We start from the raw sequence: 143,935 nt of genomic DNA on the forward strand, positions 1-143,935 counted from the left end.
CCAAACCTATTAATAGTTTAATTTTTTTAAAATTAGAAAACCATATAAGTTAAAATATATTTTAAATACAAAAACCTTAAACAATGAATCATTTATTTATTTTTTTTTCAAAATTTAAATATCCGAACACGGCCCAAAATATCCGAACCCGAACATAAAATACCTGAATCCGACTCGAAGTGTAGAAATATCCGAACGGATTTTATACCTTTATACTGAAATACCCGATACGAATGAACGCCCACCCCTGCGATATATGATCATCATTTGTATCTTGCTTGAACAAAAAAAAGTAAAACCATTGATCACAAAATTTTCAATGTGGGACTTTTACCATTTTTAATAATTTATAGTCGTTTTTAAAAGTTCAAAATATAACATATAAGAAAAATCTAATTTTTTTATTATATGCTTAATGTGATTATTTAATTTCTTTAATAGTATAAAATTAAACAAAAAAGAGAGAGGTTAGAAAAATTGTTATCAAATATGTATTATTCATAATCATTAATTGTCATATATATATATTAACCATATTAGGTAATTCCGTAGCTTTTATTTAAAGAAAAAAAATATTTTTTTGTACACTACTAATTAATTTAATAGATAGTTTAATAAAAAGCATAGTATATGTTTATATGGACCAACTTATTTTTCTAACAATTCTAAGAAGCATTCTCGTGATGACACATGGCTACGAAAATATGTTGTAATGTCCCAAAATTAATATATAGGGCATTGTTAATGTTAAACTCGTAGAGGATATAACTGAGATACAAAGATGCATAAAACAGAGAGGTAAATGTAGATGAATTGCTATAATAATGTTTAGCAAGAAGAAAGAAAAGAAAAAAAATTTGTTTGCCAAAGAAACACTCTAGAGAATAGAGATCCAAAAGGAAAAGAAAAGGTCTACACTCTAAAAAAAGAAAGAGAATCCACAGAAGAAAATAAAAGCTGGAACAGTACAATCTAGGACTGTCGCTCTTCGCATGACCTAGCGAGGAAAGATAATTAAAGGATTCATGAGTTCCCAAAAAACTCTTCTGACCAGGAAGATGAACCCCTCCGATGATCGTTAGAGACTAAGTGTAAGAAAAAGAAACTAGAGCTAGACAGAAAATAATTTTAAAAAGGATCTTTAGAGTGTAAATTAGTGTTGAAAGGAAAGTAGCTATGATCTCTTGAAAGAAGTAGAAGTGTGGTTTGAATCTCTTTGCTTGTTACACAGGCAGAGTTAGGAAGTAACTTTGAGGAAGTGTAGAATTAGAAGAAGCTACTCTTTTTATGCATCAATTGTTCATATCTCCATTGATTTTACAACATGTTGCATTTCATTATATATTTGAGAGTAACCACCTTAAACTCATTCAATCTCTTTGAAACACTAATTTTCAAGTCTTTTCCTTCCTAGCCAAATAGTTTGTGATATGCTTGTCCATTTGCGATAATGCACGTTGATCTTACTAAATGTTAAATGACTAGTGGAAATGATTGTATATGGAAGTTAAGGCATGGACTAAATAGCAAAGTATTTGACTTGTGATGAGTATGTTGAAGTACGAAAGATAAGATTTGGAGATTGCTTTGAAATGCCTGTTGGGTGTAACTTTGTATGCTTCCTTTGGCTATGAATTATCACTTTCAGACCTCTTTTTCAAGCTTATATTTGATTGTTTACTTGTCGACAAGTAAAGTGTAAGTTTAAGGGAGTTAATATCTCTTGATGAGGAGACATCACTACAAATCGACCATAGCGACCTCCATTACTGGCTATGCGACACCGCTAGGAACACAGTGGATCTGGCAGCGGCCAGGCAAGATCGCTATGGAAAAGACTAAACGTAGACGCCAACCACATATTAGAGCAGATCACTAGTCCAATTGTGGATGCAAACACATGTTTTGAGTGATCGCGGCATTTTAAAATCAGATTTGACCTGGTTTAATCAAAGTTAACCCGTGTTTGACGAGTTGAGTGTTTGAACTTAAGCCTACTATATTGGTCTTATTTGCGAACTACCCATATTTTGTATATAAATTAGGTTAATGTCATTGATTTTGACATAATGTAATTTCTAACGTTTATGCCACAAAATATTCGGTTTTATCCTCTTTCTTTACATGTAGCATGTGAAAGAGAATAACGTAGCCAATAGAATATAAGGTCAAAAGCACCTGAAAATTGTTTGAAAAAAAGAAGGAAGAGTCATCCACCTATACCTTTATTGACCATATACATAGGTTCCGAGTGTTCTATTTCATATCACCAAAGTAGTATAGAATTGTAATCTCACCTACAACTCTTAAATTCTAAACATATCCCAAACTCAATCCCTAGACACTAAACCTTATCTCAATCCCATCCATTTAAACCCTAAACTCGAATCAGTAAACCCTAAACCCAAATATAAACTATAAACCCAAATGGAATAGAACAAAGTAAATAACATAATACATATTGGTGAAATTATGAAATGTGTATGATTGCATAGAAGAAGTTAATGTTGACCCCTACCATACCCCCTCACCTTCTAAATACTAAACCATAAACTTTAATCATTAAACACTTATCCAAATATAAACTTTAAACCCGAATATAAACCCTAAACCCAAATAGAATGGAACAAAATGAATAACATAATACATATTTGTGAAATTATGAAATGTCTGTGATTGTATGGAAAAAGTTGACGATGACCCAAACCGTACCCCTTCACCTTCTAAATACTAAACCTTAAAATTTAATCACTAAACTTTAATCCAAATATAAACTCTAAACCCAAATATCAAAATCTAAAAAGTACATAATATTATGTAATATTAAATTATATCATGTAATATTAAACTACACAATAAACCCTAAACCTAAATTTGTGTTGTGTTTATTTAACAAAAACAATCACTTGTGTTAGTGTTGTTAACGTATAAATCAGTGTTGTTAACGTATAAATCAATATTTTATATCAATGATACAACTTCAAAACATAATACATGCTTATTCACTGTAAAATCAAATTTTTATTCTATATTCGTCAAATAAAATAGAACAAAACAATATTACATTGCAACATTTAAACAAGAATATGACATCTACTTTGATACAAAAACAAATAATAAAACATATTTATTTACAGTAAAAATACATTTCTAATGTATGTGCGCTAAATAGAATAGAACAAAATAAATACTACATTGCAAATTGAATGACCGGAGGTGGAGCCGATGAAGGAGTGACGGAAGAAAATAAAACGACGAAGGTGAGGAGCCATGACAGTCATGGGGAGAAAATTGTGGCAGCAATAACATAACTGGTGGTTGTCCCGAAGATGTCAATGGGAGAAGAATAATCACAAACATAATACATATAACATTTCATTTCTATTCTATGTGTATAATGTAGAAGGTAACAAAAAAAAGATCATCTTTCCCGATCAAATTTTAGTAAGTAAGTAGTAACTGATGGTGATGGAGAATAAATGAATATGGCGGCAACATAGAAGAAGATGTATCTTATGGTGGAAGACGAATAAAATTTGTTGTTGGCATGTTAGTGGAAGAGAGAATACACAGTGTTGAGAGGTGATAATTAAGAAAATGGTGGAGATGATGACGAAGCTAATACGGTGGCGGCGATGAAACAAATGATTATGATGGTTGTGCTGGTTGTACATATAGAGGTGATTGAAGCTATGTGACGGAGATTTATTTGTTCGCCGTATAAAAAAAAACCAGAAATTTGAGAGAGGGAGAGAGAAGAAGGAAAAAAATTTATTACGTGTGGATGTGTGACTTTCTAGTGGACACAAATTATTTTTAAAATATAATGATTATTAATTTCCTTTTTTGCAGGTTTTACCGGTTACAATAGAGGATAATATGGCTATATTACATAAAATACACATGATACAATGAAGGGGTTTTAGCTATAGATTGAATTATAATTTTTTTTGTGGTCATACAGCCCAATTTCCATGCTATATATATGTATATGCTTTAAGGCAAAAACCTAAATTTAACTTTTTCTCTAAAGAACATGTATAAACTCATTAAGGTTTGGATATGGATTTAATGAGAATTGAGTGTTCCACACATAATTATGCATTAATCACAAGTCCATACAACCACCAAATCACATTAAGCATTAATTCTCAATGGCCTAACATGATAAAGAGGAACATGAAGAAACAGAGAAGACGAAAAAAAATTGTTATGTGTGGATGTGTGACTTTCCAGTGGACACATATTGTTTTTAAAATATAATGATTATTAAATTTTTCTTTGCAGGTTTTACTGGTTACAATAGAAGATAATATGGCTATATTACATAAAAGACACATGATACCATGAATGGTTTTTAGCTATAGATTGAATTATAATTTTTTTGTGGTCATGCAGCCCAATTTCTATACTATATATATGTATATGCTTTAAGGCAAAAACCTAAATTTAACTTTTTCTCTAAAGAACATGTATAAACTCATTAAGTTTTGGATATGGATTTAATGAGACTTGAGTGTTTATCATGTTAGGCCATTGAGAATTAATGCTTAATGTGATTTGGTGGTTGTACGGACTCGTGATTAATGCATAATTTGTTTTTTGACGGCAAACTCCATGATTTTATTAAGATGAATCAAACAAGTTAGTTTTGGGAGCTAACCATACTGGAATCAGAGAGTCTACATGGAAAAATTTCGAATTCTGAGCTCGAGCACCTTTGGCAAGGAGGTCGGCCCTTACATTTGAGTTACGAGAAATATAAGAAAGTGAAAAAACCAATAAAAGAGGAGCGTAAATGAACGAATTCATTCCATTTCGAGACCAGAGATGACCATTCTTCTTCATCATTGATCAAATTTACCATATGTAGGCAATCCGATTCAAAATTCATTGACATGATTCCCAGTTGCAGAGAGTACTCCATTGCCCATAAGAGGGATGAGAACTCCGCATGCAGGGGGAGAGGACCTGATCCTTCCCGACTGAGCCGTACAGGTGTTTCTGAGGCTCTATATCCATGACAAAACCACCTCTAAAGACAACTGAGTTTACCATCCAGGATGCGTCCACTTGGCATCTTGGCAAGCATGGCTCTCTCCAAACGTCTTCGCGACATCCAAGTGTCTCGATCGTCGACACTGAATGTTGAATCACTTGTGCCACTCTCCATTCTTCCGCTTCTTGTGTTGAGCGATTCACCGCATATGGTGGTAGGATGTCTTTTCCATTGAAAACTTTGTCGTTTCTTGCTTTCCATATAAACCAGAGGATCCATGGGAAGCAAGCAAGCACTGTTCTGGTCACTCCATCCTTTTTCGACCGTAAAAGGAGGTAGTCAAAGTTCTCATACAGAGAATTACTCGGGAAGATCCCTGGAACTGATGGAATATCCGATAGAGCCCACGTTTGGAGAGCAGGAGGGCAGGTGAACAGGAGATGATTTACTGTTTCATCGTCACTGCCACATCTCAGGCATGATCGCTCCTGGGCACAATGTCGGTCGACGAGACGGCTAGATGTTGCGATGCTGTCCGAAAGAGCTTGCCACAGAAATTTTTTAATCTTTCTAGGTGCTTTTAGTAGCCAAATTATCTCCTTCAACCCATTCAGGCTAGGTTCTTTGCCTTGTGCCTCCTCCTTCTCTTCTTTTAGTTGTGTTGCAATTTTGTACCCTGATTTAACTGTATAGGCTCCTGATTTCGTAAGAGTCCATAAAAATCCATCATCGCTGAAATTATGGCTGAGGCGCAGACTCCGTATCAACGGGATATCTGAAAGGCCCCGACCCGGTTTTCCTTACCGCCAGTACGATCCCAGTTCGCTTCCCTCGACCAAACATGATCGATACCCAATTTTTCTCTAATTTAGGATTTTATCCCAGTTTTCCTCTATAAGGTTCAGTTCAATACACAGGGTTCGCTAAGTCTAATCCAGCAAGTTAGCAGTCTACTAATTTTTGCAGCATGATAAACATGTACCTTAATGCCTCGGTGCTTCGTTGTCTGGCAATCCATCCATACGCTCCTTCCTTGATGTCTACATGCTTTCCCGTCCTTCCCTATCTAACCAGTAGCTTGATCAGACACTTAACCGAATCCCTTTGTTTCTTAGTCACTCAGCCAACCATCCCCACGTGACCCAAGTAAACAAAGAAAGATGGCTTGGTCTCCAACCATCCATCCAGAACAGACATTACGCTAGCCATGCTAGCGTTTCATAACCAGTCGATGCTCATGTCTTGATCAGACATTACATACTCGGCTCTACAGCCCCACAACCAGTCAGTAACACCACGCCTCCATCCAGTACAAGTCTCGGTCCAGTCAACACCGATCCATCAAGACTCGGCTCTATACCATAGCCGGTACAGACGCTGAGACTCGATCCTGATTCCAGTTGATCTTCTTCAGTACGTCACCAGTACTGATCGCCTCCCACCATTCGGTCAATCGGATCTCTTCAGTATCGGATCACTCCTAGGCTCGGATCTCCCAAATCCGTACTCAGTATCCGATCGGGATTGATCCGATCGGGATTGATCCGATCAGAACATTGAACCCAACAGATACGCTGTCTCCAAGCCCGCGACCACTGCATCTCGATCTTAACCACCGCAGGCTCTAGTATGCGTCGCGATTCATCAGTACACAGCAATGTCTGTACAGATTAAGTCGGCGGTCCATTTTCCGCGGCTTGCACACCGTCCCATGGACTGTAACCACCGTATACCGCAGTAAGTACATCGCGAACCATCGTTCCATCATTCCATCTTCAGTCCTTATGACACGACTCAGACCACACCGAACACACCATCGCTCGGCTCTAGGACAGTCGGATCAGAATCCGAACGATCCTTTCCGGCGATCTCCGTCTCTCTCCATCAGTTTTCTTATCTCTCTCTCTCTCTGTTCTGTTCTGTATCAGAACCGTGTCCCCCTTTTCTCAGTCCGCGAAGTTCAGAATAAAAGGAAGCTCTGGACGATTTCTCCTCTTCCCAACCGTCCCTAACTGCTCCCGCGCTCAGTAGCCGTCCTGGCAGTTTTTCTTTTCTTCCCAACAGACAAATAACTGTTCCGTACAGTTATCTACTTAACTCCCGAAAGTTCCTTAACCGTCCCGTGTCAGTTAAGATAATCCAGAACCGTACTTAAACTGTTCCCAACTGCTATGCTAACCACTCTAGCAACTGTTCTGGAACTGCTTAGTAACCGTCTCAGATAACCACCCTATAACCGCCAGATAAATGTTCCCGCTATCAACTTGGCCTTTTAGTACGCACTTAGCTCAGTATCCATTCCCATCAGAACGTACATCAGTCCGTCCATACAAGGACTAACTGATATCGGCTGACAAGTCCAGCTGCCTTGTCTGAATCCGTCCAGCTTAGTCCGACAAGCTCAACTACTATGTTCGAACAGACAATATCGTCTTAACCTGACCAGTACTATCCAGATGACATGTCCAACATGTCTGTCCCGTCTGATCAGTCCGACCTTGGACTGATCCAGTTCAGACTGCGGAATGGGGATGCCACAAGTCTCCCCCACTTGAAATGAATTTGTCCTCGAATTCAGCAGTGAATAGAACTTTGTTCTATCCAATCAGAACAGTCTCCCCCACTTGGAATGAATCCCACACACGGCACTCATCCTTAACTCAATTCTCAGACTTTCGGTCACTCGACCATTACTGTGTTCCAGATTTCCTGATCACAACCACACTTGGATATGATCTCAGATTTTAATTATTGATCCGGTCTCTTTACCAATTTTGTTTTTAACAGACTCAGTTCAGTGCACCAACTCACTAAGCATAGTAGTTCTTACTTCCGAGCTATCTCTTGGTGTTTGGATACACACTTTGGTGAGAACGCTAGACTCCCAATAGTGCTGACCAGTTTATCTCAATTCTCGAAGTGTTAACTCACTATCTTAGTTAAGTTTTTCCAGCTTAAACCTTAACCGATCACAGTCACTTATTGACTCAGTTTTAGTCCTTCTGGAACTCAGTTCCAACCAGTCTTAGTCCAATCCTGACTTGACTGTTTGATTCTCGCACTCCAGTGTTCCGTAGCATGGCTTAACTCCGAGTACTAGGAACTTAATCTTTTCAGAACGCATGGATCTCATCTTGATCCTTACAGTTGTTTTCCTCGGATCACTCCCTGATCCTAACCAGTCCCCGACAACTTATGATCAACATCAGCTTTTCTCAGATCTTTACTGATCTTTATTGACACCTCCGGATCATTCTTGATCGTTACAGACATTTCTTACCGGATCCTACACTTGATCCCTTGCACAGTTTTCCTTTCGGACTCCTAGTCCTTCCCGGTTCACAATCCCATAATGCGAAACCCATCTTGTTCCCATTGACTCAGTCACAGTTATGTCTTGGAAAACTCAACAGTTCCCAAAGACATCAGTACATACAGGACATACCAAAGAGACAGACGTCCTACAGACATGTGATGGTAAAATCTCACTATTTCCCATCCATGCTTTCATCGCGATCGGAAACCCACAGCAGGGAACTCCTTGAGTTCCAGTGACAGTACAGTTATGCCTTGGAAGGTACATCTCCCACAGACATCAGATTGGGTTTCCGCAGCCAACAGTACAGACACGCGATGGCGAACTAATCTAGTTCCCACCGACGAGATAACAGTTACGTCTTGGCCAACTATCCGGTTCCCACAGACGTCAAGACAGAACGCGCGATGACAGACAGTCACATCTTGGAAACTCTCGGTTTCCATAGATGTTGGATCAGACAGACGTCAGTACAATTATGTCTTGGCAAACCCATTCGGTTCCCAAGAACATATCGCCAACACTTTCGTTAACGCTTCAGTAACACCACTTGCGTATTTATCAAACACCCGGTCTTGTCAAGCATAACCATTCCAAGTCATCGAGCAATCGTCTTACAATCAAGCTAAATCTTAATGAGAATCTCATCCATAAGCACCTAGACTGATTTAGACTCTCGCATGAAAGTAATCAATAATCTAAACTCAAATGATCGTCCCAAATCACCGAACCGTCATCCAAAATCCAGCAAGCCTTAACAAGCATCACAGCCCTTCAGTACATTGTGTAATCTAGACGCTCATGGTAGCAACCGATCATTACCACTTTTGAAACTCCGACCACAACTCATCATCTATAGCATCTTATACCTCCGAGTAGTTTCTTGCTCACCTAACAAGTCTTTGGCAAGTACACCTGACTCCCAATCTCTTGTTCCGATAATCTCAACTCTCGGACCGCACAAACCTACTAAGACAATCGAGCTTAGTCATACTTGACAATCATCTTGTCCAGTTCTTTATATCCAGACTTGCTTACACTTGCCACTTGCTATGTGTAAGTCTTACGCAGATTTTTCCGAATCCTTCCATGGAACTTGCAGTTTCAATTTCCCGAACCAGCTTGTCCATCATTTAAAAAAAAATCTTAGAATCCGTCTAAGCATCCTCAGCAGAACGTTCCACTCGAATGTAAGTCTCTCAACTTCACATTCCAGCATCAGTAGTGTCTTAATCAAAAACCCTTAGACTGTTACATGAACGACCTGTCCATTTCAGTTTTCAGATCTCCTGATTCGGTCAGATTATCTCTCGGCATTCCATCCATTGCCTTAGCCAGTTCATTGAGATTTTATCTCAATTCCTCAGACCTTCTATCCAACTCTGTTTCCGTTTACAACATTCAGCTCATCCACTCGGCTATCCTGCCTTGAACCTTTCTGCTGAAGTATTCCTTCCAAATTCAGTTATGAACGTCTTGTCCATACATAGTTAAACTCGTCAGCTCCTTGGCTCCATATCCGACATCATTGTCCTTGACATTTCTTTGTCTTACTTAGACTTTTCCGAAGCATCCTTGGCTTTCTCGAGCCACTTGATTCAATCCTATCTCCAGCCGGCTTACCTTCCTTCAGCTTCAGTAAACTCTTAGTCAATCCTCCCCGTTTCTTCACTTCAGAATCCGGATCCATTGACTTCAGTAAACCTCTTTGTTGTTTCCAACACTTTGAATAATTTCTTGGATAACTCTCTTGAGCAATCCAAAACACCTTAAGCAATCCGATCATTCTCCAAGTTAACTTAACTCAGACTTCATTCCAGCAATCCGTTCACACTTCTAACTTACATTTGCCCATACAATGTGTAAGTCCAACTTGATCGCTCCCAAGATCAAGTCTCTCGTCAGTCCTCTAATGCTCGACCTTAGCATTTTCCGTGTCCGTTCGGTCCAAACAAATCTTGAATAATCCTTCAAACTCTGTCCTAGAACCGTAATCGCTCTGATACCACTTGAAAGGCCCCGACCCGGTTTTTCTTACCACCAGTACGACCCCAGTTCGCTTCCCTCGACCAAACATGATCGATACCCAATTTTTCTCTAATTTAGGATTTTATCCCTGTTTTCCTCTATGAAGTTCAGTTCAGTACACAGGGTTCGCTAAGTCTAATCCAACAACTTAGGAGTCTACTAATTTTCGCAGCATGATAAACATGTACCTTAATTCCTCAGTGCTTCGTTGTCTGACAATCCATCCATACGCTCTTCCTTGCTGTCTACATGCTTTCCCGTCCTTCCTTATCTAATCAGTAGCTTGATCAGACACTTAACCGAATCCCCTTGTTTCTTAGTCACTCAGCCAACCATCCCCACGTGACCCAAGTAAACAAATAGAGACGGCTTGATCTCCAACCAGCCATCCAAAACAGACAGTACGCTAGCCATGCTGGCGTTCCATAACCAGTCGAGGCTCATGTCTTGATCAGACAGTACATACTCGGCTCTACAGCCCCACAACTAGTCAGTAACACCAGGCCTCCATCCAGTACAAGTCTCGGTCCAGTCAACACCGATCCATCTAGACTCGGCTCTATACCATAGCCGGTACAGACGCTGAGACTCGATCCTGATTCCAGTTGATCTTCTTCAGTACGTCACCAGTACTGATCGCCTCCCACCATTCGGTCAATCGGATCTCTTCAGTATCGGATCATTCATAGGCTCGGATCTCCCAAATCCGTACTCAGTATCCGATCGGGATTGATCCGATCAGAACATCGAACCCAACAGATACATTGTCTCCAGGCCCGCGACCACTGCATCTCGATCTTAACCACCGCAGGCTCTAGTATGCGTCGCGATTCATCGGTACACATCAATGTCTGTACAGATTAAGCCGGCGGTCCCTTTTCCGCGGCTTGCGCACCGTCCCATGGACTGTAACCACTGTATACCGCAGTAAGTACATCGCGAACCATCGTTCCATCGTTCCATCTTCAGTCCTTCTGACACGACTCAGACCACACCGAACACACCATCGCTCGGCTCTAGGACAGTCGGATCAGAATCCGAACGATCCTTTCTGGCGATCTCTGTCTCTCTCCATCAGTTTTCTTATCTCTCTCTCTCTCTGTTCTGTTCTGTATCTGAACCGTGTCCCCCTTTTCTCAGTCCGCGAAGTTCAGAATAAAAGGAAGTTTTGGACGGTTTCTCCTCTTCCCAACCGTCCCTAACTGCTCCCGCGCTCAGTAACCGTCCTGGCAGTTTTTCTTTACTTCCCAACAGACCAATAACTGTTCCGTACAATTATCTACTTAACTCCCGACAGTTCCTTAAACGTCCCGTGTCAGTTAAGATAATCCAGAACCATACTTAAACTGTTCCCAACTGCTATGCTAACCGCTCTAGCAACTGTTCCGGAACTGCTTAGTAACCGCCTCAGATAACCACCCTATAACCGCCAGATAACTGTTCCCGCCATCAACTTGGTCTTTCAGTACGCACTTAGCTCAGTATCCATTCCCATCAGAACATACATCAGTCCGTCCATACAAGGACTAACTGATATTGGCTGACAAGTCCAGCTGTCTTGTCTGAATCCGTCCAGCTTAGTCCGACAAGCTCAACTACTATGTTCAAACAGACAATATCGTCTTAACCTGACCAGTACTATCCAGATGAAATGTCTAACATGTCTGTCCCGTCTGATCAGTCCGACCTTGGACTGATCTAGTTCAGACTGCGAAATGGGGATGCTACAATATCCCCTGGATCAAACAATGACTGGAGCACCTCCACCTTTTAGGTCTTCGATGATTGATCAATCAGCTGATTGACAAACATGTCATGATCTCTATGGCTGCCGTTATCCTTAGGAGGCCACGGTGGTGTTACATGAATCCACGAGTCTGACCATACTCGAGTATTATATCCTGATCCAATCCTTCTTCGTAGACCTGCGCGAAGGAGGTCTTGAGCTGCCATGATACTTTTCCACCCAAAAGATGGGGAGTTTGAGGTTTTCACCTCCATAGGATTAGTATGGCGATAATATCTACCATTTAATACCTGAGAGAGTAGAGATGTGGGGTGTTGTAGCAGTCCATAATGGCTTTGCGAATACAACAAGATTGAAATCATTCAGGTCCCGGAAGCCCAAGCCTCCTTTATCATAAGGTTTACAGATTTTTTTCCCAGGCAATCCAGTGTAAACCTCGATTATTTGCTTTTGTACTCCACCAGAATTTTGCAATTGCTTCTTGTAGCTTTTTAATGATATCTTTGGGTAAGAGAAAGCATGACATCACATATGTAGGCAGCGCTTGTGCTACAGATTTTAGAAGGACTTCTTTACCTCCTTTAGAAAGGAATTTTGCTGACCAAGAATTTATACGTGCGTTTAACCGATCTCGTACAAAAGCAAATACTCGGCGTTTGGAGCCACATATCTTCTCTGGGAGTCCAAGATACATGCCCATACCACCTTCTTTGTGTATACCAAGTATTTTTGTCAGGGATCCTTTCATCTCCTGTGGGACTTTGCTTCCAAACGATATAGAAGATTTGCCTAGATTCAGCTGTTGGCCCGAAGCTTTGCCGTATATATCAATAATTTTCATCAACTCAGCACACTGCAGAAGAAGATACTGTCATCTGCAAATAGGAGATGTGAGATGGAAGGGCATGCCCTAGCTATCTTCAAACCTGATATCCGCCCTTCTTCTACTTCTGCTCCTCTAAGCTGCAAGATTAGTGCTTATGTGAGGATAATGAAAAGGAATGGAGATAGAGTGTCGTCTTGTCTAAGGCCACAAGATGGTGTGATATTTCCTTTCGGTTCACCATTCAATAGTATCTGATAAGAGACCGAGGAAATACAGATTCGTATCCAAGCAACCCATTTTTCTGCAAATCCCATTTTGATCATCAAAGCTTCTATGAAGTTCCATTCCACTATATCATAAGCTTTGCTCATGTCTGTTTTAATTGCCACGAATTTCGCTTTGCAGATTGAATTCGTGCGTAAAGCATGAAAGGCTTCTTGGGCTAAGAACATGTTATCAGTGATAAGACGTTTCGCCACAAAGGCGGATTGGGTCTCCGATATTACTTTCGGGAGGAGTTTCTTCAGTCTTTGGCAGAAGATCTTTGAGATAATTTTGTAGCTCACATTACAAAGGCTGATGGGTTGGAACTCAGCCATCTCCCTCCGACGTTCGGTCTTTGGAATCAAATATATATTTGTTTGATTCAGTCGTGGGTCAAGGGCATCAGAGGCAAACAACATCTTTAACCATTTCTATAATGTCCTTCGCTGTGGTCTCCCAGAAGCTCTGATAAAAAAAACTGGTCATACCATCAGGTCCTGGAGCTTTCTCCGGATTTATATCTCTGACCGCTTATTTGATTTCTTGGTCTGATGGTGGACATGTGAGTGATACATTCATAGTTGGGGTAATTTTCTTGGTAACATACTGGAGTGCTTCATCAAAGTCTCCTGGTTGTGACGAAGTGAGCAGGCATTGAAAGTATTCAGATGCTAAATGTTCTATTCTTGATTCACTCTCTGCCCAACCACCTTGCGGCTTTTTGTGTCTGGTGATACGATTCCGAGCTCGTCTCTGCTTCGTCAAAGCGTGGAAGAACTTTGTATTTCTTTCTCCATCCTTTAGCCCGACAACTCGGCTCTTTTGTTTCCAATACAATTCCACTTCCCGGAAGGCTGTACTTTAAGTTCAGAATGTCCGTAATTGGTATGTTCGGGTCCTCTTGGGCTCTCTCAAGTTTATCCTTTATCATCTCGATCTTTTTTCTCTGTATTGGATGGATTTGCTCGCTTCCATTGGGATATAGATCGCCTAACGTCACTGATCTTTAGGTGTAGCGGTCGTTTGGAGTCCGGGTTAGCGACGCCCCATCCTGCTTCAATGGCTTCCTTGAGCCCAACTTTGAGTAGCCAGCGTCTATCGAACTTAAAACTTCTTTGCAGTCTTACTGATCTAGACTGGATACGAGTCAAGATGGGGTGATGATCAGAGCCCCACATCTTTAGATACTCCACATTGGTGTCGGAGAAGAACTGATGCCAATCTTCATTACCTACAGCTCTATCGAGTCTTCATTGAACCTTCCCGGAGCTCCTATACCCTATCCATGACATCGAATTCCCTTTGTATGGGAACTCTATCATACCACAGTTGTTTAGCATCAGTTTAAACGGTAGGAAGGACGTCTCTGGTCGTTTCTGTCCTCCTCGCTTCTCATGATTGGTTACTATCTCATTGAAGTCTCCACACATGAGCCAAGCCCCAGTCGTAGTTGTGCTCATGCGAGTAAGACGTTCCCATACATATTCACGGCATTCAGTGACCGGATCTCCATATACAAAAGTCATAAACATTTTGTGTCCCTCTATCATAGCTGAGATATCTATCATACGCTTATCAAAATATATATACGCTTATCAAAATAGAGAATCGACACATCATATGCATCCATATAAAACAAAGCTAAACCACCACTTCTGCCTTCCGGCTCCACGGTAAACAATTTATTATAACCAAAAGAAACTTGAAAGTCTTGCAAAAAAAGAACGAGTGTTTTTTGTTTCAGATAAAAAATGAAAAAAGGCGCGAAAAAGCGATGCAACTCCCGCAGGTGCTGCTTAGTCAAGTAGGATCCCGCCCCTTGACAGTTCCACGAGATGGTGTTCATATATTCTTACTGGGTGGTTTCTGGGACACCACCAAACCTGAAACAGCACACGAGTTCTTACTTTTAGCAGAAGGAAACACCTCAATGCGAGGGACCTTTTGTTTAGAAACATTTTTCACTTTACCCGAGCTCTTTTGCTTCTTTGGCGATTGTCTTCCTCTTGTCAGGTTCAATTTCTTTGATGCATACGCTCCTTTCAAGCTCGGGCTCCTTGGTGCGATCCTTCTTCCAGCTTGTCATGTGGATTTATTCTTGTTTTCCTCAGATGGTGCACCTAACTTAACCAAAGGGGCCTTCGATGGTATGACATGAGAGCTTTTTTTGTCCATTAGAAATCAGTCTCTCCTGTTGGTGTGTAGAGTCGCTCTCTCTGTGGCCATACATAGAAGTTTCTGGAGACAATTGAGAGATTGCATCTATCTTCTCTGCATCCATTCCTGGCTCATCTCTCATCAGATCATCATCGTCTCATCCATGACAACGTAATTAAATTCATTAACCATTCTGTCCACTTCTTCTTCATCTTCCTTGGTCATCACCATGTCATCTAGGTTCTCCAATTCCATCACCTTTTCAATCTCTAGCTCGTCATCCCCACCAGTATTAGTAGTGTTCGTTGGCAAGAGAGGATACCTCATTGGCTGAGGAGCTTGTTGAGACGAGTCTCGTATGATGTTGGGGTCAAAAATGGTTATTTCAAAATCAACGGCTATGATTATTTCTTATTCACGGATTTCTCTCAAAATATTCAATGAAAGAAAGATCGGAAGTGAACGAACGAGCGAATCCCGCACAAAAGCCACTCGCCGGAGAGCTGAACCGTCACGCGGGTCAGCTCGCCGGCGAGCTCAACCATCACGCCGGTCAGCTCGCCAAAGAGCTGAACCGCCGTGTGGTTGCACTCGCCCGGCGACCTCAGCCATCGTGCCAGTCAGTTCACCGGCGAGCTGAACCGTCGCGTGGTTGTGTTCGCCGGCGAGTTCGGCCGTCACGCGAGTCGTCTCGCCCAGCGAGCTCGACCTGATCCCGGCCTGTCCGACTTACTTCGACTCCCGTATCTTCCGTATAGCTGTGATATCCGACCTTCAGGACCATATACTTCTCGTTTCGTTTTGATTAAAGTTATTCTCGAAGTTTTATGACCAAAACCGAGAAATCGTATAAACGCCAAAAGGCCTAAGAACGGTCCGCAAGGATCCAGACTGGTCTAGAGGCCCATCTACGCTCTCAGCAGGGATTCGAGCCCATAAAAGCTATGACGGTTTGTCCTAACTCGTAGAAATACGATAAATGTAAAGATTCGAGGATAACTATCAAGATCGACGAAAAATGGAATATGCCCGAAAGAGATAGACTTGGGCCCGAAGGCGAAGGATGGGCCACCAACCTAGAGCGACTATATAAGGAGAGCAAGAGCAGAAGAAAAAGGATCCGAGAATTTAGACTTAGAGAACTCCTGCTAGCTTAGAGAACTTAAGGCTTAGGTGGTTAGACTAGCACGGCAAGGCTTAGGACGTCTTGACCGCCTCTTGTCTTGTTGTTCCGATAGTTAGCATATCTCTACTCCTCTCGGAGAAAATCTTGTATTCATACTATTCAATAAAATGCCTCTGAGCAATTATCTATCTTTTTATCGTTCTAAAGTGATTACGCAGAGAATTCAGACCTTCAAGGAAAAACGGGTTCACTCGGTTTTCCTCCATTATTATTTATTATAATCGACGGTGTGAATTTCGGTTCCCACAGTTTGGCGCTAGAAGGAGGGGGGGGGGGTTTGACAAATTCTCTAACTCAAAAATCACTAAACGATAAAAGACACAGGATGTCCGCTCCAGCAGCTAACGATGTCGTTTCTTTCAAGGACCGGGCAACGGCCGATCAGGCCAAACCCCACAACGATCTCCTTGTCATCGAGCTGACGATCCAGGACATCGACGTAGCGAGAGTGTTGGTCGACACCGGATGCTCGGCCAATATTATCTACAAAAGCACCCTCGAAAGAATGGAGATCGATTTGTGCGCCGTTACGGAAAGACCCAGCCCGATATTCGGACTCTCGGGAAATGCTACTATGACTCTCGGCTAGATCGACCTTGTTGTTAAAGCCGAGAGCGTCACCAAAGTCACGAAATTCTTAGTCATCAACCGCCCAACATCGTACAACGCGATCGTCGGTACTCCATGGCTGAATTCCATGCGAGCGATCCCTTCAACATTCCATCTATGCCTTAAGTTTCCAACCCCTCGTGGAGTCAAAACTATACAAGGAGACCGCATGATGTCGCAAGTATGTTTTGCCGCCGAGTTAAAAAGAAAGAACTTGGCGATCGAAACTTCGCATAAAAAGAAAAGAAAGCTGACTATCGATGAGAACGCCCCGGAACGAGACTCGGAAGTCTTCTGGCAATCTCAAAGGGCCAAAGCCCTAGAAGGGAAGCGCGAACTGACTTGCGAACCGGTAATTTCGATCAGCCTCGACGAATCCTCTCCGGAACGATGCATCGAGATTGGAGCCAACCTCCGCGAGCCACTAAAGACAGAGCTCATCGCCTGTCTCAAAAAGAACCTCAATGCGTTCGCTTGGGCTGCGGAAGACATGCCAGGGATCGATATCGGCATAATGTGTCATGAGCTTAACATCGATCCGACTTACAGACCTGTCAAACAAAAAAGACGGAAGCTACGACCAGAGCGTGCCACCGCGGTAAATGAGGAAGTCGAAAGACTCCTGAAGGTCGGATCAATAACAGAAGTTAGGTATCCAGACTGGCTCGCTAACCCGGTCATGGTCAAAAAGAAATACGGCAAATGGCGAGTATGCGTCGATTTCACCGATCTCAACAAGGCCTGTCCAAAGGATTGCTTCCCACTCCCACATATCGACCGACTGGTCAAAGCAACAGCAGGGAACAAACTCTTATCATTTATGGATGCCTTCTCCGGGTACAATCAGATCATGATGAATCCCGACGATCGTGAGAAAACTGCGTTCATCACCGATTGGGGAACATATTGCTACAAAGTAATGCCTTTCGGTCTCAAGAATGTAGGCGCCACTTACCAGCGACTTGTCAATCAAATTTTCTCCGAACAGCTCGGCAAGACTATGGAGGTATATATCGACGACATGCTCGTAAAGTCTCTTGACGAGCACGACCACCTCTCCCATTTGGAGGAGTGCTTTGCAAAACTTAACGCCCACAACATGAAACTGAACCCTGCAAAGTGTAGATTCGCGGTGGCATCAGGAGAATTTCTCGGGTACCTAGTCACATGTCGTGGGATCGAAGCCAATCCTAAGCAGATAAACGCGTTAATAGAGATGGTCTTGCCAAGGACGAAACGGGAAGTCCAAAGGCAAACCGGAAGAGTCGCGGCCTTGAACCGTTTCATCTCGCGCTCGACAGATAAGTGTCTTCCTTTCTACGACACGCTGAAAGGGAATAAGAAGTTCGAATGGTCGGAGGAAGGTGAGAAAGCTTTCCAACAGCTAAAATGTTACCTAGCCACTCCTCCCGTCCTCGCAAAACCAGTGGAGGGAGAACCCTTCTTCCTGTACATCGCAGTCTCCACAACAGCGGTAAGCGGCATTTTGATTAGAGAGGAACGCGTTGAGACCATCTCCAATCTTCTACATAAGCAAAACGTTACTGGACGCTGAGACCCGGTATCCCCTGATGGAGAAACTAGCATTAGCAGTTGTGACATCGGCAAGGAAACTTCGGCCGTACTTTCAGTCGAATACCATAATAATCCTCACCACCCTCCCCCTGCGAACGATCTTGCACAGTCCGAGTCAGTCAGGACGACTCGCAAAATGGGCAATCGAACTAAGCGAGTATGACGTGGAGTACCGCCCAAGAACCTGCGCAAAATCTCAAGTACTAGCAGATTTCTTGGTAGAATTTCCCACGGGGGATATGACAAACATGGAACCAGACTCAACCTGGATCCTTCACGTCGACGGATCATCGTCCAAACAAGGATCCGGGATCGGAATCCAGCTCACGTCTCCGACCGGCGAAGTCTTGGAACAATCGTTCCGATCGGAATTCCATGTGTCGAACAACGAGGCAGAATATGAAGCACTCGTCATAGGATTACGATTAGCCCATGGGCTTAAGATCTGCAACATTCACGCTTACTGTGACTCTCAGTTAGTCGCAAATCAGTACAGCGGAGAATACGAAGCGAGGGACAAAAGAATGGATGCATATCTAAAACTCATCCAAGACCTCTCCCGAGACTTCAACCACTTCGCCCTCACTAGGATTCCTCGCTCGGAAAACACTCAGGCGGATGCCTTGGCCGCACTCGCATCAAGTTCGGATTCTGGACTAAAACGAGTAATCCCCGTCGAGTTCATCGAACACCCAAGCATCGGACCACCAGTGGTCGCCAATCTGATTCGAGCACAAATTGAAAATGCAGAGGAAATCGAAGACCCACCAGAAGAAAACGTGGATCAGTCGGAATACGGCTGCGACAGCCCATGGCTAGAGCCAATTCGAGCATACATAATCAACGGAAAGCTTCCCACTGAGAAATGGGCGGCCCGCAAAATCAAGACCCACGCCGCGCGATATGTAACGGTTGAAGGAGAAATCTACAAATGGAGATTCTCCGGCCCACTCATGACCTGCGCCGAAGGCAAAAAAGCAAGAAGAGTAATGGAGGAGGTTCATTCCGAATCATGTGGGAACCACTCCGGCGGAAGATCTCTCGCCGTAAAAATAAAACGCCATGGTTATTACTGGCCAACTATGATCAAAGACTGCGAGAAATTCGCACGGAAGTGCGAAAAATACCAAAGGCACGTGCCGACGATCCATCAACCCGCAGAAGTCCTCTCGTCCATCTCGTCTCCGTATCCCTTCATGCGATGGTCCATGGATATCGTCGGGCCATTACACAACTCAAAGCAGAAACGCTTCCTCCTGGTCCTCACGGATTTCTTCTCAAAGTGGGTAGAGGCAGATTCCTACGCAAGTATCAAAGACGTACAAGTCGAGAACTTCGTATGGAAGAACATAATCACCAGACACGGGGTCCCTTACGAAATCGTGATAGACAACGGATCTCAGTTCATCTCTACCTGATTTGAAACATTCTGCGAGAAGTGGAAGATACGACTGACCAAGTCGACTCCCAGATATCCGCAGTGCAATGGCCAGGCAGAGACCATCAACAAAACCGTCCTCGACGGGTTAAAAAAGCGCTTAGAAGCCAAAAAGGGGCGATGGGCAGAAGAGCTCGAAGGAGTTCTTTGGTCGCATCGTACGACCCCGAGACGGGCTACGGGTGAAATCCCATTCGCCCTCGTTTATGGAATGGAATGTATGATCCCCGCGGAAGTAGAATTTCCCGGAGTACGGAGAAGATTCCTCCCCGAACGAGAAGATCTTAACAGCGCAATGCTGCTAGACGAACTCGATCTTATTAACGAGCGGCGAGATCAAGCTCTCATACGGATACAAAATTACCAGCACACCGCCGCAAAATACTACAACTCAAACGTTCGCCATCACAGGTTCAAAGAAGGCGACCTGGTCCTTCGCAAAGTCTTCCAAAACACTGCCGAACGTAACGCAGGAAAATTGGGAGCAAACTGGGAAGGCCCATACAAGGTCATAAAGGTAGTCCGACGAGGATCATACCAAATCGCAAACTTGCATGACGTCAAGATCCAAAGAACCTGAAACGCGATGAATCTTAAGAAATACTACCACTAATCATAAAGTGGATCCAAAGAACTACGAGATGGCTTGATCCCCGAAAAAAGGGTACGTATGCAGCTCGCCCAGCGAGTTCAGCTATCCCCCATCTTAAAAAAGGGGGGGGGGGGGGAATGGGTATGTATACTCGTATACTCCCACAACTTTCAAAAAATTCGATCTTTTCGAAACTTTTTAAAAAAAAAAAAAAAAACGCGACGCTACAATCGCTAAGCCCACTACCCGACAAACGGCCAGAACGGCGGTCCAGAACTCGTCCAGAACGCCTAAATCAGCTATCACGCTAAAACCAACAAACCCATGAATGCTCATAAAAAAGCATTCTTGGTAAAAAGCCCGCAAGAAAAATGCGGCTAAAAAAAAAAGATTAACTTCTGGCACTGTGAGACGTCGCAACACGCTTGAAGTTACGGTCTTTCCAACACTTATGGAAACAACACTCTTGTTTCCAAAATCAACATACCTCTAACGGTGAAATGCCTTTAAAATGGCATTGCTTCTTTGTTGCTGATCACAACAAACGAACCCTAACGTCCTAAACAGACACTAGCCGCCCTCGAAAGGATAGGCTCTCTTACATCCGACAAGGATACCATAGCACGATACACAAGAAAATCCAAAATTTTGGCCAGCACCTCCAAACGGCCTTTGGAAGTAGCTCGATTCATGCCAAGAAAAGTCATATAAGCCGATAACACTTCGCGGACTTTATATCGGTATGAATCAGGTAGAAATCGCAAACAGGCAAAACAAAAGCCGACTTGTAATCGCATTGCCTTAGTCCGAAAGTAAACCTAGGACTTGCCCTTAACCCAGTCTTGCTGGATCCTGACATCTCAAAGGCATAATATCGACATCCCGATATGAGATCCCAAAACTTGTCTCTTCACTTAAGTCTATACGTTTTCACGAGTCCTCGCACAAAGCAAAAGCTGCGCGCTCAACAGACTATGGATACGGTGATCGTCCGGGGGCAAGGAACGAGACGACAACTCACTCCTTCGCCCTCTAACTTCGAAAAACCCGGAGTTCTCTCGATTTATAATAAGCCGAAAAAATTTTATAGATTGAGCCAAGCATTATACAAAAAGCCCAAACAAGGGCATGGATTCAAAACCACCAACGGCCAGTCCCGAAACATGCAAACTGTGGCCTCACAAACAGGCCGAAACAGAAAATAAAAAAAGTCTCTGAAAGGATCATTACCATAAGCACTCCTCGGAGCACTAACTTCATCATCAACCTCACAGCCATTGCCTCCCTCGGCCGCTTCTTCGTTTCCTCTCCTGCTCGCAACATCTCCACCTTCTTCAGCCACGGGGCCATGCCCCTCGGTCTCTCCCGAACATGGCGTGAGGGTGCACTCGAACTGCATCTGAGAGAGGATCGAGTCGAAGTCCCCATCAGAAGCCTTCAATTCCTCCTTGCGAGACAACAGCCTGGTTTCTTCGGAGTCCAGAGTCGGAACCATGTCGCCTTTAAGCAGGTGGATCTCGTTCAGGCTTCCTTCGACGCTCGCCAGAGCCAGGTCCTTCTCATGGACCGCCATGAGGGAATCGAATAGAACGGCCATCCTCGTCAGGCGAGCGTGAAAATCATCCCTCGAAACAACAGTCTTCGACTCTTCTCGGTTCTGAATTTCACGCTGGAGATGATGGACTTCGGAAGCTTTGCTCTTCTTCTCTTTTTTCGGCTTGAACAATGCACTCGCCGACTTTCTGAGGTCCCGCTCGAGATCGCTGACCCGAACCTCCAGCTGAGAGAGCTCAGCAGCACGAGCGGCTTCAGTAGATTTCAACGCGGCCTCGGCTTGTTTCAACGCCTCTCGCGATTCAGCCAGGCCCCTTGTCAAACGCTCTATCTCTGATCCGCAGTCGCTGAGCATCCCGTCAATCAGGGATACAAACTATACATGAAATAAGGGTCTGGATAATCGTAGAACAAGGTGGCTCATGCTGAAAATAGTCAAAACAAACCTTGGCACGATGTTGCGACAAAGGTCCCGAGGGCTCCCCTTCCGCGCCAGCGGTACATCTCCTCTTCTTGACGGTCTCGGTCGCAGCGCCAGTCCTCTTGCGGATTTTGGTCAAAGGAGCAGCACTGGACGTGGGAAGCCCTAGGACGATCTCCTTCCTATCCAAAGGTGGAGGCATCAACTCCGTCGCCTTCTCCTCCTTAGGAGCTGGGACTGATGTGGTCGAAGAGCCCAAGGGTTGAGCCGAGACCTCCTGAACTTGAACAGGAAACATGGCCGATTCTGCGAGGGGCGTGGCATCACCAAGGGACTTGTTTCCTCCAGGCGAGGTCAACATCGCAGGCGAAGAAAGGATAGCTGGCACCTCAGGCTGAATCCGACCCCCTTCCTTCTCGGCGCTGCGTCTGGACAGTCTCTCTTTGAAAGAAAGAAACCCGGCGATGAAGGTTGGAGTAGCTTCGTGCATGGCTGGAGTCGGAAGTGCCGAGTTGGCCTCACCCATCTCGACGTCGGAGCTTTTCTTTTCACTTGGGGAGGAAGACATTCTTGATAGGTAGTTTGAAGAAAAGAGAGTGTGAGAGAAAGAGATGTGTGAAGAATGAGGAGTGGTGAGTTGCTACTTATAAGGATATGAGGGTGACGTGGATTTCCGAAATAAATATTCTTAGCCAAAGATTTTGATTTCTAATTCATATCACTCGCCCGCAAAATCGTCTCCGAGTCTTACGGGCTGGGGGGCTAACTATTGGGGTCAAAAGCGGTTATTTCGAAATCAACGGCTATGATTATTTCTTATTCATGGATTTCTCTCAAAACATTCATTGAAAGAAAGATCGGAAGTGAAGGAACGAGCGAATCCCGCACAAAAGCCACTCGCCAGAGAGCTGAACCGTCACGCGGGTCAGCTCGCCGGCGAGCTCAACCATCACGCCGGTCAGCTCGCCGGCGAGCTGAACCGCCGTGTGGTTGCACTCGCCCGGCGAGCTCAGCCATCGCGCCGGTCAGCTCGCCGGCGAGCTGAACCGTCGCGTGGTTGTGTTCGCCGGCGAGTTCGGCCGTCACGCGAGTCGGCTCGCCCGGCGAGCTCGACCTGATCCCGGCCTGTCCGACTTACTTCGACTCCCGTATCTTCCGTATAGCTGTGATATCCGACCTTCGGGACCATATACTTCTCGTTTCGTTTTGATTAAAGTTATTCTCGAAGTTTTATGACCAAAACCGAGAAATCGTATAAACACCAAAAGGCCTAAGAACGGTCCGCAAGGATCCAGACTGGTCTAGAGGCCCATCTACGCTCTCAGAAGGGATTCGAGCCCATAAAAGTTATGATGGTTTGTCCTAACTCGCAGAAATACGATAAATGTAAAGATTCGAGGATAACTATCAAGATCTACGAAAAATGGAATATGCCCGAAAGAGATAGACTTGGGCCCGAAAGCGAAGGATGGGCCACCGACCTAGAGCGACTATATAAGGAGAGCAGGAGCAGAAGAAAAAGGATCCGAGAATTTAGACTTAGAGAACTCCTGCTAGCTTAGAGAACTTAGGGCTTAGGTGGTTAGACTAGCACGGCAAGGCTTAGGACGTCTTGACCTCCTCTTGTCATGTTGTTCCGATAGTTAGCATATCTCTACTCCTCTCGAAGAAAATCTTGTATTCATACTATTCAATAAAACGCCTCTCAGCGATTATCTATCTTTTTATTGTTCTAAAGTGATTACGCAGAGAATTCGGACCTTCAAGGAAAAACGGGTTCACTCGGTTTTCCTCCATTATTATTTATTATAATCGACGGTGTGAATTTCGGTTCTCACATATGACCAGGGTACCTCCTCTACCTTGTTACCCAGGGATAGTGTGGCCCTTTGCTAACGAGGTTGGTGTGTTTGCTTGGTTGTCTTGTCATAATGGCCTTTCCTTTGAGTCGACGTAGGTGCTCCTCTGAAGACTCGTTCTGATGCACAATTAGAACTCCATTTATGGGCTCATTTTCGTGGCCGGTGGGATGGTTTCTCATCGTTGGCAGCTCTGATACAATTAGTTGCGAGTCCGCTTTTCTCCGGGGGGAGTCCCTCTGCACATCTTTATCAGTCATACCAAGATGTTCTTTAGAGATTTCCTTTGAAGGGCTACGGGGTCTCCAGACCTGCTTGGAATGAACATATGTTCGGTTATAGCTCCTAGTATTTCCTCTGTCTTCTCTGTAATTTCCAGCTCTGTTATTTTTAGGTCCTCTATGGTTTCCTAATTGTCTCTGGCATGGACCGGCTCTGCTGCTCTCTCTCTCTCCTAGGTGCTTCATTGTAATACCTATCTTCCAAGCGGTTCCAGATGCTTGTACTTGTGTTGTCCCTGTGAAGAGACCTTTCCGCCAGAGCCTTTTGCTCCCTTCGCATCAGACCTTTTTCTTAGGGAGAGCACTCTTCGTGTCTCCTTGCAGTCCAGTAGTTCTCGGACTCTTTACTGCGTTTGTCACCTCTGGAATATCCAGGATATTGGTAGCGGGGAGACGTCCTCTTTTGAGCCTCACCCGATGGGGATCTAGGTCTTTCGTTGTTCTGGAAGTTGGAAGGTAGCGCAAGTTGCGACATAAGGTTCTGGGAAGCCACATCATTCTGCTCCCTTAGTTACTTAACCAAACACTCCCTTTCTTCCTCGGAGATCTCCGAGCATGAGTACACATCATGTGAGATTCTGTTACAAGCAAAACAGTATCGGTTCAGACCTTCATATTCAAGAAACCTTTCCAATGTCACCGTTTGGGAAGCCAATTCTTCTGTTGAATTGGAGTGGCTTGTCAGCATCAACAGAGACTTGGAGATGAGCGTTCTTTGCGTCTAGAGCCATTATCCTCCCCAGGGCTTTGGAGATTTCTTTGAAAGTCTTGTCATTCCAAAAATGTACAGGAACTCCTGTCACCTTAATCCAAAAGGGAATTGTGTTTGGGAAGTTTTCACTAGTGAAAGGCTCCGACCTCTCCAAAGCGAAAATCCATTGATTTATATGGCACATGTGTTTATTGAGTACCATATTGAGATCCTCCTCCTTATCGAAATCGAACTGGAACCTCCCATTGCCCAGGTTCGTGCCTTGCGCCCGTCCCTCTACATTCCAGATCCTTGCTCGAGGGAGCAAGGAGATCATAGCTTCAATGCTTCTTCCTCCTTTGTGTAGGAATCGGCCAATGAAGGCTCTCTAAAAATGTTCAGAGGCTGCAGTGAGATCGCATTCTGGGATGCGGATGATTTCTTCTTCCAGATCCAACTCCAGGCGACGTTTTGTCGCTGATGAAGGTTCCTCCAAGGCGTACCAGATTGGATTGCGGACTCATTCTCGTGAAAGAAGTGTTAACGCGGTCGAGATTCAAGGTGAAACTATGCCGAGCCTTAGCAGACAGCTAGATAAAGATCTTACTTGGGGAGCACGTGTACGAGAGTACAATGCGAACTATGGTCTGGAATGTATCTCAGATGAAACGAAAACCGTAGCAAAAGCTAGAAAGAAACTCTAGTAATCCAACTGAAGGGACCGTTGACAAGAAGTGTTTGTAGTCTTCCTTGCACGGGAGAGAGGGTTGCTAAGATCTCCAAAATATTAGGCTCCGTCAGAATTGTCAGATCTGAAAATCGTCTTTTTCGTCGCTCAAAACCCTAGGAGGCGCAGCCATCAATTAATGCATAATTAAATGTCATAAGTAAATATAAATTAATGTTAATTTCATAATCAGTATATGGATTAAGATCATGGAGGTGAGTTAATCTAATTTGTGTTCTTAGACCTAATAGCATTTGAATTTTTTATTAACATCCTAGATTAGCATTAGATCATCTGATCAATTGCCATACCCATAAGTCTATGATTTAAACCTTGATTAAATTTTATATGTGTTTTCTTATTATAAACTTTTTAAAAGTTTCAGACTTTTGATCCATCACTCATGTATGAAACAGAACGTAATGGTAAGAGTGTTTTCTTGTAATAGACACTGAATGAGTTGTGCTTTTCAGAAAAGAATTGTAACCGGAAATCCAAACTTATTCTCAAACTTGTATAGTTCTGGGCAAAATGATTTTGATTCGACTCTAATTTAAAGGCTTATATCATTCTAACCCTATTTCATTTTTCTTTTTACTCTGAATAAATTTTTTTTCCAGTCCAAGTTCCTTGTTTTGCTTTGAAAAAAAAAATGAATAGTATTGTTTCAAATTTGAATAAATATTATATACATCTTTATTTTTGAAGATAAATGTTTTAATTATAAATAAGTCCTTAATTTTTACTTGTTCTTTTCTTTCGCCAAATAAATTTGATATATACCAATATCATCCTATTACATTCAAATTCAATAATCATTTTCATCTAATTAGATTTTATATTTAATAACATAAAAATATTTTTTTCTAGAACTTTTAACTTGATTTAAAAAAATAAAAGATAAATAACTCATTTTTACTATTTTTGTTAATCACATATAAAATAAATATATATGGTGTTTCCTTATGAATAAAGTATTCTTTATTTTTCTATTTATGTTATGAAATAATTATGTTAGATAATAATGTTTAATTTATATTAAATAGTAATTGTGTTAAATCCTTAAAAAAACAAAATAGTTGAGTCACGTTAGTAAATATGAAAAAGTAGAAGGTGTTAGCTAATAATTAACGATAAATTGGAGACAAAATATATTTAGAATATTCTTTTTACAAAGAGAAAATAAAACAAACTATTGGAGTAAATGTTGCTTCAATTTATCTTCAAAAATTCATTTTCTTCAAAATGAAAACAAAAATGCAAGAACATTCACTCCAATGGTGTTCTTCATTTTTTTCTTTGTAAAATAAATAGTCTAAATAGATTATATCTTTAATTTATAATTAACTATCAATAACACTATTCATTTTCCATATTTATTAATTTTACTCAATTATTTTGTTTTTACAATTATACAACACAATCCCTATTTAATATAAATTAAATATTATCATCTAATAAAATTACTACATTGCATAAATAAACAAAAAAACATCATATTTTATAAAGAAACACCATATATATATATATATATATATATATATATATATGAGAAATTTTCATGTTTACCACTTTCTTGGTACTATTATTCATGTTTATCACTTTTTGAAAGAAACATTTTCAAAAATGTCTTCTTCATTAAGTGGCAAAAGACTTGTATACCCTTGTTCTATATATATATAATAAATAATTATTTAAATAAATTAAAATAATAATAATAATAATTTTTTTATATTTTCGAATTATACTTTTTCAAATTCAAACTTTTTATAAATTGTTTTTTGAATTTTGTTTTTCAAAATTTCCTTTTGAAAATCAAAAATTATTTTTGAAACTATTTTTTAAAATATTTTATATTTTGAAGTATTTATTTATATATTTATTAGAATACTAAATTTCACATTCCAAAAACCTTATCCCACCCCTCAACTCGAAACTCTAAATCTATATTAGTTAACCCAAGAGTTATAAATGTCTTTTATCTTTCAATAAAAATAAGGGTAGAAGTGGTTAGTGTAAACATGAAAAGTGATAATATAAATGTGGTATTTTTGGCAATTTCTCTATATATATATATATCTTCTATAATTGGTTAAAAAAGTGTTTTGAAGTAAAAATGGGAGTATTTATCTTTGATTCTTCTTAATCAAGCTAAATGGGAGTATTTATCTTTTGAGAGTCTAGTAACGTATCCTTGTTACAGATTATTTGGTAAGTTTGATTCTCTGTTATTTGAGATGGTGGTGGAGACCTTGAGCCTTGAGCTCTTCGAGATTAAGTGTGCGGATGATGCTCCTCTCTTGATAGTTCTGGAGGTGACATAGCTCTACAGTCTCTCTGAGATGGGGTATGGGTTCCAAGATTGGGAGGAGTGATCCCGTGGTGTCCTGAATGTCCAGAAGTTTGTGATAGTCCGGACCAGTTTCAGTTACAGGATATTTAGAGTTGTTTTTCTGTAGCTATGCTCAATTCTGTCATGCGGCTGACATGCATTTCTGTTTAGGGAGCTTCTTCTCGACTGTCTGGATCTAAAACTTTGAGATTGATAGTCTCTTAAAGGGGAATGTTCTCCTTTCTGACCCTTCAGTGGTTGATCTTCTAATATTATGTCTTCTACTGTGTTCTTCTAGTCTTCTCAAAGTATTAGCTTGACTGATTTAAGAGGGCATGAACTAGTCTTTGGTTTACAAATGAACCAGTCTTTGGTTTAAGAGGGCATGAACTATCCTCATGAGAAAGGAATTTAGAGGTGAAACAATGTTTTTCCAACGTTTTGTATTCAAGGTCAATTGAGATGATTTCACATGAAGGCAGTTGGATAGAAAGTTGCATTTCGGGCGGCCTTAGTCCGTTGATGTGGATGCAAACTCTTCCTTGTGTTATATCTTCATCTAGTACATGTCCAAGCTCCTTCTCAATCTTCTTAATGGTTTTCTCTGGTCCAAAAGTGAAGAAGATCTCATAGATTTTATTTAAAAGGATATGATACAAGGAAAGGAGTTAGAGATTATTGATTCTGATAGGCCATGGATTTTACCTATTTGTAACTATGACTTATAAGTGTTTTAATAACTAATTATTATGTTTTAGAGTCTATTTAGTATATTTATAGCATCATGAGTGATTTGGAAGAAAGTGATAATTTTGGAACATTTTGAAGATAATTGGAGAAAGTATCCGAGCTGACCATCGAGCAAGACCAATGATCGACATTCAGAGACAATAATCGATCGATGCACACCCTGTGACATTGATCGACAGCGAAGCACGCAGAAGCCCGTTTGGTTCCAGCCGACTTAGAGCCCAAGACTTCACCAATTTACAAGACTACCCCTGACGAGTTTTAACCTAATATTTATAGTTTGCCAACATGTTAGAGGCAAAGTGTGCTTTCTTGTTTTCTTATTTTCACAGAAAAAGTTTTCTAGGATTTTAGTAGAGTTGGAGAGAAGATCCAAAGAGATTTGTGATTGAAACTCCATTAATATCTATCTATTTATCTATGCAGTTTTTATACATAATTGATGTTATGAATTTCTTAGTCATGTCTGAATAGTTCAATTGTTAGGTTTAGGGTTTAAATAGGCTATGAGAGATTATCCTCAACTATAGATTGCTAAGTTGTGATATTCATCATTAGGATTGTCATTAATGTTTGTTTCTAGTTTAGCTAGCTAGAACCTTGATCTAGGAGTTGTATGTACAAGTTATCACTTGAATCTCACCCTGAATTCGTCATAATTGAGCTAGGATTGTTAGAGTAAGGTGAAAGCTGATCTATGAAGCCTAGTGAGCATAATTCAACCCGCGCGTAAAGCTTGGATAAGAACGCGTCGATCGATTATTCTATAGGAATATCGATCGACGGTACAACAAGTATATCGATCGACGGTACAACAAGTGTATCGATCGATATTCCTCTAGAATCATCGATCGACACTTATATCTGGTCAATAGACAAACTTAGAAAGCGAACGCCGATCGGTTTGTTCATAAGTGTTTTAGCTCTATAATATCATGCATACAACTTGTTAGGCGTCTGTAGGATTATAATCATGATTACCTGAATAGAAACCCTAAGTCTAGCTATTCCATCTAAGTACCAAAAACCTAAATCAAACCAATCGAGCAACTGCCTTGCTCACAAACCTGCTATTTACATTTAATCATAAATCAACCTAGCTTAATCACTATGATTAGATTTATTAGGTTCCCTAGCTCTCCGTGAATTCGATCCATAAGTACTACAACTAAACCTCTTATTTGGGAGAGTAATTCACTCATTAGGGTAATTTGAGTGAGATCAATTCCCATCTCTCTAACAATAGCATTCTGTTTGTAGTGGAAGGGTGTTTTATGGAGGACTGATTGGAGAGCTTTCTTTGATTCAAACTTTAATTGGAAGAGCTCTAGTCCAAGGTACGTATGACTCTTGACTCTAAATTCCAGTACTGAAGCAGCCAATCCACCACTCATTGAGATTTTTAGGTTGAGGGGTTTGTACCGGCCAAGTAGAGTAAATCTGTTTTATATATTTAAATTATCATTAGGAAATATCTGAATGAGGGTCCGATAGTTGGGTTTGTTTGGACCCGACACTCATTTTTCATTTTCCTCATGTGAGTATCAATGAGACATATTCTATTGGTGTCTAGGCTCAATAGAAGCGCTTGTCTTACTTTGTAGACTTGTCATGATACTATCGAATGACAATGTAACGCCGACCGCCATAGTTAATGGGCCTCCCATTTCTGCTCGTTCGGCCATGGGCTCCATTTCGTGCATCGGACGGTGCGTTAATTGTTTAGAGGCTCGAAATTCTTGTTTAATGTCTTTGCAATTACCACATGACATTTTCTCGTGCTTTGGCCTTACTCGCACAATATCGTGAATTACTTCCCGATAGGTCACCCACCATTATACTATTCCAGGTAAAACACGCTTAACCCTTGAGTTCTAAACGGATGTGTGACCAATAAGGTAAGTGCATTTTGGTGACATAGGTAACTGAATCAATTCTTTTAAGATTTTCCATATGCCACAAACTGAGATGTTACAATTCACCTCCTCTCAAAAAACGCAATGTCTTCGTTGCACCCCAAGATCGTTACTCATGTTAGTGTGAGCCCACAAATGACTCCACACTCGTCTAGGTTCGGCTCTGATACCACTTGTAACGCCCCGGCCGCCTATAGCTAATGGGCCTCCCATGCCTGCTCCCCCATAGGCCTCATTCCTTGTACGGACGGTGCGTTGATTTTTCGGAGGCTCGAAAACCTTTTTACTGTTTGTGCAATCACTACATGACATATCTCCGTACTTTGGCCTCACTCGCACCATACCGCGAATATCTTCCCGGTAGATCACATATCTTTTCACTACTCCAAATAAAGCACGCTTAACCCTGGAATTTTAAACGAATGGGTGACCAAAAAAATAAATACATTTTGGTTATATATATAAGAAAATCAATTTTTAAAGCATTTTCATATACCACAAACCGGAATGTTACCGACAGTTTCAAATCCAAAAAAATAAAACCAAATGAAAGTACGTTTTAAATCTAAGGAAATTAGGGAAATTGTTTTTTTAGAGGAAAAAAATGATAACTATGTCCTTTTAGACTAATATCTATTTTATGTCATTTTTGTCTATAACACCTTTTAATATTTTTGAAAATAAATTTAATAAATTGTTTTACAAACAAAAAAAATTGGAAAATAGTAACTATTGATAAAATACATATATGAACTTAGTGGTATTTTTTCAGTTCTAAAAATGTTTAAATCATAATTTTCAGATTATGTTCTAAATAAAGTAGAAATGACATTCTATGAAATAGAAAACGAAATCCACTTTTTCATTGAATCTATAATGTTTAGAATACATGATCTACGTAAATAAGAGTATTCTAAAAATATTTAGAATACACATTCCGCGCTTAACCTACTAATCTAAAATCTTTAGAAATAAAAATTTACACATTAATATAAATCTAAAATACGTAGAAACCTACTTCTACAAATTTACTGTAAATCTAAAACATGGAGAAATCAAAATCTACACATTACTATAATTCTAAAAACTTGTAGAAACCAATTTCTACATATTTGTTGTATTCTACATAAAGTATATGAGATTAATATAAAAGGATATAGTTATCATTTTTTTCTCTAAAAAAACAATTTTCCCAAGAAATTAAGACAAGATTATTCGATGTATTTGATTTGGTGTCTTCTGATCCTACAATAGCCATTTGTGGGGTAAAAACTCTATTAGCACGTATGCTTGGGCAGAAGAGAAGAATAATGAAAATGGTCAAAAAGATAACAACTTTAGAATCATGCGTTGGTTAGTTGATTATATATTATCATTGCCCAATAGTCCAATACTAAAAGGGGTTCTTATAGTATTTACACCCATTAACTATAAGGTAAACGAAAAGCATCAATTTTGGATTCCCAAGCATTTAAAAGTGAAAAGTGCCCTTTCTGAATTCTGATTAAACTGTCGTTCATCATCTTTCTCTAATCAATAACGATAATTTCTTGCATTAGTAAAACTCTCGGTTATGGCACGGAATTAATATGAAATTTTGTGGTAATTTTGAAAAAGCTATAAAAAACCACGAAACAGTTACAAAATGAAAAATATAGCTATTCGTATCCCGAGTTATAACAAAATTTACCATTAAACCTAAATGTGGCCATAAATAGTCATGATAGTGTAACGAATATTTTATGACGAAAGTACCATTAAATAAAACATGGCTACAATCGTAGCTGTTCAACAAAAATATTTTTTTTGCTCGATTTTGCCACAAAATGTTTTGAGGCTATTTTGCCAAGAATATTTACAAATTAAACGAAATTAAATGTAACTAAAATCATGCATAATCCACTAATTTACCACAATTTATTAAAAAACATTTTGTGGATATTTTTGCCACATATTTTTTATGATTATTTTAATCCATAAATCCTAAAACAAAATTAATACCCTATACTTTTAATCTATATATATATAAAGTAGATTTTTCTCTTTTCTTATGACACGTGGAAAGAGGGTTTATTGACATGTGTCCTCATATTTTTTCTTTGTATTTTAGATCATTTTTCTTTTAGATTATTGCAATTTGATTCATCAATTTTTAATTATGCAATATCTAACCCTTCTCACACTTATTGGTCACTTCAAAAAATAAATAAAATAATATATTTTAAATATTTAATTTATTCACAACTAAAAATAGTATAAACATTCGCCATTTTATTATTTTTACTATTTTTTATTATTTCATTTACAAATTATATCTTTATTTTACTATTAAAATCACTAGATAATCAAATTAAGAATAAGAAACTAGAACACCAACGGAGAGAACCAAAAAAGCAGGCCAGAGAGAGAATAATAATCAAAAGGCCAAAGCCACCAAGAAGCAGGAAGATATATCCCTAAAGCGTCGGAAGCACAACCACTAACTAAAAGATAAGAAACACCTCACAAACGAAATAAGAACATACAAGACGTCCATGCAAGTGAAAACCCGCGAATTTCTGGATATAAGGTACCAAAACTCCAAGAAACTAACTCCGCCCACCTATACCAAGGGAAACATGGGAAGAAGAGAAACAACTTGTGGGAAGGAGAATGAAAGACAACCACCGAGAAATCAGAGACTAAACTTGAGACCAGAAACAACCTTCTAACCCCACATAGTATACACGAACGAAAACATTATCCAAACCTCGAATGACAAACATGGTGAAAGGGAGAACTACCAGAGATGCGATGATGTAACGAGATGAGAGAATAAAGAGGGAAAGAGAGACAAAACGAAATCAACAAACTTTGGAGCCGTCCTCGAGCTATGAAATATAGCATATACACCAAAAACTAGATCTTGAAAACCAAGACGAACATTGACTATTGATGGTAAGTTAACAACGAGGAAGACAACATCAAAGACAACTAAACTCTGACCCAACCAAGGAGATGCAGTTCCTAACATCAGCCAAAATCTAAAGAAGAAGAGGAGCAGCCAATATTGTTTGGAACACCCTACAATACTTTGAGAATCAACCGCACAACTGAAAACTCATAAACCCGATCTACAACAAATACCATATAATCTCACAGGTGAAGAAGGCAAGTAAGAACAAGAGAAGGAGGTGAGTCTTTTTCCGGTGATAGTGAGAAGCACCGCACACAAGAAAGATAAATGAAGTACATAGATGGTTACGGTTCAAGGTCAAAATATGGAGAGAGGGCAAAAAACATCTTAAAGTTATAATTTTCAAAAATACGAAAAAAATAAAAATATAATTTTGGCGCTGAAACCGTTAATCTTAGAATCAACAAATGTGTAAATGCAAAGTTATTGAAATTCAATATGCTTTTAAGTTATAGGCTCACTTCACTACTAACAAGTACTATACACACACAACAACACATTATTCAAAAAAAAAAACACAAAATATATTAACATATCACCTACTATACAATAACGCATTAAAAGCACCAAAAAATGTTTTTAACAAATAAAAACGATAACATAATTACATTATCCAAAAAATTATACTCTTAACAATAATAAAACAATATTTTGCGCGAAGCGCGGACAAGACCTCTAGTTTTAAATAAAAACGAGATATTATAGTATAATAAAACCAAAAAAACTATTATTACTATACACACATATTTAAAACCATTTACAACCATAAACCTTCACTTTCAAACATAAACTATAAATCTATATCTCAAATACTATACTCCAAACCATAAACTCGAAAGCTAAACCGTAAACCATAAATCAAAAATCTTGACACCAAATTTATTATTATCAAATTTAAACATCATTTATAAAACATAAACGACAAATTTAATCTGTTAATAAATTTAATCGCAAATCCTATAATAAATCTTAAATTTCATACTCCAAAATAACCTTATATCAAACACTTAAAATTTAAATTTTGTAAGCAAGATTATTTATACCTCTGATTACATAATGTTTCAGATTTGTGTTGATTTTTTTATTGAAACTATAATCTGTTAAATGATCAATGATTGGAATTATGAATATTTAATGAAGTCTTAATTTTCAATATGCAAAGGTGAAAATGCCTACTTGAACTAAAGTCTCCCAAGAAAAAAAGATGATGATATAGGAAAAATAAATCTTTTTTTAGCAGAGTCTTAGCACGAAGTGCTCGTAGTCAACCGTCATATTTGTACACATGGATACAAAATCTCCTTTTTGGTTAGCAAAATCTTTGTAGATTCTTTTTATGTTGACAAAAAAGAAATTCAATAAGCGAGCATTTTTGAGTCAAGTGAGAAATTTCTTAAGAATAAATAATTTCATTTTCTTCTCTCTCATTTTTATACAATCAATACAATAACATATATATATATATATATATAACACTTGTAATCTTTTTATATAAGTTTATATTATAGGTTTTTAAAAAAAAATTCTAAACTGTTCTAGATATATAATATTGTTGATAAAATATGATATATAATGTTTTGATTAATACAAATATTTTTTAATCTTAATTAACCGAACCAAACCACTTATATGTATTGGAATATATACAACTTGATTTATTTATTTTAACTTGATTTTTTAGCTTGAATTGTAGAAAGAAGAGGCATGATATAACAAATACTATAGTTATTAAGCTAATGACATGAAATACTATATAGGAGGAACATGCCGCCCAATACTTGAATCTTTTTGAAACTTGAAGTTTCTTTGTGCGCTAAGTCATGATTAGTAATAGCTGCATTATTGGTGTTGTTCGTATGATTATTGATTTCTTATCACGGGCTTATAATGGCCATTGGATCTGACACCACTTCGCAATACCTTTCTTGTTTTTTATTTTGCCATCTGGCAATACCTTTCTTGTTAAATATAGCACGATGTCAAAATAAAATAAAATAACTATATAAAATAAAAATATGAATAAATGGATGAATCTTCCTTCAAAGCGCTATTTTCCAATCCTTTTGATTTTCCCTCCACAATGAAAAAGAAACAATTTTAAATACAGGAGAAACACATGTGAGCTTCTCCGTTTCTTCTTCTTTATTTTTACTAGAGCTTTTTTCCGGGCTACGCCCGGGTTTTTGCCTATGATAGTGTTCCATGGATGTTCTAGGTAAACAATTATTTTTCCTCTGTCTTGAGATCATGCAAAAGTTATAACATCCAAGGCTATGTTCACATGTCTGGGTTCTTTGTTAGGAACCATTTGAGAGATTCGCTAAGTATTTTGTTTCGCCTCCAATTTCGTTTTGTAAAAGTGAATAGTTTTATCTAATTTGCTTTAGTTATTTGTATTCGAGTGAGAGTAGAGAAGAGGAAAAAGACTTTTAAGGTTGTGTTTGTGATAAATGTTTGAGAAATATAAAAATTTAGCAGAATATTCATGATTTTGTTATTGATCAAGGCTCATTTTTGTCCATGATGCAATATTTGCTCATAATATTATAGGTTTGATTACATTAAAATATTTCAGTGTTATTTACTAAATCTAATAGGTTTTAAAAAATTAAAATTTTGTAAACAAAAACTATTAGTATATAAGCCAACATTAACTCTTACTAAAAACTCATAGAAATTTTTTTATAAAGTTAACCAACTTAAGTGTATATATAATTAAGGGAAATTGGGTTTAATAACACCAAAAAAAAATATAATTCACTATCTAACTAAAATCCTACCATCTCTCCTCCATTCTCTTCCTATCTCTCTCTTCGCTCTCTAAAAATCTAATTTTTTCTTTTTTTTGGTTATTTCACAAATAAGTCCTATAATTAAATTTCTTGCAGACTCAGACCTAAAAAAAAAACTGTCCCGCTTAACATAGGTTTATAAGTCAGAAATTGTTGTTAAACTTTAAAATTTGTAAATTTATATATTCACCTAAGATTACAGCATTTAAATTTTAAGGAAACTTTTGGAAACTTAGATTTTAATTTTTGTTTTACTCTTCTTTCTATGAGTAAAGTGGGTGTTTAATTTCAGTTTTATATTGTTTGTTATCTTTACATCATTAAGTATATTGTAAGATTATATTTAGGAATATGACTTGGGCCAGCACTACATATCTCTCGAGCTTCTCTTCTGCTTGTCTCTGACTCTTATTGTAGAAACACATAATATTAGTCTCGAGATAAATAAACCTTCTGATCAAGCAAAACCATGTCTACAGCATAAAGTCTCCCCATTTCTTCATGTTGCCTAATTGGATGGGGAAATATAGCTGACAATGGTTACACATCATCGTTGAGAAAAGTCGGGAACAACGGGACATCATCTTTGTGAAAAGTCGGCAACAACGGGACTGTATGTAATGTTATAAAAATGTCTAGATAATATCATACTATCGTTGAGAGTTATTGCAATAGATTATTCAAATATGAGTAATAGATTAGATATCAAAAGATAAAAACGGTTTAGTAGATTAGATTTTTGGTGGCAAAAAGAAAATGTTAAGTATAACAAATAAAATCATTGTTTACAATTTTTAAAAATCAAAATTGTAAATCCAAACACAATGACAAAATCAGAGCACAAACAAAATTTTATGCCTGAAGTTTTTAGTACGTGTAAGTAAAGATAGACAACAATGTCATGGGAGAGACCAAGGTAAGAAGCAATATCAAAACTTCATACATATACTAAAAAGAGCCTTCTCTAGAAGATCTTATAGTTTGGCCTTAATCTTTCCCTTGCCGGGAAACTTCCTTTTGAGCATCTACAACTTCTCTGTAGAAGAAAGAAAAGACAGTATCTTGAAAAACGATAGGAAAAAAAAACAAAACATAATGAGGGTTTCAAACAAACCTGAACTCATCACTGATCTCTTTGCTTTACTCCTTCGTAAAAAGGCATTGGCTGCCTCAACAAATATCTGTAGAATCATTGATAACTCAGTGAATTATAATGTTTCAGCGTTCAAAGTCAACTGCTTTTTGTAACAGAAGTGAGATGATTTTTACCTGTAGGAAACAAAGAGCAACACCTTCACAGAAACAACATCTTTTAGACCAATCAGGTTTTAGTTCTCTGCAGACGTTAGCATCATATAAGGCATGTTCAGCTTGCCCTAACCGCAACCAGCAGAGGCTTCCGTTTCAGAAGAAGGTATGATCTGTGGGGTCAAATCCATAAAACATTTTTTTCTTGAAAACAAAAGCCACTGACCTAAAAAAACACTCACTTCATTCTTCTTGACTGTATCCCCTCTCTCTTCCAGGAGCCTAGTTGAACATCATCACATGTTCCTTTCCTCCTCGCAAGAGCTGTGCTGCTCCAATTTCTCCACCAGCTGAGATACGGAAACAACATGGATCAGAGAACTGAAACGCTAATTTAAAACCCTAAAACGTGCGTGCAAAGCTATTACTTTTTCCGGTGGGAAAAGTGACTTTGGACTATAATTCGAGATCCCACCAAGACCCGAGCAGCCGTCATTTCCTCCAATCCTCTGTCTCTCTCGATGTTGACTCTAAGTTGTCACCAGGAATAAATGTTCTAGTGACATCTCATGTCAGAGAGAGTAAAGACACGGGTGTGTTATACGTTTTCCTACGCCTCTTTTTCTTATTTTTCCGACACACCTAAGGGTCCTGCATGATGAGGCAGAGCTTCGTGTCCGTGAGAGGTATTGGGGCCTCGTACTGGTTCCACTGCTTTGGTTGGCTCAGACTTTAGTGTGGGAAGTAGCCATGACATGAAAATCCTTTGTGCCTGGAGGAACTATCTCCTCCTAACCTCTTTCATCGGATCATGAATGTGATGAGATTTTCCTCGTGTTGCCGACACGAATCCAATAAACCGTAAATACCAAAACATAACTGGTAGAGAAAGTAAAGTAAGGTAAGGAATGGACATACCTGGTGCACCACCGTGGACTTGTTGGCCAATTTGGTCTACGTTGTAATCTTCAGCATCCGGGGATGAAAAAAATAGTTTAGATCCCAATATGTGTAATCTTTAGTATTTTCAGTGCGTGTCCAGTTGATAAGGAGCAATTTATTACACCTCTTCTTTTTATGAGATAACCCAGAGAGTATGTCTTTAGACAGACAAAAAACAACACTCTAGCAAAAAAAAAAAACTAAAAAAGACAAAGACACTAAGAAGAATGAATCAAATACATACAAATATCAGAAGTTTCCTAGTAAAAAAAGAAACTAAAAAAGACAAAGACACTAAGAACCATGGACGCATGAGCTTTTATATATATAATCTTGTCTCTTGTTGCAAACATCAAAAAGAATAGCCGGTGAGGTTTGTGGTGGTTCAGTCATATTTGAGCTGCTAAACTGAGCCAAGAGATAGCTTCTAGATACAATCATACAATGCAATTTAAATATATAGAAAATACTCAAATAATTTATGCCATTAGCACTGCAATATATAAAACATAAGACATAACAGAGTTCAGAGCTCTTCTAGCATGCCTAAAGGGATTTGCTAACTAAACAGAATCATAATTTTCATCCAGGATGAAAAGAAAGGAATTATAAATCCAGCATCATACCTGTGACCACCACACATGCAATCTAATTATATGCCAGACTGAATTCTCAATCCAGCGTCGAAGCATAGGGAAAATGAACATGATAGCCGTCAGCACATTTGGGAGCAAGCAAAGAGCGACAGCCAAGATATGGAGCGGGGGAACCCCTTTAACGTCTCGTGGAAGGAATGATATCCATTGCTTCAGCATCCCAGGAGCAGAAGAATTGGACTGGGCATCGCAAAGCGGTAAGACTACACACCAAGCGAGACTTAGAGCGATCTTGAGAATATTTCTCAAAATTTCAGTAAATTTCCATCTGTGGAAACCCGGGAAGTTTAAGATAATATCCAAGATACCTAGAATATAAGGAAGAAACAATGTAATCGTTATTTCCTAGATAAGTAACAAAATGATGAAACAGAGGAACTCCAAACAGGGAAAGTTTTGTTGCAACATTGAGGGTGACGTACTCTGGAGGAAGCGTAGAAAAGCTGATGTAATAAAGATAATGGAGAGAGATCTCCATCATCACGCATTGGCCAGCTGAGATAGAAGCAATCTGGAGACCTATATAACAGTGATGTGCATATGTCACAAAAAAAAAATTAAGATTTCCCAACCAAGTAAATATTCAATTTACAGACTTTGATTTTTAACGTACCAAAAATATTCATACAGATCATCATAGTTGGACCAATCTGAGTGAGCGGCCTTGCCAGTGGCATTCTTACTTGCTTCCCATTTCATGGAAAAGAGAACTATGGAGTATAGAAGGTCAAGATTATTAAGATGTCATAAACCTATCATTTAAACCTCATCATCTCCACCGTAAGAAGGCTTGATATTTTTTCCAGTAACGATGCTGACATTTCCAGCCAGGAGACCATGGAGTTCATAAGCCATCTGAGAATAAAAAGCAGGTAAATATTGATGAATTCTTGTGTTTGACTAATCATATCAGCTAAAAAGGATTTAAAAACCCATATACAATATCTTCTGCTGTTGTATATCTTCAGCACCTTGAGAAAGCCTTCGCATAAATTAAATGAGTGAATTTTTATTAAGAGTATAAACATCATTCAAAAAGTGTCTCATTCAAGCCATTTGTGAAAATAAAATGTTGCCTGGTACCTTAAACTATGTTTACGTCCTAAAAATTTGCACCAGTTCTTGTAGTTCTTAAAGAACTTTGTCTTGACGGCATCAACGGCTCTATCGTCGAGCTGCATCGATACATTAATTAACACAAAACTCCATTGCTTAAAAGTGTTAACAGATAAATATGTATCTTTTTATTGATGGAATATTGAGATAATGCTGTGGTGTTTTACTCATCAGTAGTGTCAGTGGGTCTAGGTGAGTGGAGGGAAGTATCGAAGGTACCTTATTCAGAAACTCTGGCCTGGGAGTCAACCTTATATGATTATCAGCAAGTAAACAAACCAGATGCTCCCATTGGTTCCTGACATTGTCTCTCTGTTAAAATCAGAGAAATAATAAGTAGGAAATATAGTTCACAGGTTCAACATAAATTCATTAGGTCGTCTTGCGTTGCCAAGGTAACTGAAATTATTACAGGTGAAGGAGCAAAAAAGACTAAAGAATACACAATCCTACCCTAGCATCAGCGTTGCCAAGGTATCTGAAATTATTACATGTGCAAAGGAGCAAGATTACCTTTTCGTTTTTAGCAGGAGCTTTTGAAGATTTGCCATATACATTTTTTTTTCTTGAAGAAAGCTAAGTCTTTTAGTTTCATCTTTCAATGACTGTAGAATAGGAAGAAAAATATTCAACTTATACGCTTCCTAGCAAAAAGCTACATTCATTAAGATGTTGTGTATATACCTCTTAATTATTTCCTTGTCTGGTAAGATATTTCTTTTATTCAGTCTCAAACTCAAAATCGATCTCTTGCATACAAATATAAAGAACAGTTCTCAGTTTTTCTGAAACCCACAAACCAATATAGTGTTTTGAGATTCTAAACTAACAAAGGTACTACGTGCTGATTAGGCTGGTACCCTACGCAGCGACCTCCAGCTTGATCCTAGCAGCTCTAAGCCAATAAAGGTCCCACCTTTCGCAATGTTTTTGGCCTCCCAGAAATGGATTTTGGTCCGAGCGAAACTTCGGAGGCAGGAGACTTACCGGTGGATTTTGTGGTCGTAATTGTAGCTTCGTTAGTGATAGTTTTCGATTTGGGCTTGATCCAGGGTTTAGATGAAGCGGCTTATATCGTAGGAGAATCTACGGGAGATGGAACAAAACCGTGAAGAAGAGATTAAATAGCAACTTTGATTGATGAGGAGGGTTTCACAGTAACGGTGATTGCTAGAGAACGGAGATGGTAAAGAAGAATGAAGAGTCAGATGGACACAGCTGCGTGACATGTCAAAATATAACCTTTTGATTGGATGAATTTTTAATCCTACGTGACACATCTTAGAAGCCTTCATATATCCCTTTTAATATAGGTTAGATTTTTTCGACTGAAAGTTATATAGTCAAATTACCATTTATGCTAAAAGATAGTATCCTGAAGTGTTATTAATGATAACTTGATAAGAGTTGCGTTACTAGAATAATACAATAGGAATTCAGGTATATAGCGGATTAATTATTATCTCTAAATATCACTGGAAATTACATAAGTCTAAGGCTACAAAAAAAGTGCATAACATTTTCCCATTTAATCAACCCGATAAAAGAGGATTCTGAAACAATTTACAGATTCTAGTTAATTAGAGAAATGATAGCACTAAGCAGCGCGGCTCAAGGGGAAGGGCGAACAGTGCGCTGGCACGGAGCACACCCTAAAATCAAATAAATTTAATGACAAAAGAAGCCTCAATTTTTATTTTATTTTTCTAGGCAGAGGCCCCATAATTTTTTTTAATTATGCAGAGTTCATCACTGAACATGTGTTCTTTGATTATATCTGAGTAATCCACTAGTTAGATATAAGAATTTCAAAAGATTGATTAATTTCTAGAATGAATTGTTAGGGTTTATCTTTTAATCTTCATCTTGATTGTTCTTATTTTTAATGCTAGATTTGGATTAGCAACTCCGATAATCTAGATCATATTATAATTGGTAGATGCTACTGTGTTATTAATTGTCTGATACAATCTTGATGAGTTAAATCCTTAACTGAAAAGAAATTTGGTTTAAGGATTTAGTGAACATATCAAACCTAATCTTAGTGTTTTTCTTAATAATTTAACTTTTCAAAGAAATTTGGGATACTAAGGATCTAGATAGTTTCTGCAGCGAAAGCTGATAATTTGATTATTGTGATTTGTGTTCTTGAACAGTTATTCATTAACCCTGATAATTTTTTTTTACTGCAATTCTGATTTCTTTATTGATTTTGCTAGATCTAACGCTTTCTTCCATCGTTTACAACAGTTTTAATTTATGTATTAGAACTATTCTGATGATAACCCAATTTTATTGAGTGATTCATGTCCCATTAGATTCGATCACTAAGTATTACAACTAACGCTATGAAATTGAAGAGTTGCTCACACGGTAAATTTGAGCATATGCCGACACAGGAAATCCTCCACTCAAGCTAAAATCCAAATTTTTTATTCTCCCTGGAAGATAGGATTTTTGACATCTCCGCTGCGTAAGCCTTCTCCTCCTGTCACCAGATCTTCACATCTCTTTGCCTCTGTTGTGTCTCCGCTTGTTTTACAATCTAAACATCCTCTCCGCTGAAAAGCCTCCTCTCTGCCGCGTTGTAACGTCACTTCAATTCACCGAATAAGAATCTTGAACCGATGCATCTGCTCTCTACGCTGCATCCCTCTCTACCGACCACCGTAGACCTTCCACCGTCGCTCCAATGCATCTTCTGTTTACCTTCGTCAATACATGCAGTTATGAGATGTCATCAATCAATGCTGGATTTGGAAGTGTTATTCCTTTGTTGGGCATGGCCCATTATTGGGTGTTAAGGGCAATCAACAAAGCTTGTTCAAACACTATGGCCCAATAGAAACTTTGTTATTGTGCTAGTGGATTTAAACCGGTTTCAATGAGCCTCCACCGGCCGATCCCCTTCATTTTCATCTCCAAACCCTATATATCCACCGTCTCTTCCGCAAATATCCTGGTCATCTTCACCAAACATGTCTTCTCTCCAGCCACATATCAAGTCTAACGAGTCTAGAACTGTCACGATGAGTCTACTTGCTGTCCCGGAAATGAAATCTTTTATATTTCTCTACGAGTAATCTAGAACCAGAGCTCATGGCTCTTTCATTAGATCCACCAGCCTGCCCTATGCACCTTCGTACCGACCCTTGCAAATCCACCATCTCCTCCGCAGCTGCACATCTAGTCCTTTGAGTCTATAATTATCACGATGAGGCTCCTTATTGTCCCGAAAATGACACCCCCTGTCTTTTCCAATGATTTCTCTGGAACCAGATGAGTTCATGACTCTTCTATTAGTATTTTTATCAACTAATAGTGATTATTTTAAATTGCAAAAAATTTGTTGCATTGATTATATTTTTATTGGTTTAACTTTGGAAAAATAGATGATCACATAAAATTATGTATTTAATACTAAAATTTAATATATATTTTATTAGTTTGTAAAAAATCTAAAACATGCATTATTTTGAAACAAAAAAAATATATTTAATTTAATATTAGTTTTGATTTAATCACTCAGAAATAAATATTGGACATTTCATACTCTCTAAACTGTATCAGTGAAATGTCTAAATCAAACATTTATATATATTTCTTCCTACGACAGTAAAAGTTGATGGTAAGATAAATATGGAACTTAATAGACTTGATTATTAATATTTATTGTTTTTAGTGAAAAAATTTATTAACTAATAAAGTGATTAATTCCTTAGTGTAATAAATTTATTAACTAATTTTGATATTGTGCTCTATGTTTGTTTTCTTTTGATATATACCGTGGTCTCTATGTCTTAAGATAGTGTTCATTCATTTTTGAAATATATATAGTCAAATTTCAGTATTGTTATCTTAATTTTACTATTAGCATCTATTATGTATTTTTAAACTTTACAAATCCAAAAATATATTCACCTGACCTGACTAGTCTATATTCCCATTTTAGTGTAACAATCTCTTTTTTTTTTATTTAAACAGTGTAAAAATCTTTAATCCTTGTCAAATCAAATTTAACATACAACAATAGTATAACTGTGCACCCAAAGTCACATAAAGCTTTATTAACTGTAAAGCTTTTTTCATTGGCAAACGATTTATTAATTGTAAGCTTTTATTCATAGAGAAAATTACGAGGACAAATATTATCTCCAATGAATTATGGAATAAGCTTATTTATGGAATAAGCTTATTTTTGTTCTATTATAGAATGAAAAGTAAAATAAAATTATTTTTTCTTACTCTAAACTCTTTTTTAAGGGTAAATAGAATGAGTTTAGAAATGCTCTAAAGATGGCTACACAAAAAATGACAGTGATAGTTATTTGTTTTAAAATTTTCTTTTAAAATTAAAGTTTGTGTTGTGCAGCGATGGATTTAATGAAAAATAGTTTAATGATAGTCAGGTAATGATGTAGTCTTTTTTTTCTTCGTGGGTAAATAAATAATGTTGACAACAAAGTCAGAACAATTATGGTTCTGTAAACTACCACTAAACGATCAAACTATTTCAAACTTCTGAAAAAAAAATCAGCTAAGCTTTGATGCTTTCAGTGATATATATGCCGGTTTATATGAATGGGTCATTTGACTTGAGCAAATATAAATGCAATAATTCCCAATGCTTTTCGTACACTAATCTGATCAAGATCCTCTATGTTGGGAATTATTAGATAAAAATATAATTTCATGATATAAAGAGCATAACAAAATCAATGTCTCAGTCGGTGGGGTCAGTCCACTAATCAAAATTCTTATAAAATTGACACTTTATTAAAGAATGGAATCTTCGACCTGGGTCAAGGGTTTAATTCGTGCATACGTTGAATTTACATTACTAAACTTCAACATTCACAGAAAGGATCATTTCAATATATAAGAAGGTCAAATAACAAAAAGAAAACATACAAAGTAACTTTAAAAGATCTACGTTTTCTAAAAATTATTGGACGACCTTGGTCTTATTAAGAGTCTTTCACCAAAAAGAAGAAAAATCTGTGTATTGCAAATGAGTCTGTTGCACCACAAAGCTGCTCCCAAAAGCTTCATCTACCTCATGCAGCCCATCCAATTTCTGCACATCGTTTTTTAACAAACTGAGATAAATTTTTATTAATTACACACATTTAGCAATTACAATATAATATGTTTTCGTTATATCATATCTACCTACGATATCTATATAGTATTTTTACTGTATTCAAATTTATTTATGTTCTTAAGGATATTTATATATATATATATATATATATGCAAAAACCGTTAAAAATATATGAAATAACTATTTTATCTCTACAATTTTACAATTTTACAATGTTTATAAGATATACTAGATTTGGACCCGCACAACCGTGCGGGTATTAATTTTCATGTTTATATATATTTTATATAATTAGAATATATTTTTAAAGTTACTTATATATTTAAATATTTATATATAATTATTTTAAATATAACAATTTGATAGTTTTCATGCTGTAAGTTAATTGATTATTTCAAATCATCACATATGTTTGGTATTTTTAATATATATATTTTAAAATTATTTTTTATTCAATTATTATGATCCTGAACCATAATTCAAAGCGCTATATTTCTTTTATCAATATTTTTTTATGTTTATTCATTTAATATAATAACTATATATATAAAAAAAAGTTTAAGATAAGTTTATTTTATACATGAATTATCTAATTTACTAATGTTAACCCGTTCTACCAACATAATATATTTCTAGTATAAATTTTTAATGGTTGTAAAAATAATATTAATTTATCAGTTTAAAATAATTTTACCATATTTAGTTAAATACAATGTTTTATTTTAAAATGATAGATATAACTATAAAATAGTAAAATTTGATATAATTTTTTTTCATTTTATAAAAGATAACTGAGTATATATATATTAATGTATAATAACATTAATTTCATTACTAATTACAAAATTAGTGAAAATATTTATATACAATTTTTGATAATTAAGATATTGTTATAATGTTTTTCAACACATTTGTTAAAAAAATTAAATATATATATTTATATTTTAAATTAAAAGATATCAAATTATATTATGATTTAAGTAGTTAAAAGATTATATATTAGCATTCAGGAAATACATTTAATAAAAAATTTAAATAATGATCCAAATAAAAATATCACACATGAATCAAGTTGAGTTTGTTAACCAATCCGAGTTTTTAGGAGTCGATGTTATATTAGAAATGATATATTATTAATTCATATTATTAGTAATAAATGAATGATAACTGATTTCTAGTAATAGTCCATTTAAAAAAAAAACACACATGAATCAAGGTTGTGACTTCTGTTTTAATATATAAGATGAAGCAAAACCGAAGCGTAGGTAACTTATTTTCATATAAAAAAAATTGGATACTAAATTATAAATTCACAATTTTATACATTCTTTCATATGGTTTTAGCTTTGTAGAACCAGTTTGAATTTATTTCTGTTTTAGTCATCGACACCTGCACGTATTATTGAGTTAAAACCTGAGCTATCAGTTACGGATTACGGTACGTGCATTATATGTAGTACAATCATTTTTCCAAAAAAACTTGGTATGTTAACTAAAAATATTCAAGTAAAAGAAAATTAGTTTTAGAATATGAATTTTACCCAAAGCATCGGTGTCGTCGTCTTCAATGTTGGGAATCTCTACAACTTCGTCGTTGCGTGCGAATCTGCCACGTATTCGAGGTCTACTGTCCGCTAGCGTTTTCCTGCATGCATACTATTTTGTTGTTTCCATCCCAAAAAAAAAAGTTACTACTAAAAATAAAGTATTAAAAAACCTTTCAGAATTTAGGAAATGTAATACTAAAGTTGTTACCTTAATAGTTTTGGTAAAGTTTCTATGGTTTCGTTTAGCTCTATACTTTGAGATCTTCTCTTTACGTTCTTCTGCACTGTATCGTCCCACCTTAATGTTCTGCTCGTCTTGAAACGGCTCCGATGATCTCTGCTCTGCAACATTCTTTCTTGGGTTCTGTAAAAAAGGACAAAATCGATGGAAAAAAAGAAGAAAAAAGAGAATCAAAACTTTTAGTAAAATTATAAAAAGAAACAAAAGAGCAAGAAAAACAGAGACCTGCAAATCTCCTGTGCTATAGACTCGTCGCATCACCTGACCAGAAAAGAAGTCATTTTCTGGCGATTTCAAGCCATTGAAATGGAGATTTAAAGAATCCATTATCGGAACGTTGTTGAACGGAATCTGATTTGGTTTTCCGTCTACGGAATTGGTGCTAAAGCTTCTCTGCATGTATCTCCCCGCATTCTCCACTGCACTGTAGCTTCTCGCCATTGACGCAACCGTTTCCGTCTGATTATGATCGGAGCCGCCGTAAAACTGCTCTGTTTTGACGCCGTCGGAGAAGTCAGGATATAATCCGGTGGGAATTTGAGGAGAGAGAGTTAGGGTTCCAAGAAGGCCGCTTGGAAGAGATGGAGAGAGGATGTGAGGGGTAAAATGGTCAAACATGTTGAGAGATTCATCAACAGAGTAAAGTTCATTGTTGCAGAACAAGTCCGTAGTTGTTGTGCCTGAAGAGAACATATCTGAAGATGAAAAAGAACCATCAAAGATGTAAAGATCTGAAGAAGCCATTTTGAAACTGATGAAGTGAAGTGAAACTCTGTTTATGTTCTGTCTTCTCTTTTTTCTTGTGTTTTGCTTTACCAAAAATGGCAAAAAGAAATGTCCTTTCGTTTTGAAAATTCGAAAAATTGCCCTTTTTGTTTCCTTTGTTTTCTAGGTTTCTCTGTTTCAGAACAAAGACATGACAGGTCAAGTTTCTTTTGTCCGGTGAATATAACAATGTATTTATAACGGCGAAAAAACAACAACAACTGATTTCACTAAATGTCCTTATGTTTATGTACACTATGGATTGTTTCCGACAGTTTTGTATTCTTACGCTTCCAAACCTAAATGTAGGCAAATGCTCCATGCTTCTGTAAGTTACACATTCTAGATTTTTCACACGTTTTAATAAAACACATTAAATTTACAAATATTTTTGTGTTTATTTTTTTTTCTATAATTTTAAGCCAATAAAAATTCAATTAGTGCAATCAAGTTTTTTGAAATTTGCAATTTGTTAATAAAACATACATTGAAAATGTAAAAAATAGATCTTTTTGAAACAAAAATTTTCTCTAGAATATGTAACTTTAAGGAACGGAGGGAGTATAATATTGGTAAAATTTAATTAATTTATTATTCGTTTAGATTCAATTAAATAAAATCTGAATATCAGTAATTTTACATATCATATCAATGAGATACTATTGTTTTACAATTTTTTTAGATTATTTAGTATTTTTGAATATTTTCACATTTGACCAAAAAAAAAAAAAAAGAATATTTTCACTTATATGCAACTGAGTTGATATTCAGTTAAAATAAAATTTTGTTGGATATCCAAACACGAATTAGCTAAACAAATAGTATGAATCATAAATACTAAACGAATAATAAATTAATTAAATTTTACCAGTGGACAAAACGAAATTATCATAAATACTTTTAAATTCAAGATATCCATTTGGTGCCTACCTCTACCCAAATGCTTACGTTCAAATAGTTTAATTTAAACCCACTTGGTGGTTGATCAAAAAAAAAAAAAAACCCACTCGGTGGTTGTTCAAAAAAGAAACCCACTTGGTATTTCTATCTTTTTGATTGTACAATGTGAGTGTTGGGATTTATTCGCCAACTCTATATTGTTTGATTAGTATGATATTGTCCACTTTGGATTTTAGGCAAATCCGTATAAATTTATTTTTGATTTTCTTCCCAAAAATTTTCGTACTAATTAGACTTGGACATCTCTTTATATATTAGACATTCTTTGTCTAATTCTCCAATGTGAGACTTAGTTTGCTATTTCACATTCTCTCCTTCAAACTAAAGATCACATTCATATTGTGTTTCACAACTGATTTCCAGGATCTTCTGACCTGATCTCTGCAACACACACACACCTCCCATTCATCACTCGAAAGATCCCAATCATCACTCGAAGGGTCCCATTCATATTTCGAAAGGTATTTCGGTTTTCTTGCAGATTTCTCGTCAACCTGGCTCTGATACCAATGTTTAGATTTTTCAATTCATGTCCAACTCTATATTGTTTGATTAGTACGATATTGTTCACTTTGGGCTTTAGACAAGCTCACATGAATTTACTTTTGATTTTCTTCTCGAAAGGACTCGTACTAATTAGAGTTGAACATCTCTTTATATATTAGATACTCTTTGTCTAATTCTCTAACGTGAGACTTAGTTTTATATTTCGAAGTGAGTTGCTATATACATATTTTTGAACTGTCCTTTTGTTGCTATATTACTATTCAAATCTCACGTTTCTAGAATCTAATTCCGTCATTGGCATAGCTGTTGAAAATGCATTTTTTTTTATTATATAGTTATTTTCGAGGTGTAGTTGAGAATATTCGCGTACTACCAACATTATGCTTATTTGCAGTTAATATTTTCTAAAAACAAAACCTTTTTTTTAATCAGTATACAGAAAATTATCAGATGATCTATGTTTCCCAATCCCAATGAAAAATGAAAGTTAGTAGGACGAAAAATAAGATTTCGAATCTATTGTAGTATAAGAGTGTTTATAACTTCATTGCATACTTTTTAGTGGTCAAAAGGTCGATTTTTTTACAATACTAAACTAAAGAAAATAACTTTCCCGATTCGAAAAACCAAACCGGAAATGAGGAATCGACATAAAACATAGCTGAAAAAGATTTTTTCGTAGCTCGTGCAAGCTAATATGTTATGTGCTCTTGAGATATGCCGGAACTTGAGATAGGAAATAAAGTTTTAATGTGTCTAAATTCTTCTATGTGTAGAGAAACCTGGTTATTTTTCAAGTGTCGACACCATCTTTATCAGTTGAGAACAGTCTGTTGCAAAAACTACATCTGAAAACTGAAAGGTCTTCGTATATTCCATAACCAAAATCAGAATTTCATATTTAGCACGTAAAGGTGATAGACTTTGACGGACATTCATCATCCCCATCATCGTGTCATCAAATCCTATGGTCGAATTAAAATGCAAATTTAATGCAGGTGAGCTAATGTTTTCTTTTTGGTAAAAACCGAGCTGAGCTAATGTTGCTCGAGATAATAAGTGAACGTGTAGTACTATACTATTAATATATAAGAAAACTATAGTTTTTAAATATAAAACGTCATCTTTAATATTTTCCCTTTACAATATTTTAATTTTTTTAATACTGCATTTAATAACAAACAAATTCTTTAATAAAATCGTCTTAGCTCAGCGGTAAAGCCCGTGACTTTTAATCCCGTGGCTGTGGGTTTAATATCCACAGACGGCGAGCTTAGCATTCATTTGCGGTTTATATTTAAATCACTCTTTGTATTTAACTGGAAATCTTGGTATCAAAATATTTGAGTTTACAAAAAAAAAATGATGCTTGTTAATAGTGTGCACAGATCGTATAATTTTTAAGAATCTTAATATTAATAATATGTTTTGAGTCACACGGATTTCTAACTCTTACAAAAAATGATGTATGTTTTTTTTAAGACAATATGATGTATGTTGTTAACAAGAAAATAATGTGTTTAGTATTATTATGTCATATGTTGTTTTTTAAATAATTTTGTTTAATTCGTAAAAAAACCTCATAAAATTTCGTCTTTGGTCATTTGTTTTACCAGTAGAAAGTCCGGTTTAAGTCTATACCCATGCACATTTTTTTGACAGCATACGTACCCATGCACATGTAGAAAACGGTGTCATATGAATGTTTGCCATTCTAAAAGTTCGGCCTTTCCAATGGGTCAAAGAGTTTTAATTCAGCCAATAAAATCTCAAGCGGAGCGAAATTTAAGTTTAAACAATTAGTTTTAATAACTGTCGTCTTCAAAATTTCAAAAAATGAAAAAAAAAAGAGGAGAGAAAAACTTTGTAATTTTTCTACGTTTGTTTCCAAATGAAAAAAATAATGAATGTGTAGCGCGTGAAACACTAACTTGATTTTGTAACTATTTTCTAATTTGCATTTTCTGGAGTAAATTCATATTTTGTTTCGTGGGTAATCTTGAATTCGAGTGTCCATAAAACAGACAGGTTTTCTATTGAAGATATTTGTGTTTTTGGTTCGTGGTTATTTTAAAAATCATGGGAAGGTCTCAAGAGAAGCTTGGTTACTATGTGGAGACTTTAACGAGATACTAAAACCAGAAGAAAAGTTGGGAGGTCCAATTAGAGAACCGTGGAGCTTGGTCGATTTTAATCAGATGGTAAATATTTGTCGTCTTAAGGATCTACCGTATAGTGGAAACAATATGACTTGGTAAGGCAAACGCAAAACTCATTCGGTCCAGAGTTGGTTAGATCGAGGATTTGGTAATGATGAATTTCGAGCTGTGTATCCAGCATCACGTATCACTTACTTGGAGATGATAGAATCTGATCATCGTCCTGCAATAATACAGATTAGGAAAACTACCGAGTTTGGAAAGAAGTCTTTTTGCTTTGATCATAGATTGACAGAGCGTGAGGGTTTCAAAGAGGTAGTTATGGATGGGTGGAACTCCCATCCACAAGGACGGTTTGTTTCAGTTTCACAACGTATACGTCATTGTCGTCATGCTATCTCTCAATGGAAGAAATCAAATAATACTAACTCTGCAAAACGTATCAAGGCTTTGACTGCACTAATTGATGAGGCTCATTCTGATCCTCTGGTTTCTCTCACAGAAATAAATCAACTAAGGAAGGATTTGATCCAAGCTTATAGAGATGAGGAGACTTTCTGGCGCAATAAAAGTAGAGTCCAGTGGCTAAATTTTGGAGATCGAAACACTCGTTTCTTTCATGCTTCAACTAAGAATAGACGTACAAGAAACAAGATCGTTAGTATTCAAAATCATAATGGTCAAGAAGTTTTTGGTAACAAGGATGTTGCGACAGAAGTGTTACGTTATTACTCTGAAATTTTTACGTCCACACAGCCTGATCATATCTATGAGAGTTTAAGGAATCTCCCACATGTCGTTTCTGAGGAGTGCAATGCTTATCTTACTCGCGAGGTTACAGCTGCAGAAGTACGTGCAAGTGTTTTCTCAATAGGACCATCTAGGGCTCCAGGTCTTGATGGCTCAACGGCTAGTTTTTACCAAACATATTGGGATATAGTTGGTCCTGCAGTTACAGAGGAAGTCCAACATTTTTTCACCACAGGAGAGTTTTCTACTGATTTGAATCACACAAACCTTGTCCTAATTCCGAAGATTACCAACCCAATCACAATGAAGGATTTGAGGCCTATCGCTTTGTGTAACGTAATGTATAAAATTATATCTAAGATTTTATCATTACGCTTGAAGACAGTTCTAAATGATGTAATTTCTGAGCATCAGTCTGGCTTTATTCCAGGGCGCCATATTACAGATAACGTCTTCTTGGCTAATGAGGTTTTCCATTCTTTGAAGACACGTAAACGAGTATCTGAAGATTATATGGCAGTTAAGACAGATGTTAGTAAAGCTTACGACCGCATCGAATGGAAATTCCTAGAAGAAGTTTTGAGGAAGAAAGGATTCTGTGAACATTGGATCATGTTAATAATGAAATGTGTGACATCTACATCTTATTCAGTTATGATTAATGGGAGCCCTTACGGATACATCAAAGGCACACGTGGAATACGTCAAGGCGATCCCCTGTCCCCAACCTTATTTATCATTTGTGCAGATGTTCTAAGCTCAATGATGCATCATGCAGAACAAGATCATGAAATTCAACCATTACGTCTCAGTGTAGGAGGTCCTTCTCTTTCCCATCTACTCTTTGCCGATGACTCTCTTTTCTTCATCAAAGCTGATAACCTGAATAGTCGGCGACTACTGAAAGTCTTTAAAGATTATGAACAAGTTTCTGGGCAGATGATTAACCTTGATAACTCGTCAATCACATTTGGCTCAAAGGTATACCACCAAACACGAGTCCTGATCCAACAAACCCTCGCCATTCCAAATATTGGTGGTGGAGGTAAATACTTGGGTCTACCAGAGCAGTTTGGTCGGAAAAAAAACAGAGATGTTTAAATATGTCAAGGATAGTGTACTTGGGAACATAAATGGTTGGAAAACTCGATTTCTGAATATGGCAGGCAAGGAGATCCTGATCAAATCTGTAGCTCTAGCGATGCCTGTGTTTTCTATGAACTGTTTCAAGTTGCCTGTGGAAATTGACAGTATCTTATCTCGCTTCTGGTGGGGATCGTCTCCTGAGAATAAAAAGATGTCTTGGCTGTCTTGGAAACGTTTGTCTATGTCGAAGTAGACTGGAGGACTAGGCTTTCGTAACCTACAAAGTTTTAATCAAGCACTACTTGCAAATCAGTTTTGGAAAATCTCTCTCCGACCAACAAGTCTAGTCTATAGAGTTTTAGAACACCGTTACTTTCGTCGTACACCAATATCGAAAGCACCACGTGGATCACAAAGTTCTTATGGTTGGCAATCTTTGCTACATGGTCGAGAGCTTCTGGTAGAAGGAATGCAAATTAGTATTGGGAATGGTGAGACAACAGTTTTAACTGATAAATGGTTACCAACAACTCCATCTCGAGCCCCTCGGTTACTACCTTATACAAACCCTACCCTGCCGGTTAAGACTTTTATTGATCCTACTTCACATCAGTGGGATATCGAGCTGCTCCAAGATATGGTCGACCAATCAGATATTCATCCGATTCGTAAGTTATTTATACCTCCCTTTCCAGTACAAGATGGAGTTTTTTGGCCTTATACTAGAGATGGGAATTACACTGTAAAGTCAGGGTATCATTTTATTACTACGAATAATCAACCAACAGTCACTCCTCCACCTCTAGCTTCTCACCCTGAGTTATCAAAGAAAATTTGGTCCTCACCAATCCCGCCAAAGTTAAAACATTTTTTCTGGCGGATTGGCTCACGCATTCTGGCGATTAAAGAGAATCTTAGACATCGCCATATACTGGTAGATCCTTTCTGTGTAAGATGTTGCGATGTTGAAGAGACAAGCATCCATACTTTCTTTACATGCCCTTTTTCACAACAAGTATGGCATCTATCAGGTGTTTCCAGTACATTACTGAATAGTACTGATTCCTTGGAGACCAAGTTAACAGCCATTTTTTATTATGCCTCCAACAATAATCTACCAAACTAGCTTTTGACCTGCGCATCCGCGCGGGTGTTTGTTCTTCATAATTATATGTTTTCACTTTTAAATGATTTTAAAAATATAATTGTTTATATTCTTGTTATAGATTCATATGTTACTGAGTTTTGACATATTTGTGTTTTGTTCAATGTGTTAGGGTTCATTTATAAATTATGAAATTGTGTTTTCTTTTATTGTGCTTTTTTCATTTTACTTGGTAAAATAAATATTAAAGTGTAAAATATTAGAGTCTTAAGTATATTGTGAGTTTTACATTGATATTTTTTTACATTGATATTTTTCTTAAACAAATACATTATTTAAATAGAAACATAAAAAAATAGTGAAAGCATGTTACGAAAAAAATATATTCAAAAATAAGTACAAATTTTTGCAAATTTTATTTAGCAAGTCTAATTTTTTATACTTATGTATATTTGAGTTATATAATATAACAACTAAACGTATTATTTACAACTTGCAGTTTTAAATTGGTAACTAATTTTAATATTTAAATTTTATTTAATATTCCCTTTGTTTCAATTTAAATGTCATTGTAGAATAAAATTTTTGTTTCAAAATAAGTGTCATTTTATAATTTAAATGCAAAATTTATTGATTTTATATTCCAATCTACTTTTTTATTAGTTAAATGTGGTTAGGTGTATTGGTAATAATGTTTTTATCTAGTAAATATATAAAATTAAATGTTTTCTTAATTTGTGTGTATAAGTCTAAAACGACAATTAAAATGAAATGAGAGAGTAGTATTTTTGTTAGTTATTATTTAATATATTACTGATAAAAAATAAAATTTATAAAAAGTTATATATCAAAATTGGTTACCATTTAAGACCGGTACATCAAAGTAAACCAAACTAAAAGATTTTTTAAGAAAAAAATAAAAATTAAACATAAAACTAAAACCTAGTCTACGCCGTCTTTGTCTTCTCTCCTTCTCCGCCTCTCTTCTTCTTATTCGGCTTCACCAGCGTCGGTGAAGAGAAGACAGGCTCTGTCGCAAGACTTTGTTAACTTCCTTTCTTTACAGAAGAATCAAAACACAAAAACAATTAGAAAATAAAGTTCTCCACCTAAATTATAAAGTCGCTAAAGATCGTATGTGTATGCGAAACAGAGTATAAAACAGTTCCTTCGTTTTATTTCTTATTCTTAACTTGTGAGATCAACTTACATTATAGATCTCTTTATATATAGGAGCTCTTAGCTTGTCCTATTACAATTGAGATTAGGAAACTTAACTTTATCCTAATCTATAAGTTATTCTACTTTCCTTAATGAATAACTTGTATCCTAAGCTATCTTTATTGAAGCTTATCCACAACAATCTCCCTTCTAAGCTTCAAACCATCTTTGCTTAGATCTTGAACTTGAATCATATCTCTCATCTCTTTGAACTTGATTCTTGCTAAAGCTTTGGTTAGGATGTCTGCTTTCTGTTCTGTTCCCGGTACATGCTCCACATCAATTACGTTTTGTTCCACTTTCTCTCGAATGAAATGAAAACGCTTGGCAATGTGTTTGCTTCTTCGATGAAACACATGGTTCTTGGCTAATGCGATGGCTGATTTATTGTCAACACGAATCAGTGTTTTCTCTATCTTCTTTCCTGTAATCTCGCTCACTAAATCTTGGAGCCAGATAGCTTGCTTCGCAGCTTCAGTCGCGGCCATGAATTCTGCTTCACAGGAGGACAATGCAACTGTGTCTTGCTTCTGTGAACACCAGGTTACTGGCGTTTCTCCAAGGCAGAACAAGTGTCCCGTCGTGCTTCTTCCATCGTCCGGGTCTGTGTTGTGACTGCTGTCACTGAAGCCCACAAGTCTCTTAGTTTCTCCTTTCTTGTATGACAAACCATATCCGGCAGTACCTCTCAGATATCTTAACACACGCTTTAGTGTATTGCCGTGAGAAGTCCTCGGTGAGTGCATATACCTACTCAAGATTCCAACAAAAAACGCCATGTCTGGCCTTGTGTGCATAAGATACCTCAGACATCCAATTCTTCTTCGATATAGTGTAGAGTCTATCTCCGGTTCTTCTTGTCCTTTAGAGAGTTGAATACCAAACTCCATTGGTATACAGGTTGGATTGCAGTCATCCATTGCAGCTTCTTTTAAGATCCTTTGTGCATACGCCTCTTGAGTGATTGTAATGCAGTCTGGACTCTGTTTTACTTCAAGTCCAAGGTAATAAGTTAACAACCCTAAGTCTGACATTTCAAATTTCTTCGACATGTTTTTCTTGAAGTCTGCGATCTCTCTATCTGAATTGCCGGTGATGAACAGGTCGTCTACATAGATGGCTACGATCAGTAACTTGCCAGCGCCTTCTTTTCTGTACACAGAACTTTCCTTTGAGCATTTCTTGAAGCTTAACTGTTTGAGGATTTGGTCGAGCTTTGTGTTCCAAGCCTGTGGAGCTTGTCTTAACCCATATAGAGCCTTAGAGAGTTTGAAAACCTTATGTTCTTCTCCCTTCTTTTCAAACCCTTCAGGCTGCGAGACATAAACTTCTACGTTTAGTTCTCCGTGTAGAAAGGCTGTTTTGACGTCTAGATGATGAATCTCCCATTTATTTGCTGCAGCTAGACCGATTAGTAACCTTATGGTTTCTAGTCGCGCCACTGGAGCAAAAACTTCGTCAAAATCAATTCCATGTTCTTGTACATATCCTTTTGCTACAAGGCGAGCTTTAAATTTGTTTATTGATCCGTCTGCGTTTCTTTTTACCTTGAAGACCCACTTAAGACCGATGATCTTGACTCCTGGAGGCATATCTACTAGCTCCCAAGTGTTGTTTTTGTTGATGGAGTCTATCTCATCTTCACATGCATTAGTCCATCGCTTGTTTCCCTTTGCTTCTTGGAAATTTCTAGGTTCATCGTTGATCGAGAGAAGTAGCAACTCGCATTCTACTTCAGCAAGTAAAATATAATCATCGAGGTAGCTAGGTTTGCTTCTCTGACGGTTTGAGTGTCTTGTTTCTTGAGTTGTTGCTTCTTCATCAGCATCTTCAATATGTGTTGTCTCGGGTTCCTCAGCTTGATGTTCTGTTTCAGCGGCAATGTTTTCTTCCTGACGCTGTCCAGACACAAACGGTCCAGATCCTTCGTCAAGAGTCGTTCCCCAAGTCATGCTGAACATTCCAGAGTTTGTGTTAGCTTCTTTATCGCCTCCCTTCCAATTCCAACAGGTTCTTTCATCAAAAATAACATCTCGACTAACCACAATCCCTTTTGTAGTAGGATTATAGAGTCGATATGCTTTTGAGCCGGGCTCGACTCCGAGATGAACAAGAGCCTGCGATCGATCATCTAGTTTCTTTAGACGATGAGAGTCAATCTTTGCGTGCGCAACACACCCAAAAACCCTGATATGCGCGATACTAGGCTTTCTTCTCTTCAAGCTTTCGTATGGCGTGTTGTTCTTAAGTGCTCTTGTGGGAACTCGGTTTATAACATAAGTGGCATGACGAACCGCTTCTCCCCACATATAGTTTGGTACGTTGGTTGCCTTCAACATACTCCGAGTCATCTCCATGAGAGTACGGTTTCTTCTCTCTACTACGCCATTCTGTTGCGGAGTATACGGCGCCGTTAGATGACGCTTGATCCCACTCTTGTTACAAAAATCATGAAACTCTCTTGATGTAAACTCACCACCTCTGTCTGTACGAAGTGTACCTATTTTGTTGTTTACTTCCTTCTCGACGAGGCTTTTGAATCCTTTAAACTTCTCGAAAGCTTCGCTCTTTTCTTTCAACAGAATAGTCCACATATATCTCGTACAATCATCGATGATGAAAAATATATAGCGGTTGTGTGCTGGTGTGGTAGGTGAGATTGGACCGCAGAGATCTGCGTGTAGGAGTTCTAGGGCTTTAGCTGACCTATAGGGAGTTGCAATAGGAAAGCTATGCCTAGTTTATTTTCCAACTAAACACGAGTCACACAACTGATTCTCTTCTTTGATTTCTGGTAGACCATGAACCATCTTCTGTGCTGCCATGGTTTGTATTGTTTTGAAGCTGATATGACCAAGGCGTGCATGCCATCTCCACGGCTCTTCTTTTAACTTCGTGAGAAGGCAGCTAGGTTGTCCTATCTTAAGTGGAACTTTATAAAGTCTATTGGGAGTCCTTAGAACCTTAGTAAGAAGTCTTCCTTTTGAATCTCTCAAAGTTAGGTAGTCATCTTTCATCCTAACATCGCAGCCTTGCTCTGTTGCCTGTCCCAAACTAAGAATGTTACTTCTCAAATCAGGGATGTAGTAAATATCAGTAAGGAGCCTTTGTTCCCCTGTTTTAGCTTCAAACAATATCGATCCTTTACCATCAATGTCCACACATGAGCCGTCTCCAAACTTCACTCTTCCTTTGATATTTTGATTTAGCTCAGAGAAGTATCCCCTCTCACCCGTCATATGGTTACTTGCGCCATTATCCAAGTACCATACTCCTTCTTCTTTCTTGCTTATATCGAGTGTTTTAGGTATAACTTTCTCTTCATTCAGAAACACGACCTCATGCATGTAGAGCACAACATCTGCTACTTCCGTCTCAGTTTTGTTGAGCTCTTGATTTTCTTCTTTCTTCTCAGGGCAAACAGACTTGAAGTGACCCTTTTTCTTGCAGTTGAAGCAAGTAATTTGTGAGTAGTCTCTTTTCTCTTTGTTCCACTCTCCGGTGTTGCCTCTACCACGTCCTCTTCCTCTGTTTCCTCTACCACGTCCTCGATAGTTACCTCTTCCTCGTCCTTTTGAATTCTGATCATTCGATCCTTCTGAGCTCGAGAACAGCAGATTGTTTTGTTGATCGTTTGTTGTATCTTCTTTGATACGTTCTTCATATGCTTTAATTCTCCCAACAACATCTTCATACTTAATTGTATTTAAGTCTAGCATCTGCTCCAGAGAGGCCACCAACATGATATACTTTGCTCTAGGAAGACTATTTAAGAACTTCTTTACAAGTTTAGATTCTTCAATACTATGTCCTAATGAGGCCGATTTTGATGCAAGCTCAGATAACTTGCCTGAGAAGGTATCAATTGATTCCGCATCAGACATCTTTAGACGCTCGAAATCGTTCATCAACGTCTGCAGTCGAGCTTCTCTTACACGATCTGCGCCAAGGTTTATTGTTTTCAAAGCTTCCCACATATCTTTAGGTGAGCTCTGATCTCCTACTTGCAATATCAAACTCTCTGGTATGGATTGAAAAAGAAGCACCATAGCATAATCATTCTTCTCTTCTTTATCTGTCCCTGGTTCGATCGCTTCCCATACCTTATGGACGCGTAGAAGAACTTTCATTCTCATTGCCCAAACCGTATAATTGGTTGAGGTTAGCATTGGACAGACAACAGTCCCGGGAATACCATCTCTTCATCCCAGCGTCTTCGTGTCTATCAATGCTTTATCATCAGCCATTGTTTCTTTGAATCGCAATCACACAAACAAACCTTAAGCTCTGATACCAAATAAAGTCGCTAAGGATCGTATGTGTATGCGAAACAGAGTATAAAACAGTTCCTTCGTTTTATTTCTTATTCTTAACTTGTGAGATCAACTTACATTATAGATCTCTTTATATATAGGAGCTCTTAGCTTGTCCTATTACAATTGAGATTAGGAAACTTAACTTTATCCTAATCTATAAGTTATTCTACTTTCCTTAATGAATAACTTGTATCCTAAGCTATCTTTATTGAAGCTTATCCACAACAAATTAATAAGTGAAGCATGAGATTCAAAAGCTTTAGGAGTCATAAGCATGGAACCATTCACAATAGTTATAATCTCGTTAGGTTTGTAACTCACCTAGACACAAAAAGAAGAAATCAATCACATAATGAATCAATCCTTCATTAATGAAATTAAGTTATACTGTGAGAACTTCATCTTTTTTGGAAGAGATTACTTAAATCGCTCACATCGTTCCATCTTCGATTTGGCAATGGCATGTGATGTAGCTCTTCTTCTTCTTCATTTTCTGAGTGTTAATTCAATGTTAACCCAAAGCCAAGTATGTACACCGTGAAGTTAGATGCACAACGGATCCGGAGTAGATGAATATATAGTACCTGCCATAAACGATTCCTGAATTAAGGTAAGGATTTATGATCTCGCTAACTAATGAGGGTTCAGTGGCATAAAATTGTAATTATTGAGGAAAATTCAGGGTTTAGTACAAAATGTAATTTAGTTTTAATAGTTTAGATTAGTCTAAATGTAGTTACCTTATTTTGAGGAATCTTTAATAACTGATTTTTTATCTTACAATTTAAATATAGTAAAAAAAATCAAACGTGTCATAAATTTTAATACTAACTATACAAAAATTGCAGTAAACATTTTTGTTTGTATAAGAGTGTGTAACACTATACAACATTTCACAGATGGTTCGTTTTTGTTGTATTTTATTGTCAAAACATGCTACTAACTTATAAGTTATATATTTATTATGACCAAACAAAGGTTTTGATGTTATTGTTTGTATAAGTTTGTTATATACTGTCGGTCTCAAAGCACATGTTTCCTTCGATCATGAAATAAATGTTAGATATAGCCATATAGGTATAAACCAACCAATCCTGAAGGATTATATAATTTTAGATACATCTCTATAAACCAATTGGTTTATTATTATTGTTAAGGATTGTGTATATGTACACGTGAAGTTTTTTTGGTAAGTGAATAATCCAATTATTTTGTTATAAATGTATTAATTGATTTATAGTTAATTAATATTTATTATTTCAGTGGCATGAGATTGTAATTCTTTAGGAAAATTCAGGGATATTTCCTATTTGTACTTCAATTTTAATAGATTAGATGATCAAAGACTGTTACCTTTTTGGGTGGTTTGGCGACTATGGAAATGTCGCAATGAACTACTCTTTAATAAGGTAAATTATACTTTTGAGGAAGTTATTTCGAAAGCAAAGACGGATGCAAAGAAGTGGTTGGATGCTGTAACTTCCTCACCACTATCAAGAACTACAGCGGATAATGCATCAAGATCTTTGAATCAACGCTCCCAATGGAAGCCTCCTCCGCGAGGATGGATCAAATGTAACTATGATGTTTCCCATCGCATTGGTTCCGAAGACTCAGGTATGGGCTAGTTAATACGAAACCATCAAGGAAACTTACTAGAAGCTGGGATGAGAAAATTTGAGGGACGACCAACGGTGATGAAATCCGAACTATCGGCACTGATCTGGTCAATGCTGGCATGCTCCTCACTTGGATATCGGAGTGTTATATTTGAAGGCGATAATATATTAATCCATAGGTTTCTTACTCAAGAAGTTTCTATCCCTCGGTTACAACTTTTAGTATCAACCGTAGCTGCTTGGAAGACAAACTTTGATTACGTAGATTTTCATCATGTTAAAGGTCATAATAATAGATGTGCAGATCTATTAGCTAAGAAAGCTACTGTTTATGAGACAGATTGGAGTTTGTTCCATTCATGTCCCCCTTTCTTGTACAACAATGTTTGCTTGGATAGTAATCAATAAATCTTTTGGTCGGAAAAAAAAAAAGAAGCTTAAAAAGATGCAGCTCCGGCAGAGTTACCGGAACGTATGGCAGTCCGATCTCATGAGCACCGTCACGGCCGATACTCCCTGTGATTATCTCATATATGTATAGATATATTATTGTTTCCCCAAACGTTTAGGTTTTGATCGAATTTTCGTTTTCTTTCCTCGATTTGGTTTCTGCAGATTGTTGCTTCTCGTGTTTCTGGTAAGTGGTTATTGTTTCTTCTCTTGTTGAACTCTTAGTTTGATATATTTGTCAGCTTCTTGTTGTCATTCAGACGCTGAACCAAATGACATGAACTGTTTTTTTTTGTTTTGTTATTAAACGATACAGTTTGCTAGATTCGGGTTTAATTATGGGCTTCCAACTTAAAACCAATTGGTGATTAGTGGATTGGTCTTAACCCTTTATATATTACTTAATGTCCTTTATAATTCCCGATGTGGGATATATATCCCTAATACCCCTTCTCGAGATGATGGCTCTTATCGGCCATAAATCTCGGAACTTTAGGACATTTATACTCGGCCGAGCGAGTTTAACACAACCTTTATACCCGGTTGGAAAAATTAATCACGACCTTTATACCCGATCGAAAGGATTAATTTTAATTTTAGTTAGGAGTTTAGGGTATTTAGGATATGGGCTCTGATACCATGTTAGATTCGGGTTTATTATGAGCTTCCAACTTAAAACCAATTGGTGATTAGTGGATTGGTCATCACCCTTTATATATTACTTAATTAATGTCCCTTATAATTACCGATGTGAGATATATATCCCTAATACAGTTGTTACTCCTTGTAGTAGGTGAATATACAAGTGTATTCGCCATTGAATGATTGTATGTTTTTGGTTCACACCTAAATCTGTCGTTTATTCTGATTGTAGTGGACCATGTGTTTCATACTTACTTCGAAAGAGAGCACTTTACAATGACATGTCAAGGTATTGAATTCTAATTTATGTAGAAATGATTTGTTTTCTCTTAAATTATACTCTCTTGTTCTCTTCTGTGAAGGTACACTTGCTGTGGTGGGTACATGCCTTGTAGTGGTAGGTGTGGAGAAAGCAAATGCCCTCAACTTTGTCTTGCCACTGAGGTTAGTCTTAATGCTATTTTGAATTTCATGTTGGTGAAATATGACTTGAGGAATTGGCAATCAGAATTTGCAATCAGCATACGTATGATAACACAAATGATTTACTATCCCATATTGTGGAATTGGTAAAAATAAACATGTTGCAGCATTTTGGTTTGATTTTTGATCTTCTATAGTTTTGTTGCTTGTTGTTCTAAATTATGTGACAGCATATTTCTTTGAAATCTCAAACTGAGTTGTTAACAGTTAACTGTTTATGAGAACTTTGACACTGAGCTTGTTTTATGTAATTTCCACTGAAAATTTATTCGATACAATACAGAAAAAACTCTGATGATATTGACCTTTTGGAGGAATGTTTTCAGGTTTTCTTATGTTTTGGAAACTCTGTAGCATCTACTCGCTTTATGCTGCAAGATGAATTCAACATCCACACAACACAATGCGACAATTGCATCATTGTACTCATCATCTTTCTCTCTTCGTCTTTACTTCCATGAATACTGTTGGATTTCCCTCCTTAAGCCCAAAACTAATCAAATCATAATCAAGCCTTAGTCCAAGAAGAAGAAACATCTAGAGAAAAGTGGAGAAGTATAGAAGAAGAATTGTGTAGAAGAAGAGAGAAAGTTATGGAGTTAGATATTTTAAAATAAATAATAATTTAGAGAAATCTAGAACTTGTTGGAGTGTGCTCCTTCACTTGTATAAATAGGGGTGCTTAGCACCATTTGTAATCATCCAAGAATCAAGAAAAACAAAGAGAGAAAATATTTGTAAGAGAGAGTTTCCAAAAACAAAATCTTTGTAGTAAACCCTTTCCTAAATATTAAGAGTCTTCTTCTTAAATTTTCTAGTTGTCTAATACCATCTTCATCTCATCGATATTGGATAATTTTCCCAACAGCTGGTATCAGAGCAAGGTTACCGTTATCTTTGAAGAAGTGAAGATGGAGGCCACCGTTACCTTTGAAGGTGACATGTTCAAGCTCACGACGGACAACTTCTCTTATTGGAAACCGATGATGGAAGATCACCTTTATTGTAAGGATTTGCATGAGCCCATCATCATGAAGGATAAGCCGGAAGGAAAGGATGATAAAGCATGGGAGATTCTTAATAGAAAGGCGGTTGCCGTAATCCGTAAGTATGTCGACCGATCTCTTTTTGAACATGTCTCTACCTACACAAATGCTTTTGAATTATGGACAAAACTTGAATCCATGATTCAAAAGAAAACACCTCGAAACAAAGCTCTTCTTGTTCGACGGTTGGTAAAGTTGGAGTACAAGGATGGCCAGAGCATGATGGAGCACTTGAACAATTTCAAGGGGATTGTAAATCAGCTTAACAAAGTTGATATGAAGGTTGAAGACGAAATGCAAGCCCTTTTACTCCTCAGTTCACTGCCGGAGAGTTGGGACACACTAGTTGTCACTCTAAGCAATTCAGCACCGGAGGGAAAGCTTACCATGGACACCGTCACTGATAGCCTTCTAAACGAAGAAGTTCGCAGGAAGGAACGAGGTTCGAGTTCATATTCAGAAGCTAACATTGTTGATAGACGAGGTAGAGAAGAGACTCGTGGTCAAAACCGAAGCAGAGGACGAGACCAATCTCGAGGAAGATCCAAGTCACGTCCGAGAGTTACTTGCTATTACTGTGGCAAACAGGGTCACATGAAGTCGGAATGTCGGTTTTTCAAGAAAGACAAACAAGCCGGTAATATCAAACCAGACCGGTTCAATCCTACAAAGAAGCATGAAGAAAAGACTACCACCATTGTGGAAGACCAGAGCGAAGAATTATATCTCGTTGGAGAATGTAATCTTAGCTCTGATGATAGCTCATGGATCGTTGATTCTGGTGCTTCTTTTCACGTCACCCCTCATGGAAGCTTCTTCACAACCTATCAAAGTGGTGACTTTGGTAATGTTCAAATGGGAAATCAAGGAAGAAGCAAGATCATTGGAAAGGGGGATGTTATTCTTACATCAAACACTGGATGTAAGATAGTTCTCAAGGATGTGAGACATGTTCCCGACATGCGACTCAATCTCATATCAACCGGAAAGCTCGATGATGTCGGCTTGGACAGTCATTTTGGTGGTGGCAAATGGAAGTTAACCAAAGGAAGTTTGATCATGGCTCGAGGAAGAAAAGAAGGCTCATTATACGTGACTCAAGCCAAGCTTTGCAAGGAAGAAGTAAACGTTGCAAGTGATGACATCGATATATGGCACCGAAGACTCGGGCATATGAGTGAGAAAGGTTTAAGTATACTTTCTAGCAAGAAACTTCTTCCTGATATGAAAGGTATTTCTCTCTCACCATGTCATGATTGCTTAGCCGGAAAACAACATAGGGTCGCTTTCCGAAGATCATCTACGCCTATGAGAAGAAAGCATATTCTTGATCTTGTGCATACTGACGTATGCTCCATGTCCGAGAAATCCAATGGAGGGGCATCATATTTCGTCACCTTTATTGATGACCATTCAAGGAAGGTATGGGTATACCTTTTGAAGTCAAAAGATCAAGTTCTTGATGCTTTCAAGGAGTTTGTAGCCCAAGCAGAGCGAAGTACGGGTCAAAAACTCAAGTGTGTTCGATCTGACAATGGTGGAGAGTACCGAGGTCCCTTTGAAGCGTTTTGCAAAGCTCATGGAATCAGGATGGAGAAGACACCACCAAAGACGCCACAACTGAACGGGCTAGCTGAAAGAATGAATCGAACGATCACAGAAAGAGTTCGGTGCATGCTCTCTCACGCTAAACTACCCAAACCATTTTGGGGAGAAGCCATAAAGACTGCAGTGGACGTCATAAATCTTACACCATCAGTTCCTTTGGAAGGTGATGTCCCGGAGGAAGTTTGGTCGGGTAAGAAGGTCTCTTACAACCATTTGAAGGTGTTCGGTTGCAGAACGTTTGTCCATATACCTAAGGATGAACGAGCCAAGCTAGACTCTAAGACTAAAGAGTGCATTTATCTTGGATCACCAAAAGACGAATTCGGCTATCGGCTTTGGGATCCGGTTAACAGAAAATTTATCCGGAGCAGAGATGTTGTTTTCTTCGAAGATCAAACAATCGAAGACATCAACAAATCAAAGAAACCAAAGCTAAGGGTTGTAAGGAATGAAGATTCTCATAAGCCTCAAGATCATGAACAAGTGATTGGAGATGATGGCGAAGGGGATCCAATCATGGATCCGACTGGTGATGAAGGTGAAGAAGAAGTTCAAGTGGAGCCAGAGGAAGAACATGAGCCAAGAAGGTCTGGAAGAGAGACAAGACCATCTGTAAGATATTATCGAGATGAGTACGTTAATCTTACAGATGAGGGGGAGCCTCAAAGCTATGAGGAGGCCATAGGAGACACCCATAAAGATAAGTGGGTTGAAGCTATGCAAGATGAAATGCAATCCTTGCATGATAATCACACTTATGAGCTGATGAAGCTACCAAAAGGAAAGAGAGCCTTGAAGAACAAGTGGGTGTATAGGTTGAAGTATGAAGATAGAAGCTCAAATCCAAGATACAAAGCTCGATTGGTTGTGAAAGGATTCAACCAAAAGAAAGGCATAGATTTTGAAGAAATATTCTCTCCAGTGGTGAAGATGTCCTCTATCCGAGTGGTTCTTGGTCTAGCAGCAGTTCTAGACTTGGAGATTGAACAACTCGATGTCAAGACGGCCTTTCTACATGGTGAACTCGAGGAGGAGATCTATATGGAGCAACCTGAAGGATTCAAGGTTCCAGGAAAAGAAGACTTGGTGTGCCGATTAAAGAAGAGTCTTTACGGTCTCAAGCAAGCCCCAAGACAATGGTATAAGAAGTTTGACTCCTTCATGGTGGATCACAACTTCAAGAAAACCAAGAACGATCATTGCGTTTTTATAAAGAGGTACGAAAGCGGCGACTTTCTCATATTATTACTCTATGTTGACGATATGTTGATTGTGGGCCAAGATCGCAACAAAATAGCCGCATTGAAGAATGACCTAGGAGAGTCCTTTGCAATGAAAGATTTGGGGCAAGCGAGACAGATTCTTGGAATGAAAATCACTCGGGATAGACCAAAGAAGCTTTTGTGGTTATCCCAAGAACGATATGTTGAAAGGGTGTTGGAGAGATTCAACATGAATAAGGCAAAGCCAGTGAACACTCCACTTGGTGGACATTTCAAGTTATGTTCGGAGCAAAGTCCAACAAGTGAGAAAGAGAAAGAAGAAATGAAGACTACCCCATATGCATCAGCAGTAGGCAGTCTCATGTATGCTATGGTGTGCACCAGACCGGACATTGCCTATGCAGTAGGAGTTGTGAGTCGCTTTCTAGCGAATCCAGGAAAGGAGCATTGGAAAGCAGTTAAGTGGATCCTACGCTATCTACGAGGCACAACGAAGAAGTGTCTATGTTTTGGCAATGGAAAATTGGAGCTGAACGGTTACACCGATGCAGATTGGGCTGGTGATAAAGATTCAAGGAAATCAACATCAGGATTTGTGACTACCTTTGCAGGGGGAGCTGTTTCCTGGCAATCGAAATTACAAAAGTGTGTTGCCTTATCCACAACGGAAGCGGAGTACATCGCAGCAACGGAAGCATGCAAGGAGATGCTATGGATGAAGAACTTCTTGCTTGAGTTGAGAGTAAAGCAAGACAAGTACAACATGCTATGTGACAACCAAAGTGCTATTCACTTAGCAAAGAATCCAACGTTTCACTCTCGCTCAAAGCACATTGATATCCGACATCACTGGATCCGAGAAGTTCTGGAAGAGAAGCTCATACATCTCACAAAGGTACACACCGACGAAAATTGGTCAGACTTTATGACCAAAGTATTACCGATCAAGAAGTTTGAAGATTGCTGCAAAGGCACAGGCATGGCGACTGTTTCGGGCTAAATCGGGAAGGGGGAGATTTGTTGGATTTCCCTCCTTAAGCCCAAAACTAATCAAATCATAATCAAGCCTTAGTCCAAGAAGAAGAAACATCTAGAGAAAAGTGGAGAAGTATAGAAGAAGAATTGTGTAGAAGAAGAGAGAAAGTTATGGAGTTAGATATTTTGAAATAAATAATAATTTAGAGAAATCTAGAACTTGTTGGAGTGTGCTCCTTCACTTGTATAAATAGGGGTGCTTAGCACCATTTGTAATCATCCAAGAATCAAGAAAAACAAAGAGAGAAAATATTTGTAAGAGAGAGTTTCCAAAAACAAAATCTTTGTAGTAAACCCTTTCCTAAATATTAAGAGTCTTCTTCTTAAATTTTCTAGTTGTCTAATACCATCTTCATCTCATCGATATTGGATAATTTTCCCAACAAATACACACAAGATTGTGTATACTACCGTTCTCACATCTTCTTTGCGGCGTCGCAAGGATTTATGTTCTGCCTCAACCAAATACCTTGCATTTTCTCTCTTGTCGCTTGCATTGTTGGAAGTGATGAACTCTCAGAAGCTTCTCAACTTCTTTCTTGCTTGGCTGATATGGTCTATTGCACGTATGTATAATCTCCATAATCTTCAATCTTTTTAGCTCGCTTTTGCACTTCAAATTTAGCCAAGAGACTCAATGTTAATGTTCTCAATTGTATATTTACTTAAGATATACTTATCCTTGCTGTATCTGTACTCTGCTCTTGGTTATCGCAGGGTCTGCGCGTGTATGCAGGTATACAAATCAATTTATTTCTCATATTATTACAGTTTATATGACCAAAAACGCAAAATCAATCTCTTCTGTTTTCTTGCAGACATAACACAAGATCGAGATAGACAAAAGAGATGGGGTCCTTGGTTCTCAACCAATGTTAGTGCCACCAGCTCAGCAAATGTCTCGCATTGATCAACCGACCTATCCTTATGCCGGTTACCCTCCAGCCACTGGCTACCCCCAGCCTTACTATCCACAGCCTAGCCATGGTTACCCTCCTACACTAGGATATCCACCTCCCGGTCATGGTTGCCCTCCTGCACAAGGATATCCACCTCCTGGTCTTGGTTACCCTTCTGCACAAGGATGTCCACCTCCTGGTCATGGTTATCCTCCTGCACCGGAATATCCCTCAAAGTGAGAACTTTAACCGGAATTGAAATCTAAATATTCAAGAGTGGTGTAATATTATCTGGAACCGGTCTGCAGAACTTTTATATTGTTGAGCTTTTGTCCCTTTGTATGTTGTGATTACTTTGCAAGTACTTTTGCGGCAAGCTTATGTATACCGTCGGTTTGCTGTCTCATAGGTTTTTGGTTTTTCGTCTTAGCTAATGAACCATTATTATCTCTTGAAAACCAAATACAGGGCGCTGTTAGTTTCTCCATCTGTCATCTCCATTCAGTTGTTCCATCTATGTGATCCATCTAGATGATCTATCTAGATTTTAAGGGACTGTTCGTTTTTCCATCCAAATGAGCCATCTAGATGAGTCATCTGTATAAATTTATGTTTATTTTTTTATTTCTATTTCCATCCAGAGTTTAATAAACAAATTATAAAAATAGCCCTATTTTGACTATACTAATTTTTATTGTTTAGTCTAAAATATTTTTATACAAAATTAGCATTTTGACATTTTTACGTTTTCGGTTTTGGCGGCAAAATGCATTTTTGCGGTTTTGGCGAAAGCGTGTTTGACGGAAAAACATATTTTTGCAGTTTTGGGAGGAAAATGTGTTTTTGCGTTTTTGACGGGAAAACACGTTTTTCGGTTTTGGATTAGCTAATGGACTTGGTTTTGGGCTTAGAGACTAATGGCTAAGGCCAATAACTTACAACGCGTTTTACGGTTTTGGCGAGAAAATACGTTTTGACGGGAAAACAAGTTTGTGTGGTTTTGGCGGGAAAACACGTTTTTACGAATCTGGCGAGAAAACACGTTTTGGCGGGAAACAAGTTTTTGCGGTTTTGGCTCTCGCGTTTTTACGGTTTTGACGGGAAAATGCGTTGTGCGATTCTGGCGGGAAAGTGCGTTTTGGCGGTCTTGACGGGAAAATGTGTTTTGATGTGAAAGTGCATTTTTTTGTGGTTTTGACGAAAAATGTTTTTTGGCGGGAAGTTGAGTTTTTGACCAAAAATGTGATTTGGCGTAAAACTGCGTTTTGTGGTTTTGACGGAAAAATGTGTTTTATAGTTTTGGTGGGAAAATGCTTTTTTGTGGTTTTGTTATTTTTCGTGAGTGACAAAATAATATTAGGTTTAAGTTTGTAATTTGTGAATTATATAGTTTTGAGAGAATCATCTCCATCCAGATGGTCCAATTTGAATCAGCTAGCTGATTTTCAAAATTAAGTCTAAATTTTTAAACTCCGCAACTTAAAATATTTTCAATAACAGTGGATTTTAGTGTACTCTACGAAATATTAAGTTCAATAATAGTGAATTTTAAATGAGTTTTTAAAAGTCATGTTTGAATAACAGTGGATTTGTCATTTTAATACAAATCACCTAAAACTCTCAGTTGAATACACCCCCTTTACATGAGCCATCCAGATGACTTGTACTTTTAATGTCTAAACGAACAAAACTTTCATCTCTATCCAGATGAGTCATCTGGATGGAGAAACGAACATGCCCTACATAGTTTTTGACTTCGTTCACTTTTGGTGTATATGTTTATGTTTAAATTTACACATCCAATAATGGTTCTCTGTTTAAAAAAAATTGTTGGTTTTCAGCTTTCTTGATTTTTCTGATGAATTTTATATTTTCTACTCTCATGAATTTTATATTTTTTAAATAAAATTTCAAATTTATTCATTAAAATGAATGGTTGATATATCATGAATTTACCGGTTTTTAACCATGATATAAGTTTGAATTCACTTTTTTTTTGTGGGTAGCATCCCTTTTTGGGTGAGTAGTACAACTTTTTTGTGGGAGTTCCATGAGCCCTCAAACAGATCGGGGTCGTGAGACGTCTTGATGTTTTAATGATAGGTATTTTTCTTTTGGGTAGGGCATGTGATAGGTTTTGAAACAGTTTTTGAACTTTGAACATTCATCGAGCTCGATTATGTGGCAGATTTTAAAGCGTCGTGCGGCTGTCGTTTTGTCAACATGAGAGGGTGAACCGAACCCTGGCTCATTTTCTTGGCCTGGTTTCTCGGGATGTCGAGGACTGTTACAATTCTATCGATTTTAGCAGTGATACCGTTAGATTTTTGGCTTCGAGGTTGAGCACACCGGCATCCCCGGGTTTTGTTGGGTGTTGACATACGCCCCTAGAGTATCATGTCCACTTATCTTTTTGGGGGCTGGCGGAGGCAAGCTCGGTGACTCCTCTTCGTTTTTGATATTAAGAGTTTTCAAGGTTCCTAAGGCAAATGTTGTAGTATAGTGTTTGTCGAACCAGTTCTGAGGGATATCAAAGCACTGAGAATGCAAGTACTCACTTAATCTAAGTGCAACCAATGATTTAAAAGGTTTCTAAACTAATGATTAATGATAAATGAAATGACTTTCTTTACTAAGGGAAAAGAGAACTCATGGGCATAGGGATTAGACCTTGGGTGATCAAGTATCGAACTAAGGATGGCAAATGATCAATCAAACTATCAACCTTAAGCCTAGACACAATTCTAAGCAAGCTCTATGTCTAGATGAATGCTCATTTGCTAACATATCTCAAACATCAAATGTCTTTGGTTGAATAATATGAAAGCATTCATTACTAACAAGTCTATTAGCTATCTTAGCACCTTTAACAACAAATGTCTTTGGCAAAGTATACTAAAAGCCTAGGAGAGTTGTCTCAGGCATTTCATCAAACACCTTTTGGGTGGGAAATGTCTATTGATCAACTTTTGAGTGGCCAACTCAGAAGATGCATTATGAATACTCTACTAGCAAGGAACAAGAATGATTTACACTAAAACATCCTAGAACTAACCTAATCACCCTTAATCTCCCTAACCCATGAATTCAAAAAGTGATTACTCACTAATCTCCATGATTCCTCTTAAATCCATATTGGATTTCAGATTAATCATGTAGAGAAAAATATAAGAAATCAACAATAACACAAGAACATAACAATCGAAATCCAAGAGATGAACTTCTCAAGAGAGTTTTTGTGTATTTCTCAATAGATCCAAGATAATCAGCCTCTGGTGGCTACCAAAGATGTTTAAAACATAGGTTTTAGAAATGTAAAACGTGCATAATGAAATGACCAAAAGGCCCTTGAGAAATCATAAGTTCAAGCAGAAATAAGCCGCGCAGCGACCTCTGCTCGTCGCTCCGACAAGTCGCTCCATGCTTCGGGAGCGACCTCGCTGTGTCGCTGCGAGAGGTCGCTCCGGACTCGTTCTCGTGTCTCCGAGTGATGAAAACGCGAGCGACTCCTCCCTGTCGCTCCGTGAAGTCGCTCCATGCTTCGGGAGCGACCTCGCTGTGTCGCTGCGAGAGGTCGCTCCGGACTCGTTCTCTCGTCTCCGGGTGACCAAAACGCGAGCGACTCTTTCCTGTCGCTCTGGTAAGGTCGCTCTGATAGGGAGATCAGAGCGACTTGATGGTGTCGCTCCGGACTGGTCGCTCCGGTAAGGTGCTCGCCCAATGATCACTTTAAACACTTCTTTTGAACTCCAATTGCACCCAAATGTCTCCAAGAACTCCATATGGTACTCCAATGCCTGATAAGGACTCATGTATGCAAAATGCAACCTAAACATGGCTAAATCCTAATCTATATGATCAAAATGCACATGAGTGAATGGATAAAACAATAGAAATATGCAAGATATCAACTCCCCCAAACTTGTTCTTTTACTTGTCCACAAGTGAACTTTCTAGAACTCATAGGGAGAGAAGTTTGAAGGTGGGAGCTCATAGCCAAAAGAAACACAACTAGCACTCAATTCAACATCTAATCCAACATGAGCACACTCTCTTATCACACTCTAGCTTCTCTAGGCCTATCTCAACTCCTTTTGCCCTTAAACTCATCATCAAGCATCCACACATTCAAATCAACCAACTCTCACATTCATTAAGCATAAAACATCAAGTGAATTCTTGCAAATGGTCAATTGGTCCAAATCATTTAGGTAAGGGGAGGCTTTTTAATCAAGTGAGTCAAGGGGTTCAAGATATATGATATTTAAGGTGGTATACTCTCAAGACAAGTAGCCTTGACATTACACATAATATATCTAAGAAAGGGATCAACTTTTGCATACAATGCTCAATCTCCATTGTTCTACCCTTTTCCCAAACATATATGATACACATTCATTTTCCCATTCCAAAACCCAACTCACATCTCTCACCCAAGGACTTCAAAAGCATTTCCCAACATAAAACTCTTTTTTTTTTTTTTTTTACAAGTGACTTCTTACACTTTTTGAACACCTCTTAGCTCATACTAATTTTGCTAGCCCCCTTTCTTTATTCTTCCTTTTTTTTTTGTTTGGGGGCCAAGACTTTTCACAAATTGAGCTAGAAGTTTCTCTACTTATCACATAAAGACTAGTCAATTGAGCGCAAGAGTTCACTCTTTTCGTTCAACTTTCTCATATTCCCAAATCAAACTTTACAACACTCACCCCCATCCTATGGCTAGACAATAATGTGCCTAATCTAGCAAGAATGAAGATCAAGCATTGTCATTCTCGATACTCTCAACATTATGTGCATGCAAGACTTTCCGAAAAAGGCCTCACTCATCAATCAATGAAGGCTTAAAAGGAGGAAGGGATTTTGGGGAGAGGTCTACCACTAGAGGTTGTCAAAAAGATTGGCATAAAGGATGTGACAACTCAAGTGTGTATATCCATGATTCAGTACACAAGGGACCATGAGCAAGATGCATTAAGTTCGTTCGGTTCAAATAAGGTTGTAGTTGGCTTCAAAGACTGAGTTTCAGCAATCAACAAGTTTCAGGGAGAGCTTTCAAGGCTCGAAGCATACAAGTCTTTTTGAGAGGTGCATAAGCTACTCAGGTGCAAAGTAGTGTTCTTTACAAGGCATTTAAAATCATTGCTCCCAATGCAAGTGAATGCAACCTATATGCTCTAGACTCTCCTAGAAGTGCAAATGATGCAAATTAAATGATTTTTTTTTATATGCAAATAGATATGCAATGCATGACTCAATGAAACAACATCAAAGCAGACATGATCAAATACTTGGTACCTCCCCCAGACTTAAGTCACACAGTCTCTGTGTTGTCAAGTGTAGGAGAGATACCCAAAGATGAAGCTAAAATACAGAAAAGAAATGGTATATACAATGGAATGGTGGTGGAGTGGTACCTCAAGTGGAAAGTGGATAAGGAGGATCCTTTCCACCTTCAAGAGTAATGGTGAGGACCTGAGAGAGAAGCTCTTGAAGCTTGATTGGATCATCTTGGAGCTGATGAGTCCTTGTGGCCTTCTTGTCATGAGCAGCCTTTGTGGCTCTACTCACCTCCTCCTTTTTAGCACTTTCCAAGTGCTCATCACACATCTCTTTAGAGGACTCTCCATCAAGACTTTCTTTCTCACTAACAACCACTGCATCCTTGATCTTCTCAATGGAGAGGTCTCCACAAGTGATGGTTCCACAATACTCAACATCCAGTGGAGACTGAATTGGGTAAGAGACAGCTTTGTTCACATTGAGGAGTGTGACCTTCTTGTTCGCAAAATCGATGCAAGCACCCACAGTAGTAAGGAATGGTGTGCCCAAGATCAATGGAACTCTCTTCTCAGTTGCCATCTTCAAGACAGTGAGGTCTATAGGGATGGTGCAAGATCCAATCTTCAAAGGGAAATCCTTGATGAGACCAATAGGGGTAGTAGAAGAAGAATCCCCAAACGTGAGAGAGGAAGTATCTGGCTCCATGTGTGCAATCTCAAGACTCTTCACCATCTCCATTGAGATCACATTCACACTTGCACCAGAATCAACAAGAGCATCATCAAAGGTAAGCTTACCAAGGGAGCAAGACAAGGTGAACTTCCCTTCGGATTCTAGTTTAGGGAGAGACTTTGGTGTGATGGCTGGATCAAGTTTCAAAGTTGAAATGTTGAGAAGCTCTGCTACTTCTGCTTGGTGGTCTACAATGTCCTTGATGAGCATCATTTGGACATGAGCCTCAAGCATACCCGAGATCTCTGGAAGCTTAACTCCAATATCACTTAGGTCTTTTCTGAACTTGGAAATCACCTTCTTTTGAGCTTTGGTGAGAAACCTTTGTGGAAATGGGAGCTTGTCATAGGGTGACTGCTCAACCTCAGTGGTGTCCTCTAGATTGACCTCTTTTAGCTTCTGGTCAGCTCTCTTCGCAACTGGTTTCTCAGCCCTGGGTTTATCTCCCTTCAAAATCTTTGCTTCAACCATTTTGTCAGCTTCCTCCACAATATTTGCTTCACCTGTTGCTACAATCGGATGCTCAACCTGTTCAATCTCAGTTTCAAACACCAATCTTTCAATTTCATCTACCTCTTTCTTATGGTTACTCAATTCAATCCTTGAAGAAGTGGTAGAGAGGACAACATTGCAATACTCCTTGGGTTTTTGGTCAGATTTTCCAGGTAGAGACCCTTGCTGGCGATTCTGGTGAGTGGTCATGGATGCAAACTGGTTTTCCAAAGCCCTGAACTTGTTGTTGAGCTCATTGTAACTTCCATCAATCTTGGAGTGAAGGTTCTTCAACTCATATCCAACCTGCTTCTCACTTCTAGTCTGAGACTCCAAGATCTGTTTCAGTAGAACATCAGTGCTGCTTTCCTGAGGAGTAGAGGTAGAAGGATTAGCTTGTTGTTGATAATACTGGTTCCCTTTGTTGGAGAAACCAGGAGGAGGGTTTTGCTGTGGCTGATAGTTGCCTTGCTGGTTGTTCCTAGGCTGATAACCACTCTGTTGGTTGTTAGGATAGGATTTCTGTTGGTAGTTGTTGTACTGAAAGTGGGGCTCTTTCTTGTACCAACTACCATTGTTGTTGATGAAACACAGCTCTTCTTGACCTTCCAAACCCTCAACCTCATTGACCCCAGGTGGTGCATCTTGGTTTGGGTTACCAACAAAGTTCAGCTGCTCTTGGGTGGATTTATCAGCAATGAGTATGTCTATCTTATCCTGTAGAGCCTTTAAATCCTTCCTCGTCTGCTGGTCATCTGTTCTACTGCCTCTGTCGTGGTCTCCACTGTAGACTGCGTCGCTCTTTACCATGTTGTGAACCAGCTCCTCTGCATCTTCCTCAGTTCTTCCCAAGAAGAATCCATTGCTAGCTGTATCCAATCTGACTCTGTACTTAGGAAGAGCTCCCCTGTAGAATGTGCTCAGCAGGCTTTTCTTAGAGAAACCATGGTGAGGGTATTGAGCTTGGTAGCCCTTGAATCTCTCCCAGGCTTCACTGAATCCTTCCAAGCCCTTCTGTTGAAAGCTGGAGATCTCATTTCTCAGCTTAGCAGTTCTTGAAGTAGAGAAGAACTTCTCCAAGAATGCTTTCTTGCAGTCATCCCAAGTGGTGATAGAGTCGCTGGGTAGGGACTTCTCCCACTGACGCGCCTTATCCCCCAAAGAGAAAGGGAATAACTTCAGCTTTAAAGCATCCTTTGACACACCATTGGTTTTTGACAACCCACAGTAGCTGTCGAACCTGTCCAAGTGATCGAATGGGTCCTCTAAAGCCAAGCCATGATATTTGTTGTTATCGATCACGTTGAGGAGTCCTGACTTGACCTCAAAGTTGTTGGCTGCCACAGGCGGTGCTCGGATTCTCAGTCTATGACCATGAATGTTGGGCCGGTCATAAGTACCAATGGGTCGATCTACCCGCGGTTGGTGTTCTGCCCCTTGCGGTGGATCTGCCATATCAATATCCAATCTCTGCAAGTGGGCTTGTTGTTCTTCTTCTCTTCTAGCTGTAGCACACTCCCTCTCTAAAGCTCTGATGTCTGCTACTATTGGAACTAGGTTTGATGGACCCCTGCTCCTCAACTTCATACACCTGAAAGTTAAAGGTAGGTGAAGAAGAAGAATCAGTAACAAAACAAAATTAAAATGACTTAGTCTCAAGCAAGTGACTAAATCTCAATGTTCAAATCTACTCAGAATTTGGCAACGGCGCCAATTTGATATTAAGAGTTTTCAAGGCTCCTAAGGCAAATGTTGTAGTATAGTGTTTGTCGAACCAGTTCTGAGGGATATCAAAGCACTGAGAATGCAAGTACTCACTTAATCTAAGTGCAACCAATGATTTAAAAGGTTTCTAAACTAATGATTAATGATAAATGAAATGACTTTCTTTACTAAGGGAAAAGAGAACTCATGGGCATAGGGATTAGACCTTGGGTGATCAAGTATCGAACTAAGGATGGCAAATGATCAATCAAACTATCAATCTTAAGCCTAGACACAATTCTAAGCAAGCTCTATGTCTAGATGAATGCTCATTTGCTAACATATCTCAAACATCAAATGTCTTTGGTTGAATAATATGAAAGCAATCATTACTAACAAGTCTATTAGCTATCTTAGCACCTTTAACAACAAATGTCTTTGGCAAAGTATACTAAAAGCCTAGGAGAATTGTCTCAGGCATTTCATCAAACACCTTTTGGGTGGGAAATGTCTATTGATCAACTTTTGAGTGGCCAACTCAGAAGATGCATTATTAATACTCTAGTAGCAAGGAACAAGAATGATCTACACTAAAACATCCTAGAACTAACCTAATCACCCTTAATCTCCCTAACCCATGAATTCAAAAAGTGATTACTCACTAATCTCCATGATTCCTCTTAAACCCATATTGGATTTCAGATTAATCATGTAGAGAAAAATATAAGAAATCAACAATAACACAAGAACATAACAATCAAAATCCAAGAGATGAACTTCTCAAGAGAGTTTTTGTGTATTTCTCAATAGATCCAAGATAATCAGCCTCTGGTGGCTACCAAAGATGTTTAAAACATAGGTTTTAGAAATGTAAAACGTGCATAATGAAATGACCAAAAGGCCCTTGAGAAATCATAAGTTCAAGCAGAAATAAGCCGCGCAGCGACCTCCGCTCGTCGCTCCGACAAGTCGCTCCATGCTTCGGGAGCGACCTCGCTGTGTCGCTGCGAGAGGTCGCTCCGGACTCGTTCTCGCATCTCCGAGTGATGAAAACGCGAGCAACTCCTCCCTGTCGCTCCGTGAAGTCGCTCCATGCTTCGGGAGCGACCTCACTGTGTCGCTGCGAGAGGTCGCTCCGGACTGGTTCTCGCGTCTCCGGTGACCAAAACGCGAGCGACTCTTCCCTGTCGCTCTGGTAAGGTCGCTCTGATAGGGAGATCAGAGCGACTTGATGGTGTCGCTCCAGACTGGTCGCTCCGGTAAGGTGCTCGTCCAATGATCATGATCACTTTAAACACTTCTTTTGAACTCCAATTGCACCCAAATGTCTCCAAGAACTCCATGTGGTACTCCAATACCTGATAAGGACTCATGTATGCAAAATGCAACCTAAACATGGCTAAATCCTAATCTATATGATCAAAATGCACATGGGTGAATGGATAAAACAATAGAAATATGCAAGATATCAGTTTACTCGGTTCCTTTTGTTGGAGATGAAATTTACTTTGAGATTGTTTCTTGGCGACACTGCAGCCTCTTTTTATTCAAAGCTGTTATAATTTTATTCTTCTTTGTTTTTGTTTCTCGATACAGATCGGCACTTCTCTGTTGAGTGGCCTTTTGATCGTGAAAGGTACAAAATTAACTAGCGTCGTAGGTAGATGGTTTTCTCTGGTTCGGGCTGTTGACCACGAAAGAATGTTTCCCTACGCTGACAGCCTCATATGGATTTGGTGGTTTCATATTCAGGTTAGGATTGTTTTATTTTCATTGTATTTTTATTTTAGAGCAGCAACCTCTTCTTCGTGGGCTGCGAAGAATGAAGCTTGGTGGAGATCATCATCTAACGACGTTGGTGCCCTTAGTGACGTTTACTCATTGAAGCTTGATGAGAACCACACCTCGTTTGAGGGCAGTGAGGGATAATCTTTCGTTGAGGTGTGAGATTCGGGCTTTGATATCTATAGACCTTGTGATATATGATCTTAACGGTTAAAATTGTGTCGGCTTCATGTTCCACATGTCTGCTTCAGAAGCACCCGTTTTAACGAATACCGAATATTGCTTTAAGAATGTGGATATGAACTAAGTAAGGTTATTGATGAAAATTCCTTCGATTTATGCGAACAAATCGAGGGCGTGACCAAATAGGATCTTGGAAAAAAAGAGGCAATATTTGGCTTCCTTCTCTTCGCCGGTTAAGTGAGCTCGGGATACGGCTATTCGGAAAGCTCAAATGTGAGCCTTTGGATCAGTGTTATTGGAATAATTCGGGAACCAAATTTTTCCTATGTCGCGTAATTTCACACTCATTATTCAATTCATGAAAGGGTTTCGCCGCGTTTTTATTGTTAGTTGGTAAACTCCGTGAGTATATTCATTAGTAATGAGAGGAATATATAGGATACAATAGAAGGGTCTAGAGAGTATCTAAGTGTATCACAAAGATATTTACATATCTAATCATATATTCTAACACTCCCCCGCAGTCGAAGCGTCAGTTGGAGTAACGGTGAGACTGGTTCTGAACTCGATGAACAGAGGTGAGTGGAGGCCTTTTGTGAAAATGTCAGCAAACTGTTGTGAGGATGGTACGTGTAGAACCCGGACATGACCAAGGGCAACTTTTTCCCTGACAAAATGAATGTCAATTTAAACATGTTTGGTTCTTTGGTGTTTAACCGGGTGAGAGGAGAGGTATATGGCGCTGACATTATCGCAGTAAATGACGGTTGCACGAGTGACGTTGATCTTGAGTTCAAATAGAAGGTTGCGCAACCAAGTCGTTTCTGCAACTGCATTGGCTACACCACGATATTCAGCTTCTGCGCTTAACCGGGAGATTGTGTCTTGGCGTTTAGATGACCAAGAAATTAAGTTGTCTCCTATGTAGACACAGTAGCCAGAGGTTGAACGTCTGGTGGAGGGGCAGCCGGCCAAATCTGCGTCGGAGTAAGCAGTGATGGAGAGCGAGGTAGAACGTGTCATCTTGATACCGTAAGAGATGGTACCTTTGACGTACCGAAGAATCCTTTTAAGAGCATTGCGATGGTTTTCTCTCGGATCGTGCATGAAGAGGCAAATTTGTTGCACCGCAAAGGATAGATCGGGACAGGTAAACGTGAGATACTGAAGTGCGCCTGCTAGGCTCCGGTACATTGTAGGATCAGAGACTGGTGGGCTGTCGTCGGCGGAGAGCTTCTGCTTTGTGTCGACAGGAGTGAGGCAGGGGTTGCAGTTTGACACGTTTGCGCGGAGGAGGATGTCAGCTGCGTAGTTTTGTTGATGAAGCAGAAGGCCAGACTCATTGCGCTTGACCGTGATGCCGAGAAAATGATGAAGTGGTCCTTGATCAGACATTTCAAACTCGGAACTGAGAGCTGAGATGAAGCGATTCAGGAGCGCTGTAGAGGAGGCAGTGAGGACTATGTCATCTACATAGAGAAGGAGGTATGCCAGGTCAGCTCCAGAACTGAGGAAAAAGAGAGAGTTGTCGGAGCTGCTCTGTTTGAAAACCAAACTTTTAGCGTAGGAGGCAAAGCGTGTGTTCCAGGCGCGAGGTGCCTGCTTCAGGCCATAGAGAGAGCGTTTCAATAAGCACACATGATCCGGTTTGCTTTTGTCCACATAGCCTGGGGGCTGATGCATATAAACAGTCTCCGCAAGGTCGCCATGGAGGAAGGCGTTTTGGACGTCAAGTTGATGAAGTGGCCAGCCTCGAGCAAGAGCAATGTGAAGAACTGTGCGTATTGTAGCTGGTTTGACAACGAGGCTGAAGGTCTCATCGCAGTCAATTCCAAGTTGTTGGGACTTCCCATTTGCAACGAGGCGGGACTTGCATTTCTTGAGAGTTCCATCTGCATTAAATTTATGCTTATGCAACCACATAGAACGCACAATGTTAGTATCTTTAGGTCGCGGCACTAGGATCCACGTTCTCCTTTTAATAAGAGCACCGTACTCTACATCCATTGAATTGTTCCAAAATGGATCCTTAGCCGCATGAACATGAGATAAAGGAATAGGGGAGATAGAGGTGTCAGTATGAAGACACACAGGAAGACGTGGTTTGACAATTCCACTTTTACCACGAGTGACCATGGAGTGAGTGTTTTGAGGTTGAGCAGGACGAGGAAGAGGAATTTGAGGAGAAGGTGGTGGAGAAGGAACGTGAGGTGACGGAGGTGGAGTAGGAGAAGGAGGTGGTGAAGGAATTGGAGGGGTCGGAGGAACATCATTTTGGGGTCGAGTGGGACGACTGATAGGAGTAGGAGGAACTAAAGGAGTAGAGAAAGGTGAGGAAGAAGCAGAGATAGTGGGGAAAGGGAATACCGACTAATCAAAGATGACATGGCGAGAGAGTATGATTCGTTTGCTGTTGATGTCGAGGCACCGGTATCCGCGATGGTCCGTAGGGTAGCCGAGAAACACGCATGGAGTGGACCGGTGAGCTAATTTGTGCTTGACCGTTGAGAGTAGGTTTGGATAGCACAAGCAGCCGAACGTCCGTAAATGTTGATATGTGGGCATGCGGTTGAAGAGGCTTGTGTATGGTACGTCGTTCTTGATTGCTGTCGATGGCAGGATATTGAGAAGATGAGCTGCTGTGTAAAGAGCCTCGACCCAATATTCTGGAGGAGCCGACGCTTGAAAGAGCAATGTACGGATCATGTTGTTGATGGTGCGGAGCATGCGCTCGGCGCGGCCATTTTGCTGCGAGGTGTGTGGGCAAGAGAACCGCAAGAGTGTGTCAGCTGATGCTAAGTGCTCTTTGAACAAACGATTATCATACTCTCCGCCGTTGTCACATTGTAGAGATTTGATTTGTCGGTTAAACTGAGTCTGCACATAGTTAGAAAAATGAAGGTATTTGCCAAAAGTATCACTTTTCCGATGAAGGGGATAGACCCAAAGAAAATGAGTATAATGATCAAGAAAAATAAGATAGTATTTCATCCCACTAATACTGGAAACTGGAGATGTCCAAATGTCAGAATGAACAATCTCAAACGGAGAAGAAACAGTAGAGTTTGAGTCAAAAAATGGTAAACGAGTGTGCTTCCCAAGCTGACACGCTTGACACAAAGTTGTCAAGTCGGGTTTGGGAATACTAGTAGAAAAAGTAGATAAAACGCGAGAAAGGATAGAGCTATTGGGATGACCGAGTCTTTTGTGCCAGACTGAGCTATCCAGTGACGTGATTGAGAGAGCGGAATGAGTTGATGGTGGTGGAGTAGGCGTCACTAAATAGAGAGGTCCAGAGCTATCACATCGGAGTAGAGTGATCCGAGTCTGCAAGTCCTTAATGGAGAAACCGAAAGGGTCAAATTCAATAGCACAAAGGTTATCGGTAACAAACTTGCGAACAGAGATAAGGTTTTTAATGATAGCAGGGCACACTAAGACATTACGAAGAGAGAAAGAACATTTAGGAGAAGCTATAGTACCATGGCCGGTGGTCTGAACGGCTGCTATGGATCCATTTCCAACAGTAACAGAAGGCATGGTGCTAGTATTAAAAAGAGATTGTAGATTACCTGTGTTGGAAGCAATGTGGGTGGACGCTCCGGAGTCCATGTACCAAGTATTATCAGGCTCGTACATCGTCATCGTGCTGAAAGCCTGATGCAGACCAGCAGGTATTTGCGTCATTTGTGGAGTTGGGGTCTTCTGAGCGAGGTTTGCTTCCTGGAGAGGTCGTGATGGGTGAGAACCTAAGATGCCTTGATAGCTTGTGTTTCCAGGACGAGGCTGATATGGTGCTTGCGAGTAGGCTGGAGGATACCCCGGAAATGATTGATATGGCACCATCGGAGGATAGACTGGAGGCTGCTGAGGATAGTACCACGGGGACGCAAACTGATTAGGCTGATTGTGTTGCCAGTTATAGGAAAAACGACCTTTGCCACGAGATCGGTTCCCGCCATTGCCACCACGGTTGCGGCCTCTGTTTCCGCGTCCAGAGTTGTTAAAGTTGCGTGGGTTTGTTTCAGTTTCAGTGTAGAGGACCGTTGAAGACGACGGTGTATCTTGATGGCGTGCGGTTGGTTTCGTCTGTTTGGAAAGACGAGTTTCCTCCATCTGCAGCATTGATCGCGCTTCCAGAAGTGTTGGAAACGGGACTTTATGCTGAACAACATTGATGATGGAGTCGAACTTGTCAGACAGACCGTTCAGGAGGTGGGAAACCAGAGCTCGTTCCGAGACCGGAGCATCAATGTTGGCAAGCAAATCAGCAGTTGTCTTCATCTTTTGACAGTAGTCATGAATAGATAGATCGCCGATGACCATTGTACGAAGCTCGTTTTCAAGTTGAAGGGCACAAGCTTCCTTGTTGTCGCGGAAGAGGCTTTCGATGGAGAGCCATAGATCGTGAGCCGTAGCGTTCTTCTTGAGAATAGTGTCGATGATGGAGTCGGATATGGTTCCATAGATCCACATCTTGACCAAGCCATCGCGCTCCTTCCATTCCTTTTCTGTTTCGGGAGTCGGGGTAGAGGAGCCATCGAGGTGTTGAACGACACCAAAGCTGACACAATGGGTCTCAAAGAGCTCACGCCATTTGTCATAGTTGATCTTGCTCATATCAAGGGTGATGGGGATGTAGGCCTTGATTTGAGAGATCCCGTAGGGCTTATCGTTGGCGGTTAAAGCAGCCATGACAGAGAGGAAGAAGAAGAAGAGAGGAAGAGATGGATGGAGAGAGAAGAGAACGAGAAGAGAAAGAGAGCGGAGGTTTGGATCGATCGCTTAGCTTGGGGGCTAGGTAAAAGCGTCTGATACCATGTTAGTTGGTAAACTCCGTGAGTATATTCATTAGTAATGAGAGGAATATATAGGATACAATAGAAGGGTCTAGAGAGTATCTAAGTGTATCACAAAGATATTTACATATCTAATCATATATTCTAACATTTATATCATGCGATATATATATGGAGCCGATATAGTCACCCTGTGCATGATAGTATTAATTATTTGTATCTCAGCGTTGTTTGTCTCAACATAGCTCGGGAAATTTTGGGCCTCAGTGATATTTTGTGGGTGATATTCCGTGTTTTTAACGGTTTTAAACTCGTTTTGGAGCAATTAAATGGTCGGTTTTAATTAATGTTTTGGTCTATTTGATGCGTTTTGGTGTTCTTAAGTGTAATATGCAGGTTACTAGATAGCTTGAAAGAAAAGAACGCATTCGGGATTTATTCAGAAGCAAGATGGACCGAACAATGGACCGAATGAAGTATTGATCGCACAGAGCATTAGATCGACCGATCCGGGATATGTGGATCGACCGATCCTAGGCTTTCATACACGAGATCGACCGATCCGGGCCATGTGGATCGACCGATCTCAGGCGCTACGGGCTCCACACGCACACACGAGCTTTTCACTCCTTTTTACCCACTCCCCTCAATAATTCACAAAAGAACTGGACCTTTGAGACTCAGAAAAGACCAGGGGCGACCAAGGAGGAGATTTACAAGTTCTAGAGAGAAGATTTGAGTGTTTTGTACTTGTTTTGGTGTGATTTGTGAAGATTTGTAAAGGAGTTCATCTCAAAACCATTTGGAGAAGATCTTCTGAACCTTTACTCTGTTTTAATACAATCTTATCATGTTTTCTTCATCAAAATCGTTTTGTTCTTGCTTAGTTATGTGTGAGTAGTCATCTAGTTGGGTTTAGGGGTTCTCATAGGGGATTTCTTGATGTTTTGATCCATAAAACGTGTGTAGACTAAGGGATTACGTTTTGGTTCTTCATCTAATGGATTTCTTACTGCTTGAACTGAATTGATCACTTAGTTCATGATTTCAGATTGTTTGATGCACCGAAAGTGATTGTTTGAACTTCCGAAAATACTTTAGATGAGCAAAGTGTCCTTAACCCTCGGAAGTTGATGTTATTGCGCTTTGTGAACATATTGAACCTGTTCTTAATGCTTGTTTAGAAATTGAAACTCAGCGGAAGTTAGTGTGGAGATTTCTATAACATAGAGAATTAGCGCTACGGAAGTAGGTTAATTCTAATATCGTGTTTGAGTTCTAGACGGTTCTTAATATATCCCTGTGTCTGCCATTAATTGTATCTTGATTAAAAAGAAATCCCTGAGAATTCCCAATGCCCAACGTTTGTTTTAAAATAGTTTTCAAATCGTTTAAATCATCTTTTTACATGCTTGTTTATGCTTTGTGACACTAGAGAAAATTAAACAAAAACCATCAAAAATATATCTTGATTCGCTGTAGCTATTAACTTGTCTGCAACTCTACGTGTGATCATCGGTCCCTGTGGATTCGATCCCGTATTACTACTGCGTACTTTACTGTGCACTTGCAGTTAGATAATCGGGTTAAAACTCGAGACATCAAGTTTTTGGCGCCGTTGCCGGGGACCATTTGGTCACCCTAGAGTTAATGATCAGTTTAAGACTATAGCATTTTCTTTATTTTGTCTAATGTTTCTGTCTTTCTCTTTTTGTTTGTGTTTTCAGGTGAATGAGCGGATTTCATACTAGAAGCAAAGGATCATCGAATTTAATACCTTTGGAGTTAGAGCTCGGCCGCCTAGAGAGACAAGTGAAAAAGAAAAGACTTGAGTCCGCTGAAGAGGTTGAAATGGCTGAACACCAAGAAGACCAATTTCAGGACAACCCGCAAAATCCAATTCCTGTAAATGAACGAGAAGGCAACAATGCTGGTGATAATCAGCAGGCTGGTGTAGCTGCAAGACAACAGGCTGGAGACTATGGCATGCCTAGGATGACGCTTGCACATTATGATACACCAGATGCATTCTATGCCGATCGTTCTGGGATTCGCCCACCTCCCATTGAGAGAAGAGACTTTGAGATCAAGACTGGTCTCATTAATTTGGTGGAGAAAAATCCGTTTCATGGAAACCCGTCTGAGGACCCGATGTATCACTTGGAGCATTTTGAGCGAGTCTGTGACACCAGCAGACATAATGGAGTTCCTCAAGGCGCTTTGAAATGCAGGTTGTTCCCGTTTTCCTTAGCTGATAAAGCTATCAGATGGTTAAAGTCCATCCCTCCAGGATCTCTTACTACATGGGAAGAGACAAGAGCTGCTTTTCTACAGCATTTCTTCACCAAGTCAAGGTCCACATATCTGAGAAGCAGAATTGGAAGCTTTCAGCAGCTTGATTCAGAAAGCTTTCATGAGGCTTGGGAGCGTTTCAAGGAGTACACACAGGACTGCCCTCACCATGGTTACACTGATGTGAGCTTGCTGAACATTTTCTATAATGGAGTTCATGAAGAGAGTCAAGATGCCATGGACACAGCAAGTAATGGTGATTTCATGACCAAGACTGTTGAAGAAGCTTACACCTTGCTGAACAACCTGTCATCCAGCAAAGCAAACCGCAAGTCAAGGTTTGACACCAGCCAGAAGGGTGTTGGTTATGAATCCAAGAAGATAGATGAGCTGAATGCCAAGATTGAGATGCTTCTCAAGAGAGATCAGAAATCTGTGAAATTTGTGGAGGAGCAAGGCTATCGTTCCTCACAAGAAACTGTTGGTGATGATTCAGATGATATGCAAGCTGATGTGAACTACATTGGTGGTCAAGGAAACTACAACAGAGGCTACAATCAGAACCTTGGATGGAATCAAAATCAGCAAAATAATCTGTCTTACCGGAGCAACAATGTGGAGAATCCACAACATCAGTCCTACCCTCAGGCAGGAAACAGGCAGAACCAGAATCAGAACCAGAGTGTGTTCAACCAAGGATTTCAGAACAGAAATCAATATCAGGGGAACAACTCGGGCAACTCAGGATTTCAGCAAAGGCAGCAGTACAACAACTATCAGAATCAAGGGAATGCCTCTTCGTCACAACCTTCTCAGGATAACGAAATTAAGAAGATGCTGCAAATGGTGCTAGAAGGTCAGAAGAATAGCACTGCAGAGATAAACACCAAGGTGGATAACATGTATGGAGAGCTTAATGGGAAGTTCGAAGCTTTGAACACCCATTTGAAAGTTTTGGAAAAGCAAGTTGCTCAAACCGCCTCCAGCAGCAGAACAGCACCTGGATTTCTACCAGGGAAGTCAGAGACGAATCCCAAGGAGTTTGTGAATGCTATAACACTTAGGAGTGGAAAAACGATTGAGGAATCGAAAGAGAAAGAGATCGACCGATCTCAAGAACAGATCGACCGATCCAAGGGAAAGGAGATCGACCGATCCGGTCCATCTGGATCGACCGATCCCGTGTCGACGAAACCAAATTCCTCCGAACCTGAAGAGGTGTATGTGGCGCCTCCTGCTTATGTTCCTAAGGCTCCATACCCATCCAGACCAAGGCAGAAGATCAAAGAACGTGAGTACGAGAAGCTAAAGAACCTTGTTGGGGAGTTACATGTGAGATTGCCATTTGTTGAAGCGGTGAAGATGGTACCTTCTCTTAAAAGGTACATGAAGGAGATTCTTACCGATAAGATGAGCCTAGAGCGGGGTGTGTTGATGCTCAATGAGGAGTGTAGCGCAGTTCTACAAAATGTCATGCCTAAAAAGCGTGAAGATCCCGGAGCATTTGTTCTACCATGCCGCATTGGATCACTTACTTTTGAGAAGAGTCTCTGCGATCTGGGTTCAGGAGTGAGCCTAATGCCTTTCTCTGTCTCTGAGAGGCTAGGCATGACGAACTACAAACCTACAAGGATCTCCTTGGTCCTTGCTGACCGATCAGTGCGAAGACCAGTCGGTGTACTAGAGAACATCCCTGTTGGTGTTGGAAAGGGATACGTGCTTACCGATTTTGTAGTTCTGGAGCTGGAAGAGGAACCTAAAGATCCTCTCATTTTGGGCAGACCGTTTTTAGCTACTGCTGGAGCCATGATTGATGTACAGAATGGGCATATAGACTTACGTCTAGGAGACATGGCGATGAGATACAATGTGGAGAAGGTGCTGAAAAATCCGACTATTGATGGACAGACTTTCTGGGTTGATACATTGACTGAACTGGTGGAGGAAATGGATGAAGAGTTGCACACTGATGATCCTCTACAAGTCGCATTGACCCAAAAGGAGAGTGAGTTCGGGTTCATGAACCAAGAAGTGGTTGGATTTTCTGAGATTTTGGATTCAGCCTCACCGATTGAGAAGCATGTCGCCTATGTCAGCCTTGAAGACTCAGGCACCGATAAAACCGTCAAACCGTCATCCTCCCAACCAGATTGGAGTGAGGAGAATGCTCCAAAGGTGGAACTTAAAGCCCTCCCAGCTGGGCTGAGGTATGCATTCTTGGGACCGAATTCCACATATCCTGTTATTATTTGTGCTAACCTGAATAATGTGGAGACCGCTTTGCTTCTTTCAAAATTGCGAAAGTATAGAAAAGCATTGGGGTACTCTTTGGATGATATTACAGGTATTTCTCCAGATCTTTGCATGCACAAGATTCACTTGGAGGATGAGTCAAAGACGTCCATAGAGCACCAGCGAAGACTGAATCCCAAACTGATGGAAGTTGTGAAAAAGGAGATTCTAAAGCTGTTGAGTGCAGGGGTGATCTACCCAATTTCAGACAGCACTTGGGTGAGCCCGGTTCATGTGGTTCCTAAGAAGGGTGGCATCACTGTCATCACAAATGAGAAGGATGAGCTGATTCCTACCAGAACAGTCACAGGGCATAGGATGTGCATTGACTACAGGAAGCTAAACTCAGCCACAAGGAAGGACCACTTCCCACTTCCTTTCATTGACCAGATGCTGGAAAGACTAGCCAACCACCCCTACTACTGTTTTCTCGATGGCTACTCCGGGTTCTTTCAGATACCCATTCATCCAGACGACCAAGAGAAGACAACATTCACCTGCCCATACGGTACTTTTGCCTACAGGAGAATGCCCTTCGGATTGTGCAATGCTCCTGCAACTTTCCAGAGATGCATGATGTCGATCTTTACTGATCTTATTGAGGACATTATGGAGGTTTTTATGGACGATTTCTCAGTCTACGGTTCTTCATTTAGCGACTGCCTTGCTAATCTGTGCAAGGTGCTGGAAAGATGTGAGGAGAAGAACTTGGTGTTAAATTGGGAGAAGTGTCATTTCATGGTGAAAGATGGCATTGTTTTGGGTCACAGGATATCAGAGCAGGGTATCGAGGTTGACAAAGCAAAGATTGAAGTTATGACCAGCCTACAGCCTCCCAGGACAGTGAGGGATATTCGGAGTTTTCTGGGACATGCCGGTTTCTACAGGAGGTTTATCAAAGACTTCTCTATGATAGCGAGGCCACTCACCCGTCTGCTGTGCAAAGAAGCGAAGTTTGTTTTTGATGCTGACTGCCTCGCTGCGTTTCAGATTCTCAAGAAGTCTCTAGTCAGTGCTCCCATTGTGCAGCCACCAGATTGGGACTTGCCATTTGAAATAATGTGTGACGCAAGTGATTACGCGATTGGAGCTGTTTTGGGGCAGAGAAAAGACAAGAAACTCCATGTGATCTATTATGCCAGCCGAACGCTTGATGATGCTCAAATCAAGTATGCTACCACTGAGAAGGAGTTGCTGGCAGTAGTTTATGCTTTCGAGAAGTTCAGGTCCTATTTGGTGGGCTCGAAAGTAATTGTGCACACAGATCATGCAGCCTTGAAGTACCTGATGACGAAAAAAGATGCTAAACCGAGACTCTTAAGGTGGATCTTACTCCTACAGGAGTTTGATATTGAGATCAGAGACAAGAGAGGAGCAGAAAATGGAGTGGCAGATCATCTTTCCCGAATGAGAGTGGAAGCTGAAACACCACTGGATGATACATTACCCGAGGAGAATGTCTATGTGATCACCTTGCTGGAGGATGAGTATTTGGATCAGGCTGATTGCTGTGTCATGAGACAAATTCAGGATGATCTCCCATGGTTTGCAGACTTTGCAAACTACCTATGTGCTGGAATTGAACCACCGAACCTGAAGGGGTATGAGAGGAAGAAGTTCATGAGAGATGTGAACCACTACTACTGGGATGATCCCTTCCTCTACAAGAGATGCTCAGATGGTTTATTCAGGAGATGTGTTCTGGAGAATGAGATGCAAGGGATTCTTTTCCACTGCCACAGTTCAGAATACGCAGGCCATTTTGCAACATTCAAGACGGTTTCTAAGGTCCTGCAGGCTGGTTACTGGTGGCCTACACTTTTCAGAGACGCCCATGAGTTTGTCTCAAAGTGTGATGCATGTCAGCGGAAGGGTAACATCAGTAAGAGAAATGAGATGCCCCAAAATTTCATCCTTGAAGTTGAAGTTTTTGATGTATGGGGAATTGATTTTATGGGCCCTTTCCCATCTTCTTATGGAAATGAGTACATCCTGGTTGCGGTTGATTATGTCTCCAAGTGGGTGGAAGCAGTAGCCAGCAAGACAAATGACTCTAGTGTTGTCAAGAAAATGTTCAAGACAGTCATTTTTCCAAGATTCGGGATCCCGAGAGTGGTTATTAGTGATGGAGGCTCTCACTTCATCAACAAGACGTTCGATAAACTGCTGAAGAAACATGGAGTAAAGCATAAGGTAGCTACACCTTATCATCCTCAGACAAGTGGGCAGGTTGAAATATCGAACCGAGAAATCAAGGGGATTTTGGAGAAGGCTGTAGGCAAAACAAGGAAAGACTGGGCTGTGAAGCTTGATGACGCCTTATGGGCGTATAGAACCGCCTACAAGACTCCCTTGGGCACCACTCCTTTTAATCTGGTCTATGGAAAGTCTTGTCACCTACCTGTGGAATTGGAGTACAGTGGTTTTTGGGCAACGAAGTTGATGAACTTCGACATTAAAACCGCAGCAGAAAGGAGGATGGTTCAGTTGAACGAGCTGGACGAGATTCGGTTGAACGCCTATGAGAACACCAAAATCTACAAGGAAAGAACTAAGGCATGGCATGACAGAAAGATAATCCCGAGAGACTTCGCTGCTGGAGACAAAGTCCTTCTGTTCAACTCTAGACTCAAGCTATTTCCTGGAAAGCTTAAGTCTCGTTGGTCCGGACCTTTCACCATCACAGAGGTTAGACCTTATGGAGCTGTTGTCTTGGAAGACAATGGGAGGAAATTCACCGTCAATGGGCAGAGGCTAAAACCTTACTTCACAGATGCAAAACCCGAAGAAGGAACCAACATTCCTTTATCGGAACCCGATCTCGCCTAAGGACAACAAAATAGTCAGGCTCGCGACTTTAAACAAGCGCTGACTGGGAGGCAACCCACATGGTTTGATTTTCTTTCTCTTTTGTGATTATGTTTTCTTGTGTGAATTGATTTTTGGTTGTGTTTTTAGATGATTTTCAGGCATGTATCACGATCAGGCAGAGATCGATCGATCCTAAAGAAACAGAACGGGCGATCCATGTAAGAGATCGGTCGATCCGACACGTATGGATCGGTCGATCTAAGGCGCTCAGGACACATGTGTGACACAGGCGCTCACGACACCGCTGCTGGACCTGAGGCAGCGGAGGACTCTGATGATGATGGAGCCTTGGAGAGGCGCTCCAAGAGGCGTACTGATCGCAACGCCTGATCGGTAATCTCTCTTGGAATTATTTTCACACCGAGACGGTGTGAAGTAAGCCTGGGGGAGGATGCTACTTATGTACCATATTGCTTTTATTTCTTTTATTTTCTTTGTGTTTTAAAAACTCTCTACGTATTTTTCTCAGACCCTGTGATGATTATTAGACTATTTCCTTGTGTGTTGTGCATTACATTTCATATTGACCATTTTTCAGAACTGTTAGCGCAGACAAACCGAGGAACCACTTGACCAAACAACCTCTCCTTAAATCTTTTATCAAGTCTCGGTGAATTGTAATCGACTCAACTATTTTTGACCATTAATGAATTTAATTTCTTTTGACCAGGAATCAACATCAGGAAACGGTACACCATATACACATTCAGGATTTTCTTTACCACATTCTACCACTCTTTAATAATCCTGAATGGCCAGACTCATCAATAGTTTGGTACCTCACCTACACCTTACCCTTTTATTTCATCTCCATGCATTCTTACACACTGATCATATGTGCATACATGTGCAAAAACAATGGAGAGATTAGGGTAGACATGGTTCATCCGACTGCTTAGGTAGGATCGGAACATTTAGGTGGTTAGACACGGACCTGTGTGTCTAGAGGTGTAAATAGAAAAATTGGGTGTTGTAAGTGTGTGATTGCATCGCAGTGTATATATTCGATTTCGGTTTGTATAAGTTTTCCTAAAAAAAAAAAAAAAAAAAAAAAAAAAAAAAAAAAATATGATTCGATCGATTACCACAAAACATTTGCAAGTAATCGGTCCAAAAAAAAAAAAAAAAAAAAAAAAAAAAAATTTATTCATGTTTATATCTCATTCAGTATATTTGATTTAGACATTTTATTTTTATTTTATGTACTAGAGATGATGCTTTGTTTAAATTTGGGGTTAGAGTTTGAGATTTGTTGGGTTTTGATCATTTGAGACTTGAGCAGTTCGAAAACATGGTTATCAATATACTCGGTCTCTCCAGCGATTTTGCATAATGTTTTGCATTTTTTTTGTTATCGCTGATACCCACAAACACTTGAGCCTCACCTAATTAAACACTAAAACAGCCTCCCAAACACCGAGCCCGTTATACCTGATGGAGATATCTTTGGTGGAAAGGTCACGCCCTTTTTAATGAATGTAAAGAGTTGATTACTTGAAACTGAGACTTGCAGGTCTGAAATATGGAAAGGTTTGCGCGGTCTTGGTGGGGATTTGGAATGAATGCCTTGACAGTCTCTGATTTAAGTGGTTAGCGAAATCACAAGGTAAGGTCTACTGAGGGTTAGTGAGCTCCCAAATTTTAATCCTCTTTACTTGAGGACAAGCAAAGATTCAAGTCTGGGGGAGTTGATATTCCGTGTTTTTAACGGTTTTAAACTCGTTTTGGAGCAATTAAATGGTCGGTTTTAATTAATGTTTTGGTCTATTTGATGCGTTTTGGTGTTCTTAAGTGTAATATGCAGGTTACTAGATAGCTTGAAAGAAAAGAACGCATTCGGGATTTATTCAGAAGCAAGATGGACCGAACAATGGACCGAATGAAGTATTGATCGCACAGAGCACTAGATCGACCGATCCGGGATATGTGGATCGACCGATCCTAGGCTTTCATACACGAGATCGACCGATCCGGGCCATGTGGATCGACCGATCTCAGGCGCTACGGGCTCCACACGCACAAACGAGCTTTTCACTCCTTTTTACCCACTCCCCTCAATAATTCACAAAAGAACTCGACCTTTGAGACTCAGAAAAGACCAGGGGCGACCAAGGAGGAGATTTACAAGTTCTAGAGAGAGATTTGAGTGTTTTGTACTTGTTTTGGTGTGATTTGTGAAGATTTGTAAAGGAGTTCATCTCAAAACCATTTGGAGAAGATCTTCTGAACCTTTACTCTGTTTTAATACAATCTTATCATGTTTTCTTCATCAAAATCGTTTTGTTCTTGCTTAGTTATGTGTGAGTAGTCATCTAGTTGGGTTTAGGGGTTCTCATAGGGGATTTCTTGATGTTTTGATCCATAAAACGTGTGTAGACTAAGGGATTACGTTTTGGTTCTTCATCTAATGGATTTCTTACTGCTTGAACTGAATTGATCACTTAGTTCATGATTTCAGATTGTTTGATGCACCGAAAGTGATTGTTTGAACTTCCGAAAATACTTTAGATGAGCAAAGTGTCCTTAACCCTCGGAAGTTGATGTTATTGCGCTTTGTGAACATATTGAACCTGTTCTTAATGCTTGTTTAGAAATTGAAACTCAGCGGAAGTTAGTGTGGAGATTTCTATAACATAGAGAATTAGCGCTACGGAAGTAGGTTAATTCTAATATCGTGTTTGAGTTCTAGACGGTTCTTAATATATCCCTATGTCTGCCATTAATTGTATCCTGATTAAAAAGAAATCCCTGAGAATTCCCAATGCCCAACGTTTGTTTTAAAATAGTTTTCAAATCGTTTAAATCATCTTTTTACATGCTTGTTTATGCTTTGTGACACTAGAGAAAATTAAACAAAAACCATCAAAAATATATCTTGATTCGCTGTAGCTATTAACTTGTCTGCAACTCTACGTGTGATCATCGGTCCCTGTGGATTCGATCCCGTATTACTACTGCGTACTTTACTGTGCACTTGCAGTTAGATAATCGGGTTAAAACTCGAGACATCAGTGGGCCAATCATCTCTGGATTCAGGTTAACGGGATTACAGGGATCATCCTCATGAGTGTGAGTTCTGTGTTGCGGAAAACTGGCTGTTTGAGGATGATAAGGGTTCGGGTCCTCGGGACCTGGCTAGCGGAAGTCCGAGAGCTCGTAAAATCTCTCTTCGCTGTCGGTCAGGTTGTTCCTTGGTCCAGTTAGTCGGAACACGAGCCGGTGTGCTTTCTTGTTCGGGCTGTCTTGCGTAGACGTCGTCCAGCCTGCTGAAACTCAAGTTACGCTAGATGGTTCCAGATCGATGTGTTGTCCCCGATGTTCCTCCAACCTCGAAGTGCACTGATCTAGAGCAAGGGAAGTAAGGAGTACTGAAGTCTCCTCGGTAGGTTCCTTGTTCCCTAGAGGTGGGGCTGTGATCAAATACTTTGGATCGGTTTATCGGGCGTCGAGAGTTTCAGTACGATTTCCCACGAGGTCCTTTTTATTCTCCTCTAGGCGAATGATTACAAGTTAGCTAAGCGAGCTCTTAGCTCAGGGATTTTTGATACCGATGTGAGCATACTTCGCACCTCGGCCATCTCTTCACGGGTATGTGTTATCAGCAAAGGGGGGTGCTGGTCTCGGAGCATGAGTCCAACCGTTGGGGTCTTCTCTGCTTGGCCTATCGTTTTGTCGGGTCCACACATGCGAAGTAGGGCATTCGGGGATTTTGGATTCCAGAATGTTTGAGGGTGGTGATGCTCATTGTGGTAAGCTTGCTCTATTGTTTAATGTCAAGTCGGCTTTTTCAGATTTGGGGAGATCGACGTCGTTGATTCATGGTTCAGTGGAATTGAGAGTGGTGAGTATGTGATTCATAATCATGCTTATGAAGCTTATATCGAATTCTTAGCAAGGAAGTTTTCGTTTATCTTTTCTAATGGCACCAAAATATGGATCCTAAAACCCACACTAGGAATTTGGTAGTATTTTATTTGTAAATTGAGAACAACTTGTTGGAAACAATATCATTAGAACACAACGATATAATCAGACTTAAGTTTACGAAATTGATGTTATATATTGATGTTCAAAGGGTTACAAGATGCATGAATGATAACCGAAACAAAGCTAGACTTAGAACAAAGTAAGTGAACAAGGTCAAAGTGTTTAGGGTGAGAACTCATTTTTATCTCTGATATAGTTTTCAAAACATTGGCTAAGCTCTCACTTAATCATACATAGTAAATTCATATGAAGGTTTGGAAATATTTATTACAGAGTTATGGGAAAATATAGTCTCGAATATCGGTGGGCATTTCAGTTTAGTTACAGGTTCGGTTTGGATTCGTTTCGGTTTAGTTTATCTAGGCCTATGAAAAATTTAACCAAAATCAACCCAAATTAGTTCGGTTTGGTTTGTGTTCAGTTTGGTTTATGTTCGGTATGGTTTTAGTTAACTTTGTTTTGTTTTCGGTTTGGTTTTAGTTCGGTTTTGTTTGTGTTTGTTCAGTTCAATCGAATTGATTTTTTAGTTTACTTCAATTACAAAATATAATTTATAAAAACATAGACAAATCATCATTTGTCACGAAATTATTATCCAATAATTTTATGGTATTATTATTTTCAAATCTAATATAAATATCATAGATATTTTTTTCGGTTTTGATGTTAATGTATGAGATTTATATTCATATCGTTTATTTTATTTTTAGTTGTGTATAGTCTATTCATTTAGAAGTACAATGTATAAATTATATTTAGTATTTTTAGGCTAAATGGTTAAATATATTAGATCTTAATATTATTAGTATATTTAATTAACATAATTAAAACACTTCCATTTTTAAGTTCGGTTCGGTTTAAAAATCAAACCAAACCAAACTATTTGTGTTGATAAAATCTTGAGCAAATGGTTTAGACATATACTTTGATTTGATTTGGTCTTGGATCGATAGGTTTGCTTTGGTTCGATTCGGTTCGGTTTTTTTGTTCATCCCTAGTTTCGAAGTACTCTCATTTAGGGACCAAAAGAACCTGTCCGAGAAGCAATAGTTACAAAAACAACTCTAGTTAAGGCGCAAAGATATTATACCACTTCTCTCTGTTCCATTATATTATATCAATATACGTTTCATAAATATATATATGTAAAGTTGGACCACACTATGAATGAGTCTGCAAGAATGTAAATAGCGAGATCATGAGTGTGAACTGTTTGTACGGGGTTCAGTCGACTAGGTTGAAAGAACTCGAAAGTGGGATGAATAAAGATGTTTTATTAGATCTGACCAAGAGGTTACAAGAGTGACAAAGAGTTAAGGAGACAAGCCGGTGCTCAGGGAGCTAGCCGGAGAGGTACAAAGGGAAGAGAGACAAGCCGGTGCTCAGGGAGCTAGCTTGTGTGTAAAGTGTCGATCCCCCTCTTGTTGTTGCCTCCTCTCCTTTTATAAGCTCCCCGACCTTGTGTGCCCTAATCTGAATGTGTCTCTTGGGCCTTATCCGAGCAGGCCGAGTAGATGGGCTTTCGGAGAGCCCCTTTTGAGCCATATACTTTTAGTCGGCTTCGGCTTCGTCAGCTAAGAGCGCTCTGGGGCCGAGTCGATGTACTTACTCGCCGAGCCGAGTAGGTTTCCTGCTTATTGGGCTAGACTTTGTTATTCGATGGGCCTTGTGGAGGGATGTAATCCATCTCCTACAATAACCCCCCCTAGTTCACTTGTGAGCAGCGCAGCGGTCTCAGTGAATTTTGTGAGTCAGGTTTGTTTGGATAAAAAATTCTAGCGCTAGAGGCACTCCGTACGTTTCTACTCATGCGAGTAAGAGTGACCGGGGAAGCGTATCTACTCGGTCCTCCTGATCACTGATGGACGCGTTTGGTCGCTTGTTGCTTCTGTTTGAGACAGAAGACTCGCTTTAGTTGACCAAGGTGTTACTCGTTTAACCCTCTGAAGGTAGAACCCGGTTTAAGTGTAAACCGGAGATTGATTTTGGGTTCTACCGAAAACCGGGGATCGGTTTAGACGAGAAGCCGAACCATTGCGAGTAGATTATTGGGTATGTAGGCGGCCCTTGAGGCCCATTTAGGCCTTTCTAGACCTACTGATTATGATTGAGAAACGCGCATTCGTTTTTGCTATAAATAGGCTGCTTCCCTTTGCTTTCGTCATTCTTCTCTGCAAACTCAGGTATCTTCTTTTCGTCTCTCCCTTCTCTCTACTTTTGTTTCTCTCTCTAGGTTCGTTTCTGGGTAAGTCGGCGGTTAGTTCGTTCCCAGCGTGGAGTGACATGTCTTCTAGAGGGCGACTTTCGCGTGAGGATAAAGGGAAGGCCATTGCTACTACCCCGGGTCCGACTGAGGATAGGACGGCGAACGGTAGCCCGTTGGACGAGTTTGACTTAGTTCATCGCGATGCAATGCGAGATACAGAGAATATGAGCCTGTCGCAGCGAATTTTGGTCGCCGAAGCTCACAGACAGATTCGCGAGGAAACTGCCTGTCGGGTTGAAGAGCGTGAAGACGAGGAGGGCGCCCAGCGAGGTTCGGCGAGTAGTGGTTCCGAAACGTCGAGCCAAGTTCCGAGACCGCCTACGACGGTTCGTCGAAGGGTTTCCTTTGATCAGATAGATTGTCAGCCTACGATCTATCATCCTGGTGGGATTGTCGAGGAACTTCCTCCGCTCCCGTCTGAAGCGCTGCAGGACCCGCGAGCTGAAGGACAGTCATGGAAGAATGTTTTTGGTACTTGCTCCTCTCACAAGACGGTGAAGGACTTGTTAAGGCAGAATGGAGGGGCGGGCGTCACGTACATCATCCCTTCCACGGAGCAGCGGCCTTGGTCGCCTCCACTCGGTTATCAATGCGTGTATGAATCCTACTTCGGGGATCACACGAAACTCTGGTTTCCAATACCGCGGTTAGTGACGTCGTACGCGCTTTGTCGAGATATTGCGATCCCTCAGCTGCTGAATGGGTCGTTGCGCATAGCTGTCATGCTGATGGTTTTGGCGGCGAAGATAAATATCTCGATGAGTGTGAGAGTGTTCGAGGAGCTGACCTTCACGAAGGCTGAGCAAACGGGATTTTCTCGGTAAAGATGCGCTCGAACTACAATGTCTTGACTGGTCATCCAAACAAGACGAAAGACTGGCAGCGTTCGTACTTCTACATCAAGTCTGACGAACATGCTTTCGAAGAGCCACCCGGGGATGACTACCTCGTTCTCTGAAATAAAAGACTTGGTAGAAATTAACCGTTGGAGTCATGTTTTACTCGCTGGTTCTAACTGTTCTTTCCTTGTTTTGCAGTTCGCCACCCGACGACCATCGCGTACCCGGAGAAATTCTTTGAGAGTGCCCAGGCGATTGCAGTACATAGCCATCTTCGTTGGCCGGATATCAGCCGAGAGTGGATACGTTTTCAACAGGCTAGAATTGCAAGAGGTAAGTCTATCGCGGGAAGTCTCCTTCAAGTTTTGTCGTCATAATTCGTTGATGATTCGTACTGATTTTGTGCTGTGTTCGTCTTTTGCAGTTGATTGGGAGTCGAGGCTTCCCTGTGTTCATGGTCCGCGTACATCGCGTCTTTCCCTGTTTACTCGGAAACAACAGAAGCTCCTGAAAAAAGCCAGAGAGGTGGATGGAGTCCCGGACTTAAGCGCCCTACTGAAGAGGAAACTGCAGTTGCTTTCAAAGAAGCCATCCAGCGCTAGTGCTCCGGAAACGGTCGAGCCTATCCCGACCGATGAGGACGTAACTGTGGAGCCTTCCGTTCCTCATCCAAAAAAGAAGACGACTAAGAAAGCAAAGGCGAAGAAAACTTCCGCTGAAGAAAATCAATCTGCCCCACATGATGAGAACGCTTCTCTCGAAGGGAGCCCGTCTTCCGCCGAGGCATCTAAAGATTCGAGGAAGAAGAAGAAGAAAAAGAAGGGAGGAAAGAAGAGATCTCGGGAGGAGTCCGCTGGGGAGCGAGAAGGAAATGTTGAGGGATCTTCCGAGGTTTGTTCAAATGAGAAGGTACCTGAAGGACGGCCTAAAAAGAAGGCGAGGAGCAGATCTGTCCGGGAGGGGGCACAGACGTCTGTCGATGGGGCCCTTACAAGCGATGATGCAAGGGGAGGGAGCCCTTCTTCCAAATCTCCCTCCGAGAAGGGAAAGGGGGCCTCGGCATCTGGAAGTGAACCCCGGGGCGAGTCGGTCGCGAGTGACAAGGCTAACTCTGCTGCTAGTGAGAAGACAACTCCCGTCTCAGTAGCGAGAGGACGTTCTCAGTCCAGAGGTTCGCTCGCGAAGAGGGCGAGGGTTGAATTCCCAGATCGCGTGCAGTTCTCGTACGACAAGAAGACTCCCCTGGTCTTTAACCCCCTCCAATGCGCAGAGCTGACGCGCCAAATTCGTGGTGGGACGAGGGAGCTCCCGCCGATATGGGATCTTTACTTCAAGGACGAATACATTGACGCTGCTTTTACTAGGACGCGGGTAATACGTTCTCTCTTTCTTTCTTCTTTGGTCGATCGAAATGATATTCCCTTTACTTAGCAAATTTCTTCTATCATTTTTGCAGGGTGACGGGGAGTATGAACTACCTCGTCGAGAAATACGACAGCGCCTTGAAGCAGACGATGATCCAGTTGGGGGATTCTGAGAAACTTGCCCGGGCCAGGTTAGGCGCGATAGAGAGGATGAGGGCTGAAAATAAGAAAGACAGCGATAAGGTTGCTGAAGAGAAGGAGGTCCTCTGAGTGAAGTTCGAAGAACTCGAGGGCAAGCTCGAGTCTGGGAAAGCTGTGAACAAGAAGCTCACTCAGGAGAAGGTTCGCCTAGAGCAGGCCATTGCTTCTCTTGAAAAAAGAGAAGGCTGAGTTGCATGAGGAGAGGGAGGCTGTCATGGCGACGTTGATCAAGGAGAGGCAACGCCTAAGAGACTCGCGAATCCAAGAGGTTACTCGCAAAAGGATGGTGGTCCAGACCTCATGACTGATAAGGAGAATCGTTGCTTTGGCCGCGTCCGCGATTACCTTGCTCGTCTTGATGCCTTCGAGAAGGCAAAGAGCTTATATGGGCAAGCCTCAGGGACGAGAAAATGCCTCGAAGTGATAAGGGACAGCGGGACAGCGATTCTGCAAGAGATGATAGACGTCTTTATTGAGCAGGAAAAGCTTTACGAGGCTGAGGTTTCTAAGCTCCGCGTCGACCCGCTGCCTGAAAGCGACCTCACCCTCTCCCCGCAACTCCCTCCTTCGAGGTTTGTGAACGAAGACTTTATGGCTACTCTTGACCCGTATGGGTCAAACGTAGGCTTGATTGGGTCGGGGGCAGCATCACAGCTATTTACCTCGCGCGACACCCTTGAAGGCAGATCTGAAAACCAGTCTGAGGAGCCGTCAGCTGATATTACATCGACTCCCGCGGAGCAGGTTGAGGCTGCAAAGAAGACGGGTTCGGAGGGGGATAGCATTTTAGCTCAAGGAAAGGGGGTCGAGTCCGTAGAACCCGAAGGTCTTGTAGAGGTCCCCGACAGTTCTTCTGAAGAACTTGAAGAGGAGGCCCGAACCGAGAAGGCGTTCTCTCCGGAACCGGTCGAAGGAGAGAAAGCATCAGAAGTATCAGACAAAGGGACTACTTCGGACGCGAGAGATGTCGTTTCTCCTGGTGGTGTGGTGTTCCCAAGGGTAGATGGTTTGGAGGGGCCGAACGCTGCTGCGACCAAAGGCACCCAGGATCCCCCTGCTCCGAAGGCTTCGATCGAAGGAGAGAATGCCGAGGACCCTGTGAACTGATTCTCCCTTGTTGTTGTATCACTTTATCTTTTTGTATTTCTACTTTTCAAAGGATGTCATGGTCCTGATGGACCCCTTTGTTGTATTGTTAAACATCTTTTTACCTTGTCGGCAAGTTGATGTTTTAAGCTAACTTTGGATTTGTATGTTGTTTTATCCATATTTGCATTGTGTTAATCAAATCTCAAGAAACCTGAAAGTTTTTATAGAGCAACTCAGCCTTAGAAACGATAGGTCCTTGATCTTTAATTTGCAAATTGTCGACAAAACAACTCGCTAAGGGATTTTGGTTGATCCCGTCTTGTTGGGTTATTCAAGTATCGTGGTTCCTTGTCACGTTTCAGTCGAGATAATATCTAAGGACGTTATTCGGTTCTGAAGGACGAGGAGCCGAGTGATAGGGTTAGAGAGAAAGGTTCTTTATCCGTTTTTCCAGTGACAGTCGAGTTTTGGGCGGCCAACCCCTTACCCGTTAGTCGGAAAAAGGTTCAGATTTCGCTCTTTTGGTCGGCCAATGCATCAGAAGAATAGGTGACGCGCGACCATTTGGTCCTTTAGCTAAATGTCTGATCAGGACTTAGCTGAATTGTGGAGTGTGAGTATCCGATAAGGTCCTTCCCATCTGGCCCCAAGCTTGCCAGCGTTGAGTTCTTAAGTGTTCTCGAACACTTTGCGCATGACGAGATCGCCTAGTTCGAGCGGTCTTGGTCACACCTTTTTGTTGTAGTAGCTCTCTATTTGATGCTGATAATTTTGAATCTTGAGCAGACCTTGGTCCCTTCGCTCTTCAATCTTGTCGAGGGCGTCGAGCAGCATGTCTTGGTTAAGCTCAACGTACTCGGGCATTTTTGAGCATCGGAGACTTGTAACGTTGACCTGTGTGGGAGCCATTGCCTCGACACCGTATGCAAGGGAGAAAGGTGTTGATTTGGTCGCACCTCTTGGTGTCATACAGTGACTCCACAGGACTCTGTCGAGTTCGTCGGCCCAGTGTCCCTTCTTCAAATCTAGGCGTTTTTTGATACCGTCAATGATAAGCTTGTTAGATGATTCGGCCTGACCATTTCCCTGCAGGTAACGGGGGGTCGAAGGGCTCAGTCGAATGTTCCACTTGCTGCAGAATTCCTTGAAGTTGCCCGACATGAACTGCGAGCCGTTATCGGTAACGATTTCGTAAGGCAGGCCATGGCGGCAGATGATGTTCTTCCAAACGAAACCTCAGACTTCTTTGTCCATTACTTTAGCGAAAGCTTCTGACTCAATCCATTTCGTGAAGTAGTCTGTGAGGACGAAGACGAAGCGTCTTTGGCGAGAACTGGGAAGCGGGCCTATGATGTCCATAGCCCATCGCATGAATGGGTATGGTGCTGTAGTTGTGCGCAACATTTCAGTTGGGCAATGTATGCTTGGTGCGTGTCGTTGGCATTTGTTGCAGCGTCTGGTGTAAGACTCGCAGTCTTTGTTCATCGTTGACTAGAAGAAACCCAGGCTCCTTACTTTAAGTGCCAAGGCTCGACCGCCTGAATGGTTACCTCCACCGCCATCGTGCGTTTCGACCATGACCCTCACGGTTTCGTCGCCATGAATGCACTTGAGGAAAACTTTGCTTGCGGTCCATCGATGGAGTTCGTGGTTTAAGACGCCGTAATGGGCGCTGCGTGTTTTTAGTCGGCGCGCAGCCCATATGTCGGTTGGGAATTTTCCATCGCCGAGAAAATCGATGAATTCCGTTCTACAGTCGGGGTCCGATCGAAATCTTTGGTTTCCATCATGGTGGCCTCTTGATTGGTCGCTTGGTCGTCGATCCGTGCCACAATGACCGTTTGTTCGGCTGAGATGTCGATGCTTGGCCTCTCGATGCGGTGTATAGGGATGGTTCGTTTAACTTGATCGCGAAGCTTACTATTGAGGGCAGCGAGGGCATCGGCGCAGACGTTCTCTCCTCTGGGAACCTTGGTGAGCTCGAAGAATTCGAACTTTGCCGCTAAGCCTTGTACCAACTTGAGGTAGGCGTCCATTCAGTCGTTGCGGGCATCATAATCGCCCCTGAACTGACTAGCAACTAACTGCGAGTCGCAGTAGGCGCTTAGATGTTTAGCCTTGACAGCTTTAGCTAAGCGAAGTCCGGAAATTAAAGATTCGTATTCGGCCTCGTTGTTAGATGCTGGGAAGTTGAAACTGAAAGACTGTCTGATCAACTCGCCGGTTGGCGATTGCAACTAGACTCTGGCTCTAGAACCTTTGTTGGTGGAAGACCCGTCGACGTGAAGGATCTAGTTTGGGTTTGGTAGCGTGAGGTCCTGTTCGAGTTCCGGAGCCAAACTCGACTAAGAAATCTGCCAGGACTTGGGACTTTGAAGCCGTACGGTTCTTGTAGGTGATGTCAAGCTCGCCAAGTTCAATAGCCCACTTTGTCAGTATTCCTGTTCTGTTTGTGTTTTGTAATATCGTTCGGAGAGGCTGGTATGTTAGTACCTCGACTGAATGCTACTGGAAGTACGGACGAAGTTTCCTTGCTGCTTCGACTACGGCCAGGGCCATCTTCTCGAGAGTCGGGTATCGGGTTTCCGGTCCGCTCATACGCCTGCTTGTTTAGAAGATTGGTTTTTACTCGCCACAGTCCTCCTTGATGAGGACGCTACTGACTGCTGGGGGAGAAACTGCGACGTAAAGAGATAAGACATCCCCGACATCCGGCTTGGCGAGTACAGGCGGCGTAGTTAAATATTGTTTGAGTTGAGTAAATGCTTCTTCGCACTTCTCGTCCCAGATAAACTTCTTGTTCCCGCGCAAGAGGTCGTAGAACGGTAGACACTTGTCTGTAGACCGAGAGATGAATCGACTGAGTGCGGCAATCTGGCCCGTGAGCCGTTGGACTTCTCTGCTATTTTTCGGACTTGGAAGGTCCAGGACTGCCGAGATCTGCTTTGGGTTGGCTTCAATTCCTTGCTGCGTTACTATGTAACCGAGGAACTCTCCTGAGGAGACTCCAAAGGTGCACTTTGCCGAGTTCAGTTTCATGCCGTACTTATTGAGAGTTTTGAAACAATCTTGTAGGTGGTCGAGGTGGTCGGCGGCGTGTAGCGAGTTAACGAGCATGTCATCGATGTATACTTCCATTGTGTCGCCGAGCTTATCTGTGAACATTCGGTTCACAAGTCGTTGGTAAGTTGCTCCCGCGTTCTTTAGGACGAATGGCATGACTTTAAAACAGTAGGTTCCCCTATCAGTGATAAAAGCCGTTTTCTCGCGGTCGTCAGGATGCTCGCGGTCGTCAGGATGCATCATGATCTGGTTGTATCCGGAGAACGCATCCATGAATGTGAACATCTCATTTCCGGCTGTGGATTCGACCAGGCGGTCAATATTGGGAAGTGGGTAGCTGTCCTTTGGGCAAGCTTTATTGAGATCAGTGAAGTCGACGCAGACGCGCCACTTTTCATTCTTCTTTTTGACCACCACTGGATTTGCTAACCATTCAGGGTAGCGTACCTCCGCGATTGAGCCAGCACCGAGTAACCGCTCGACTTCTTCGTTCACAGCCTTCGACCTGTCAAGACCTAGCTTACGTCTCTTTTGTCGGATGGGCTTGAAGATTGGGTCAACGTTAACTTTGTGCGTCGTTATTGCTGGATCGATTCCTTTCATGTCCGACATGGACCATGCGAACGTAGATACGTTCTTCTTGAGGAAGTCGAGGATCGACTGTTGCATATCCTCAGATAGATATGCGCCGATACGTGCAGTCCGGCTTGGGTCCGTGTCGTCGATGGGTAGCTCGAGGACTTCGTCCTTCTGGGGGCAGGTTTTGGAGATCGGAGGAGAGACAGAGTTGACGGGTAGAGAAGAACGTTGGAGCTTAACAGTGGCGATCAATAGGTCTCGAGCGGCCTTCTGATCTACTCGTAACGTTTTAATTGCTCTGTCTGTTCCGGGGAACTTGATGCACTAGTGATAGGTGGACGGGATCACTTGCATCGAGTGTATCCAGGGGTTTCAAGAATCGCATGATAAGGCGCCTTCGTGCATACGACAGCAAATTTGACCGTTCGAGTAACTCCACAGGCACATACTGGAAGACGGATCATCCCAAGTATTGTTTCAGAAGATCCGTTGAAGCCAGTTAATGTCCTGGATGATGCCTTAATGTCATTGAGGTCAATTCCCATCTTTTGCAGTGTCCCGCGGAAGATGAGGTTGACGGAGCTTCCTGTGTCTATGAGTACTTCCGTTACGTCATACTCCCCAATCAATAGAACGACAAGAAGGGGGTCGTTATGGGGGATGTGAATCCCAGCGGTGTCGTCAGGCGAGAAGGTTATCGGAGGGTGACTTGGTGACCTAGTTGGCCACCTCTGCGAGGTCGCAGCCTGCCGGCGATAATCCTTGACAGAGCGAACAGAATTACCGCAGGGAGGAGAGCCGCCCATAATACGTTTAGTCGTGGTCTCGAGTTTACTAGCTTGAAGTTAAAGAAGGCGCGCAGGTCAGAGAATGCGTCGTCGTCGTTTTGCGGCAGCGTAGAAATGCCTGGCGTCTTAGTTCGTTCCAACTGTCTCCGAAGATTTGTGGGCTTCGAACGGTTGAGGAGAATGCGTAGATCGCACATGTTGGCGTTGAGTTTGTCTCGAAGATTGCTGCTAGAACGTTTTGGACGCTCTTTCAGGACAGGACCACTGGTCAGGAGACGTTGGGAATTTCGTGAGTTCAGCGTTAGCCAAAGATCAGTATCTTCGGAACTTTTACCGTCCTCGGGTTCGGGCTTTCGCTTGAGGAAATCTCTCAAATCTCCGGGTGCAGGTGCATCATCGTTTTCGTCGTCTGACAAAAGGGTTTGTTGAGAGAGTATAACTTATATGCGCCTGCGGTTAGTTGGCTGTTCTTCGTCAGCAGAAGAGTCGTCGTTAGCGTCATCCTTTGGAGCCTTATCCTCGTCTTGTTGATGCGTCTCGTTTTGTCGGCCTTTGCCGGTCGCCTTGCGCTGGGCTCTTCTTTCTTTATTTTTGCTCCAACTTTTTCTGTTTTTGGGATTAGCTTTTAGAGGCTCGAATTTGAAGTTGCCGCTGGTGAGAGACGAGAGATAGTGTGCATAGAGTAATTTACACTCCGTTGTATCGTGCCCTTTGACGTCATGATACTTTCAGTGTTTGGAGAGATCGACGGTTCTGGAAGGGCCCGCCGTTGGACCTGCTGCTATTACAGGTTGAGTCCTGCAGACAGCGTTAGTTGGATCGTCAGGCGAGTGGAGCTCTCTGACCCATTTGTTCCACCCTTCTCCTCGGACCACCATGGTCGAAATCGGTACGTTGTTTTCGTTGACGATATACATGTCACCGTCTTTACGGCTGTTTTTGTCGCTAGAGGCATGCTGACGCGGTTCTGCCCGAGTGTCGGCGTTTTTTGTCGCAGAAGTTTTTGCCGCGTTCATCTTTCTGATGATTGCCTTTGTATCTTCTTCCATTCGGATGAAATTGTGAGAGCGAGCGATAGCGTCTTGGAGAGAGGTGGTTGGATTCTGGTATAAGTCCTCACGGAATTTGGAGCGGAACCACAAGGTGTTCATCAGGGAATCGATGGCGATGTCGTCTGGGATCGCGACCCTTGAGACCACTGCTTTGAACTTTTCCATGTAGTCGCGGAGGCTCTGATCTTTAGTTTGGGACAGGTTCCATAGAATGGAAGCAGTAGCGGTGCGCTTTGTGAACATAATGTATATCTTGAGGAATGCCGCTGATAGGTCACGGAAACTACTAATCGAGTTCTCTTCGAGTTGGGAGAACCAGGTCAGGGCTTGCTCGTGGAGAGTCTCGACGAACAGTTTACAGTAGCCAGCGTCCCTTTCTTCATCGGAGAGACGAGCCCGTGCCATCGCAATGTTGAAAGCTTTCATGTGTTCGACGGGGTCTCCGCCGGGTTTGTACTCCGGTAGGGGCAACTTCTCTATCTTTTTGAGCTGCACGTTGTTTAGTGCACTGGTGAAAGGGGTTCGTGAGGTTGCGGCGAGTACACTCTCGATTTGCGGGGCTGCACTAGTAGCTTGATGGATCTTCGAGCTCATTTGCTGAAAGCCGAGTTTGAGCTCGGCGATATCGCGTATGGTCGCGAGATCTGGTCCTATCTGGGGAGCGTCGGCGGGGAGGGGTTCGTTAGGTTTTGAGTCGTCTGAGACGTGGTTGCCGCCCATCGCCGTAGGGTTTTTGTTGAAGAGGAGACGGCGTATCAGTTGGGGACGGCTCGTCTGGCCGTCAGGAGCTGTGAGTGCTGCGACCAAAGCAGCTAGCTGTTCGTTGGTCGTTTTTTGAACTTTGTCTTGTCGAGAGAATCGAGCCATGACGGAGCTCATGAAATCTGCGGGGATTGGTGGTGCGGCTTCAGGCGTAGGATTTGGTTTCTCAGCCTGAAGCGCCGAAGGTGGCGTCTTCTTGAGACATGTAGATCTAGAACGTTACTTTATTCGAGTCCCACGGTGGGCGCCAATTGTTTGTACGGGGTTCAGTCGACTAGGTTGAAAGAACTCGAAAGTGGGATGAATAAAGATGTTTTATTAGATATGACCAAGAGGTTACAAGAGTGACAAAGAGTTAAGGAGACAAGCCGGTGCTCAGGGAGCTAGCCGGAGAGGTACAAAGCGAAGAGAGATAAGGAGAGACTAAAACCCTAGATCTAGCCACTCATTATATGTGTGTGTAAAGTGTCGATCCCCCTCTTGTTGTTGCCTCCTCTCCTTTTATATGCTCCACGTCCTTGTGTGCCCTTATCTGAACGTGTCGCTTGGGCCTTATCCGAGCAGGCAGAGTAGATGGGCCTTCGGAGAGCCCCTTTTGAGCCATATACTTTCAGTCGGCTTCGTCAGCTAAGAGCACTCTGGGGTCGAGTCGATGTACTTACTCGCCGAGCCGAGTAGGTTTCCTGCTTATTGAGCTAGACCTTGTTATTCGATGGCCCTTGTGGAGGGATGTAATCCATCTCCTACATGAACAGTGCCGTGTGAAGGCGAAGAGGGGCCAGAGGCAAAAATGATTTATTTTTTTATATCAAACAATAATATTAATTTTTGGGATTTTTGCTGATAAAGAACAAAAGAAGTATACTTTTGTCCACTTACAATAAGAATCCCAATTTTTGTCCCCTTGGAAAAAAAAAACTGAAAAACTTGTTTTGTCCTTTTTAGTAAAATACAGTTAATAAAAAGAAATAAAAATGTAACTAGTAAAAAAAACAAAACTTTCTTCGTCTCCGACTCCCGTTTTTAAAAGGCAGAGGCGATTTCAAATCGCCGGCGTCGACACTTTCTTTCTCTTGATATGTGCACCCGCGCGGATATTAATTTTTATTTAGGAAATGAAATGATTGCGCAGGTCCATTATTTACTTGGTGTAATAAGAGGGATGAAGGTGTGATTTGCAAGAAGTTGGATAGAGTTCTATTAAATGATGTTGCTTTAAAGAGATTTCCTAATGCCTATTCAGTATTTGAGTCGGGAGGATGCTCAGATCACATGAGGTGCAAGATCCAATTCATTCCACCACCTGAAAAGTTGAGAAGACCTTTTAAGTTTGTCACTGCCATTGGGTGGTTGCCTACGTTTCTACCAAAGGTACAAGAGTATTGGGATTCAACTCAGAGGCTGTTTCTGTCTACTTCTGCAATGTTCAGATTCTCTAAGAAATTAAAGAATCTGAAACCTCTAATCCGTGAGATAGGTAGAGAGCAACTGGGTAACCTCACAAAGAGAGCTAAAGAAGCTCATGAGATATTATGTGACAAGCAGAAGCACACGCTATTGCATCCTAGTGAAGATTCAGTGAAGGAGGAAGCTGAGGCTTATGGAAATTGCTTCATGTTGCAGCACTGGAAGAGGATCATCTGAAACAGAGGGCTAAGCTCCATTGTTTAGAAGTGAGAGACCAGAATAATAAAACGTTCCATAATGCCATATGTTCTCGAAAGGCACAGAACACTATTCGAGAGATCAGATGAAAGGATGGTCGTATTAATAAAAAGCACTCGGAGATAAAGGTGGAAGCAGAGCAGTTCTTTTCAGAATTTCTGAATCAGATTCCTGATAGTTTTAATGGTGCAACTACAGAGGAATTACCGAATTTACTGAAATTTCGGTGCAATATAGAGGACTGTGGGAAGTTGGAGGAAGAAGTTACAGAGGAGGAAGTTCGTAAAGTTTTGTTTGATATGCCATCAAACAAATCTGCAGGACCAGATGGGTTTCCTTGTGAGTTTTTCAAGATGACTTGGCCCATTCTTGCAAATGACTTCACGGTTGCAGTAAAATCGGTTTCCAAGTATGGTTTTCTACCTAAAGGGATTAATTCTACAATCTTAGCTTTGGTTCCAAAGAAGAATGATTCTATGTAGATGAGAGATTATCGGCCCATAGCTTGTTGTAATGTCCTCTATAAGGTGGTTTCGAAGATTTTGGCTAATCGATTCAAAGGGATTCTGCCTCGAATCGTTTCTGCAAATCAGTCTGCGTTTGTTCAAGGCAAATTATTGATGGAGAATGTGTTATTGGCTTCAGAGTTGGTAAAGGATTATCACAAGGAAAATATCTCCTCAAGGGGCTTGATGAAAATAGATATATCCAAAGCATTTGATTCAGTGCAGTGGTCTTTTGTGCTGCGAACTCTGAAGGCTTTAGGATTCCCGGATAAATTCATTCACTGGATTAATCTCTGCATCTCTACTCCTTCGTTCTCGGTGCAAGTAAATGGAGAGCTTGCTGGGGATTTTCAAAGTGCGAGGGGTCTAAGGCAGGGTTGTTCTCTGTCTCCTTACCTCTTCATGTTGTGCATGAATGTTTTATCTCATAAGATTGATAAAGCAGTTGCAGAGAAGAGATTTACCTTCCACCATTGCTGTAAGCAAATCTCCTTGACTCATCTCTGTTTCGAGGATGATTTAATGGTGTTTGTGGAAGGATCAAAGAAGTCTATAGAGGGGGCTTTATCAGTCTTTGATGAGTTTGCCAGTTGGTCAGGTCTAAATATCAGTATAGAGAAGTCAACTACATATATGGCAGGGGTTTCAGATGAAGAGAAGAGTAGAGTTCTGCAGAATTTTCCGTTTGCAGAAGGGACTTTGCCAGTTCGGTATTTGGGTTTGCCTCTCATGACAAAAGCTATGAGAAAGCAAGATTACTTGCCACTAGTAGAGAGAGTCAGAAGCAGAATAAGCACTTGGACTTGCAGATATCTATCTTATGTTGGCAGAGTGCAACTAATTAAGGCTGTGTTAATAAGCATAATAAACTTTTGGGCATCTGTATTCAGGTTACCGAGTGAGTGTATAAAAGAAGTTGAACAGCTCTGTGCCTCATTTCTTTGGACAGGTCCGGAACTGAAAAGCACAGGTGCAAAGGTAGCGTGGAAAGACATTTGTAAACTTTATTGTGAAGGAGGGCTGGGAATCAGAGCTTTGAAGGAAGTGAATAAGGTAGCTGGTTTGAAATTAATATGGAGGTTGTTAACAGGGGATTCTCTTTGGGGGAAGTGGATCAAAAACAACTTACTAAAGAGGAAATGTTTCTGGGAAGTGAAGAAGAATACTCAGGTTGGATCTTGGATGTGGAGGAAATTATTGAAGCAAAGAGACACAGCTAAGAGGTTCTATAAGAAAGAGATAGGAAATGGCAGAAGCACTTCCTTTTGGTATGAGAATTGGTCTTCTAAAGGGATTTTATTTGAGAGTTTGGGTGAAAGAGGAGCTCTGGTCATGGGAATAAGAAATGAAGCAACAGTGGAAGAAGCAGTGCTTAAAGCCAGAAGAAGAAGGCATCGAAATACGTTGCTAACTGAAGTGGAGGCAGAGGTGACTAAAGTAGAAGAGAAGGTGTGTGAAAACTCAGAAGATGTGTGTCTATGGAAGTGCAAATCAGGATTTAAAGAGAAATTTTCAACTCGGGAGACCTGGGCGTTACTAAGAGAAGATCATACTCAGTGTAGTTGGGTGAGAGGTATATGGTTCGCGCAAGCCACTCCTAAGTTTGCTTTCATGGCTTGGCAAGCAATGATTAATAAACTTGCAACTATGGATAGAATTGAGAGATGGAGTCAAGGTGTGGATGTTACATGTGTTCTTTGCAAGAGAGCTGGAGAATCTCGCAATCACTTGTTCTTTGAATGCTCATACGCCTCTCAGATTTGGGAGCATCTTGTAAAGGGGATTCTGGGAAGAGATTTTACTACAGACTGGTCGGAAGTTGTGGTGTTGTTATCGCGGGTTGATAATGACAAGAAGAGATCTTTCTGTACTCGATATGCTTTCCAAGCTATTGTTCACACAGTATGGATGGAGAGAAACAAAATAAGACATGGAGAGAAGCCTTTACCTTTGGAAGTAATGAAGAAGCAGATTGACAAAGGAGTTAGGAACAAGCTAAGCCTAATGAGATTGAAAGGAGGAAAGGGTATGGAGAATGCTCTTCAATATTGGTTTAGTACAAGAGTGTAGATAATTAATCCTTAGAAGTATAAGTTGCAAAAGATTATGATTTTCTTATTAAGGTCTACACTTGATCTAAAAGGGTTTTTTTGATGAATATAAATTTAACATTCATTAAAAAAAAAGAAAAAAAAAATGATTGCGCAGGACAGCCATATTAATTAAATGGAATCTAAACGATACGCAAGATTGGGCTATAAATATGGCCTCTAAATTTGGAAAATGATTTAAACTATATGGTAGAAAAAAATCAAATTAAATAAATAGTTCTGATTATATTTTGGACATAAGTTATTTAATTTATCTGAAATTGAGTTATTAATTAGAAAAATTGTGAAAAAGGAAATTAGAAACTCTAAATAATCAGTTAAAAAAGCAAGAAATTTTGTGTACTTCTATTTTAATAGAATAGACGAGGCTCTAGTATATATTAACTTTACTAATGAAACACAAGCTTTTCTGAGTTATGTCAGCAAATCCTCATATATATTAATTGAGAAGTCATTTTAGTGATTTATGCTGACGTGTCGCTCATAGAAGAGCTCTCCAATTAATTGCTATAATTTGATTGGTTGATGATTTTTTATTTTCTATTTATTTAAATAAAATTTTTAAAAGGAAACTATTCATAGAATTACCTAATCTAATCTATGTTTCCAAACATACAATTAAGCATTTTAAATATAGATGAATTAACATAATTTGTTTATAGAAATAATTGTTATAATTTGATTGGTTGATGATTTTTCATTTTCTATTTATTTAAATAAAATTTTTAAAAGGAAACTATTCATAGAAGTACCTAATCTAATCTATGTTTCCAAACATACAATTAAGCATTTTAAATATAGATGAATTAACATAATTTGTTTATAGAAATAATTAAATATCTAGATTACATTATATAAATTGATAAGATACATATAAATACATATGATACTATAGAAACCATTATAAAAATGGTTTTTATTATGTTTATATTAGTTGTGAATAAAATAAATCATAGATTTTAGAAATATAATTATTCTAAACTTAATAATATTAATTAAATACACTCATTCACTATATATAATATAAAAATGTGTCAAATGAATGCAAAACACTCAAATATATAATTCTAAAAAATTTCAATCATTTTCCAGTGACAAAGTGAGAAGTCACTTTAGTGATTTATGCTGACGTGTCACTCATAGAATAGCTCTCTAATTAATTGTTATAATTTGATTGGTTGATAATTTTTCAGTTTCTATTTTTTTAATTAAAGTTTTTAAAAGGAAACTATTCATAGAATTATCTAATCTAATTTATGTTTCCAGACATACAATTAAGCTTTTAAATATAGATGAATCAACATAATTTTTTTTTGATGAAATTTTTAATTTATTGATCCTTCAGAGAAAGTTTATTACAATAGGATAGCATTAGATTAGAACTTAAAACTATAAACGATTAAGACTTAAACTCGCCATATATTTCTTCCTAATCGAAAACTTCAAACCATCTCCTCAGGAGTCCATTGAACTTGTGACCGAACTTGTAACCAAGGGAGGTGATCCTGTTTTTGATACCTCTGTTGATAGTTTTGATCATTTGCTGAGTACCCTGATATCCTAGTTGGTGCCTTCGTGTATTCCTTTCTCGCCATATATTGTACACGACAGCGTGGAACACTAGACGGGTGAGAATCATATCCATCTCATTGGCTGTGCCTTCTTGTGTATACCTTAGCATATCATGCCAGTCCGGGTTGATCCTCCTACCTACCAATCTGCTAGCGAGACGATCCCAAACCGTATAAGAGTATGGGCATGCGAAAAACAGATGATCTCGTGTCTCGTCTCTTTCTCCACATAACACACATCCCTGGTTGATTCCCCATTTTCTCATTCTATCACCGGTTGATAGCCTATTCTGTATTGCAAGCCACACTAGGAATGCTTGCCTTGGGATCCTTTGTTTGAACCAAACACTTCTACTCCAGACTACTTCAGGTCGCTTGCTTCTTATCTGCTCCCATGTTTTCGCTGCATTGAAACTGTCTTGATAAAGACCTTCATCATATCTCCATAGGAACTTATCAGGTCCATTAGCGACATTAGGTACCGGTTCGATCTGTACTCTATGATGCAACTCATGAAAATGGTGGTTCCGTTGGCCTCGTATCTTCCACCGGCCTTCAGAGACAGCCTCACTAACTTTAGCATTACGCAGAATCCCAAGATAAGTCGTACCCGTTGCTCCTGTAATATCTATAAGCTTTCCAATTCGTAGCCAGTCATCGTGCCAGAAGAAAGCACGGTTACCATTCCCCACTTCGACCCTTATGAACTGATACGCCATGTTTCTCATTTTTAAAATTTTCCTCCACATCCAGGAGCCCGTAGTGTCATCTCGAACATCCCAAAATGAACTGTACCGCAGGAGGTAATGTTGAATCCAAGATACCCAAAGAGATTTCGAGACCGTGTATAATCTCCAGATCAATTTTAGCGCACCTACTCTTACCGAATCACGAAGCCTCCTGATTCCCAGTCCCCCCTCTGATTTCGGATAGCACAAATCATCCCATTTAACTTTAGCTTTGTGTGAATTGTTCGGGGAACCCGGCCACAAGAAAGCACTGCATAAACTCTCTATATCATCCAAACAGCCCATTGGTAAAATGAAAGCAGAGCTCCAGAAGTTCAGAATGCTGAATACTACTGACTTAATCAGCTGTAGGCGACCCGCGAAAGAGAGTGTTTTGTTAGTCCATGATAGCATACGTGATCTGATTTTGTCAATGAGCGGCTCATAATCGAGTTTGGTCAGCGCCTTTGTAGTTAACGGCAAGCCCAAGTACCGAATAGGCAAGCTGCCTACTGCAATCCCTAATCTGAGAGCTTCTTCGCGGAGAGTTTCAGTACTCGGCCCCGAAGCATATATAGATGACTTTGAGGAATTAATATGCAGTCCTGACATGGCTGCGAATTTTTCCATAGTCAGCATAACCCCCTTCACGGAATCTGCCGTCCCCTTGGTGAAAACCAAGATATCATCAGCGAAGCTCAGATGTGTCAGCCCCACTCCTTGGCATTGTGGGTGATATTCAAATAAACCTGTGCCTGCTTCCTGATTCAGCATCTTAGACAACACATTGTTGATGATGACATATAGATATGGGGAAAGTAAGCATCCTTGTCTTATACCTCTTGCGCTTGTGAAGAACCCTTCTAGACTGCCATTTACGGAGACTGAGAATGCTGCCGTGGAGATGCACACGTTGATCCAATGGACAAAAAGATCAGGTATGCCCATAGCTCGGAGAACATCTGTTATGAATGACCATCTTACTGTATCGAAAGCCTTGGATATGTCAAACTTAATGGTGCATCTGTCAGAATTTTTCCTGTTGTGGTATCCGTTTACCAACTCTGTAGCAAGCAGCACATTTTCCAGCAGGAGTCTATCCTTAATAAAGGCACATTGATTTGCTTCTATAGCTTCAGGTAAGATACTTTTGAGTCTAGACGCGAGTATCTTGGAAATAACTTTGTACAGAAAGTTGCAGCATGCGATTGGCCTATACTCCTTCAGTGTACCAGCCGAATCTGTTTTAGGGATAAGTGAGAGGATCGTTGCATTTACTCCTGTGGGCAGGAACCCATATATGAAGAATGACTGCACGGCAACGATAAAGTCTCTTCCTATTATTGGCCAAGCCGCGACATAGAATTCCTTTGTGTATCCATCAGGACCAGAAACCTTATCATCGGGTAAGGCGTGTATTGCTTCTTGTATCTCAGGAGGCAGCACTGGAGCTACAAGCCGCGAGGCTGCGTGAAGATCGCACCTATAAGTAAGTAACTCCGTCAAAATGGATGTTGAGTCGTTTGCCAACTCGAGGTCCTGAGATTGCAGAAAGCGTTGAAAATGTTGGACCACTTCCCTGGAAATTGCTTTTGGGTCATTGAGAATCTCTCCATTCTCAGTTTGAAGTTGTCTAATTGCATTCCAAGATGCTCTTGACTGGACCGACCGGTGAAAGAAAGCAGTATTTAGATCCCCTGCAGCTAGCCAGCGGATGCACGATTTCTGTCTGAAAAACTTTTCTTCTATGCGAGCCAGCTTGTTCCACCTGTCTGATGCTACTGCTGCTGCCGCGAAAGTCATTGGGTTTGGATCCATCAAAACCTGATTCTGACAGTCGCACATTACCTCGTAAGCTTGCTTGGTTCGAGCAGGAAGATCACCATAATGCGTTTTATTCATGAGTCTCATCTCATACTTCAAGGCCTTAAGTTTTTTATGGAACATCCCCAATGAAGCCCGGGAGTGATGGAGTGATTCTGTGCTTTCCCACAACTTAGCAACCGTTGGTAGAAACTCCTCATGCTCTGTCAGATAATTGTAAAATCTGAAAGGCTTCCGCACATCCTCTCTATTCTCAGACAACTGAATAACACATCGGGCATGGTCAGAGATTCCACCAGCTTCGAACTTTGCAAAAGATTTAGGGAAAGCGCTCAGCCAGGCCCCATTTATGAGTGCCCTATCAAGCTTTTTCCCAATAGGATCTGTATCTTGCTTGTTCCACCATGTAAAAATCGCTCCAGTATATGCCAAATCAGTAAGCACACAATCACTGACCACCTCCTGGAACTGTCGCATCCCTCTCTGGTCAGTAAGATAGTCACGGACCCGAGAATGTTCCCCTGAAGATAGGGTTACATTGAAATCTCCTAATAGAATCCATGGCATGTCGAGATGCTTGTAAGCTGCCTGTGTGCCTCGCATATCTTCCCACAATTCTCTACGCTCAGCTTCAAAGTTAGAAGCGTATATCGCAGAACAAATAAACTGCTCCTTCGTCTCAGGTATTTGAACTACACAAGTGATGACTTGGGAACTCTTGTGCAACATAGTTACCTGTACTCTATCAGACCAGCAAAACCAGATCTTTCCTAGACGATGTTGATCATAGTTTGTGATTGAAGACCAACCCGGTAGAGCTGCCTTCATGCCTTTCTATGATTCCCTTCTCTCACTCTTGTCTCCATTAAGCAGCCAAATAATGGCTTCTCCTTCATTATCCATCTATGTACAGCTCCATGTTTGCGTGACATATTGAAGCCACGCACGTTCCATGCAAAGAAAGACGTCATAACTTCCGAAAGGAAGTTTTTTTTGCTGCTGCCGAATGTGCCTGCACCAACCTCAAGCCTCTTGAATTCACAATTTTCTTTCTGTTGTTTTTATGGATACCTGACTGCTGAGATTTACCCCCCCCCCCCCCCTCTTAGCTTCCGTCAGTAATTCGGTCTTTGACACCACTGGTACCAGCTCCCCTTCCTCTATGTCGTCTAATTCTCCCTCATCCTCTGAGATAGCCAGAACATTGAATCGAGAAGGGGATACCGTGATGCCCTTGCTCTTTCCTTCTTCTGTCCCACTTTGAACTTTGTTGTGAGTAGGCACTAGTGACCACTTCTGCTCTGTTGTATCAAGTACAGACCCTTCCTCGTTTCCCTGCACATTCAAAAGTATGTCGTTACTTTCGCCAAGCTTTGCTCCATCACCATACTTCTCATTCATTCGGTCGCTTGAAGAACCAGTTTCATTTGACTTCTCCACGGCCAGTTCTTCCAACTCCTGTAATAAATTTCCCACCACATTCTGATTCTGATTCTCTCCAACCTCTGCAATTTCGTTTGTTTCGGAAGCACAGATCTCTTTTCCCTTTCCTGACTGTGCCTTCAGTATCTTAACCTGTGGTGAAATGCAATTCACTCCCTTGTGTCCCCACGCCTTACACACACTACATTTAGGAGGCAACCAAGGGTAGCATACGTCGACTGAAACCTTCTCCCCGCTAGCATCCTGGAAATCGATCCTCTCTACCAGCTCCTTATGAAGATTGACTTCCACAAGGATTCGTGCAGTGTCCAGACGTATGCATCTCTCTGTGCTAGGATGCAACTTTACATACTTGCCAACACCCTTAGCCAGGCACTTCAAACCTTTTGCTGAAAACAAAAGGCTGGGCACCCCCCGCAGATCAATCCACATAGGCATGGAAGTGAGGTCAGGCTTCAGAGTTGCAGTCTCCGGAGACCACTCATTCACCACCAGAGGGATATCCGCTACGTGCCAATACTTCTTCTGCAAAACTCTTCCTCTCATTTGTTCATTCTCAATACGGAACAAGACCGTATTCTTCTCAATAAATTGGACATCGATCTTAGTCTTGTTTTTTGGAGTAGCCCAGAGCCGATTTACGGTGGCATGGATTGATCCTACATGAGGAGCATCCCCGATGAAATAGCCCACAACATAGCATCTCCACAGAGGATTTGCATCAGATAAGACCGCTGCTGGGATCACCATTGAAACCACTCCATTAGATTCCTCAAAAATAGGTTGTGACGATGCTTCCCTGTCCCCTGTCCAAGGTGAGATCAGGGAAGGGGATCCATCTGCTCCACCATCGTTGACCTGAGATTTCTCCAGATCCTGGTCCGAGGGTTTCTTCCGAACCTCTCCCGACTCTTCGAGCTCCCCGCCTGCCTCCGATAGGGTGGTCCCTGTCCTCGGAGTCTTTACGCGCTCTCCGTCAGAAGGCTTCCCTTTGGAACCAGTTGTATCCTCTGAATAAGCCGTTACCCTCGCGGAAAGGTCTTCTGAAATCTCCATCTCCTTTGGATCCGTAGGAACTGTTGACTTCTCCATTGTCTGCTCCGGTAACTCTCTTGTGATCGTCATCTCCTTAGCATCATGTGGATCTGTCGAATTCGCCTTCGCCGTCGCCGTGTCCATCGGATTCGAAGACGCGCTCGCCGTCTGCAGTGAAGTCAAAGTCGCCGTTGCGCTCGCCATTTTGGTAAACCAAAGATCAGGCCAGATACGTATAAATACATATGATATTATAGAAATAATTAAATATCTAGATTACATTATATAAATTGATAAGATACATATAAATACATATGATATTATAGAAACAATTATAAAATGGTTTTTATTATGTTTATATTAGTAGCGAATAAAATAAATCATAGATTTTATAAAAATAATTAATCTAAACTTAATAATATTAATTAAATTCACTCATTCACTATATATATAATATAAAAATGTGTCAAATGAATGCAAAACACTCAAATATATAATCCTAAGAAATTCCAATCATTTTCCAACGACAAAGTGTTATCATATATGCGTTATCACTTTTAGAAATGATTAAAATATTTTTATATTTTAAAACATAAAAATTATATTGTAAGTTATTTAAACGTATATTATTCAAGAAAAAGTTTATTTAATTCATACGTTAATATAAACAGATGAATTAACATTATTATATGGTAAGTCATTTAAAATTATATTATTTGGTAATTCATTTAATTTATTATATGGTAAGTCATTTAATTATATTAATCAAAGTATTTTTCACAGGATTTTTCTAGAGTTAATACTCTATTAATATAATTTATATAGCTTGGATTATAATAAAATTAACATGTTTATTTTTAATAGAAAAAAGCAGACATAAATAAAAGAACAAGAGGGAAGAATAATAAAATATATTTGTTGTGTTCTTGGTATTTTTATATTCTTATATTTTTAATTTTTATTTGTTTGTCGAGGTACATGTACTTTTTGTGTTAATATAAATGTGAACTAATTAGTTTGATGTGTTTTTAAAATGTTAAGATAAATTTAGTATGGAAGTTTAATAAAAAAATGACCATATCTACAATTGTTAAAGTCAAAGATGGAAAATATAATGTAAACTGAAAGCAAGAAAAAAATATTTAAAAATTAAAGAGATGTATTTTTCATGCTATAATAAACTTTTAAAATGTACGAAAATAAAATTTTACCAAAATTTATAAAAATAAAAACATTTTATTTCATATAATATTTGATCTCACATTAATATTAAGTATATATGCCTAAAATAACGACATTTGGTTATTTAAAAATTGAAATATTATTATTTTATTAGTTAATCAGATTTAATTAATATAGGTATGTTTTAATTTAATTTATAATAAATTAAAACAATAATTAAAAAGATATGTAAACTATGATTAGTTTTAATTAAAAACATTTGGTTGAATAAGTTAGTGTTTGATAAAATAGTGTGATGATTAGAGATAATTTAAGGAAGAATTTATTTGCTTAACCCATTTGAGTTTTATGTTAAAACTAAATTAAAAAAAAAAATGAGTTAGAAAGTGTGATTTTGAACAAATTATGAGAGAAATTTACTAAACTACCATTTTTCTAATACATGTTTTTATGTTTACCTAAACCGAATTTATCATTAGTTTTAAAGAGATAAATCCTACTATATATTAATTGAAAATCCACTTAATTGACTTTTTACTATGTGTCTTTAATAGGTTAAGTTTTATAAAATAGTTATAATTTGATTGGTTGTTAACATTTATTAGTTATTATTTTAATCAGACATAAAAATAAAAGGTAACTCTAGAACTAATTAATACAAATTACCAAATAACACAAATAATATTACAAATAATGATTTATGGTAACTAATTGTAGAACTAGCGAAACAATATATATGTTTTATCAATTTCTTTATTTTTATCAATTAGTTATATATAATTAAATAAAATACTTTAGCATTTTTTATAGAAATAAATTTAATGGTTAAATAATATTATATAAGAGAATTATATTTGTATGTAAGGAATTATTATAACTTTTATGTATTTAAAGCCCACACAAAATCGTTTACAAAAGATCTTTCATAATAAAAGCTTCCGATCATTGTATTGGTCGTATTGGAGTTACACAAAAAAATACACCCTCTTTTTTTTTTTTTTTCCTTGAGAGCTAGAGTATTTTAGGTTTTTCATGTGTTAAACTAAAATATAAAGTAATTCTACAACCAATAATCTGAATTAATTATAATACTCTTTTCTGTAAAATAAATTTTTTTAATGGCTAAGGTCTATGTTTTTGAACTATTTTAAATCTCACATATCTTCTAAAAATATATAATAATATTTTTGATTATCCAAATATTTGAAATTAAAAAATTAAAAATTTAAATTTCTAATTACTATTCAAAAATTATAAAAGTGTAAGGATAGTATATATATCTTTATATAATATAACTACCCGCAAAATTGTGGGCAAACACCTAGTATACAGTTAAATGGGATGATTTCATGATTCGGTGATCTGAACAAGGAGTATGACTCATTTTTATCTCTGATATAGTTTTCAAAACATTGGCTAAGCTCTCAATTAATCATACATAGTAAATTCATATGAAGGTTTGGAAATATTTATTACAGAGTTATGGGAAAATATAGTCTCGAATATCGGTGGGCATTTCATTTTAGTTACAGGTTCGGTTTGGATTCGTTTCAGTTTGGTTTATCTAGGCCTATGAAAACTTTAACCAAAGTCAACCCAAATTAGTTCGATTTGGTTTGTGTTCGGTTTGGTTTATGTTCGGTATGGTTTTAGTTAAGTTTTTTTTTGTTTTCAGTTTGGTTTTAGTTCGGTTTTGTTTATGTTTGTTCAGTTCAATCGAATTGATTTTTTTGTTTACCTCAATTACAAAATATAATTTATAAAAACATAGACAAATCATCATTTGTCACGAAATTATTATCCAATAATTTTATGGTATTATTATTTTCAAATCTAATATAAATATCATAGATATTTTTTCGGTTTTGATGTTAATGTATGAGATTTATATTCATATCGTTTATTTTATTTTTAGTTGTGTATAGGATCTATTCATTTAGAAGTAAAATGTATAAATTATATTTAGTATTTTTAGGCTAAATGGTTAAATATATTAGATCTTAATATTCTTATATAGTATATTTAATTAACATAATTAAAACACTTCCATTTTTAAGTTCAGTTTGGTTTAAAAATCAAACCAAACCAAACTATTTGTGTTGATAAAATCTTGAGCAAATGGTTTAGACATATACTTTGATTTGATTTGGTCTTGGATGGATAGGTTTATTTTGGTTCGGTTCGGTGTTTTTGTTCATCCCTAGTTTCGAAGTATTCTCATTTAGGGACCAAAAGAACCGTTTCGAGAAGCAATAGTTACAAAAACAACTCTAGTTAAGGCGCAAAGATATTATACCACTTCTCTCTGTTCCATTATATCATATCAATATACGTTTCATAAATATATATATATATGTAAAGTTGGACCACACTATGAATGAGTCTGCAAGAATGTAAATAGCGAGATCATGAGTGTGAACAGTACCGTGTGAAGGCTACGAGGGGCCAGAGGTAAAAATGATTTATTTTTTATATCAAACAATAATATTAATTTTTGGGATTTTTGCCGATAAAGAACAAAAGAAGTATACTTTTGTCCCCTTAGAATAAAAATCCCAATCTTTGTCCACTTGGAACAAAAAAAAAAATGAAAAACATATTTTGTCCTTTTTAGTAAAATACAGTTAATAATAAGAAGTAAAAATGTAAGTAGTAAAAAAAACAAAACTTTCTTCGTCTCCGACTCCCGTTTTTAAAAGGCAGAGACGATTTCAAATCGCCGGCGTCGACACTTTCTTTCTCTTGGCCATCTACGTTCGTCGGAGACGAAGATATCGTCGTCACGTCTCTCTGTCGTCCTCCTTTTGTCGTCTTTCCTCTTCGAGAACCATCGATTACAATCACTTTGTAATCTCCGCCGATACCGATAGAAGTTATTCAAGCTCGGTAGTAGCTTTTTCTGGCTGATAAAGGACGATTGGCTTCACATTGTTCTTCTTTTGACCTTCCTTCATTTTGGTTCCCAAAACTTGAAGGTTAGGGTTTGGAAATCTCCTTTATGATTTTTTTTTTCTTTTTGTTTGTTTTTGTTTGTTTTTGTTTATGTGCATGTAGTAGAAAGAGCTTGAATTGTTTAAAAACACAAATCGATTCACGTTTATGGTTTTGATTGTAGTTTGTGAGTTGAGTTGATTGTAGTTTATTTTTGAGTTGATTTTGAATTCTATTTTGTTTGGTATCGGCTTTGTATTGTGTTTTGAATTCGTAATGGACTTGAAAAGGCTAATGAGTTGAAGTTTTTGATTTCATGTTTTATAGGAATGAATTACCAGTTTCCAAAATGCATTCTTGAAGAAGGAGCTAAGACCAAGATTCATAAGATTAACAACACCTGTAGACGCACGATTCTGGGGACGTTGCAGGTGGTGTATGAGTATCAGGATGTTTTGAAAGACCCTGTCTTCGGTCCGATTCTGGCAATCGTAGAGATCAAGCTCATTTACTCAGGGAAGATTATTCACAGCTTCATATGCAAGCAGCTCAAGGTTTCCATGCTTCACGATTTGTGGTTTCTATTTGCAAAGAGGCCTCTCAGGTTTTCTATGCAAGAATTTTATGTTGTGACTAGATTGAAGTTCAAAGAAGAACCCGACGTAGACTTCTATATCTATAAGAGTGATAAGGGGTTCTGGACCACGGTCCTGAAGGAAAATAGAAAGATCAACTTATTGATTATAAGGGATGAGCTCCTTAAAGTCTGTAACGAGTGGACGTATGTAGACAGGGTGAGGCTAGTGTATCTGTATTATACATGGATTCGTTATTGCTAAGGATTTGAGAGTGTTTATCCCTCACGAGTTCATTTGGTGATGGATTTTGAGAAAGTGAGGATGTATCCTTGGGGTCTTTGTGCGTATGATGAGCTGATTGCATCAATATTCAAAGCAAGGGAAGATGTGCATCTGAAGAACAGTTATGTGTTGGATGGATTCTCATATGCGTTTCAGATATGGATTATGGAGGCAATCCCAGACATTGGTTCTATGGTGGATAAAAAGATCAAAAACAACTTGACCAAACTGAGATGTAGGAATTCGAAAGGAAGTGTAAAAGTATCATACCAAGATATCACCATCCTAGAGTCCAACTTTCATAAGGTAGTTATCTTTCTTATATTAATGTTGAGTTCAATAATCGAATAACTGAAGCTTATTGTTTCGTTTGTTCTTCCCAGGGAGAGCTGTTCCCGTTTATATCATCTACTGGGAGCTTAGAGGCAGTTGATAATGCTGAGTTCTTTAGGGAAGACGAGAAGAATGACGAAAGAGTCAGTCGCATTGTTGCTCTGATCAGTGCCAAACAAGACTGGAATCAATTCACTTGGAAAGTTGAGACTCTGCCTCCAAATATGGAGTTATCTGACGCAGAAGAGGATGTCGAAGTTGAAAATGTCACAGAAACACATGTGGAGGAACCGGCTGTTGTTGCAGAGGAACCGACTGTTGTTACAAAAAGGGGCAAGCGTAAGCTAATTGATCCTAGTGTCGAGTCTAGAAAGAAACAACTTCTTTGTCAACGGGTGGCTGAACATAACAGTGGTGTCTCCGGTGAAATGAAGACCTTCATTGAAGGTTTGTTCACCTCTTGTTTCAATTCTTTTAAGGAGCTGCAGCAGAAGGACATACAAGAGCGTTTTGACAAGGTCGACAATGAGATGGCTCAACTGAAGGAAACAGTGTCTCAGATTACGGGTCCTGCAGATGCAGTGGGACGAGACAGAGCATCTGAGATTTCCTGTCCTTCTGCAACACTTGGAAAAGACCAAGGCAAATCATCACAGAGTCCAGGTCCTTCAGGAGCAAAGGGAAAAGGCAAAGGCAAGGCAGCTGTGAGTGTGGATCCTCCTCTGCTTCGTCGTAGCCCTCGGCCAGTAAGAAAGGTAACCAAAACATGAAGCTTTGTAATATGTAGGACGAATTATCTTCGGTTGTAAGTTTTTCTGTGGTTTGACTATTTTGTAATGTCCTTGTATTGTGCTATGTTGTATATCAGCTTGTAATGTATCTTATTGTTCGCTATAAAGTGAATTGATAACTATGACATGTTGTATTGACTATTTTGTAATGTAATTTTGTCATTATTTTGTCTGTATTTTCCTATGTTGACTCTATTTGCTATTAATGTTGTTATGCTTGGCTTTATTAACCGGAAGTTCAAACAGATGACGATGTGTTGGATTTTTTGAAGAATTTGTCACAATCATCGAACTATGTAGATAAGGGGACGCAAGAGTCTTTACAAGACGCCATGGGAAACCTTTCTCAAGCATCACATGTTAAACGTTTTGATCCCTCACAAAAATTTAAGGACGAACAACCAGCAGAATGGGTTACTCCACTTTCTTCATTTAAGCCTCCGGATTGGGGACCACCTACTCTCAAAGATGAGGAATTACTTGAGGACCAAGTGCATGACAGTGATCACTCACTAGTGTTTGTCCCTGAGGATTCATGGGCCAAACTGATTGAGTGGTCCTCAACTTCCAAGTAAGTTTATATTGTTTCTCAAAGCGTTATATTGTGTCATTTTTAACTGAATTTTGCATTGCAAATTGGACCTTCTATGTTAACAAGTGAGTTAGCAGCACGCGTCATGGGTCCTACAGAATGGCTTAAGAATCACATGAGTCTAAATTTGCTCATTAATATTTTCAGTACACGACTTACAATCTCTTATAAAAATTTTAGGAAATTGATGCTATGATGTACTTATTCACTGAGAGGACTACTTTGCGACGATGTGAACCAACTAAAGTAGCATTCATGAGCTGAATGTTTAGTAATCAAATTAAGAACTCTTTCGAAGAGTTCCGGAAGGAAAAGAAGAAATTTAAAGTATCAGAACTGCTTCACCGGTACGGCATTGGTGAACTTCCAGCACACGGACGAACATGACTAATGTGGGATCTTGACGTTACATGCATGTATGTGCCTCTAAATGTCGGTAAACACTGGATCTCTATGTGAGTCAACTTTGTTTCTCGTTCGATAGATGTCTTTAACTGTGAGGGATTGAAATACAACAAGGAAATGGAGCCATTTGCCTTTCTCATCCCTAGAATTATCAAAGTTGTTCAGTCTTCAAAGAGTCGGCAGCAACTCAAGGTCAAGCAATATACTGTCAGTTACGCCCCAATGCCCTACTTACTAAACAAGAGTAGCAGTGATTGTGGAGTATATGTCTTGAAGCACATTGAATGTCATCTTCTAGGTTTGGACTTCTCCCTGGTGAATGACAACAACATTCGAGAAACGCTCCAAAAGATTGCTTACGACCTATGGGAAGCTGCCAATGATCATGAGCTTATTTTGAGAATGGCACAATACACTCCTCCAAAGACGATTACAAATCCTCTAGTGGAACTTGAATGAAGCTCTTTTGATTATGACTTGTTAAGGAAGTAGGTTGTTATCGACTCTCTTATACTCTTGTATTTGATTCTTGTAGTTACTCTTTATTTTTTTACTTTATTTGAAACTTTTAGTTGCTCTCTTTAACTCTTGTGACAATATCATTTCCTAAATATTCCCTAAATGAGTGGTATGCGAAGACAATCCTTATCAACCCCTACAGATACCCTAAAGTATTACCTAAACGATTTCAAATCCTATCTAAACCCTAAATGACAGTAAAGTAAAACAAACCGATTCAACCCCTATATATACCCTATTTGACACTAAAGTAAGACAAACTATTTGAACCCTTATCTATGCCCTAAATACCACTAAAGTATGACAAACGATTTCAACCCAAATTAATCCACAAACCTTATAAATCACAAAAAAAATCTTAATAATCATAGCAAATCTTAATAATCAAAACACATACAAGTTTACCCTAAACCCCAACCCGAGTGGAAGAAACATTTTCCCTAAAAAAATCTTATATAAGACCATCAAATGGCAAGAAACCCTACATATTCCATCGTTTGTTTCTCCTACTTCTCATAAAAAAAACCTCTTATTCCTTCTCAATAAAAAATGATGAACATGAATAACAATGAAGGGATCCCTTCCAGATGCTGGTGTGGGAAGGGGATTGTCACTTATGTTTCAAAAACATAGGAGAACCCATACAGACGATTTTTCAGATGCGAGATTGGTATACATGTAAATCTTTAATTTCTTTACTCATCATTATTCTATATGATAAGAGATTAAACAAATGTGAGATTGACTTGTTTTTGTGTTTTCAAACAGAGAAAGAAAGAAAAGCATATTTTTAAGTGGGTCAACGAGGCTCTGTTTGATGAGATTCACCGGATGGATGATCAGGCGACAATTGCCGAGGAAATTGAATATCTGAGAAGTTCTATGAAGAAGACAATTGAGGAGGAAGTTATGAAACAAAAGAATTCGCTCCATGTAGGTTATGTAGGATCCATTCTCAGTATTTTATGTCTCTGGTCCAAATGTGATTGATATTGTCATGGTTCTCTGATTCAAGTTACATTGTCAAAGATTGAACCAATCTGATTTCCAGTTTTATTGTCATGTATCGAACAAATGTGAAAATAAAACATCTATTGAATTCTATTGTTCAGACCTAAACGATTTCCAGTTGCATCATTTGACATGAACAAACTGAAACATAACTTCCAAAAACGAGAAGAACAAAATGCATAGTCTCTGAAACATAAAATTCTATTGTTAAACAACCCTGAAATATGCATCAAAGTGAATTCAACATGAAAAAACTGAAACATAACTTGCATAAAATGAGAAGAAAGAAACACATAGTCTCTGAAACATAACTTGCATAGAACGAATTGAGAATCCTATATTGCTCTATCACATATTCTCCTGTTGTGACCTTCAATCCCACATCGACTGCATTTCCGAACTGTAGAGCCTTGAATTCCTTGTGACGAACGGATCTTATCTTCGGTTGTCTCGTATCTTCGTTTCTTTCTCCAACCTGCAGCTCGTCTACTCTCTGGAAGGAGGATTTACGACTTCTCCACATGAGATGGAACTTTCCATGCATCTTCGGGGACGCTAATAGGATTTATGCTTTCTTCATAAGTCGAGCGCCATGAGGCAGTAGTGTACATGTCATCTGGGAGTGTGTGTGGTTTTAAACACTGAAGCCTGCTTTTATGGTGTACCTGCATGAGATTTTCATCAGATCAAATTTCCCACAAGAACACGTGCGTCTGACCAAGTCAATCGAGCAGTCGAAAGTGTCACCTTGAACTAAAAACCTATGATCGCTAACTCGAAAGACCTTAAATGTTTTACCCTTCTCAATCCTTCTATCAATCTTCTTCTCCACAGTAATGGTCAGTGGCTTCAAATGCTTAGAACTTAAAGTTCTATGTTTGAAAAACCATCGAGTCATCATTTCCCTAATGCTGTCCAATAAAGGTATCACTGGAAACTCTCTAGGAGTACGCAAAGCAGAATTTATCGACTCCGCAGGGTTAGTAGTCCTAATATCATATATGTAACCCGGAAACTGACAACAAGCCAACTTACTCACTTCGGCATCTATGAGATACTTTCCAATTTGAGGAGTAATAGCGAAAATAAAAGTGACCACCTTACGAAAATCAGCAGCTCGATAAGCTTTAGAAGCCTTTGCAACCAAACCAGCTACACCTTTCCCGCTGAAATATGTTACAACATTATTCAGTAAGTGGTGAATGCAGATTCCATGATGATCTTGCGGGTACACTCTCGCAATAGCTTTAGCAATTGAGGAATTCCAGCAGACACAAAAGCTAAGCTATGGTCGTCAGCAATGACCACATTAAGTTGTGTCATAAACCAGTTCCACGCGAGGTCATTCTCTGAGTCGACAACTCCAAAGGCAATAGGATATAAACTCGAGTTTCCATCTAATACAGTAGCAACTAGTAATACTCCTTTGTATTTTCTCTTCAAAAACGTCTCATCCACCACAATAACTTTTCGAATTGCAGCATAGAAACCGTGAATACTCTGACCAAACGAGAAGAAGAGGAATATGAATCTCCCTTTTGTATCCCTTTCATAAAATGTGTGTGGCCCTGGATTAGTTTCCTTCATCATGTGCAAGTATTTGAGAATTTTTTCATAACGAAATTTAGAAATACCCGAATGAGACTGAAATCTTTGACTTCAAAAACCCGAAACTCAAATAGATCCGAACTGAACTCGAATAGGTACCCGAACGCCACCCCTAATCGGATTAATCAAAATCAGAATTCAACCTTATTTTAATGCGATTTATACTGATATTTTTAATTTAATAATAACTCGGCATGAAAAACACAAGAAGAAAACAAGGAAATAAGTGAGTGGTTGGTTTTTATTGTAGGGAAAAAATGTTTAGAAAAATCATGGGCTTATTGGCGAGATAGCCATATATAAATGTCAAATTAAGTAAGTAGCCATGATTTTGACATAATTAAATGCCAGGTTTTTTGCACCCAATCTAACCGGTTATACCCTTTCCAGCAACAAGTTTCCAGTTGCATTGTCTAAAGTAAATGATTTGGTTGCTTTTTTGTGACTTATTAACAATCACAGAACTGTACTGAAGGGAATAATCACAGAACTGTACTGAAGGCGTACATCAGATATATTTAACACATATGATGAAAGAATATGCATCGATATTAGGGAATAATATTTGTCTGTGTAACAGAACATACGTACACGTAATGGATATTTGATGTTATTGAAATTGCTATTCCATATAGATAAATAGCATAGTTCACGTATTACATGCCAAGATATATGTGTTGTAAGTACTCAATGCTTCTCAAATAATAACCTCTGGAAACATGGTTATAACAGAGTAATCCATTGTATTTTATATAGAAATGAACTTTTTATATTTCAAACATTACAATGATGAAGAACAATAGCGCATTCGGTACAGATCATGCAATTTCATCTCAAGTAGAATAGTTTGTCAATCGATTCCATCTCAAATAGAATAGTTTGAACATATAATTTTTCATATTCTATTTCAAATAGATTATGCATAAAAGATCTCACACAGATAAATTGTATTGACTAAACCCTAAACCCTAAACCCTAAACCCTAAACCCTAAACACTAAACCTTAAACCCTAAACCCAAATATAATATATAAACCCAAATAGAATGGGACAAAATAAATAACACAATACATATTGGTAAAATTATAAAATGTATATAATTGCATGGAAAGAAGTTAATGATGACCCTAACCATACCATCTCACCTTTTAAATACTAAACCATAAACTCTAATCACTAAATCCTAACCCAAATATGAACCCTAAACCCACATATCAAAATCTAAAAAATACATAATATTATATATGTAATATAAAATTATACAATGTAGATCATGGTATGTTTTTTACAGATTCAAAAACATGTAGCCATAGTGAGAACTTAAGAAAATTACAAACTATATTTATAAACAAAATATATCACTTTTTAGTAACCGTCAAATAGAATGGAAAATGATAAAATAGTATAGTAACAAAATATATCATATTACAAAATATGAAAATATATATTGTTTTACATTTCTATTCTATATGCATAAATAAATACATTGGTTTCGATTATAGAGATAGAGGTGATCGCCACTGCATAAGTTTTGTCTCTCACCATAAGAGTCTTTGAAACTCTACAATTCTTCGCCATCAACGTAGAAAATTTCATCAACAATCTCACAATTACTATACTTTGCGGACAGACATCTTTACTATTCCATTTATATACAACATCTTCTGTACCCTAATTCTTAGAGGAGCCCCAAATTGAAAGAAAATAATCAAGGACGAGAAGACGGTGAAGAGAATCAATGGAAAACAAGGAGAACTTACGGGAGTTTCAGAGATCTGAGAAGAATCGAGTTCGAGAAGTTCGGTAGAAAGGGTGTGCTACTAACCGCCGCCGCTTAAACCCTAACGGAAACCCCTAACGCCGAAAACGAGTGACAATGGAGGACGAAGGAGATGACAATGGGGGACGAAGGAGATGGAAACTCTGTCGATTGCATGCAGAGTCGAGGCGTTGGAGGAATTCGGTGCCGGAGACCTTTTGACTGCTACAAATTTACCACATAAGTTAACAGAGAAAGATGTGAACGACGGTGAGATACGAATTATTTTTGTAGAGATTTTCCTTAAAATATTTATTTAATTATAGCAGCAGATTGGGCCGATGATGTTTCAGGGGTATTAGCGTATTATTATGTAATTGTAACAGTGTGTATAGAAGCATTAGGTTAAATATATACTTTGTGAATTACTGTTTTTTCATGGTTATATGATCTTATTTCCCAAAAATCATTAAAAATTATAAACGTAAAAAAGGAATAGATTAGAGGAAGAAAAGAAAGAAATGAAAGGTCACTCTTCTCCTTCACAACTCATTCATCTCTCTCATCTCCGCACAACAGAAAATCACAAGCAAGCAACCACTCAACCTCTCAGCTTAAACACGTTTTGCAAACCGGTAAAGAAAGATTTTTCCTTTTTTTTTTGCTCTTTTTGTATTTGGATTTAGGATCAATTCTCTCGATCTTCCACCTTCTTGGATCGTTTCAAGTGTATCCATCTCTGCTTCCTTACTTAGACTTCAGTTTTCTGATTCGATTTCGTTTCTGCCCCGGCCTCCACGTTTCAAGGGTTATTCTCATTGTATTTTTTTTAGTGTAAATTCAAGTAGATTTCTCATCTGGGTATACATACCTGTGAAAAGGGTTGTGTTCTGATTTGTCTTCAATTATTTCTTCTCTTCCTCATCCTCATATGCGTTTCCATTTCGTTTGGCATCAATGGCGGTGCACACCGTTCGATTACCGGCGACTCAGCTTCACAACGGAATCTCCGGAAACCTTTCCCCAACCAATCACAATCCAAACTCTGTCATTCGATCTACGAACCACTGCTGTTTCATATCCATATTGGCAACACTCGAAGAAGGCGATTAACATGACAAACACAGCTCTTTGAGAGCTCTTGCAATGAAGAAGATTATTGAAGACTCGCTTCTGTTTCATAGTAGGAACTCCGTTTACAAATTTCTTAAATGTTTAGTGAGTTGTTTTATAAACTTGGGCCACAAACACTTTACTGAAATTGGTTATTTACGAACCTTGGTTACTGTCGAATGTATGTTATAATGTATAATGAAAAAATATATACTAAGTACCAATGGCAATTGCTGTAAATCGACTAGTAATTAAAGGTCTTTTAATTAGGATGGCTGAGGAGAGCTGTAGCCTTGCCACATCAAACAAAATGGCATACTTGTAATTAAAATATCAATTACTCTTAAAAATTGTTTCTCTTTTAATAATAAGGAGATTTTTTTCAGTGAATGCACAGCCTCATAGTCTATACTATTCAAAGGACATTTTCAACTTCACTCTATTTTTCTCTCCAAAATATAATAAAATAGAATATAAAGTAAAATTTTCTGACCATACTTCATTTCTCACTCTATAATAGAATTTACTACGTAAAGAGAATCATCTATTATTTTTTATTCATTACCCCTAATATAGAGTGATAGGTAGAGTAGGTTTAGACCATTTTTACTTCATATTATATTTTACTTCATTTTGAAGAAAAAATAGAGATTTACGTTGGAGCGACCAGCGTCAATTGACACAATACTCGCTTTTATTTCTTATATATATATATATATAAATTTATAAATATATATATTGATATATGTTGAAAAGATCTGGTTTCGTGAAGAAATATGTATACTCGCTTGAAAACATTTAGGCTTCTCTATTAATCTCTCATATTCGTTGACTCTTTCGCCAAGAATCTATAATGACGAAAAATAAAACTTCTTTTCTAATGCTTAGAATCTTTCTACATGCAGAAATCAAGAGTATGTTGCTATAAAATGGTGATGCAAATACTCTTTTCTATCATAGTGATGTTCTTGCCAATTTTATCCGAAATTGTATTTGCTATCTTGCCAATCAGATTTGAGGATTCATTCAGATTAAGGTCATACTTGTTGACACGAAGCAGAATTAAACAGCTAGACTTGAGAATTAAGCTGCCAGATTTGAAAATACTTATAAGGTTTTATAAGGTCTTATAAAGGTTTTATACGGTTTTATAAAGGTTTTATAAGACTTTATAAGAAACACCAGGCTGGAGTTTAGAAGCAGAAGACCAGACTTGAGAAGCAAAGAAGAAGAAGAAGAAAGAAGAAGACCGTTGAATATTTTTAAACAATAAATATTTTATTGTATTATGTATAGAGGCAACTTGCCTTTAAGAAACTTGGATCTAGATCCACAATTTGAATTTTAAGGGAATAGACTTTCTCTCTCTCTTTCTCTCTCTCTGTTCTTCAATGTTCTTCATCTACATCTCTTTATCCTCACATTCTTTCATGGTATCAGAGCAAGTAAGCTCATGAGATTCATTCTTCTCTACTCTATTCTCTTTACTTCCACAAATCTCTGATTTTCCCTTTCTATTTTTGGTAAAGTTCATCATGTTCTTGAGTTGTTCTTCATTCCCAGAAAAAAAAAAATGGAAAACTCATACACGGATGTCTTTAAATCCATGTCTATTCCGGTTACCCTCAAGGGAACCAACTACTTACTGTTGTCTTGACTTGTCAAAACCGCTCTTGGAGGCAGAGGTCTTTGGGAGTATGTTGTTGACGGCAAAGACACCAAGAAGACCATCCTAAGAGAGGATGGTAAAGAAGTTGTTGCTGCGGCTGAAGGAGGTGGAAAGAGAAGTCAGAAGGATCTCATGGTCCTTTCCATCATTCATAATAGTCTTGAAACCTCTATCTTGGAAGCTTACTCCTACTGTGAAACTTCCAAGGAGCTGTGGGATACTCTCCAGAAGGTATATGGAAATATATCTAACATCAGTAGGGTGTTTGAAGTCAAGAGGGCTATCAACACTCTCAGTCAAGAGGACACTGAATTTTCCAAGCATTTTGGGAAGTTCAGATCGTTGTGGGCCGAGTTAGAGATGCTAAGACCGGCCAGTCTTGATCCGGATGTACTTAATGAGAGAAAGGAGCAAGACAAGGTCTTTGCTTTGTTGTTCACTCTCAACCCGGGTTATAGTGATCTAATCAAACACATTCTAAGAAGTGAGAAGCTTCATTCACTTGAGGAGCTTTGTGCTCAGATTCAAAAGGAGCAAGGCTCAGTGGGACTCTTTGGTGGCAAAGGAGACCTTATCATAGCTAACAAAGCTGAAGGAAATGAGCACAAACATGAGGGCATAGCTAACAAGGGGTATTACAAGCCAGAAGACAAGAAAGTGTGGGTGTGTGACCATTGCAAGAAAAAAGGTCACGGCAAAGACAAATGTTGGATCCTTCACCCACACCTCAAGCCTCAGAAGTTCAGGACACCTTACTCTGATGCAAGGGGGAATTTCACTGGTGAAATGGGCGAGCCATCTACTCCTCGTCCCATGAACTCGGTTGCGGCTGGAGAAGGGAAGACCTTGGGATTCAGTGGCTGTTCTATCATGAGGACTACCCAAGATGAGACAATCAAGAGGTCTGACCTTGATGCTCTCATCAAAGCCTTCAAGGAGAACTCTGGTAACACACTTGGTTTATCTTTGAATGACTCTTATAAACTGTCCAATGCTCTTGTTACAACCTTGAATGCATCTGATAGCTTTAAGCCAGTAGTTATTGATTCTGGAGCTTCTCACCACATGATTAGTGATGCTAGGTTAATCAGTAATGTTAAGCCTGCCTTAGGCAATGTTACGATTGCAAATGGCGATAGCATACCAATAAAAGGTGTAGGAAACTTGAAACTATTTGAGAAAGATACTAAAGCATTTTATATGCCATCTTTTGCATCTAATCTATTATATGTCAAGAAGATTGCCACTGATCTTAACTGCAAGGTTATTTTTAGTCCTTATGATGTCGTATTTCAGGATATTGAGACTCTTAAGATGATCGGAAAAGGTGTTACTAAAGAGGACTTGTACCTGCTTGAAGACACCACGACTAGATCATGTTTACCTTATGCTTTTAGTTCAATCCCTGTCTTAGAAAATGATGTATTGTGGCATGCTAGGTTAGGCCATACCCATTCTAGAGCACTGAACCTGTTATTGCCTAATGTTTATTTCAAAAATGATGGATGTGAAGCATGTATTCTTGGCAAACATTGCAAGACTGTGTTTCCCAAGTCATCTACTATCTATGAGAAATGCTTTGATCTTATACACTCTGATGTCTAGACTGCACCATGCACTTCTAGGGAAAATCATAGATATTTTGTCACCTTTATAGACCAGAAATCTAAATATACATGGCTGACTATGATACCATCTAAAGATAGAGTACTAGATGCATTTATAAACTTCCAGAGCTACATAACTAATCAGTTCAATGTTAAGATTAAAGTATTCAGGTCAGATAATGGAGGGGAATATACAAGCACAGCTTTCAAATCCCACTTGGCCAAGCATGGAATAATCCATCAAACCAGCTGCCCTTACACTCCACAACAAAATGGTGTAGCTGAGAGGAAAAACCGACATCTGATGGAAGTGGCCAGGTCCATGATGTTCTACACCAACATGCCTAAGAGGTTCTGGAGTGATGCAGTCATGACAGCATGCTATCTCATCAACCGAACTCCAACAAGAGTCCTTGATGATGCCACACCTTATGAGGTATTGAACAAAAGAAAACCATTTATTGACCATTTACGGGTATTTGGGTGCGTGTGCTATGTATTGCAAAAAGGGATCATAGGAACAAACTTGAGGCCAGAAGCATAAAGGCAGTGTTTATTGGGTATTCTACCACTCAAAAAGGTTACAAATGCTACTCTCCAGAGACAAGAAGAGTCTTAGTATCCAGAGAGGTCAAGTTTGTGGAATCTAGAGGCTATTATGAGGAGAAGAGTTGGGACAATCTCAAGGATCTATCTCAAGGGGCCTCAGATAGGGCAAACAACCTACAGATTATCATGGAGAGCCTAGGTATCATCATGACACCAAATGAAAGAACTACTAGTTCAGCAAATAGTTTAGATCAAGAGGATTCGTCTACTGGTCAAGAGGAACCATACATGGGTCAAGAGGATCCGCAGACTACTGATCAAGAGCAAGAGGTTCATGATCAGGATGAAAGCCAACAACAAGAGGAATCAGATCAACAAAATGAAGTTGAAGCTGAGATTGTTGGAGAGGTCCAGCCGCTTAGGAGAAGCACAAGGGTGAGAAAGCGTCCATCAAATTGGAAGTATTTCAACAGTCAAGCAGTAGCCCATCCCACTCAAGCAACTTGCTCCCTTGCTTACTATCCAAGAGATCATCAAGCCTTCATCACCAATATAGATCAAGAGTATATTCCGAGGACCTATGAGGACGCAATTGAGATAAAGGAATGGAGAGACTCAGTAGATGATGAGGTCAGTGCCATGATCCGAAATGGAACTTGGTTTGAGAGTGAGCTCCCCAAAGGCAAGAAGGCTGTCACAAGCATGTTACTATTCACTATCAAGTACTTGGCTAATGGGCAACCAGAAAGAAAAAAAAACAGACTTGTTGCAAGAGGCTATACTCAAGTCTATGGTGAAGATTACCTTGACACCTTTGCACCAGTAGCTAAGCTTCACACGATACGGATTGTACTCTCATTGGCTGTGAACTTAGAATGGGATATGTGGCAAAGGAGGTGAAGGAAATAGCCTTTAAAATGCCTGGAAACAAGGTCTTGGACAGAATTTGCGGTTTTTTTTTTAAATATAAATTTGCGGTTTGTTAATTTACTATCAATTAATTTGGACAGAATTTTCTATTTATTTTTGAAAATATAAATTTACGGTTTATTAATAAACAATTTACTATCAATTTATTTAGACAGAATTTTCTGTTTATTTTTGAAAATATAAAAACTAGTATTGCTTTATTTTCAGTTGATTAAAATTTAGAATAGACGGTTTTAGCGGAAATTGGTGCCTCTGAGATGATATATATAGTTCTTTAGGAATTTTGTCAAAATAGAATGAAAAACAGTTTCTTTGTCATTTTAATATAAAATCTTTTTTTGTCCCTTTTTTACCTCAATTACCCTTTCCATTTATTAAATTTAATAAAATAAATAGTTTTATTAATAAAAATATATAATTGAAAAATCAAAAAATAATACCCATATATACATACTGATATTTTTTGGGTTCTAAAATTTGTTAATTAAAAATTTTTAATTATGTTCTACGGAAAGAAAATGTCTTCTTCTACAAAAAATTGCACGATGGAAAATTAATTCCAGATTAAACAAGTTATTCTACTTTTGCTAGAATCAATATTCTACTTTTAAATAGAATTCTAAATATGAGGAATACGAAGTCTACCCATTGTAAAGGTAGGTAGATTTATTACGAGTGCAGTTTCTAAGAAATTATTAAGTTTTACGGATACGAAATCTAGACACAATTCAAGAGTCTACATATGGTAAAGTCTGCTTATGGATTAATTATATTTTCTCTACACATGGTAGAAGTTGTATTCTACGGATAAGAATAACCATATCTCTGTAAATTCAGTTACAAATATTCTAAAAATATTTTAAAATCTTTTTACTTTCCTAAAACGTGTACCAGCAATTTTTTGACAAAAATATAATAGAGATCGTAATTAAGCACTTGTTCTTCATCAAAACATGAAAGTAAAACATCAGAAAGAAAAGGATAGAGACAAGGATTCAATGTTCGACCAAATCCCGAAGAGCTCCGTCGATCGTCGTTTCTCATTGATTGCTCGAACGAGCTCTTGAGAATCTGAGTGTATCCAGATGTTGGTGAATCCGAAAGAAGAGGCGTAGAGCATCGAAGCTCTAATCGCCAAGCTCTCAGCTAGAAGCGGTGAAGAGATGTGGTCTTTGAACAAAGACCCTCGATTGAGTTCCTTCTTTGTGGGATCGGTGAAGATCCAGGCGATTCCTGCATGTTTTGTGCTCGCAATCCAAGAGGCATCGGTGTAGCATAAGATCGTTGTGGAAAGAGTGCTCGTTGGTTGGACTGTCGGTGGGAGAGATCTTGTCATAGATGGAGGTGATAGGGTCTGCGCTAAGCTCCATTCTCTGGATGCTACGATTGCTTTGGATATAGTAGAGATCGGGTTGAGAGATCTGTTCTGGAAGATCAGAAGGTTCCTGGAGGTCCATATTGCCCATATGATGCAAGGGAAAAGATTGATAGAGATCCCCGATGGTGGTAGATTAATGCGGTGGCATGAAGGCTGTAGTTCCGAGCCGAAAGAGGTAGCTTCATCAGCATCAAATCGTGAAGACCAAGGAGCAAAATTCCACACCTGTTTCGTGAACTCACAATGGAAGAACAGGTGGAGCGTTGTTTCTTGAACTCCACATCTGACGCAGGTGGTGTTAGTCAAGACCCGTCGTTTCTGAAGGTTCTCTCCTGTGGGGATTGCATTTTGGAGAACTTTCCACAAAAAGATTTGGATCTTATGAAGTAACTGAGTATTCCACACTGATTTGAACCAGTTAAAGTCATCAGGAATGTTGGGAGTTCGATGGGTCGTAGCATCCTCCAAGTGCAAAGCTAGGTAGCCAGTTTTGGAGGAGTATTCTCGTGAAGGGTTAAGGAGCCAGGCGTAGCCATCCTCGGCGCCTGTTGTGCTAGATTGGAGAAGGAGAATGTTGTCCATCAGGTTCGATAGGTATTTCATCAAGGCTTCTCTGTTCCAAATCCATGTTTCTCTAGTCATGATATCTGAGACCATCAAGTCTTTATCATCAATTGTTACATGTCCAATAGCTGACGTGGGAGTCGACGCTGACAGCCAAGGTGCATGCCATAACTTTGTGGAGTTTCCGTTTCCAATGACTTTACCAAGGTGCTGGAGAATGATTTTTCTGCCTTCGATGATTCCTCTCCAGTCGTGCGATGCAGAAGAGCTGCAGGAGATTCTGAGAAAGGAGTCTGCCTGGCAATATTTTCCTTGTAGTATTCTCGAGAGCAAGCAGTCTGGTTTCGTGAGGAGCTTCCACGTAAGTTTGCCCAACAAAGCCTTATTAAAGTGTGTTTTTCATTATATTTTAGCAAAATTTCCTAGTTTTTTTAATGTGTGTGATGTATATGTATATGCAAAAGAATTGAAGAAAATACGACAAATTAAAATTGTCCCAAGAAAGAGGAAATAAATGCTATTTTGGCGGCATGAATTTTTAAAAAAACGTAGGACCACTAAATCACGTCTCATGCACAGTCCCTTAGTTTGGGAACCAATTTTTTGACACCAATTATAAATCCCAAATTCCGACACTATTAGTTCGGTAAAACCAATTTTTGGGGATAATTATTATCTTGTACTTGTCTAATAGTTTAATCTAATTATTATTAACACATTACACATGTAACGTATTACTATATATTAATATATGATTTATTTTAAAATTTTCTATAAGTTAGACAATGGATTTCTAATTTTTTTGGCATGAACTTTTTTTTGAACTTAATGTAATATATACCATAACATTGATGTAATATATACTATAATTAAGCAAATACGTGAGTATTCTGTTTCAAAAGTAATATACACTTTTGTAATATTGTTGGTTATAAGTTATATTCAAATTTGTCATTTATAAGAACACTCATGGGTTTATCCATCTAATGAAATAAATAAACCTTTTGGGGAGATTCTATTAATGTTGTGTGGTTAAAAAAAACCTACAAACACATTGTTTTGTTTGTTTTTCTATGTAGTTTTTTTAAAAGTTGCCTTTACCTTAAAAAAAACTATTTTCATAATTAATTGCCTTCTTTACATATATTTTGTTATTTTATTTTTTTGGTCATATATCTGTTATTTTAAAGATTAAATATTCACAGCAAGAGTCCCGTAGGAGTTAGGACTGCAATAACTTTATTGCTATTAAAATAGAAACAATTACACCAAGGTCACTTTCTGACTTTTTATAACACTATAAGACACTTATAGCTATCAGAGCAGTTTTTCACTCTTTTCCACGGGAAACCACATACGTGGAGCATACAAAATTCCAAAACTAACTTTTTTTTCAAATAGTATACCACGGTTCTATTATAACAAAATCTAAAACATTTCGTCAATTGAGAAAATATAATAGGTCCCACTCTCTCTTCTTCATCCAAATTTGCTTTTTCAGATTTCTTTTCCAACATAATTCACTTCAAATTATTATCTATGTTGTTCGATCTATTTTTTGAGATTTACCAAGATGCTGGTCTGATGATGGTGATGATGGTTAAATGGCGTACACATGGATATCAGATATCGTAAGCTGTGGATATTACAAATCGGCGTACATGTGGATACGTACACGTGGATAATGAGGTCTATGTGTACACGTGGACATTAATGTTGGCCATACATATGTTGCAATATGCAAATACAAGAACAAAATCTAAAAAAGAAATATAAAATGTCGATAAAAACATTCCTAAACACATTTACATAGTCATAGCACAAAATAGTAGCATAGACAAATTTCTGAAATAATGCAATCAATGCATTTGTCTAAAACAAGTTTTTTTCTCTCTGATTGCACTAACCTAATAGAGAAGGAGGAAAACTAGTTGCTTAATCCTATTTAGAATGGAAAGGTTTGTAAAGCACATGTACGGTCAGTGGGAGGGTTTGTGAAACATATGTACATTTGTTAAGTGTACATATGTACATGTGTTTAATTGTGGTTGTACATATTTTTGTAGTTTTGCTTTGTAGCTTGGCTTGTACGCTCATTTTCTATATATATATACAAAATAAAAGTAAAGAGAAGATGAAACCAGACATATTGATCAAGCTTCTAACTTCAGTACAATAGGATGATCAAGCCTTCTCGTTACAATGATTGCTTTAGCCTTCTCATTAGGATGATCAAGCCTTCTCATTATGGTCAGAGATAATCATATACTAGTTAACCAAAAGAAATCGCATCATTCAGGTTATTAAACAAGATTTATATGTACAATAAGATTACTATACAAGATTTATACGTACAATAAGATTACTATCCATATGTACACTGTTTATTTACTATCAGAGTGTACACATTTATAATATCCACCAACTAAAGCGTCACGAAAAGTAAAACTGAAACTAACACCAGCCAGACTTATAGTTCTCAAAGAAAATATAGATCTGTGTTGTTAACTTGTTGTTATCTCTTAGCAAAACCTCTTCCATAACTAAAGAATTTGTTCTTGTCTTGTGTCAATTGGTTCCATATTACTTTAGACAATACATCTGGGCAACATCAAACCTAAGACCCCATAAAACTCAACCTTTTGTATAAACTATTAAAACCTCAAACTTCTGACCGGAAAAAAGGTTCCTTTTATTAGTAAGGAATTAAAAGGTAAAACTATATTTTATGCCACGTGTCATCTTTCGGTAGAAGTTTTTTTCGCTGATGTGGATGCTCCATATGTTTAATGTAGTATTTCTATTTTTTATGTTGTATGTTTACATATATTTATTATTTTCCAAATTATATATAATGTTTTTTTTTATAAAACGGTAATGTTGCATTATGGAGATAAGCCGTCTTTTTTTTAAGTGAAAAATGATAATTTTACATATGTTTAATGTAGTTTTTCCATTTTTTATGTGTATGTTTACATATTATTTATAATTTTCGAAAATTAGTAATATTAAAATGTAAAACTATATTTTATGCCACGTGCCATCTTTCGGAATAAGTTTTTTTCGCTGATGTGGACGCTCTATGGAGCCTCAAAACGTTCCTTTTATTAGTAAGGATTACATATTATTTATAATTTTCGAAAATTAGTAATATTAAAAGGTAAAACTATATTTTATGCCACGTGTCATCTTTCGGGAGAAGTTTTTTTCGCTGATGTGGACGCTCCATATGTTTAATGTAGTATTTCCATTTTTTATGTTGTATGTTTACATATATTTATTATTTTCCAAATTATATATAATGTTTTTTTTTATAAAACGGTAATGTTGCATTATGGAGATAAGCCGTCTTTTTTTTAAGTGAAAAATGATAATTTTACATATGTTTAATGTAGTTTTTCTATTTTTTATGCTGTATGTTTACATATTATTTATAATTTTCGAAAATTAGTAATATTAAAATGTAAAACTATATTTTATGCCACGTGTCATCTTTCGAAATAAGTTTTTTTTCGCTGATGTAGACGCTCTGTGGAGCCTCAAAAGGTTCATTTTATTAGTAAGGATTACATATTGTTTATAATTTTCGAAAATTAGTAATATTAAAAGGTAAAACTATATTTTATGCCACGTGTCATCTTTCGGGAGAAGTTTTTTTCGCTGATGTGGACGCTCCATATGTTTAATGTAGTATTTCCATTTTTTATGTTGTATGTTTACATATATTTATAATTTTTCAAATTATATATAATGTTTTTTTATAAAACGGTAATGTTGCATTATGGAGATAAGCCGTCTTTTTTTAAAGTGAAAAATGATAATTTTACATATGTTTAATGTAGTTTTTCTATTTTTTATGCTGTATGTTTACATATTATTTATAATTTTCGAAAATTAGTAATATTAAAATGTAAAACTATATTTTATGCCACATGTCATCTTTCGGAATAAGTTTTTTTCGCTGATGTGGACGCTCTATGGAGTCTCAAAAGGTTCCTTTTATTAGTAAGGATTACATATTATTTATAATTTTCGAAAATTAGTAATATTAAAAGGTAAAACTATATTTTATGCCACATGTCATCTTTCGAGAGAAGTTTTTTTCGCTGATGTGGACGCTCCATATGTTTAATGTAGTATTTCTATTTTTTATGTTGTATGTTTACATATATTTATTATTTTCCAAATTATATATAATGTTTTTTTTTAAAACGGTAATGTTGCATTATGGAGATAAGCCGTCTTTTTTTTTAAGTGAAAAATGATAATTTTACATATGTTTAATGTAGTTTTTCCATTTTTTATGCTGTATGTTTACATATTATTTATAATTTTCGAAAATTAGTAATATTAAAATGTAAAACTATATTTTATGCCACGTGTCATCTTTCGGAATAAGTTTTTTTCGCTGATGTGAACGTTCTATGGAGCCTCAAAAGGTTCCTTTTATTAGTAAGGACTAGGGGTTGGCCCGGGCTACGCCCGGGATTCTCTATAATTTAAATTATATTTTTTATTTGATTTTGTATTTAAATATGTCTTACATATACAGTGAATCGGTTATACAAATATATAATGGTAGATAAATGAAAATGTGTTGTTTATTTATTCATGATGAAGAAACTAAAATTATTTGTATTCATATTTTGCATTTTGATAACTGGAAATTATATTTAAGAAAGCAAGCTACATGAATAAAAAGTCAGTTGAACTTTAGATATGAGCAATTTTGAATACAATATGTGCATTTAATGTAATCGTTAATATGCTACTCTAACTGTAAGAGTTGGTTTGCAATTAACGTTGTAGTTGTTTACTTGCAAGTTTAAGTCACTGGATAAGCGGTTAAGACTGAAGATCATCTTTTGAATTGTATTTGAGCTTTTGTAGTTGGGATATATTGTTTAATTAAGTGTGGTTGTTTTGTACATATAATAAAATGTTATTTTTTTGCCGAGCGAATACATTGGTGGAAATAATATGTGAAAATTAAACGATAATGTATTATTTAGTGGAAAAGAACGTAAACAGTGTGGCTTAAAAGGTCATAGTCTTGTAGCCATTTTTGTTTTGACTTCTAAGCGG

At 39.1% G+C, this 143,935-nt stretch overlaps 7 protein-coding genes, 1 long non-coding RNA gene, 2 other non-coding genes and 2 pseudogenes across 10 annotated transcripts; 4 read left to right on the forward strand and 8 right to left on the reverse strand.

Moving 5' to 3' along the window:
• Positions 1-18,703: 18,703 nt before the first annotated feature.
• Positions 18,704-20,725, forward strand: LOC106403996. Its single transcript, XM_013844760.1, has 2 exons — positions 18,704-20,044; positions 20,147-20,725. Exons 1-2 carry the CDS (start codon positions 18,704-18,706, stop codon positions 20,723-20,725), a joined length of 1,920 nt encoding a protein of 639 aa, XP_013700214.1.
• Positions 20,726-24,570: 3,845 nt separating this feature from the next.
• Positions 24,571-25,880, reverse strand: LOC106403997. The gene is made up of 2 exons (XM_013844761.1): positions 25,479-25,880; positions 24,571-24,882 (listed from the first exon to the last, which is right to left on the reverse strand). Exons 1-2 carry the CDS (start codon positions 25,878-25,880, stop codon positions 24,571-24,573), a joined length of 714 nt encoding a protein of 237 aa, XP_013700215.1.
• An 11,877-nt stretch (positions 25,881-37,757) lies between these two features.
• Positions 37,758-44,504, reverse strand: LOC125589258. The gene is made up of 6 exons (XR_007325428.1): positions 41,663-44,504; positions 41,492-41,583; positions 41,198-41,290; positions 38,693-41,037; positions 38,507-38,614; positions 37,758-38,437 (listed from the first exon to the last, which is right to left on the reverse strand). It is a non-coding gene; the product is annotated as an uncharacterized LOC125589258 (long non-coding RNA).
• Positions 44,505-45,831: 1,327 nt separating this feature from the next.
• LOC106436740 lies at positions 45,832-48,927 on the reverse strand (annotated as a pseudogene).
• Positions 48,928-62,689: 13,762 nt separating this feature from the next.
• On the forward strand, positions 62,690-70,011 carry LOC106436741 (annotated as a pseudogene).
• Positions 70,012-77,191: 7,180 nt separating this feature from the next.
• On the forward strand, positions 77,192-77,298 carry LOC125589351. Its single transcript, XR_007325539.1, has one exon. It is a non-coding gene; the product is annotated as a small nucleolar RNA R71 (small nucleolar RNA).
• Positions 77,299-87,083: 9,785 nt separating this feature from the next.
• On the reverse strand, positions 87,084-87,190 carry LOC125589397. Its single transcript, XR_007325590.1, has one exon. It is a non-coding gene; the product is annotated as a small nucleolar RNA R71 (small nucleolar RNA).
• Positions 87,191-107,081: 19,891 nt separating this feature from the next.
• Positions 107,082-108,272, reverse strand: LOC125588405. Its single transcript, XM_048759737.1, has one exon. The coding sequence runs from the start codon at positions 108,270-108,272 to the stop codon at positions 107,082-107,084; it is 1,191 nt and encodes a 396-aa protein (XP_048615694.1).
• A 5,606-nt stretch (positions 108,273-113,878) lies between these two features.
• On the reverse strand, positions 113,879-119,254 carry LOC125588407. The gene is made up of 2 exons (XM_048759738.1): positions 117,719-119,254; positions 113,879-117,307 (listed from the first exon to the last, which is right to left on the reverse strand). Exons 1-2 carry the CDS (start codon positions 119,252-119,254, stop codon positions 113,879-113,881), a joined length of 4,965 nt encoding a protein of 1,654 aa, XP_048615695.1.
• Positions 119,255-124,041: 4,787 nt separating this feature from the next.
• Positions 124,042-125,722, forward strand: LOC125588408. The gene is made up of 3 exons (XM_048759739.1): positions 124,042-124,329; positions 124,407-125,111; positions 125,420-125,722. The coding sequence occupies exons 1-3, from the start codon at positions 124,042-124,044 to the stop codon at positions 125,720-125,722; spliced, it is 1,296 nt and encodes a 431-aa protein (XP_048615696.1).
• Positions 125,723-128,180: 2,458 nt separating this feature from the next.
• On the reverse strand, positions 128,181-129,261 carry LOC125588409. The gene is made up of 3 exons (XM_048759740.1): positions 128,909-129,261; positions 128,459-128,840; positions 128,181-128,339 (listed from the first exon to the last, which is right to left on the reverse strand). The coding sequence occupies exons 1-3, from the start codon at positions 129,259-129,261 to the stop codon at positions 128,181-128,183; spliced, it is 894 nt and encodes a 297-aa protein (XP_048615697.1).
• An 8,614-nt stretch (positions 129,262-137,875) lies between these two features.
• On the reverse strand, positions 137,876-138,928 carry LOC125588410. The gene has a single exon (XM_048759741.1). It carries the CDS (start codon positions 138,926-138,928, stop codon positions 137,876-137,878), a length of 1,053 nt encoding a protein of 350 aa, XP_048615698.1.
• Positions 138,929-143,935: the final 5,007 nt, after the last annotated feature.

The sequence above is a fragment of the Brassica napus genome, chromosome C6 (assembly GCF_020379485.1).
Source record: "Brassica napus cultivar Da-Ae chromosome C6, Da-Ae, whole genome shotgun sequence".
NCBI lineage: Eukaryota > Viridiplantae > Streptophyta > Magnoliopsida > Brassicales > Brassicaceae > Brassica > Brassica napus.

Bases quoted from the DNA above. Each gene is read 5' to 3' on its own strand.
- LOC125588410 (XM_048759741.1), bottom strand. From the start codon at position 138,928: ATGACTAGAGAAACATGGATTTGGAACAGAGAAGCCTTGATGAAATAC.
- LOC106403996 (XM_013844760.1), top strand. From the start codon at position 18,704: ATGGAGAAACTAGCATTAGCAGTTGTGACATCGGCAAGGAAACTTCGG. The intron at 20,045-20,146 runs GTATGGAAGAAC...TTCTGCGAGAAG, and splicing joins ACGTACAAGTCGAGAACTTC to TGGAAGATACGACTGACCAA.
- LOC125588408 (XM_048759739.1), top strand. From the start codon at position 124,042: ATGGATTTTGAGAAAGTGAGGATGTATCCTTGGGGTCTTTGTGCGTAT. The intron at 124,330-124,406 runs GTAGTTATCTTT...TGTTCTTCCCAG, and splicing joins TAGAGTCCAACTTTCATAAG to GGAGAGCTGTTCCCGTTTAT. The intron at 125,112-125,419 runs GTAACCAAAACA...GATTTTTTGAAG, and splicing joins GCCCTCGGCCAGTAAGAAAG to AATTTGTCACAATCATCGAA.
- LOC125588405 (XM_048759737.1), bottom strand. From the start codon at position 108,272: ATGGCTCGATTCTCTCGACAAGACAAAGTTCAAAAAACGACCAACGAA.
- LOC106403997 (XM_013844761.1), bottom strand. From the start codon at position 25,880: ATGATCTCCTTGCTCCCTCGAGCAAGGATCTGGAATGTAGAGGGACGG. The intron at 24,883-25,478 runs GTTTCTTGAATA...CATTCCAAGCAG, and splicing joins CAAACGGTGACATTGGAAAG to GTCTGGAGACCCCGTAGCCC.
- LOC125588407 (XM_048759738.1), bottom strand. From the start codon at position 119,254: ATGGCGAGCGCAACGGCGACTTTGACTTCACTGCAGACGGCGAGCGCG. The intron at 117,308-117,718 runs GTACCAGTGGTG...GATAGAGTACAG, and splicing joins ACATAGAGGAAGGGGAGCTG to GTAACTATGTTGCACAAGAG.
- LOC125588409 (XM_048759740.1), bottom strand. From the start codon at position 129,261: ATGAAGGAAACTAATCCAGGGCCACACACATTTTATGAAAGGGATACA. The intron at 128,841-128,908 runs GTGTACCCGCAA...AACATATTTCAG, and splicing joins TTGCTAAAGCTATTGCGAGA to CGGGAAAGGTGTAGCTGGTT. The intron at 128,340-128,458 runs GTCTTTCGAGTT...AATCTCATGCAG, and splicing joins AGAAGGGTAAAACATTTAAG to GTACACCATAAAAGCAGGCT.